Source organism: Muntiacus reevesi, chromosome 3 (genome assembly GCF_963930625.1).
Source record: "Muntiacus reevesi chromosome 3, mMunRee1.1, whole genome shotgun sequence".
In the NCBI taxonomy this organism is placed as follows: Eukaryota; Metazoa; Chordata; class Mammalia; order Artiodactyla; family Cervidae; genus Muntiacus; species Muntiacus reevesi.
Window position 1 is genome coordinate 211,068,303 of NC_089251.1, and position 144,179 is coordinate 211,212,481.

General features: G+C 38.5%; 1 protein-coding gene across 1 annotated transcript; it reads right to left on the bottom strand.

The window, feature by feature from the left end:
* Positions 1-20,169: 20,169 nt before the first annotated feature.
* On the bottom strand, positions 20,170-82,602 carry DARS1 (aspartyl-tRNA synthetase 1). Its single transcript, XM_065931461.1, has 16 exons — positions 82,401-82,602; positions 80,381-80,438; positions 76,378-76,470; positions 63,588-63,690; positions 43,379-43,481; positions 40,815-40,895; positions 39,762-39,821; positions 38,549-38,660; positions 37,596-37,730; positions 35,638-35,785; positions 26,522-26,668; positions 25,426-25,468; positions 24,005-24,085; positions 22,495-22,606; positions 22,235-22,306; positions 20,170-20,844 (listed from the first exon to the last, which is right to left on the bottom strand). Exons 1-16 carry the CDS (start codon positions 82,464-82,466, stop codon positions 20,753-20,755), a joined length of 1,506 nt encoding a protein of 501 aa, XP_065787533.1. The 5' UTR covers positions 82,467-82,602; the 3' UTR covers positions 20,170-20,752.
* Positions 82,603-144,179: the final 61,577 nt, after the last annotated feature.

Consider the following 144,179-nt stretch of genomic DNA (forward strand, 5'->3'; position numbering starts at 1 on the left):
GAAAAATGATGCACTCTCGCTGGCATTATGGTAGTTCCAATGCAATTTTTTCCCTCCTTGCCAATTTAAAAAGAATAACTGAGACATTTGGGTTTTACATATATCTTGTTTCCTAGGGCAGCTTACCAGCTTTCAGTAAATATATCTCAGTGGATTGTACTGAACCTGGATTTCATTGATTTCATTGTGGTTTATACAAGGGTATGCTCTTCTGTTCATTCTGCCTAGAGGGGGAACCTCTGAGACTACATCCTCCCCATTGTCTTGGTCCTCAGATCAGAAATGCACTGACATGGAGATTTCTGTGCAAAAGATTTAAGGGGGAGTGATTCTGGGGTCAGTACCTAGTAGAATTAAAGAAAGCACAACCAGGAGGAGGCAGAAGCTGAACTGTGAAGCAGAGACCTCAGTCAACCCCGCAGATAGCCCTGGAGGTCAGATGTGCCCTCAGAGTTGTCCCAGATCAAGGCAGGGACGACTTTGCCCCAGGATCAAGCAGTCATTGAATACAGGCTGCCCTTGGGGAAGAAGTGTAACTTTAAATGAAGCACCTTCCTTCAGTCAAGGGCAATTCCCAGAAACGGATGTGGCTGTGAGTCTTTAACAGCCACACTCCCTCAGCTGGTGGTGAATGAGGTCCTGAAGAGGATGTCTGGGTGTCACATCACAGCATCCACTATAGCCCATGCTTGCATCTCTTAGATCCACTTGCTTTCATATAGCAAGTAATTCTGCGTCTGGGAACAGCATTTCCAGGATCCTGGTTGGCACTTTTCTTGGAGAAACTTACAAGAGGAAGATTAGTAGAATGAAAGACAGCCCTTGCAGCTGAAGCTGAGTTGGTGGGGTGACACAGAACTTTGTACTTGAGGGCCTAAGTCTTTGGTCATGGTGCCTTTCTCAGGCCATGGCTAAAACTGCTTAGCAGATGTATGAGGAGAAGCCCCTACTGGATCTGACGTCCAGACATTTTCTTCTCACTGTATGATAGCTGCCCTCCTTCCTCCTGCCAGTCAGATCAACAAAACTTGCCAGTGTTGACTCTTCCATGCCTCCTGCTTTCTGGCATGAGGAGCCTGAAATGGCAGAAGAGCAGCAGTAGTTTTAAGCTCTACTGTGTCTTTCAAGCTCTATTGTGTCTCTATGGGGCTCTCTTGTGCCTCCTGGTGGAAGAATTTACTCTCAGGGAACCAGGACCCTTAGATTCACACAGTTTCATTCTGTGGGGAAGGGAACACTAATTTCCCAGGTGGACTGCTGGAAGAGATGGTGAGCTGGTCACTCCTTACACTTCCTGTATCCTTGTATTCTACCTAATGGGCACTGTGTATCTTGTAGTGGTTGTTGACCATGTTAGGCTCCACAGAGGAGCCTTGGTCAAGCATTCAAAAGGCCCCCTATCCTTCTATAAGGGTTGAAACTTCTGGGGGTGCAGTATATAATAGATCAGTGTCAGGAACACAGCTGAGTTGGGAAAGAGCTAAGTTGTCAAATGTCTGAATAGCTGATCAAAAAAATAAGCCAAAAATGAAAGAGCTAAACCATTAAGCACTTACTGCAATGGTGTAAGCAAGAGGCTAAAACCAGAGAAGCAGACTCCTCCATTCTTTTTCTCCCATGCAATGATGAGTGGTGGAGAGTTAGGTGAATCCATGCAGGTGTAGGGGTCATCTCATTGTTGATGGAGCCTTGAAGAAAAGGCTCTGGCAGGACTTCTCTGGTGGTACAGTCGATAAGAATCCACTGCCAATGCAGGGAACATGGGTTCAATCCCTGTTCTCGGAAGATTCCACACACCCTGAAGCAGCTAAGCCCATGTGCCACAGCTACTGCTCTTTAGAGCCTGAGAACCGCAACTGCTGAGACCCCAGCTGACACCAACGGGCCTACTGTCTACAAGTGCCTCTTCTATGGTGGATGTTCTCTGGTAGGCATTAACATGTAAGACAGGATGAGTCAGTAGGCATCACTGACTCAATGGACATAAGTTTGAGCAAACATTGGAAGATGGTAAAGGACAGAGAAGCCTGGAATGCTGTAATTCACAGGGTCCCAAAGAGTCAGACATGACTTAGCGACTCAACAACAGCAACATGTAATACTAAGATCTTTACATTCTGTTCCTACTCCCATACATCTGTCCATATGCTTTTTCTTTTTAAAAATTTATTTGTTCATTTATTTTTGTCTGTGCTGGGTCTTCATTGTGGTGCGCGGGCTCATTGCGGTGGCTTCTCTTGTTGCAGAGTATGGCTCTAGGTGTGTGGGCTTCAGTAGTTGTGATGCATGGATTTAATTGCTCTGTGACATGTGGGATTTTCCCAGACCAGGGATTGAACCCATGAACCCTGCATTGGCAGGCAGATTCCTAACCAGTGGACCACAAGGGAAGTCCCTGCCTTCTCTATAAGCCTCCTTATTCTCGAATTTCCAATCTTTCTCTTTCTTGGCCTCTGACTAATCAGCTTAGCTATTCATGTGTGCCCACAAATGTTATATATGGTTTTACCTTGGGCCACTTCTCTTTCCATACAAAAGCCAAAGTCAGCCAGAGGCACTGTCCGTTGGGAGGATTTCAAGCCTTTCAAGGCCACTTCTGAGTGGTAGTGAAACAGCAGCAGCCACTTGTCAGGTCAGCTCAACCAGGAACCAATCATGGCCTTCTCCTCCTCTGCCAGTTGGCCTTAGGGAAATCTCCTTGTTCCTCCACATGGCCATAAGTTTGAGGGAAGCAAGGAAGTAACTGTGGTGATGAGAAGGGACTCTGGGAGGTCTGCTTATCCAGCCTACTTGGGCTTTTTTCTATTCATGCCCAGGCCCAGATGTACCTACCACTATCTTATGATGGATTGCTTTGACCCTTGTAATTTGGTGGATCTGATAGAACCTTGCACATAATGGAAAGGTCTGGTTGCATGGTCACTTGATGTCCTACGGTCACATGTTCTATCTTCACCAGGGCCCTGTAGCAAACAGAGGTTGTTTACTGAATGGTATATATTTCTCTGCTGCAGATGGCATAGACTTGCTCCAGAAGCTAACAGGTCTGTGTTGTGATTCTCCTGTTGGGGCTTCCTATAAACTCCACATGGTACCTTTTCTTATTCCATAATAACTACAGGTTCTGCTACTTGACCCACAGCCTGGACCTGCTTAAGATCCCTCTCCTATTCTAGACACTACTCAAACCTGATAGCATTCCACGTAGATGCATTAGAGCCAAGTGGGAAGTATTTTGTTCAACAGTTATTCGTTCCATGTCTACTAGACTTGGAAAGTAAAAATAAACTAGGATACTATTATTATTACAGTTTTAAAATGTCTTATAAAAAGTGGGGCAAACATAAAAATGTTATGGAAGAAATATTTCGTTAATCTAGAATCAGAAAAGCAGCACGGTGCATTCTGCAAATAATGCTGTGTAAACTGTTAGGGCAAAGGGAAGGAATTCCAGTGACAGATCTTCTTTGAGGATGCTCTTCTATGATAGGTCTCCTTAAAAATATTCAAGAAATGTTTTACTTTCTTAGTACCTTAAAAAAAAAAACCCAAACAATCTTCAGCATTTCAAGTGATAAAGTCACACAGGCATTTTCAAACTCCATTTTGTGTATATGATGAGCCCTACCATGACTGCTTTGCTTTGTTAAATATTCTAGTGACCGGCAATAAAAAAAAAAAAGAATTTTGGAATTAGCATGTTAATGCTTCTCACAGGTGGAAAATTCAATTAGGTCTGGTTCTGAAGGGAATATTAAGTTGGATCCGTGGAGGCTATGGCTAATAATCAGCCAAAGCAACAATAAAGCTATTCAGCTGTGCTTGTTGACAGTTTTCCTGCAAATTGGAAAACGTCAGCTATCCCAAATTAGATCCAGTGACAGCCCAGGTGCAGGAGCCTGTTAGGGAATAAAGCATGATCTGAGTTTCCTCATTTAAGAAAGCAGACAAGTGATCTCATTTAATTTGTAAAACTTGTCTCTGTTCAGCAATTTCTTAATGTGAATGGCTGCATGATCAACTCTTGTTGGAACAGCTTTAAAGCATACTCAAAGATATGTCTGGCTGAGTAGGTTAAAAAGTAGAGTGGTTAATCTGGAAACTTGTATAAAGATTCGACTAAATCAGAGAAGTGAATAACTAATTTGAAGCTCATATAACCATTAATACTTGTAATCCAATTATTTCTAAAAGCAGACAGGAAAAAAGCAAAGGGCTAAAAACAAGGTTACTGTTTATATCCTTTCAGACCTCTCTCTGAGCACATATATATATTGCTGTTGTTTGTTGTTCAGTCACTCAGTTGTGTCCAACTCTTTGTGATCCCATGGACTGTAGCTGGCTAGGCTTCTCTGTCCATGGGATTTCCAAGGCAAGAATACTGGAGTGGGTAGCCATTGCCTTCACCAGGGGATCTTCCCGACCCAGCGATCAAACCTGGGTCTCCTGCGCTGCAGGCAGACTCTTTGCCATCTGAGCCACCAGGGAAGCCCCAAACAAAGTTGGGGAAGCTTTAAAGGAAACTGTAAAGGGACAGTGGAGCATCCAAGAGCCAGCAGCCATAGGAAGCTGTTACCCTTGTTAGGCCTGAAGGCGCAGAGGGAGGAAGCAGTAACTGGACCTGAGAAGAAGCTGTGGCTGTAAGAGGAAGCTGTGACCTTCAGGAGAGGAGGGCAGCCAAGGCCACAATGTGGCCCAACAGAGAAAGAAAATAAATTTCTTTCTCTTCTCTCTCCATCTGATTTCTTGTTGGTGACTTCTGACGATTAAATCCAATTAGAAGACATTATGAAGGTTACCTGGTTGACGTAGTCCATAGAAGCTGACCTTCCAACAGCAGAAAGGTGAAGGGGCAAATAATATCCAGTTTACATGAAGAGTTTTCAATGTCAAGGCATACTATATATATGTAGTCCTAGCTTTGCGTGGTCTTGATAAATACGATTTTCAGTTTCTACCATCTTGTTAAATTATACCTGTCCTCTAACAACATGGTTCAGATTTCAGTTACCAGAAAATACAAATGTCATTGCTAGCGCTTCAGTCTACAGATCCTTCCACAAATAACAGATAGTCATCATGAGTAGTGACCAGTCACATCGCTTCTTTCAAAGTGTGTCAGTAACTGATGGCTCCACATGTTAGGTCATGCAGATAACATCATCTACTGATGAACTCGTGACATTTTACAAAAATAGATCATTGAAAGTGGGAACTGGACTTTCCTGGTGGTCCAGGAGTTAAGAATTTGCCTGCCAATGCAGGGGACATGGACTCTCTTGGTCTGGGAAGACCAAACATCCCTTGGAGCAACTAAGCTTGTGTGCCACAACTACTGAGCCCACATGCCACAACTCCTGAAGTCTGTGTGCCTAGAGCTCATGCTCCACAACAAGAGAAGCCACCGCAATGAGAAGCCCATGTACTGCATCAAAGAGTAGCCCCTGCTCACTGCAGCTAGAGAAAGCCCCAGCACAGCCAAAAATAAATAAATAAAAATTGAAAAAAAAAGTGGGAATTGGCCAACAAAAATGAAAGGGTGGCAAAGAAGCAAAAAGTAAAAGTTGAATCTAATATAAATGGATTTATAGAGGAAATAAGAATATGGGAGTGTTGACACTGCCACCATTTAAGAAACTCAAGATATGTAGCCAGCAACATCACTCACTATCAGAGAAATGCAAATCAAAACCACAATGAGGTACCATCTCACACCAGTCAGAATGACTGCTATCAAAAAGTCTACAAACAATAAATGCTGGAGAGGATGCGGAGAAAAGGGAATCCTCTTACACTGTTGGTGGGAATGCAAACTAGTACAGCCACTATGAAGAACAGTGTGGAGGTTCCTTAAAAAACTGGAAATAGAACTGCCATATGACCCAGCAATCCCACTGCTGGACATACACACTGAGGAAACCAGAATTTAAAGAGACACATGTACCCCAGTGTTCATCGCAGCACTGTTTACAATAGCTAGGACATGAAAGCAACCTAAATGTCCATCGGCAGACTAATGGATAAGGAAGCTGTGGTACATATATACAATGGAATATTACTCAGCTATTAAAAAGAATGCATTTGAATCAGTTCTAATGAGGTGGATGAAACTGGAGCCTATTATACAGAGTGAAGTAAGTCAGAAAGAAAAACACCAACATGGTATATTAACGCATATATATGGAATTTACAAAGATGGTAATGATGACTCTATATGTGAGACAGCAAAAGAGACCCAGATGTAAAGAACAAACTTTTGGACTCTGTGGGAGAAGGTAAGGGTGGGATGATTTGAGGGAATAGCATTGAAACTTTTATATTACCATATGTGAAATAGATGGCCAGTCCAGGTTGGATGCATGAGACAGGGTGCTCAGGGCTGGTGCACTGGGATGACCCTGAGGGATGGGATGGGAAGGGAGGTGGGAGGGGGGTTCAGGATGGGGGACACATGTACACCCATGGCTGATTCATGTCAATGTATGGCAAAACCCACTACAATATTGTAAAGTAATTAGCCTCCAATTAAAATAAATAAATAAATTTAAAAAAAAGATATGCAGCCAGATGAAATACTTAACATAAACAAGAAAAGTGGCTGTGATGGAAAGGATGAAGATATTTCAGAAAAAGTGACAAGAGCAAAAACCTTCACAGTTAAAAGAACTCCTGGACATACTTCATGACATTGAAAGTACAAAGGGTTAAGTGTTAGAAGTTTATCTGAACTTAAGAAGTAGCATGACAATTCACCAAAGCATAGGACAGATGCTCTTCGTATTAAAAGTTAAAACAAGAAGGGAAACACTCTTAATAAAATGTTAAAACAAAGGATGAAAACTGTTTAATTCTCAATATTTCTAATGTTTTCAATTATAATATATAATTAAATATTAATACTGCTATTTTTTACTTTCCTATATACTTATAATCAACACTAAGAGAATTTTTAGCATTTGACAAATTTTAAAGATCACAGAACAATCATATTTCCCCCTTTGATTCTTGACATTGCTTTGCACAGTTTGGGTTTGAATGGTCATTTTTAGGGTCCTGCAGTACTATGCAAAATAAGGACAGCCTGTATTGTGCTCTTCAAGGACTGATTAACATTCTATAAAGTGTATAAGTTATTTAATGACCTATTAGTGGAAATTTAAGTTGACAATTTTTTGCCCACTGATATAAACAATGCTGCAATAAATATCCTTAAAATATCCATTTTCTTCTTTATTTTTTCCTAATGGCTGCACAGTGAGGCATGTGGGATTGTAATTCCCAGACCAGGGATGGAATTCATGGCCCCTACAATGGAAGCCCGGCGTTATACAACTGGATGGCCAGGGAACATCCCTGTAACATCTTTTTTGAGTACCTGTATTCTTAGGATAAATTCTAAGAGTGAGGGTTTACAGGGTCAAAGGCTGTGCACGTTCACATCCGAACACGTACTGCTAAACTGCCTTCCAGAAATGCAGGCTGAGGGCCAGGTTATGCGCCACCCACAGGGTCTCAAAGTTCCCAGTTCTCCATTCTGTTGCAAACAATAAGCATGTCTTATCATCACTGCCAGTTTGATATCTCACTGGTGTCTCAGTTTGATTGCCAGGGATGTTGAACATCTTTAAGAGATAAGGTTTTAAAAAGTTATCTGGAAAAAGAGTTCCCCAAAGATTACTGATGTTGACAATAGACAGAGCATTTACTTGCTCCAGGGACGTGACGACATCTTAATCTATGAGAAACAGCAGCAGGCACCAGCCCAACTTTCTGCGCAGTACTTACTAGTCTGGCTCATTTTAATTAAGCAAGGTACAAACAAACAATGATTTGAAGACAGAGTATATAAAAAAATGCTAAGATCTTACAAACCAGTAGCTACTATTCTTAGCCAGATGGCATTTTTATCTTTTAAAATTTATTATTTTAAAATTATTTTCTTAGAAAAAGTTTCCTTTGTATTTGCATAAAGAACAATATCCATTCCAGTTCTTAAAAAAAAATATTTATTTGGATGCACTGGGTTTTAGTTACAGCATGTGGGATCTAGTTCCCTGACCAGGGATCAAACTCAGGCCCTTTGCTTTGAGAGCACAGAGTCTTAACCACTGGACCACCAGCAAAGTCCTTCCATTCCAGTTCTTATGAACATTGGCCTGAACCTCAAACGCATCTTGAAATTCAGTAGTCTTTAGCAATAAAAATTTAAAAAATTAAACCATAGTGAATGGGAAGAAAATAAAGGTAATTATTTAGCTGGTCTCTAAATAGAAAAATGCATTCTAGTAATAAAGTAATAGGATATTGTATAATATATAAGTATACATGTGTACATGTTCCTTACATATATATAAGGAAAAATATATACCTGTATATTAGACTACATCAAAATTTAAAACTCATGTCAAAATACAACAAAATTAAAATAAACAAGTACATTTATGATATTAACACTTGGTGTATTTGTTGCAATATTATAGACAACAGATGTGACCAGAAGCTATTCTTATTGTGTAACAAACCCATATAAACCATATTCTTTACCATCTGAGCCACCAGGGAAGCCCATGAAGATAAGCACTAAAATTGAATTAAAAATATGCAGAAGACACACACACACAAACATAAATGTTCGAGAAGAAATAGAAATGTCTGTGGTGTATTTTCCAAGATCTCTTGCCCAATATGATGTGGTGTCTGCTTTGTAAGGATCGAAGTCTCTGCATTTTTTTTTAGAGCACATTTCTCTGTGAATTGTATACCATCGTTGTGTCCTTGTTTTCAGTGATTACTGGAAAGGTAAAAAACCATCCTTAGCATGGGTGAAAGATCTTAATACCATACCATTTATATATCCCCAGTTTCCCTTTCTTTTCTTTTCCCCAGTTTTCTCACTAACAATTATCTTGGAGTATGGTTTTATTTTGCATGCATGCTAAGCTGTTTCAGCCATGTCCAACTCTGTGCAACCCCATGGACTGCACCCTGCCAGGCTCCTCTGTGCATGGGATTCTCCAGGTAAGAATACAGGATTGGGTGGTTATGCCCTCTTCCAAAGGATCTTCCCGACCCAGGGATCGAACCCATGTCTCTTACATCTAACCTGCATTGTCAGGCAGGTTCTTTATCACTAGTGCCACCTGGGAAGCCCAGTTTTATTTTGTAAACTACCTCAAATACATTTGGAATGACATAGGTTTTAAGCAATTTATTGTTTTTTAGTCGCTAAGTCATGTCCGACTCTTTTGTGACCCCATGGACTGTAGCCTGCCAGGCTTTTCTGTCCCTGGGATTCTCCAGGCAAGAATACTGGAGTGGGTAGCCATTCCCTTCTCCAGGGATCTTCTTGACCCAAGGATCAAACCCATGCCTCCTGCATTGGCAGGCGGATTCTTTACCACTGAGTCACCAGGGAAGCCCAAGTAAATCATTACATAAAGTCATATTTTACAACTTCTACACATACTGCATAGCATCTCTCTGAAGTTTACCTCAGTAATCTCTTGATTCTGTACATCTGAGTTGTAAACAGTTGTAGGTATAAAGAGCCAGCCTCACTTCCATCGTCCACGTCACTGCTTCCCTCTACTTCGTCCAGCCAGAGGTTCAGGATAAAAACTCAGCTATTCCTGTTTGGAGTTAAAAAAAAGGAGAAGGGGGCAGCAGAGGATGAGATGGTTAGATAGCATCACTGACTCAATGGACATGAGTTTGAACAAACTCTGGGAAAGAGTAAAGGACAGGGAAACCTGGCATTCTGCAGTCCATGGTGTCACAAGTTGGACACGACTTAGTGACTGAACAACAAAAAAAAAATCCCTGTTTGGTGGCACCACCTGCTGGCCGATTTGGGGACTTTTGGCTATTCTGATCTTTCCTCACAAGTGGCAGCTTCTAGGTGCCAGTATGGGGTGAGTGCAGGTAGTTGCAGTCCTCCCAACAACTTTCTGGGCTGTGTATCATTATTATTTTTTGGCTGCACTGGGTCTTCATTGCAGTCTGCGGGCTTCCCATTGAGGTGGCTTTTCTTGTGGAGCACAGGCCCTCAGCCTGAGGGCTTCAGTAGTTGCAGCTCTTGGACTCTACAGGGTTGCAGGCCCAGTAGTTCAGCGGCACAGGCTTAGTTGCTCCACAACACATGGGATCTTCCTTGAGCAGGGATTGAACCCCAATACCATGCATTGGCCTGGGGATTCTTAACCGCTAGACCACCAGGGAAGTCCCGAGCTTCACATTAGTATCTCCATTTACACATGGGAAACAGAGATAAAGTAACTTGTACATGACCATAAATTGAAGAAGGGACAAAACTAAGATTCGAATACAAGTCAGTCAGTGTACTGGTTTTCTTCTGCTATATAACAATTTATGACAAATTTAGGAACTTCAAGCAATATCCACTTGTTAGCTCACAATTCTGTAAATCAGTGGTCCCCAACATTTTTGGCACCAGGAATTGGTTTCGTGGAAGATAATTTTTCCTTGGAATTAGGGGATGGTTTTGGGATGATTCAAGCTCATTACATTTATTGTACACTTAATTTCTATTATATCAGTGTACCTCAGATCATCAGGCATTAGAGCCAGAAGGTTGGAGATCCCTGCTATAGATAAAAAATCTAGGGGGGCTTGTCTGGTGCTCTGCTTAGAGTCTCATAAGGCTGAAACCAAGATATCAACCAAGCTGGCCTCTTCTCTGAAAACTCTTGGAGAGGCATCTACATTGAAGCTTGTCCAGGTCTTTGGAAGAAATAATTTACTTGGGGTCGTAGGACTAAGGTCCCATTTTCTTCATCTAGGCTCCTTGTCATAGGTGGCTAATTTTTTTTTCTTCAAAATTTTACTTATTTATATTTGACTGTGCTGGGTCTTCATTGCTGTGCAGGCATTTTTCTAGTTGCAGCGAGCAGGAGTCACTCATTGATGTACACTGGCTTCTCATGGCATTGGTTTCTCTGGGGGAGCACAGGCTGTAGGGTGCCCACGTGTCAGTAGGTGAGGCTCACGGGTTCAACAGTTGCAGCTCCCAAGCTCTGAGAACGGGGTCAACAGTTATGGCACACAGGCTTCGTTTCTCCATGGCCTGTGAGATCTTCCCAGACCAGAGACTGAACACGTGTCTCCTGCATTGGCAGCTGGATTCTTTACCACTGAGCCAGCAGGGAAGCCTATGCTGAGCTGTGTTTAGTCGCCCAGTCATGTCAGGCTCTCTGCAACCCCATGGATTGGAGCCACCCAGGCTCCTCTGTCCACGGGGATTCTCCAGGCCAGAACAATGGAGTGGGTTGCCATGCCCTGCTCCAGGGGATCTTCTCAACCCAGGGACTGAACACAGGATTCTGCACTGCAGGTGAATTCTTTACCATCTGAGTCACCAGGGAAACCCATGAATACTGGAGTGGGTAGCCTATCCCTTCCCCACGGGATCTTCCTGACTCAGGAACTGAACTGGGGTCTCTTGCATTGCAAGTGGATTCTTTACCAGTGCTTCCAGGGAAGCCCCAAGGAAGCCTATGGATGACTTATTTTTAAAGAAGGCCTTTGGGGAACATGTTGGTGTTTTAACTAAATATACACATATAATACATTGTTACATGTAAGTGAACACAGAAAACTTTCAGATGTGAATATAAAACTCCTGTGTAAAACTCCATTTTACCTTGGGCTAATTATTAACAGCTTCATCCCTGAACTCCCAAAATAAACCCATCAACTTATAACTAATGTCAAACACAAGACATTTTTGGGGGCAGGGTAGGGCAAGGAATAGTGACTTTATTTGGAAAGCCAGCAGACTGAAGTGGTGGGTTAGTGTCCCGAAGAACTGAAGATGACATAAATGGAAAGTTGGATTGGAAGAACTAGTATTGTTAAAATGACCACACTGCTCAAGGTAATCACAGATTCAATGCAATCCCTAGCAAAACATCAATGGCATTTTTCACAGAACAAATAATTCTAAGATTTGTATGGCAACACAAAAAACCTGAATAGCTAAAACTATCTTTATGAAGCTTGTTTATCATGTAACTCTTCATCTATCCATCCCCCTATCATCTTATTTTTGGATGCATTTAATTTTATTTTTTGACTGACCTGAGCAGCATGTGAAATCCTAGTTTCCTAACCATGGATCGAACCTGTGCCCCTTGCATTGGAAGCATAGAGTCTTAACCACTGGACCACTAGGACTGCCAGGGGAGTCCCCAAAACAATCTTAAGAGGTGGAGATATCATGCTTCCAGACTTCAAACTATACTAAAAAGCTACTATTATCAGAATAGTATGGTCCTGGCACAGAAACAGACACAAGATCCATGCAACAGAACAGGAAGCCCAGAAATAAACCTACACTTACATGGTCAATTAATTTACAACAAAGGAGCCATGAACATACAATGGGGATAGACAACCACTTCAATAAATGGTGGTGGAAAAACTAGACAGTTACATCCAAGATAATCAAACTGAAGTTTCTCACACCATATAAAAAAATAAACACAACCTGGGTTAAAGACTTAAATGTAAGACCCAAAAACCATAACTCCTAGAAGAAAACATAAGCAGTATGTTCAATGACACTGACCTTAGCTATATACATGTGTGTGTGTGTATTTGGATCTGTCTCCTCAGGCAAGGGAAATGAAAATAAACAAATGGGATTATATCAAACGAAAAAGCTCTTTTACAGCAAAGGGAACTATTAGCAAAATGGAAATGCTGCCTACTGAATAGAAGATGTTTAATATATCTGATAAGGCATTAATATCCAAAATATAAAAAGAACTCATACAACTCAACATCAAACAAACAAAACAACCCCCCACAAAAACCCAACCCAATTAAAAAATTGGCAGAGGATCGATCTGACTAGACATTTTTCTAAGGAAGACATACAGATGGCCACCACACATGGAAAGATCCTCAACAATGCTAATCATCAAGGAAATACAAATCAAAATCACAAGATAACATCTCATATCTATCAGATGGCTATTATTAAAAAGGTGATAAATAACAAGTGTTAGTGAAGATGTGGAGGACATGGAACCCTTGTGTACCGTTGGTAGGAATATAAACTAATCAAGTCACTATGGAAAGTATGGAGGTTCTTCAAAAAATTAAAAACAGAACTACCATAGGGTTTCCTAGGTGGTGCTAGTGGTAAAGAACCTGCCTGCCAGTGCAGGAGACATAAGACACACAAGTTCAATCCCTGGGTCGGGAAGATCCCCAGGAGGAGAGCCTGGCAACCCACTCCAGTATTCTTGCCTGGAGAATCTAATGGATAGAGGAGCCTGGTGATCTACAGTCCATAGCGTCACAAAGAGTCAGACACAACTAAAGCTACTTAGCATGCACTACATGATCCAGCAATTCTACTCCTGAGTATTTTTTCAGAAAAAACAAAAACACCAATTTGAAGAGATATATGCACCTCTATTGAAGAAGGCAATGGCAACCCACTCCAGTACTCTTGCCTGGAGAATCACATGGATGGAAGAGGCTGGTGGGCTGTGATCCATGGGGTCGCGAAGAGTTGGACATGATTGAGTGACTTTACTTTCACTTTTCACTTTCATGCACTGGAGAAGGAAATGGCAACCCACTCCAGTATTCGTGCCTGGAGAATCCCAGGGACGGAGGAACCTGGTGGACTGCCGGCTATGGGGTCACAAAGAGTTGGACATGACTTATGTGACTTAGCAGCAGCAGCAGCAGCATGCAGCTCTATGTTCACTGTAGCATTGTTTATAGTAAGGAAGATATGGAAGCAACTTAAGTGTCCATCATACATGAATGAAGATTTGGTATATATAATAATGGAATATTAGCCAGAAAAAGGAATGAAATTTTGCCCTTTGTGAAAACATGAGTACCTAGAAGATATTATGCTGGGTGAAATAGAGAAAAATAAATACCATATAATTTCACTTTTATGTGGAAATAAAAAGCAAAAACTTATAAAAAGCAAAACAAATGAACAAACAACAAAACAGAAACAGACTCATACAGAGAACAAACTGGGGGTTGCCAAAGGGGAGATGAGTGAAATAGGTAGGTGAAGGAGACTAAGAGGTACAAACTTCCAGTTATAAACTGAGTAAGTCATGGGGATAAAATGTACAGCATGAGTAATACAGTCAATAATATTGATAACTTTTTATGGTGGAAATGGTAACTAGACTGATCTTGGTGATCATTTTGTGATGTATAAAAATATCAAGTCAGTATATTGTACATCTGAAACTAGCATTGTAAGTCAATTATTAAAACATTAAAAACTTAACTTTTTCATTAAAAAGACTGGCTTTCCTTAAAAGAGACTATTTTAATCTAAAAACTTCCAGATATGTCAATTATATCTCAATAAAGCTAGTAAAAAATGAAGACAAACAAAAAATCCCAAACCTTCGAGAGGATGCTGCAGCTTCTATATTGAAAAGTATATTCCTATCTGACCCATCTATACAGTAATGTATGGTTAACGGTAACTTAAAGGAAAAATATTTTTTTAAGCCTTAAACATGTTTCAGCTTATCAGTTACATTTCAGAAAGTACTATTACTATAAATAAGCTGAAAAGAAAACAAATCTGAAATGCAGGAAGTTATGCAATACAAGAGATGGTCTCTGACAAAAGCCTCAGCACAAATTTGACTCTAGCAGAAGCCTTTGTGCTCCATGCAATAGCTAGACAGAACTTCCTGTGGAGCCTGCTACACTCAGCCTCTGCAAATGTCAGCTGGTAACAGCTTAGCACAGAATGACTGTGCTAGGAGATAGCATCTACTCATTATTTAAGTATTATTTTCTTCTTTCATATTATAGTCATATTCCTCAAGATGGTCCAATGAATTTACATGTGACAACCCCTTCTATGTGAACACGTCAAGAATAGACAAAAACAAAATTAGACATAGGCAAAAATATTTTGTTGGACAGTGTAATAAAAAATTTATTGAAAGACATAAATGGTAATTGTCATATGTCATTGGCATAACTGTCATGAAATCATGAAAGAATGCATGAACAGAATGAGATAAAAATGAATTAGAAACTTTAGATGTGGAAAAAGATAGTCATCAAAATAAAAAATGCAACAAATCAGGTTAATTCTAGACTAGGCATATTTGAAGAATCATTAAATATATTAGAAAACAGGACTAAGGAATTCATCCATAAACAGAACAGAGACAAAGGTGACAAATATGAGACCCAATACAATGGTTAGTGGCCCAAATTTAGCTATTAAGAGTTTCAAAAAAATACCAAAAAGTGGAGAAAATAGTAAAGAAGCAATATTTGAAGCGGGATTTGCTAAGAATTTTCCATAATTGAAAAGATATGGGTTCTTAGACAAACTGACTGATGAACAAGATGAATAACAAATACCATAAGGAATTAGTAGTATATCAGAGATAAAGAAGCAACTTTACCTACCAAGGAAAGAGGGCAGATTATCTACAAAGGAAAAATAATTATACCATTCTAACAGCAAACTGCTCACAGGCAACGAGAGAATTTAACAGTATAAAAAAAAACAAAACTGAAAGAAAGCTAAAGGAAGCAAATGATGCAAGAGCAGAAATTAACGAACTAAAAACAAAACAGAGAGAGGATTAATAAATCAAATGCTAAAAAATAGTAGCTGAAAGATTTAAAAGGTAACTGTCTAGTAAAACAAGTTTTAAAAAGTTAGAAAATGCACACAAAGATGAGACTAATTTTTTAAAAAACCATGAGAATACTGGGAAGATTATCCCATTAAGTAGAAAACTCGGGAATTCCCTGGCAGTCCACTGGTTAGGACTCTGTATTTTCAGTATAGGGGGTCAGGGTTGATTCCCAGTGGGGGAACTAAGACCCCACAAGCCACATGGCCAAAAAACAAAAGAAAAACAACTCACTCTTAAACTGTTTCAAAAAACAGAAACTGATATACCATAGATATCTAAACTGAAAGAGAACATGAAAAGAAAATAGCGGCTATAAACATAGATACAAAATCTTTATACAAAGTTAGCAACTATGAGTGTAAATGTTAAGAATGTATATTACAATCATTACAGCAATTACTAAAAAAAAATAGAAATAGTTTACTTAAAATGCCAACAGGAAAATGAAAATGAAATTCTAAAAACTATTGAAATAGTCATTAAAAAGACAGGAAAGGAAAGAACAAATTTAAAAAAAAAACAGAAGAGGCAAAGAGGAAACAAAAACAATGAAAGATACAAATCTTATCATATAATTAATGACATTAAATCTTTTGGGACAAATTCTCCAATTAAAATGTAGAGATTAAGAATGGATAAACAAGATCCAACTATACGCTATTTATAAGAAACTCATTAAATAAAAAGACAAAGGTGGGCTGGAGGTAAATTATGGAGAAATATATGCAGACGATAACCACAGGAAGATGGGAATGGCTATATTAATATCAGATAACACAGACTTCAAAAGAGAGCATTACTGGAGTTATAAAGTGGCATTTTATTACATAAAATAGTCAATTAATCAGGAAGACATAACAATTATAAAAGTGTAGATACCTAACACATTCTTTCCAAAAGCACATGGTTAGATTTACAGAAAGATATATAAATTAGTACACAGAACCAGTATACTGAAAACTAAAATAACAACAAGAAAAATTGATGATATAAAAATTTAAATGGAAAAGCATAGGACTTAGAATAGTTAAAATAATCCTGAAAAGAGGAACAAGAATGGAGGACTTAAACTTTCTGATTTCAAGATTTACTTAAAACTGTGAAAATCAAGACACTGTGGTATTGATGCAAGAACAGACATATAGATCGATGGAACAGAACAGAGTTTAGAAACAGACCCATATTTATATGGTTAACTCTTTTCCACAAAGGTGCCAAGTTAATTCAACAGGGAAAGGAAAGTAGTTTCAACAAATGGTCTGGATCAACTACATGGGGCACAGAAACCTTGACCATTACAAATACCATAAATACCATAGACAAAAATTAACTTGAAATGGATCATGGATCTAAATGTAAGAGATCAAATTACTAAAACTGTACAAGAGAACAAAAAATACTTGTGACAGTGGATTAAGCAGCGATTTCTTAAAACAGATCACAGAAGCACAACCATAAAAGAAAAAACTTCTGCTCTTTGAAAGGCAACTAAGGAAAACAAAAGGCAAGCCATAGACTGAGAAAAGCTAGTTGCCAAATGTATCTGACATATGTTCACATTCAGAATACATAAAAAGCCCTTATCAAGTAGAAGACAATCAATCAATTAAAAAAAATGAGGAAGATACAAAGGCACTTCACCAAAGAAGATATACTAATAAAAATGGCCAATAAGCACATGGAAAGATGCTTAGCATCATTAATATTAATCACTAGGGAAATACAAATTAAAGCCACAACCATGAGAATAGCTTAAATTAAAAAGGCTGACATTTCTAAGTGTTGGTGATGATGTGGAGCAGCTTAAGCTTTCACTCATTGTTGGTAGAAATGCAAGGTGATAATAGCTACTCTGGAAAAAACAAATGGTAGTATCTCCTAAAGTTAAATATACGCTTCTCATAGTTCCCAGACATTTCACTACTAGCTATCTACCTAAAAGAAATGAAAACATGCCTGCAGAGACTTGCAAGCAAATGTCCATAGCACCATTATTCACTACAGATTAAAAACTGAATGTTACTTATATGTATATCAACTGGTGAAGAGATAAGCAAATTATTGTATATCCATTCTGTGGAATACTACTTACTGATCAATACTAATAAATATGCTATTAATACATGCAACACCATGATGAATCTCAAAACATCATGCTTAAAGAAAGAAGTCAAACACAAAAGACCATATATTGTTCCATTTATATGAAGCTCTAGAAAAGATCTTCGTTGCTGGAGATGCCAACTATTAATGCACTGTGGAGCTTTCTAGAGCAATGGAAATGTTCTGTAGTTAAGGTGGAGATTACCTAACATATAAAATAACCAAAATACATCAAACTACACACTTAAGATGAATGAATTTTGTTGTATATATTAGCAAGTTGAATTCAGTAGTACATACATAAAGTATCAATAATACATCATATTCCAGCAGTATTTATTCCAGAAAAATAACAGGAATTTCTGTTACTATCATCTGTCATATTCAAAACTAAAGGAAAAAAAATTGCAGCAGATACAGAAAAAGTACTTGACATATTCGACAGTCATTCTTAACAGGAACTCCTAACAAATGGTCTCCTCATTAACCTGTTAAAGGGCAACTATCAAAAACCTACAAAAAATATCACTTAATCTTGAGTCTTTAGGAGTGTTTAAAATTAATTCAGAAACAAAAGCATGCTCCCATCACTGCTTTTATTCAACATTCCACTGAAGAGCTTGACTAATAAGTAAATATGACATGAAAATTAGAGAGGAAGAGATCAAATTCTTTTTATTTGCCTGACACTATTCTATGTGTTGTTCTTAGGGGTTCATACTTTTTAATCCCCACAACAGTCCCATGAAACAGGATTATGAAAATGAGGAAAGTTGAAGCAAGTTACCCAAGGTTACATGGCTGATAAAACAGCAACATGAGAACTCTAATCCAGGCGGAATAGCCACAGAATCCATACTTAAAAGTCTCGTTTCCAGTAGAAAAAAAATGGTAAGGTTTATTAGCATAAATGAAAAATTAAAAAGTAATTTTATTTACTTTATTTAATTAATTTATTTTTGGTTGCACTGTGCAGCTGGTGTTATTTTAGTTCCTAACCAGGGATCAAACCCAGGCCTTCGGCAGTGAGAGTATGGAGTCCTAACCACTGAACTGCCAGGGAATTCCTTAAAAAGTAATTTTGAAAATATTAAAGAACACCAAAATATTTTATGACAATTAAGGAAAAAATACCAAAAAAGGAAGGGATATACTATTTTCACTAACTAGTAGACTGAAGAGATTGAAAATTTCAAGTCTTCTCAAATTGTTTCATAAATTCAAGGTAATTCCATCAAAATCCCAGAATATACATGTCAAATAAGTCTGCAAAATAATACTAGACAATGTTCATAGGAGCAAATATTGAGGTAAAATATAAAGCATGGAAAGGAATTAAAAACCACGGAATTTATATAGTAGTTACCACTAGGGTAGGAAGGAATATGGTCCGGGTGTTAACTGGGAAGCCTTAACTGTATCCACTACTTTTTCCCTAAAAAAGGAAAATAAACATCTGAAGCAAATATGACAGTGTTAAGATTTGCTAAAGCTTGGTGGCAAGTGCAGGGGTGTCCTTTTTTTATTATGCTCTAAACTGGTTGATGTTTGAAATACTTCATAAAAAAACAAAAAATTACATCATTCTTAGACTCTATAAATGATTTATTTTGAAAGAGCTGTAATTCTATGAACTTGAGAAGAATAGCTCTAAGGCTATTATTATACTATTTTTGGGTTTGGGGATTATACAATACAGAAAAAAATAGGTCTTGGTGTGGCTTAAATGTATTTAACACTTCTGGGGTGTCTAACAAAAGTATCTTGAGATACTTTGGTGGGTTATGAAAGACAGATTTAAAATTGAGTCTCTACTCTCAGAGAAATAATAATCTAGGATGGTGAAATAAATCAACTTTAAAAAATAATGGGCAGATGTTTATGAACCAGGGGTAATATCCTACCTTTCTGACCTTCTTACTTTTCTGTATTATTTTTCCTTTTCCTGTAGGAAAATAATTGCATAAAATTGTTTTGTTCATAAGTATTATGTGTAGTTCACCATAAAACTAACATTAGCATGGACATAGTTAATAATCTAGAGGAAAAGTGTATTTAACTGTAATTCTTTTTGGGAGGGAATGGGAGTGCATTTTAGTGACATTCGCTAAATGCCTACCAGTTAAAAATAAAAACTGAAAATTCTGCAATATTTTTTAATCTATATGAAATAAACTATTAAACAACCAAGCCTTCAGCTTTAATAACTGTATCCTTACACTCATCTGAATTGATCTCTTGATTAATATATGTTATGAATACATCAGTCTTCATTTGCTTTTAGGCATTTACATAAACTGGTTGTCTACTCCCCCCCCCAAATTATAAATGCCAAGAATCAGCTATAAAATCATACTGCCATGAAGTTACACAGAAACATCCATAATTAGCTTTAAAATTTTATTGAAATTCGGGTTTAATTAGTTAGCAATTTAATATAATATTATGTTATGTTGTATAATTTCTAACCAGTATTCTCACCTGCTTTACATGATTTCCAGGCACAATTATTTAGGATTGATATTTTCTGCCTAATTTTCCATGATATGCCAATTACACATTCATTAAAACCTCGATACTTCCCTAAAACTGTTCTTACCTCCTGTCAGACTTAAAAAAAATAAGACCAAATATTGAAAATTTAAGACATTAATATTATAGCCACTGTAATATAGAAAAAAATTTACACATTATTAACTGTTTAAAATTGTTGTTTAACATTTATTGTAGTAATGCAAAATGAACTTTTAACATAATAATATGAATTTTTCATTAAAATGGTTAACCATTTCCTACTGAAGCATGTCCAAAGTTATAAAAATCTTCTCTTTTAAAGTAACGTACACTGAATTAGTCCAAAAGTAATTGTGGCACTTTGGATAAGACATTTATTTTATTGCATATTTTAAGTACCTAAGGTACAGCCTGATTAATAGCAGGTTACTGGAAAGAATAAAAAACCATTTTCTTTAAGGAGTAAGTCTTTTGGGATCACGGGGAAACATCGAGGTTTGACGAACATTGTGCAAGCCCAAAAACAGCATGGTCACTCGTTCCAGCCCTGGAGAAAACAAAATAATCATTAATTCATTTTCAGAATTAATCATTCAGGGTCGTACTTACTGAAAACTACCAAAATAACATCCCTGATCAACAAAATGCTTTTCCTTGTTAGAAAGGAAATGACTTCTATATGATTCTGTGAAATGTGAACCACAAATCTATGTAAATGTCCAAAACTTATGATTTAAGCAAACAAAAATATAATGTAAGCCTACTATTATATTTTCAAATGATACCAGGTTCTGTCAATAGGAACCTGGTTACCAAGATTACCATGAATTCTTTCAATGGATTCTATGTAGTGATTAAAAAAAAAAAAAAGCATTAAAAAGTTCTTTAAGTGTTGATAAGAAGTAACTTACAAAATACAGTAAGTGAAAATGCAAGGTACTGAATGGTTTATACAGCACACTACAATTTGTGTAAAAAATATATTTTATATACTTTTGCATATGCAAAGATTATCTTTGTAGAGGTAAAGAGAAAACTATAAACAATAGTTTTCTGTAGGGAGGTGAATGTACACTATTCTATTTGCTTTGAATTTGAAAATTGTATATTACCTGTTTACTAAAAAAACCAAACAACCAAACCTTCAAAAAAAACTATAAATTCAGAATTCTTTTTAAAACAATTCTAGTTAATTAATTTTGACTATGCAAGGTCTTTGTTGCTGCATGGGCCTTTCTCTAGTTGCGGTGAGTGGAGGCTATTCTCATTGCAGTGCATGGGCTTCTCATGTTGCGGAACACAGGCTCTAGGGCGCACGGGCTTTAGTAGCTGCGGCTCGCGTGCTCAGTAATTGCCGCTCTCAGACCTCTGAAGCACAGGCTCAATAGTTGTGGCGCAAGAGCTGAGTTGCTCCAGGGCATGTGGGATCCTCCTGAACCAGGGATCGAACCTGCACCTCCTGCACTGGCAGGTGGGTTCTTTACCGCTGAGACACCAGCGAAGCCCCAGAATTCTTTTTAAGAATCTCTGATACAAACATCCCAAAGTTGAGTTAAATATTTACTCATTTTAAATCACAGAGCAGCATCTTACACATACTCTCATGGTTCTAAAAGCCAAAGAATTGTTTTCAACAAAAACATTTAGCAGCCATCTGAACTTGAGGGACTTGAGCTTTAATTTGGACTAATCAGAATGAACTCATGAATACAGAGAGAAAGAGGAAACTCAAAAATTTCATTTAATCATAACTCACTTAAAAATTCTTTTAATTCAAATTTATATTACATCTAGCACTTATAAACTTATTTGTAAGTAATAACAAAATACAAAATTTACTTTTTGGAGTCTAATACTGAGGACATTTAGAACTGAAGAAACACTCTGCCAAATGAAATTTGGGTTGGAAATATTGTCATCATATAAAGGAATATTACCAATGCCTCCACCAGCATGAGGAGGGGCTCCAAAGCGGAAGGAATCAATGTATGCCTTAATTTTCTCCAAATCTACAAACCAAACATAAAACAAAGAAATGCAATTTATCATCTTATTTAGCATTAAAAAATTGCAAAAGCAGTTACCTCGCAATGAAAATTAAAACAAATGACTGTGTTTCTGAAAAGTCTTTAAAAGGTTTTAAAACATATTGCTTTCAGAATATACATGACCCTCCTCAATATACGAAGTTGTTTACCAATTCCATGATGTAAGGCTCTCTCTGTTAGCAGCTGAGGGTCATGTATTCTTTGAGCTCCTGACAGTATTTCTTCTCCTCTCATGAACATATCATAAGAGTTGGATTGTTTCTGTAGGAAAAACAGACAAAAATACCACTCAACAGGTTATCATCCTATTTCTATCACACATATGTGGAAAAACACTCTGTTACATGAAGAACAATATCATTTTTTTCCCCACAATTAATTATACAACCTGCTCCAATAAACATGATTTGCTTTTCTAAAATGGGATTAAACTAGTGAGGGTTGAATGATAACTTCTTTACCTCTATCAGATTTTATGCTCCCCCTCTCCCACACCTTCCAATAACAAATCAGAACAATACATCTTCTTTTAAGCAGTAGCGTAGTGTTGATTCTTTTTTTAAAAAAATTATCTGGCTGTGCCAGATCTCAGCTGCAGCATGTGGGATCTTGTTCCCTCACCAGGGATTGAACCCAAGCCCCCTGCACTGGGAGCAGAGAGTCTTGGCCACTACACTGCCAGCGAAGTCCCCGTAGTGCCGATTCTTATTTCACTTTCATAGCTCAGTTCAGTCTTTATCAGGTTTTAACTTATTTTCCTTATCTTTCAGGAAACCAATGGTTCTCAAAGTGTGATTCCTGGACTGACAGTTTCACTATTACCTTATGAGAAATATCAATTATCAAGCCCCACCTAAAAAAAAGTTTAAAAAAAATATTGTTATTTATTTATCTTTGGCTGTCCTGGGTTTTTGCTGCTACAGGGCTTTTCTCTAGTTGTGGTGAGCGGGGGCCACTCTCGAGTCGTGGTGTGCAGGCCTCTCATTGAAGTGGCTTTTCTTGTTGTGAAAACATGGGCTTCACAAGCTGCGGCACATGGGCTCTCTAACTGTGGCTCCCAGGCTCTGGAGCACAGGTTCAGCAGTCCTGGGGCACAGGCTTGTGCACACGGGACCTTCCTAGATCAGGGATTGAGCCCACGTCTCCTGCATCAGCAGGTGGATTCTTCACCACCGAGCCACCAGGGAAGCCCCAGTCTGTGCTTTAAAGGCCCTCCGAGCGATTCCGATACTCACTAAAGTTGGGGAACCAATGCAAAGGGAAACCAGTGAAAGCCCACAAAACATTATTTAGACTAACTGCCAGGATAGAATGTGAGTTCTTAGTTCAAGGTCAATGATAAAATGCTCTGATAAAGTCCTCAAGTCTATTAATACTATTTGTTATTTATATAGTGTTTCTTCTTCATATATCTTTAAAAATGATACATGAAAGTTATTTTTAATACAGGTTTTGGGGACTAATTTGCTAGAATATTCAAAGTTTACAATATCACTTTGACCTGAATTGACAGGAACTAGTAGTAATACATATAAAAATGTGTTTTTTAGAACTGCAAGTTATTAATGAAAACCATTACTTCCACTGTATAATGTGACACAGTGACAATAAAGTTTTCCCTCTTCCCCCAAACAGGTTATTTAAAATCAAATCACTTACAGGATTTCGTGGGTCAGGCATGGTATAGAAAGGTCTTACAGCCAATGGATATTTATCAAGAATATAAAAATCGGTATCATACTATAAAAAGAATAAATATGATTAAAACAGATTTTTAAGACATTTAATGAAAGTAAAAAGAAGGCTACCATTTTGGTAACTGTCTTTTTTCTGTACATAAGTTTTGTTCTTCAAAATTATTGTAATTATACTCTATATACAATAATTGTTCTGCTTCTTACAGCTGTATCCTACAATTTTTTGCCATGATGTTATAAATTCTTCCAATATACTTAATTTTTAGGAGCTATTGACTAGTCAATCATAGTTCACATATGCATTTTTCTTTTTTGGACATGTAATCTCTTCTCAATTTCTCCTCTGCTGAAAACTATGCTGTGATAAACTGATTTTCACCTTTTTCCATTGCAATTCTAGCTCATTTAATTTTCTAGATGTATTTTAAAACTGTTTTTGTTAAATTATCCCAAATCTCATTGGGTTTTACAAAAACTACATTAAATCTATAAATTATTTGGGAAAAAACTTGCCGTCTTTTATCTTCCAAAAACCTTGATTATTTCCCCAATGATTTACATTTTCACCAAGATGTTTAAAATAAACTTAGTTTTTCTCAGATGAAAACAACTGAAATGAATAACATTCACATGAAATTATGATATCTTTGTTAAAAAGACTATTTACTATGTGACGTACATTTAATTAAAAAGAAACAGTCATGTTTTATCTGTTTTGATGTTAAACATTTTCCCTAAAATTGGCGTGTAGCGGGAATGTCAACAGAGCTGACCCTGGCTCCACTGAAATAGCGTTTAAAGGTGTGAACTCAGTACTGTGCAGTTTCAGCGTTCCCCGTCAGTTGAACCATTTTGAGTGCAACCAGCAGGAGGAGCTCAAGGACTGTTTTTATTCAATTACACAATTCTCTTAATTTCTTTAAGATTACAGTAAGTTTAGCTTTTCTCTTTTTTGGAGTTTTATAGAAAAATAAGATAGGAAAGTAGCCTTCATGCAAAAGGCAGAAAAAAATTGATTCACCCTCTAGTCCCACGAGTCAGCAAGGGTAGTCAGGGAAGACCATTTCTAAATAATTTCAGTCACCTTGAGGTCCTTTCTAACTAATATGACAATCAGAGCCAGATATCACTTTTAGAGATACCTCAGTACAAGTTAATACAAAAATCAAACACTGAGCTAATTATACCATTTGGGTTTGCAAAGTCTCAATACTTTTTATTTTTCTAAAAATTAAAGAAAATATTATCCCCCTTGGGTTTTACTTATTCTGGAATATTACCATTCTAGGGAGATTAGTCCCTCATGTAACTTATTACATGTTCTTTAGAATTTAGATGCATTTCAGATTTAGAAAAAGAAATCCAGCATCATAAGAGTCCTACCTTCTCCTTTACCAAACGACCCAACAGTTTTTCATTGGGTGTACTGCAAAAGAAACATGAAATCAGGTGTCTGAGGATCAAACAGCAACTTAAAAGAGTTTTAAGTTTATAAGGAACCCCTTCTATTTGAAGTTCTCAGAGGATAAAAATTTAGCCAAAATACACAGCTGTCTATTCTGCTCCTTTTAAAAAAGGCACCTACTACTGGAAACCATTCATGGGTATACCTGGAACAGTTAGTCGGTGCTACTCAATAATACTTACATAAAAGTATAAATAGAATTTAGCAATTCACTGATTCAGAAATAACATGGATGAAGTAGTTTCCTACAATTACATATAATGAAAATCTACTACACCAACACAGACTACTCTTGTCATTAAAATGTTTCTACTGCAAAATGGTTTCTCTTTTTTGCTACTCTTTATTAAAGGTTTTAAACCAATTTAAGTTCTATCCTATTTAAGAAAAATTTCCAAAATACATACAAAAATATCATCCAAATTATAGAATTTATGCTTTTCCTTAAATTGTCATCTAGCAATGTAGAAGATGATTAAAACTATATATATATATGTGTATATACATATATGCACATATATATATATTTGTTAAACAAATAAATGAGGGTTTTGAGTGAAATGTTTAAAAAAAAAAACCCTAAATAATAATAATAATCCTCTCTTCCTTCCGATATCAATTATAAATCATTGTGTTGGCTTAAAGTATTTTAACTTAAGAATCCCTGAATAAAATATAAGTAGAAATCTCCAATCTTTATTAAACTATCATTTCAAAATTATTTGATCTGAATTTAGATAATAAAATATAGTATATCAAATAGAGAACAGACTTGCATAACTTTTAGAGATTGTTAAAAGTTTCACACCTTAACATACAAAAATATTAACAGGCAAACCACATTAAACATAACAGTTTATTTCAGATCACACATTGAACAAAACAGCATCATACTATATAACCAAAGTTAATAAAACTTAAGTTTACCAAGTAGGTGAAAAACATTCATCAATATATTCATTCTTTTATATCTTAAATCTAATTACTAAAGTTTTAAAAATCACAAATACAAACCTTAGATCTTCTTCATCTCCCATTTCAATTCCTGCTTCCCTAAGCATAGCCAATGCTTCACAATATTCTAGTCTTAAAGTTGGCTCCAAAAATTTGAATGGCTCACATGGGAATTGTTTATTCACCGTCTGAATTTCAGTTTGAAACCTATTTGTACAAGAGTTAATAAAAATGTGAAATAAATGTTTTTAACACAAGAGGTCACTATGGTAATACATAAAGAAAAGTTTTTAACCAATACTGTTGAAGTAAGGAACATATAGCTTTTCTCTTCCATACATTTGATACACATTTTTTTTTTAAACAAAGGAACATTTTTAACATTTGAGAGGAATTACTATGTGTGCAGTGATGAGAAAAGGGCAACCTGAGCGGGTTCCAGGGTGGAAACATGCCTTTTCCTGCTCACCCCACTCATCGCCAGACCTCCTAGGGAGGTTGAGGGAGCCTGTACTCAAGAGGCCAGTTGACATGGACCCAGGAGCCTACTGTACTACTCTTCCATGTTTCTACTGGTAACTATTTTAATTCAGAGATAACAGAAGGAAATGCTTTTAGAGCAAAGCTCTTTCCTGTAAGCTCAACTTCAGTGTAGAAATTGCCTCGGGGACTTTCAAGCTCATCTGTAACAGAAACAGCAGCTAAGAAAAAAATATCTAGTAGGTATTGAGTCCCTGTTTATGTCACATAAAATCATTCTTTGAATTACTGTATGTATCAGAAAAAAATTGTTAACAAGAAATTAAGTTAAATAATTAAATGCAAATACTTAAAAATATTTAACATCATTTCTCAATCCTGTATTATTTGTCACTGCAGTGGCATTACAGGATGAAAAACTTCCTTTATAATTCATATCAACTAGCACTGTTAGAAACATAAAATACCTATTTTATGAGGCACTAAAAAAAATCTGATTTTTAATACTTTAACAACATTTGTCATCATTGAGGAAGACCAAACTAATGAATATTGTTTTGTTTTCCCCCATTACCATTATACCATAAGTTTGTTTAGGAGAGTGCCTATTTCCCATTTTAATAATCCCTACAGTATGTTCATCATCTACCTTCTAAATACAACAAATGTTCATTGCACTAAACTGCTGCTGTAGAGGATGGCAAGATTAAAAATGTAGTTTTACTAAAGTATTTATGGATGAAATGGTAGCTGAGATTTGCTTCAGAATAACAGAGCATGGAGGGAGATGGGTAAAACAAGACTGGTCATGGATTGACAATGGTTGAAATTGGGTGATAAGTATATGGGGGTTCATTAGGCTAGTCTACCTTTTTTTGGTATGCTATTTAAATTTTTTCATAATCAACAGAATTGAAAAAAGTATGTTTATATTCTATGAAAACAGAAGAAATCATTGATTTATTCAAATCTTGACATAAGATGGGTTAAAATGACCCCAAGAATTAATTTTTAAATTGCTTTGCTTTGAACATTAACACCCATTCATGTTAATCAATGGTAATAAAAAATATGAATATCAATATTTTAAAATACATTTGTTTATTCTTCTGTTAGAGATAAGTACTAATGATAAACACGAGAGGGATAAGACAACCACCAAATAACCTAATTTACAACTGACACGGAAACTTAAAATTCCTAAATGATGTATAGAAGACAGGAAGAAGGCTTTTATTTCCAAGTTGCCATCTTAAGCCTACCCATTAAGCCCAGTGATAATGGTGTCTGAGTATCTAATTTGTAAGCAGAGATTTGATTAATTCCAAGTGCTCAAATCAAGCTTGCTCTTTTGTTACAGAAACAAAAGTGGAAATTCCACTTCCAATACTAAGTAGAGAAGACATCAATACCTAAAATAAATGAGCTTCATAAGCTTTCTTCAATTATAAATGTAAATGAAATAAAAATGTAAAAAAATGAGGGAGTTCCTTGGTGGTCCAGTGGCTTAAGACCATGTGCTTCCAATGCAGGGGGCCCTAGTTCAAACCCTGGTCAGGGAACTAGATCCCCCTAGCACCACAACTAAAGATCTCACATGCCAAAAGGAAGACCTCATGTGCCACAACTAAGACCTGGTGCAGCCAAATAAATAAATTTTAAAAATACATAGTAAATAAGTAATGAGAAAAGCTCTATTCCTTAACTGTAGTTTCAAAAGATATTTTGTTTTACAGGGAGACATAGTTGTTCTATAGACTATCTGAATGGAAGTTGCTTAAAATAAACTGTATAGAAATGTTTCAGAGAAAAAAGGGTAAAAGAAAAAAAAGTTGGGAGGAGTGGCCAAGATCATAGAATAGGAAGACCTTGAATTTACCTCCTCCCATGGGCACACCAAAAATTACAACCGTTCACAGAGCAACTATCGATGAGAATGACCTGAAGGCAAGCAGAAAATATATTCTACAACCAAAGATATAAAGAAGTAACAACAAGACAGATAGGAGCAGCAGAGATGTGGCAGAGTCAATATTCACATCCGCAGGCAGGCAACCCACAAAGGAGAGGATAATCACAACTGCAGAGATTCCCTCCAAGGAATGATAGGTCTGAGGCCCACATTGGGCTCCCCTGGCTAGGGGTCCTGCACCGGGAAGACAAGCATCCTCTAGAAGGTCTGACTTTGAAGGCCGGTGGGGCAGGCACTTGGGAGAATTGAAGGCCTGTAGGAAACAGTGAATCCACTTAAAGGGAACATGTAAAATCTCGAGACCTAGGGCAGAAGCAGTCATTTGAAAGGAACCTGGGTCAGAGTCACTTGCTGATCTTGCAGAGCCTCCTGAAGAGGCAGGAGGCAACTGAGATTTACCTCTGGGGACAGACATTAGCAGCATCCATTTTGGGGAGCTCATTCTATCATGAAGACACTGCTGCTGGCAAGCCCTATCTTGGAACTCTCCTTCTAGCCTACTGGAGCAAGTATCAGGTCTAGCCTACCAGCCAGTTAGCACTAGTACTGGGAAGCCCCAGGCCAAGCAGTCAGCCACACAGGGATACAGTGCCACCCACCATCAGGCCAGGAGCAGCCGTAGACCCCCTGCTCAAAACACCCCAGCTACCCCAGGATTTGGCCATGTCCAACAGAGGGCCCAGGATTGGGTCCCACCATACAGTGGGCCAGCATCAGTTCTGGAAGACCTGTCTTGTCCACCAGTAACCAGAAGCCTCAGCACTAGGCAGCACTTAGCCACCAAATGGGCTGGGGGCCATCCAAGCCCACCAGCATGCCCACAGAAGTCAGCCCTGTCAGGGGGGCCTACATAGCTCGCGTATAGCAGGCATCCCTAGAACATATTGCTCTGCCGAACAGAGGCGACGGTGTCACTGGGCCCCACAGGATGTCTCCTACATAAGGCCATTTCCCCAAGATCAGGAAATATAATTAACCTATCTAATACATAGAAAAAGAAAAATTAAAAATGAGGACAGTTTACAAAACAAAAACAGACTCAGAAACTGAGAACAAGCTTATGGTTGCCAGGGGGAAGGTTGGGGGAAGGGATAATTAGGAAGTTTGGGAAGGACACACACACACTGCTATATTTAAGATGGATAACCAATAAGGACCTACTGTATAGCACATGGAACTCTGCTCAATGTTATGTGGCAGCCTAGATGGGAAGGGAGTTTGAAGGAGAATACATACGTGTATACTTATGGCTGAGTCCCTTTTGCTGTTCATCTGAAACTATCATAACATTGTTAATTGGCTATACCCCAATACAAAATAAAAAGTTAAAAAAAAAGTGAAGTCAGAAAAACAAATATTGTGTATTAATGCATTTATGTAGAATCTAGAAAAATGGTTTAGATATTATTTGCCCAACTGAAATGGAGACAAAGACGTTGAGCACAAAGGTATGGACACCAAGGGGGGAGAAGGGGTCTAGGAGGAATTGGGAGATAGGGATTGACATATATACAGTACTGATACTATGTATCAGAGTCAGTGGCACCCCACTCCAGTACTCTTGCCTGGAAAACCCCATGGATGGAGGAGTGTGGTAGGCTGCGGTCCATGGGGTCGCTAAGAGTCGCACACGACTTCACTTTCACGCACTGGAGAAGGAAAGGGCAACCCAGTCCAGTGTTCTTGCCTGGAGAATCCCAGGGACAGAGGAGCCTGGTGGGCTGCCGTCTATGGGGTTGCACAGAGTCGGACACGACTGAAGGGACTTAGCAGCAGCAGCAGACACTATGTGTGAAACAGACAACTAATGAGAACATGCTGCAGAGGCTCAGGGAACCCTACTCAGTGCTCTACAGTGATCTAGATGGGAAGGTACCCCAAAAAAGGGGGGATGCGTGTATACATATAGCTGCACAGGAGAAACTAGCACAACATTGTAAATCAACTATACACTGCAATAAAAACTGAAACAAACAAGAAAAATGAGGACAGCTTAAGTGACCTCTGGGACAACATCAAGCACACAGACATTCACATTATACAAATCCAAGAAGGAAAAGAAAGGGGCAGAGAATGCATTTAAAGACATAATGGCAGAAAACTTCCCTAACCTTGGAAAGGAAAAAGATATCCAGGCCCAGAAAGTACAAAGAGTCCCAAATAAGATCAACCCAAAGAGGTCCACAAGTTCACTGTGTGTGCTTAGTCACTCAGTCATGTCTGACTCTTGGCAACTCCATGGACTATAGCCTGCCAGGCTCTTCTGTTCATGGGGATTCTCCAGGCAAGAATGCTGGAATGGGTTGCCATGCCCTCCTCCAGGGCATCTTCCCAATCCAGGTCTCCTGCATTGGAGGCAGATTCTTTACTGTCCGAGCTACCAGGGAAGCCCAAGAATACTGGAGTGGGTAGCCTATCCCTTCTCCAGGGGATCTTTCCGACTCAGGAATCAAACTGGGGTCTCCTGCATTGCAGGTGGATTCTTTACCAGCTGAGCTACTGGGGAAGCCCTGTAGGTTCTTTATCACACTGTAGTTAGGCAAAAATTAAAGATAGAGAATATTAAAAGCAGCAAGGGAAAAGTAACTGGTTACATACAAGGGAACTCCCATAAGTAGATTAGATGATACTCCCCTAAGGAGATTAGATGATACAGAGGAACAAATTAGTGTACTGGAAGACCAAGTGGTGGAAATCACTCAAGCTGAATCTACATATATAGGTTGCTATATATAAACCTCATGGTAACCATATGCCAAAAATCTATAATAGATACACACATATAAGAGAAAGGAATTTATATTAACACTAAAGATAATCATCAAGTCATAAGAAGAAAAAAGGAGAAACAAAAAAGAAATAAAAAAAACCTGAAAATTTACAAAATAGCAATAAGAACATACTACATGTAAATGGACTAAATGCTCCAACTGACACAGAGTGGCTGAATGGATAAAACAAACAAGGTCCATACATATGTTGTCTGCAAGAGACTCACCTCAGATCTAAAGACACACTAAGACCAAAAGTAAGAGGATGGAAAAAAACGTTCCATGCAAATGGAAATGAGAAGGACATTACATAATGATAAAGGGATCAATCCAACAAGAAGATCTAACAACTCTAAATATACCCAGCATAGGAGCACCTAAATGATAAAGCAAATGTTAACGTAAGGGAAAAATAACACAATAACACAAAACAGTAGAAGACCTTTAACTCCCCACTTACATCATAGTCAGATCACCCAGACAGAAAATCAGTAAGGAAACAATGGCCTCAAAAACACACTAGATGAAATGAACTTAAAAGACATATACACACACACACAGGCCATTCCATCCAAAAGCAGCAGGATGCACATCATTTTCAAGTACACCGGGAACATTCTCCAGGACAGATCACACAGCAGGCCACAAGACAAGTCTCAGTAAACTTAAAATCCTATCCTGGATCTTTTCTGACCACACTCAAAGAGACTAGAAATCAACTACAAGGTGAAAAACAAACAAACAAAAAACCCAGCAAAACTCACTAACACATAGAGGCTAAACAATATGGTTCTAAACAACCAATGGGTTACAGAAAATATCAAAGAGGAAATAAAAAAATACCTAGAGAAAAATGAAAACAAACACATCAATCCAAAGTCTGCAGGATGCAGCAAAAACAGTTCTAAGAGGGAAGTTTACAGTGATAAAAGCCTACCTTAGGAAATAAGAAAAGTCTCAAACAATCTAACCTGACTTAAAGGAATAAGAAAGAAACAAGCAAAGCCCAAGGTTACTAAAAGGAAAAAAGTAATAATGATCAGAGTAAAAAGAAATAAAACAGACTAGAAAAAGAGAATCCAAATCCATCAGAAATGAAAAAGAACTTACAATTGACACCACAGAAATATAATAAAGGGTCATAAGAGATTATTATGAATACATATATGCCAAAAAACAACAACCTAGAAGAAATGGATAAACCCCTAGAAATGTGAAATATCCAAAGACCAAATCAGGAAGAAATAGAAAATGTGAATAGAACAATTAACATTAATGATGTTGAATCAGTAATAAAAAAACATACTCTCAACAAAAGTCCAAGACCAGATGGCTTTAGAGGTGAATTCTACCAATACTTGAAGAATTAACAAGTATACTTCTCTTCCTATTTAAAAAAGTTCCAGAGGAAGAAATGCTTCTGAACTTATTCTATAAAACCAGCACCACATTGATACCAAAACCAGACAAAAAGGAAAATTATATGCAAAAATCCTTAAAAATTAGCAAACTGAAATCAATAATATATTAAAAGGATCATACACCATGATCAACTGGGATCTATCCCAGGAATGCAAAGATGGTTCAACACCCACAAATTAATCAATGTGATCCACCACATTAACAAACTCAGGAATAAAAATCATACTATCATCTCAACAAAGAACTTTATGACAAAATTCAATGTCCATTTATGATAAAAACTCTCAGCAAAGGTATAGAGGGTACATACCTTGTGTACTGTTGGTATTAATTAACCACCATGGAAAACAGTATAGACATCCTCAAAAAATTAGAAATAGATACAATTTAGCAGTTCCACTTCTGGATATTTTTTGAAGAAATTAAAAAAAAACTAATTTATATATATATATCCCTAAGTTCATTTCAGCATTATGATTTCAACAGTCAAGATATGGAAGCAACCTAAATGTCCACTGATAGATGAATAAAGAAGATGTAGTGTGTACACACACACACACACACATATATAGACACACTGGAGAAGGAGATGGCAACCCATTCCAGTATTCTTGCCTGGAAAATCCTATGGACAGAGGAGCCTGGAGAGCTATAGTCCACAGGGTCTCAAAGAGTTGGACACAACTGAGCAACCAAACAACAACACAGACAGCCTGGAATATTACTGAGCCATAAAAGAATGAAATCTTGTCATCTGTGACAATATAGATGAATGTAAAGGGTATTATGTGAAGAGAAATAAAGTCTGACAGAGAAAGACAAATACCATATGGTTTTACTTATAAGTGGAATCTAACAAAACAAATTAAAAAACATAACAAAACAGAAACAGACGCAGAGTTACAGAGAACAAACTAGTAGTTACCAGAGTAGAAGGGGTTTGGGGGATGAGTGAAATAGGTAAGGGGGATTAAGAAAAATAAATTCCCAGTTAAAAAAAGGCATGGGGATGAAAGGTACAGCATGAGAAATACAGTCAATTATACTGCAGAAATATGGAATCACTATGTTATGCACTGGAACCAACATATTGGAATAGGTCAATTATACCTCAATTTAAAAAAGGCATCACAATATTAATGATGGTTATTCTCTGGGGGGTAGGATTATGGGAGATTGTTAATTTTTATTTTATGCTTTTATTTCTAGCTGTCTGCAATAAACGTATATTGCTTGTAAAATCAAAAAGAAAACAATACATGTCATTAGAAAAAAAAATCAATGGTCTTCAAATAGGAATTTTAAATACAATCCTTCATCAGTTATCAAAGCACTAGATAAATCTGTCATATTCAACTTAATATTTGGAGTACTCTCAAAAGTATGGAGAAAAGAAAAGAGAAAAAAAGACACTCATGATCCTAGTTAACGTGCCTTCCATCCTCTTATTTTCTCTATTTTAAACATTATCATAGGAAACAATTTCTAATGCACTTTTAAGGCAGAAACTATTTGCCAGTTTAAAGGCTGTACAGAAAGTGAACATTTAACATAATTCAATTTTATGAACACCCAGACATGCCTAATAATTTCTATAAATGTGTCAATTCACCAGGCCCACATAAGCTGAAAGTCCTTTCAGTATACCAGTTTCTAATTTCTACTGAGCACTCACTGTAAATATAAATTGATCGAAAAATTAAACAGTCTCAATATAGGCTTAACTTACACAGATTCAGTAAAGATTAGAAACTGAAAGACTAAGGGGACTCTTTAACTCTAGGTAAGTAATAATATTATCTTCACTTGTAACAGCAGAGGAAACTGAGGCACAGAGTTACGTAACTTCCAAAATGCCCACACAAGATATATAGCCAACTTGGGATTTGATCTTAGGCTACCTGGACCTAGCGAGCTGAAGCTCTGAAATACTATTCCCTCTCTGTGCTCTCTTGCTCAGTCATGTCCGACTCTTTGCAAACCCCAAGGACTGTAGTCTGGCAGGTTCCTCTGTCCATGGGATTCTCCAGGCAAGAATACTGGAGTGGGCTGCCATTTCCTCCTCCAGGGGATCTTCTACACCCAGGAATTGAACCTCTGTCTCCAGAGTCTTCTGCACTTGGCAGGCAGATTCTTTATCACTGAGCCTCCTGGGAAGTCCTACTATCTCATACTACCTCTCAAATAATAAACTGCTATAAAGGTAACATAGGCTCTATTTCTGAGAAATTGAGGATGTAAAATATTGAGGAAAAAACAAATATAGTTAGGCTGTTTACAATCTGGTAGATTAGCTAGCTAGCTTAACTGGCTGCAGCCCTAATTGACTTGGATTCAGACGTACTCTTTTGAGTGTGGATTTTCCCACTAATTAACTGATAATCTAACTGGCAAATCTTCATATACATACATATATATTTTTTTCCAATAAAAACTTAGTTTACATGTTTTAAGAACTGCTTCATTTTGGAGAACTTAAACTGTTTTAAAAATTATATTCATTTAAGGTTATAAAAAATATATATTTTTACCTTTTCTGAAGTCCTTTGAATATCTGCACTAAAGTGTCGGCAATTTCTTCCACAACTTCATGGTAATGGTAATTAAAAGCCATTTCAATATCCAAGCCAACAAATTCAGTCAGATGTCTGTGTGTATTAGAGTCTTCAGCTCTGAATACTGTAACATTAATAAAAGAAAATGGTAAATGGTGTTTACATAGTATGTAAATACATACTGAGCATACATTACACAGCACAGTAAATGGTGTTTTAAATTTTGGATAAATTGGGATTTAAATACAAAAATTCTATTTACTAGTACTCCAGTGGCACTATTTCATTATCATTATAGGGTTGGAAAAAAATCTTTGATAAGTCATCTGTCTCAGCATTCTCATGGATGGCAAGTTCATTACAAATTCCTATAGTCGTAAAAGCTGTAACAAATGTAAATTAATAAATGAGACTCATGAGAATCCCAAGGGAATGCAAGATTCTGAAGTGCCTTCTCAATAATTAAAATAGATTCAATACAGTGAGTTCTCAATTTTATTAAAACTTGACTCAAGCGAGATGAAATCTGTGCAGACGGAGTAATATTACAAACTCCAGCCATTACCTCAGTCCAGTTGCTATTATCCTCACTGCACTTTCCTCCTCTCCAGTCTTCCTGACTCTACTCTGCTCCATTTTTTGTATCACTGCAAGATTGATATAATCTATAACTCATCCTTGCTCAGTAACTTACAATGGTTCCCAAATGACTACCGTAATAAGACAAAATGTTTAAAACCTTCATGCTTTCATAATTTAGTCCTATCCTGTATTTCCTATTTCTTAATACTAATCAGTCTTATTTTTATTTCCTCCCATGCTCTTTACTCATCTCGCCACCTCTGACTAGAACGCCAATCCCCATTGTCTGTATCTCCCACTCTGTCCTTAGAGCCCACTTAGAGAGTATGAACTCTCTCTCATTGTGACTCTGGCAAATTCCATCTTCTCCCCTTTTTACACTCTCTAAACTATATAATTAACACCAATCTGCTGATTGCACAGCACAATCTGATTAACTGCTGTGAAAATCAGTTGATTACTCCCTGCGACTGCTCTATGTATACATGTCTTATTCTGTCTTGAAAGCAGGGAGAATGATTTTCCTTTCACAAAGCATGGTCTGTCTGCAAATCAGCAGCATCAGCAGTACCTGGGAACATGTGAGAACTGCAGAATCTTAAGCCTCATCCCCGACCTACTGGTCAGAATCTGCATTTTAACAAGGCCCCCAGGTGACTCATGTGCACATTAACATTTGAGAAGTGCTGGTTGATTCTTCTTTTATGTACATGGAACCCAGAACAAGGCTGTATACATGCAGTAGGTGTTCAATGTATAATTGTTTAATAGATTCAGAAAACTAAAAAGCTTAAAGATCTTGCCAGTTTTTCTATTAGCAGGTATTTAATTTTTATTAGGCCATCAAAAAACTTATATATATACAATAATTTGGTGAGTTTTAAAGAATGAAGTAAAGCTAGTTTTTGCTTACAATTAGTCTCGTAAAAGAATCTGTCACATGATTGTGTGTGCTTACTTGGACTTGTAGCAACTATATCTTAAAAACTATGTTAATATAACCTACTAAATATCATACATTTGTACTAATTTCTAATGGGCTTTGGCATATTAACAATACTAAGAACAGCACAAATAGTAACAGTAAAACAGAACAGCTTTGGAATAAAATTGGTAGCACATTTGTAAACTTACAAGAGTAGTAAAGGGGCTATCAAGGACAACAAAATTTATTATTTGGAAGGTCTGCCTAAGTACATTGTCATTTTTTACCTCAAAGTCTAGTGTCTCTGTAGTCAGCATATAAAAAGATTTAAACTTTCAAAATGTCTGCATGTAAAATGTGTTTCTAAAACCATTACTATGGTACAAATAATGAATTTTGAGAAAACCGTAACTGCCAAAAACCTTACCTGGCCCAATACAGAAAACCTTCTCAAAATCAGCACAAATACACATTTGCTTGTACAGCTGTGGAGACTGAGCCAGGTATGCATTATTTTTAAAATATGACACAGTAAATACATTGGCTCCTCCTTCACTGGCAGCTGAAATGTAAACATTTAAGTTATTACAAGTAATTGTAAACTTATCAATGCAAACTTCTAGTAAAAACAGTTTATACTTTTGGTTCAAGTATTTCACTAAAAGAAACAACTAGAAAATCAAGAATTGCAGAGAAACTATAATCATAATATGTCATATATCTGATTCTAAACAGTTTACATTTAGGACAGACTTACTTCTTTGACTACACCTCCATTTTACTTCTTTTGCTATGTATGCTCTCTTTCTACATCAATTTTAAATCTATTAAAGCTACTCTGGAGTTATAAAAAATTTTTTTAAATGGGAAAAAAGATATAATTAAAGTCCATTAATAACATTTTATTGTTATTTAAGTAACTAAAAAAGTTAAATGATTAAAAATGTTAAGTTTCTCATTAAGAATAAGAATTAATGAGGTTTTCCCATCTGTAGTATCTAGTAACTTGATATTGCAGTTTATAAAAAACACAATTGTAATACCAATTAGAAAGAAATCTACATCATGAAAGCAGTTTCTGATGTACCTTATATTAACAAAAAAATCTTGCTTTATGTGTTACTGCCATATTTTATAATCATTATCATGTAATGACTCCTGAAATAGGGAATTTAGTATTACTAGTGTTAGTGATATCTGATTGCTGCTATATAGCATAGTCTTCAAAACAGTCTCATAGCAATAAACCTTAAGGAACACTTGGGACTCTTAAATTAAAAAACAAAACAAATGAAAAAAAATCCCCCATAAAAAATCTAATATGAAGCCAACTTTGGGGAAACCAATTTATTTTTAAAAAATAAGGGAAATAAAGCATACCTGAGATAATTTTAGGAGTTTGTATCTCCACAAAACCCTTGTTAGTTAAAGTTTCTCGGAAAAGATGGCAGATGCCAGACTGGAGACGGAAGATTGCCTGACTAGTTGATGTCTATAAGACAACAATAAAATCTAATTAAATCAATTTGACACATTAACTGAGACAGAGTACTTTCTAATCAGGCCACATGCCTGGGAAGTTCATACAGAAAATAGTTCATTATATGAGAGAAAAGTAGGAGCTGACAATCAGTATAGGGATCTATTTTGGAATTTTTCATATTCTAGAAGGAGAATTACAATTTTGCTCTTTTATTTCCAACCAAAGAAAAATACTTTTCAGGCCAAATGCTAGAGGCACAACCAATAACCTGTGTGAACAAATAGCTAATACAGTAGGATGTCTAACTATTGTGGCCAAAATTATGAAAAACCTGAGGTTTCTAAGCAGTATTAAGAGAACTTTTGATTACTGCTAACCTTTTCTATATACTGTAAATGAAAATGGAAAAGGTAAAAAGCAGGCAAAAAGCAAACAATCAGGGGAAAAATGAGTATATAATAAGGGCAGACAATTTAGAAAGAACTCAAGGTGACAAAGCATTTAAACTTTAGGTAGATTATTTAAGTAAAGGAGGAAGATGTGGTCAAAACATTAAGAAAGAGAGATGACATTGGTTTTACGATGATGAAACCACTGAACTCTTTCACTTGCAACCAAACCAGAAAGGGAAACAGAAGACCTATGTATGGGATTACTATATACACCACCAGAGCCAACTACTTCTTTATTATGAACTCTGTGCTCAGATCAAATTCAAAGGATTGAGGCATTAACTGCTAATCTCTACCTGATCATTCTAGTGTGCACAGAACTTCTTTCACAATTATGTAGTGACAACTAATTATGCTTTTTCTTGCTGACTATCATGTCTGAAACAGGTACTACCTGGGAGTAAGCCCATTTATTAGCTTCACGCTCCTCTGTCATTTTAAAATGAAGCAAGTCAGTATCTTGTGAACTATTACTTGACTGTCCTTGTTGCCTGCAATTCTTTTTAGGGGAAGGGTGAGTCAGGTAAATTACTTCTTGCATTATCACATTACATACAGGCAGATGCCGATTAGCTCTGTAAACCTGGGTCAGGTATGGTGCTCTTGCCCACCTTGATTCCAGCACAACCATGTCACTAAACAAACAAACGAGGCATACCCTAAGGTCAATGACTCTGTTGTCTAATCTCGTATCCTGGTTAACAGTAGCTCTTCCTTCCTGAAAAAAGGATAAAAAAACCAGATTTTATTAACTTTTTTTAAGGACACAAACATTTGTAGAAGTCATGTTAATTTTTAAATGAGAATAGGTATATTCATATGTGTTCACAATATATCCCCAAATCAAAGATCCTAGAAATAAGTGGGGCCAGAGAGAAATTATTAAGAGAAAGAGAGCTTGAAAGAAGAGAAATGAGAATGAATTAAGCTAAATGCTTTTTATCCACCTCCCACACCCGAACCTTTCACTCATTACTGGGATATCAGAATAATTAACAACTGTCACAATCACTGATCCCTGGAGTTTACCTGCTAGTTGAAAATGGAAGGAACAAATAAAAGCTGGCAAAGAATAGTGGTTCTCAAAGCATGTTTTGGGGACCAGTGAGACACTTTCAGAGAGTCTGTGAAGTCAAACCTACATTTCACAATAATATCTTTAAACACCCATTTTTTTCCTGACTATATTTAGAAGTTTTCCAAAGGCTTTATGATGTGTGCAGACAACAGAATGAATGCTGAGGCAGATATGAAAATCTAATTGTTGTGTATCGAGCCAGATATTACCAAGAATATAGACATGTAACAAAATGTTACTTTTGACATTAAAAAATACATTTCATATGTTATTGCTGTTTTTATTATTTATATAGGAATACACAGACACATAATCTAACTATATTATTATTTTTAATAAAGTCATAAATATTAAAAATTTTGTCTTAACTTTTAATACTGTATCTAATACTGTAAATGGTGGTAGACATACCTATAAAAATAAAAGCTTGTGGGGTCAATTATTTTTAAAAATGTAAAGGAATCCTGAGAGCAAAAAGTTTGAGAACTTTTAATGTAAGAGTAGCTGTCAATGAAAATGAAGCTCAAATCAACTTATAGGTACCTTTCTTACAAAAGTAGGACATCAAGTTATCAATGTTGTGCAAACTAAATATACAAAGGAAGCACATTATTTCAAAAATATAGTTTTCACCTCTTCTCCTTCTACTTCAGGCCGAACAGCATCGTCCAGCTGCAGGGGCAGGCGGGGTTCAGCTGAACTGATCACATAAATCTGAAAGTGAGAGATTACCAAAAATATCAAGAAGCATACAAAACCTGTTATCTTTTGCTTAAAAAAAATCTACAGTTGACTTAACATGAGAAACATTGTTTGCATACATCTTTAACTGAAACTACTTGCTAAAATCAAACAAGATGGTACATGTTTCTACACCTATAAGATGGGGTTAATAGTTATTTCCTGTCTACATCCCTGTGTTGCTGGAATAGTCAGATGAAATAACATATGTATGAAGACTTTGTAAACTCTAAGGTGCCCACCAGTATCATAGTTGAGGGGTCTGGCTTAAGGTTTCTTTTTGTCAAAGGAAACTTGTCACAGGCAAATCACCTTACCTAGAGCTTCAATATTCTTCTGTAAAATGAGGCTGGTGTTAAGAATCAAATGGAATAAAGAATAAGAAAACACTTTGATTGTTTGAAGGTGCCATTAACAAATAAGTTATCGTGACTGTTAACAGTATCTGGCCATTTCTACCACTAGGATCAAAGTCAGCTCAACTTTGCTGCACTGCTCCTTTCTTTCCTCATTCATTTTCTAAATATCCCTTCACTGCCTTCTTTCATCAAGTGTATCAAGTATATCTTGCTTCCTGCTGCTCTCCTGGTTGGGAGCTCCTGGAGAAGGTGTTTCTTTATGGTGTTAAAATCCCTCAATATTTATTCAAACTAAATGCACATTTTAGTGCTAAAAAGCAGTTAGGTCATAAAGAAGGAGATGGGTTTTTTAGTCACTTAAATGCATGTTATCCTATTAGTTTCCCCTAACTATTCCTGGAAAATCTGCTAAAGCACAAGGGGAAAACAGACTTTACTTAGTTAATTACAGAAAGGAAATTATATTCTTCCAGTTGGTAAAAAACATTTAGCATTCAGCTCAGACACTTCAAGAAAAAGTATCAGAAGGATACTCCAGTCCTACTCATAGTAAAATAGAACTCCTTGTCGCCATCCTCTATATCCAAGTTTTTGTGCTTCCCTTTGATTAGTTAACAGAAACTTGATCTCCAATGCAAAGCTGGAGATCTGGACAGCTCCCTCTTTCATTTTTCTAACTAGTAGAAAAATCTGCTTCATTAGGTTGTGACCACTTTCATCCCCCAAACTTCACATAGTGATTGGTACTACTCAGTAACTGCGGGCTGGATAAATAAATGATAAGAGAGTCATTGCTTATTATAAAATTCTATTTAGTATACAGTGTTTTATGCTTTGTGAGATACTTTATAATTATTTTTCTTAAGGCAAAATTTGTCTGCAAGCACTTTAGGCTTTATATTTAACGTTTATTAAGGTTTAATTGGATCCTAGGTAATTAAAATATTTTAGAAATACATTTACTTGCTCTAGTCACTAATATTTTATTTATTCAAGTATTGAAAAAGATGTTGCTTGGAAGATAGGGTTTTTTTTTTCCCTTTGGTCAGCATACCTTTAGATCAGTTTGCCTTTATTAGGTTATAGACTTCCTGGTGTGGTTAGTTTGAAATAAGACACACAAAAAGAGAACAAAGTAATTTGGCAAGTTAGGTCAGTAAAAAATACAAGATTTTCTAAGTCTTAAAGAGTTTCATGACAATTAATTTCAATTAAATACAACCTCTACTACCAAATTAGCGTGTATGGATCAATCTGTCCTGCATCCATCTGGTTTTGCCCACCTATCTGACATGTACACACACACACACACACACACACGGGTTAGAGTGGGAAAGGACTATTCCATAAGAGAAATCAATGAAGAATATTGTAGATACAAACTAGGTCTGGATCTGAGACTGTAGGTTGTAGGTTCAAGATTGCAGGGTTATTTCAAAAATACTAAATATATGTGAATTCACTTATAACATTGTTAGTTTGTATGTCTAAGAAAATAAATGTGGGATAAATCTTATGTGAAAAAGTTATTGCTGGAATCTAAGCCCGATACAGTATTATCTCTTTTGACTTTTCTATACTGTAAAATACCAGAAATACAATGATTACAAGGCAATACAATGATTAATAAGAGTTAGTATAATGAATCAACCTTCATTCAAAGAAGCTGACAACAAAATAGATTCATGATAGTGAATAAAGTTTTTCAGATGTGTTTCATATTTTCCCTGTGTGGTATGGGAGATGTACCATGTCAACAAGCCCGGGCTAGCTTGCAGGATGAGGAGAGTCACAGGGACAGATGTCCCAGGAATGTCAGTGAGCCCAGTTGATACATCACATTGTACAGATCACGCATCCCAGATGCTGACCCCAATTCCCTTACTGCACAGAATTATGAACAAATAATAAATGTTTGCTGTTTTAAGTCGCTAAGTATTGAGGTGGTTTGTTATATGACAAAAACTAGTTGAGTCAATAATCAATTTATAAATCTCAATATTTTATATCAACTCTAATTACAGAGTTGATGTGAACAGTTGTAAAAACTATTAAAATCTATTTCTGGACACAATTTTATATTTTGAAAAAAATTACCTTTTGAACATGTAACTCTACATCTTGTTGTGTACAGCTTCCAATTTTCTGATTCACTTTTCTCACAACGCCTTCCACATCGACGATGCTCTCTTTGTTGATGCTGTCAAAAGAAAAACATTCCCAACTTTAATCATTTTGTCAGAGGTGTCAGAACTTGTTTGGTGTTTTACAAGTAAAGTTGAATACATTAAATTCTTCTTTAACATAGTAAGCCACTTGAGATAAAGCCAGTCGCTTTAACCCACTTATAATAAGCTACCATGTAGCATACCTTGTGAAATTTCTTGAAGAGATGATTTCCAGGCCCCATAATTTAGTTACCATTTATAAAATACTCTAGACGTAACAGACAACAGGACCAGCACTGAACTGTGAAAAAGTCTTTCAGTTGTTTATTAAAGAATATCTCCCTACCCACAGTTGAAATTTACTAGGATCAGCATTTCCCATAAAGAGAAACACTGGCTTCAATAGATGCAATTACTGGTATGTAACAGAAGTACATTAATGTAGAAACACAAGAAATAATAGAAGAAGGTCAACTGGAAAGACAAGGCAACAGGAGGACACTAGAGTACAATGGAGTCTTCACTGCCTTAAGTTTCTGAGCACACTCTGTCACTGGGTTTGGGGCAGATACCCTACTGGGCTGTGTACTTTCATTTAAGAATGCCGACCTGAAGCTAGCTAAATATAAACTGTGAGTAAAAAAACTGTATCTCCTGAGCAACTTAATTCTATAACAAACTTGAATTTTGAATACCAGACACTTAAAATCAGAGATAACTGATTATTTTTTGGTCTCTTGTATATAACCAAGGGAAAAAAAGTGGACTCTAAAATGGTGGTTCCCATACAAAATGTATCAGCTCTCCTCCCGTGTATATTCTTATACTAACAGAACATGTCACTGTACATTTGTGGAAAAGGATAAAATTTTAACTTCCAGATCTCGGCGAGTGATGTCAGCATGATGGCAGTTCAACTGGCCAAATGCAAATTTCCATGTAAAACTATTAGTTAAAACTCTCAGGTGGTAACTGAAGCTACATAAGTGAGTTGAAAAGAGAAGGAAAGAAGAAAAATGCCAAAGTGACAACTGACAGATAATAGATTTCCTAGGGCAGCTGGCATAATAGAAAGGGCAAAAATGGATTAGGAAAATCTGTCCTGGACTCCCCATTTATCTGCTATCATGAGCTCCAGTTAACTTTTGCATTACGGTCTCATGGCTCAAGTATCCCTACACAAAATCCTGCAAGATGGATGACCAGAATCTAAACAAAGCAAAACAACAATAAAAAGATTTAACCATCATAAGAAAAAGTCTATTCATTTGGATAAGGAACTGGGTCCTTATTAGTTATGGAGCTATCTGATAAGATCCTAGAAATCTAACAACTTATATTACAAACCATTTCAACAAACATTTGGGTTGGAAAAGGATCATATAATAGGTTAAGTGTCGTGAAGTAAGACAGTTTTTTTGCCCTTCCAATTGCGATATTTGCCTTTATTTCTAGTAGTTATGTGCTAGAAGAGCAGACTTAGATCATGATAAAATAATTCCGTTCTAATATCTCTATGGCTTTATCTATACTTACCTGTCCCTATTTACTCATGCACATGAATGAATTAAGAAGAATAAACATTAAAACAAAACTAAAAGAAAAGTCAAATTTGTGAAAAAGGGTAGGCTAAAACTTGCTAGTTAAAACTAGTAAAAGCTTATATGAGGGCTTAGAATGGGAAAGACTAGAGATCTCTTCAAGAAAATTAGAGATTCCAAGGGAACATTTCATGCAAAGATGGGTTCAATAAAGGATAGAAATGGTATGGACCTAACAGAAGCAGAAGATATTAAGAAGAGGTAGTATGAATACACAGAAGAACTGTACAAAAAAGATCTTCACGATGCAGATAATCACGATGGTGTGATCACTCACCTAGAGCCAGACATCCTGGAATGTGAAGTCAAGTGGGCCTTAGGAAGCATCACTACGAACAGAGCTAGTGGAGGTGATGGAATTCCAGTTGAGCTATTTCAAATCCTAAAATATGATCCTGTGAAAGTGCTGCATTCAATATGCCAGCAAGTTTGGAAAACTTAGCAGTGGCCACAGGACTGGAAAAGGTGTTTTCATTCCAATCCCTAAGAAAGGTAATGCCAAAGAATGCTCAAACTCACGCACATTGCACTCATCTCACATGCTAGCAAAGTAATGCCCAAAATTCTCTAAGCCAGGCTTCAGCAATACGTGAACTGTGAACTTCCAGATGTTCAAGCTGGTTTTAGAAAAGGCTGAGAAACCAGACATCAAATTGCCAATATCCGCTGGATCATTGAAAAAGCAAGAGTTCCAGGAAAACATCTATTTCTGCTTTATTGACTATGCCAAAGCCTTTGACTGTGTGGATCACAATAAACTGGAAAATTCTGAAAGAGATGGGAATACCAGATCACCTGACCTGCCTCTTGAGAAATCTGCGTGCAGGTCAGGAAGCAACAGTTAGAACTGGACATGGAACAACAGACTGGTCCCAAATGGGAAAAGGAGTACGTCAAGGCTGTATATTGTCACCCTGTTTATCTAACTTATATGCAGAGTACATGGTGGCTGGATGAAGCACAAGCTGGAATCAAGATTGCTGGGAGAAATATCAGTAACCTCAGATATGCAGATGACACCACCCTTATGGCAGAAAGCAAAGAACTAAAGAGCCTCTTGATGAAAGTGAAAGAGGAGAGTGAAAAAGTTGGCTTAAAGCTCAACATTCAGAAAACTAAGATCATGGCATCTGGTCCCATCACTTCATGGCAAATAGATGGAGAAACAGTGGAAATAGTGACTGAGTTTATTTTTGGGGGCTCTAAAATCACTGCAGATGGTGACTGTAGCCATGAAATAAAAAGATGCTTACTCCTTGGAAGAAAAGTTATGACCAACATTGACAGCACATTAAAAAGCAGAGACATTACTTTGCCAACAAAGGTCCGTCTAGTCAAGGCTATGGTTTTTCCAGTAGTCATGTATGGATGTGAGAGTTGGATGATAAAGAAAGCTGAGTGCTGAAGAATTGATGTTTTTGAACTGTGGTGTTGGAGAAGACTCTTGAGAGTCCCTTGGACTCCAAGGAGATCCAACCAGTCCATCCTAAAGGAAATCAGTTCTGAATGTTCATTGTAAGGACTGATGTTGAAGCTGAAACTCCAATACTTTGGCCACCTGATGTGAAGAGCTGACTCATCTGAAAAGACCCTGATGCTGGGAGGGATTGGGGGCAGGAGGAGAAGGGGACGACAGAGGATGAGATGGTTGGATGGCAACGCCGACTCAATGAGATATGAGTTTGAGTAAACTCTGGGAGTTGGTGATGGACAGGGAGGCCTGGTGTGCTGCAGTCCATGGCGTCACAAAGAGTTGGACACAACTAAGCGACTGAAATGAACTGAACTGACATGTATTTGTATGCATACAGTCAATACAAGAGGGACTGGAATACTTGAACAAATTAATTGCAATATTCCACTTGGTAGAAAAAGTCTATGTGACATGATTTCATCTGACACTGTGTGTTAAGATGGCTTAATACTATATTGTAAATAAACTATAGCTTGACTGCTGCCATAAAGAGATCCTATTAAAGTTTGCTTTACATTTTGAAACTAATATGTCACTGTGTTTTGTACTCTGAAAGAGCGCCGTATCTAACAGGCAACTAAAAGCTTTTGGTTTTTATAAACGATATGGCAGGAGTGGAAGCAGAGAAGCTCCTGGAAACTACTTTATTATAGAAGAAATAGATGAAGTAAATTAAATATATCTTTTTAAGAGCTAAGTCAGCTATTTTTTATTATTACCAACACCTCCCAAAACACACTATCACAGCATATTTTTATACTTCTTTCATTTCCAACTACCCTTCTGCCCTGGAATATAGGGACTCACTCTACAAATAAAATCAGTAGAGCCTTGATATTAGAAATACCTTAACAGGCAGAACAGACTTTATGTCATGCATTAGGAACTGTCAATCATTCAGTTTAATTAGTTTACTTCTAATTCCTTTTATCCAGGACCTGAACTTCTAAACAGTCTTTAGAAAAAAAAAAAAAATTGCAAAAATCACCATTCTTCATATAAAGTGTTTTTAAAAAATATTTTAGGTGGACTATGGGTGGTTAAGATGGTAAAGAATCCACCTGCAATGCAGGAGACCTGGGTTGCATCCCTTGTTTGGGAAGTTTCCCTGGAGAAGGGAATAGCAATTCACTCCAGCATTCTTGCCTAAAGAATTCCACGGGGAGAGCCTGGTCGGCTACAGTCCATGGGGTCACAAAGATTGGACACGACTGAGTGACTAAAACAATTACATCAAGTTTTGTGGGTTTTTTCAAGTTTTTTAAACAAATGACATAAAGTATGGGTAACTCAAACAATTATAGAACACAGCTTGTGGGGAAAAAAAAAACAGTACGCAGTTATCTGAAGGAATAAAATCCCATCTTTCCAACATGACTGTCATACAGTTTGCTATTTAGTGCCCTCCCCATCAGCCATAGGAATACCCTCATTATCCACAGTTCTATTAATTGTGATTATAAGTTGTCAGGTCTACATTATATGATACTGGGGCTTCACTCTGTTGGTAAAGAATCTGCCTGCAGTGCAGGAGACCTGGGTTTGATTCCTGGGTTGGGACGATCCCCTGGAGAAGGGAATGGCAGCTACCCACTCCATCATTCTTGCCTGGGAAATCCCATGGACAGAGGAGCCTGGTGGGTTACAGTCCATGGGGTTGCAAGAGTCGGACTTGACTTAGTGACTAAAACCACATTACATAAGAAGCAACAAACTAAAAGTCTGCTGGAACGATCAGAAGTAGGCACGACTGTTGTGTTAAGTAACAACTGAGTACTGAAGAAAATATATTAAAAAACAAAGACATGAAAGCACCAAACAACATATCATAACCTTGCATAGTAACTGAAGTTCACAACAATGGCCCTGTGTCGTTAAGAAGAAGTTAAAACTAAGGCCTTATTCTTTAATGTTGTGTATCATTACATACACTTTGCAAACCTACAGTGGGTATTATGCACTGTGAAGAGATTTTTAAAAAAGCAGATACACAAAATTTGACTATGAAGCATTAGGATTGTGTACAGCAGAATTTATCCATTCAAGTGAATACTGGCCTCTTCAAATTGACTGCTCAGGGGAAGGAGGGAGGGATTATAAACATATTTCAAAATCAGCACAGCCTAAAACGATCTTAAAACAACTTATTTGGAATTATTTCTTGGTTCTGTCACATCAATCAGTTTTTTTTTTTTTTTTTTGGGCAAGTCTCACTTATCCCTTTTGTTTACTATCCTTCAGAAATGCTAAAGATCATAATAGAACTCTGGAGGGTAGAGAAGAGACTTAAAAAAAAAAAACAAAACTGAATGGCATTAGAGGTTCAAGGACGTAACACGTTTCAAAAAGGAGAGAATATTTAAATATATAAACTATAGGGTTAACAGCTAGACATTAACCTCATTATAAGCTTAATACAGATAGCTATATGTAGTTAATATAACTACTATAGGGTTGAGTAGCTCTCTCCAAACACTTCTGATAATTTGATTTACTCTATCAGTAAAAAAGTGGTAAGTATGTCCCCTAATATGTAGATATTTTACTTATTTTAAAAACTATATACATGTAATACTAAATGTAAGTTAATACCTTTAGGCAAATAAAAATTTAGGGTGAGATGCATAATTAGCAATAGCAAATAATTAGTAATAGCAAATCCATATTTCACATAGTTTCCTGATAATTTCTACCTAGTTAGGAGAGTATGGAAATCTTGTCAGATATGATTGGATTATCATTTAAAAAAAAAAAAAAAAAAAAAGCAACAACCCCCCCCCCAAAAAAAAAACGCTTCATCATGTGGCTGATACAAATATTTCACACCATCAGTAGAAGTGTCAGCATTAACACTTTGTGCTTTTAAGTTTTATCTTCAATCTACAGAGTCCAGTAGTCATGTATGGATGTGAGAGTTGGATGATAAAGAAAGCTGAGTGCTGAAGAATTGATTCTTTTGAACTGTGGTGTTAGAGAAGATTCTTGAGAGTCCCTTGGACTGCAAGGAGATCAAACCAGTCAATTCTAAAGGAAATCAGCCCTGAATATTCACTGGAAGGACTGATGCTGAAGCTGAAACTCCAATACTTTGGACAACTGATGCAAAGAAATGACTCATTGGAAAAGATCCTGACGCTGGGAAAGATTGAAGGCAGGAGGTGCAGGGGATGAGATGGTTGGGTGGCATCACCGACTCAATGAACATGAGTTTGAGTAAGCTCTGGGAGTTGGTGACGGACAGGGAAGACTGGCATGTTGCAGTCCATAGGGTCGCAAAGAGTCAGACACAAATGAGCGACTGAACTGAACTGAACAGAGTCTCTTGAAAGAAATCATTTTAAGCCACTTGTCTACTGTGTGATGGTCAGTTTATTATCTTAATAAATATAAATAAATATAATCCCCAAACCATTTAACCAGACATAGTAAACTAATATGCTGAAAGTGAACCAGAGAGTTGGGGTACCATTCTTTGCTCCTCTGTGTTCCTGGAATCCTGCGGTTTTCTTTTAGAGACCTCACATGCTAGAGGTGACATGTGTGTGACCTTATGAGATGCAATCCAAGTGATAGGTCTAGTGTTTATCTATAAATTAACTATTAGAAAAACTTAAATTTTTCCTATCACTCTTAGATAAAAAAGAAAGGAAGGAAAGGATTATTTTCTTTCCTTTAGTGGGTAATTTTGAGCAAATCACACTTTGGAAGTCACTGGGATAGGACACAAGAATCACAACTGAGAAAAGGCTGTTGGAGCTGGTAGATGATTTGCAGGTGAAAACATATTTAATTGCATGTAACTGAATCAGAGAGATCCTGACCTTGCATATAAATAGTGGAGAAATAGAGCTGGTAAAGAAGTACTTCACCCATTTTTTGTTGCTGGGTCCCAGTGTGAGGTGCTGATTCTGGCAAGTCCTTTAGGAGAACAAAAAAGAATCACCCCCAATTCATAATGCCTCTCACCAGCAAGGGATGGGGAAATGGCAAGGTTTGCTCTTACAGTTTTAAGTTATTTTTTAAACATTACTTCAAAATCTTATTATTATTTATTATAAAAGAATATACTTAAATATACTTGTTAAAAACTGCAATGTTCAATAATGTGTAAATTTAAAATTTTAGGTTCTCTATCATATACTCAACTCCCTCTTCCTCTAATCACTGCTCTCTACACTTCTCTACATTTTTTCCCATTTACAAAAAATATGTAATGCATCTTCAGTAGTTTTGTTCATTTTCTCCATATTTGTTAAGTTTGAAGAAGCAGTTTTATTTCTACAGCTTAAATGAAATTGATCTTAATATATATAAATACCTAACATAGTATTATATCCATGTCACTTTAGCAATTTCCATTTATGGTCTAGTTTCCATGGGAAGTACTTTACACATATATCATCTTGCTTAAACCTCACAAAGGCCCACAAGGTAGGTATACTACATTTTATAGTTGAAAAAACCGAGACTGAAAAGGTCAAGTAATTAGCCCAAGGTCATGCAGTTAGTAAGATCATGTACAGATTACTTACTGCACTGGACAGTTCTGTTACAGACTCACAAATGAGCCTCCAAATTTACATACTCCAGAATGCACATCAGCTCACTCTGAAATAATGCAATCTCATTCTTAGAAGCTCATGAGTTGCCAGATTCCTTTATAGCTTGTGTGAAAGAAGTGGAAATAACAGGCCCTTCACAAATAGTTTTCAAAATGCCCAAGAGTCATGCTGCCTTTTCTGGTAACACTGATGTATCCTGAGGTCCTGCTGTTGCCAGCCTCAACATATATTCATCAGAATCTTTGTATAAAACGACATTAAGTTATTACTTAAATAAACTTAGAAGAATCAATCCCATAAACTGGGAACTAGTGACACCAGATTTTTGACCTACTTTTAAAGCACTTATTTATCAAGGTTTTCAACACAAATTTTGAACTGGACAGGACCAGATATAGAAGTTCTGTTTCTGATCCAATAGATAAGTACCTCATTCCAACAAAGAGGTGTAAACTAAGTACAGTTGTTCAAAGGGATGCAATCCAGAACAGTGTAACAACCCAGCCTATGTTCATCAGCTAGTCCACATGATGCTCAAGAGGTACCCAAATGCCCACTAGTGTCTGGGCCTCAACTTGGATGATGTATAGAAATACTTCCCATCACAGGACCTGTAACATGTCTCTTCATGAAGTTGTTTATTTTTTGTCCTCTCCTCAAATTAAGTTCCTTATGTGATAAACAGTGTCACTAAATAACTAAGCCCAGCAGAGTGCCTGGACCAGAGCAGAGGTTAAGTTTTCTAAATCAATGAACCTTCTTCTGAGTACTATTTTGCTATTTATAGTTCTAAAAATTAATGTGCAAGCTGAAGATTTAGCTTATTAACTAAGTAAAACAATTATTTTCAGGTGAAAGATCTAGAAAGGAAAGAAAATAATCAAACCTGTAAGTAGCTAGGTGACTCACTAGAGAATGAGAAACAGACTTGTGACTCACCAGCTACCAATAAATAACCTAACCACAATGACTAATACGAAGAAAAAGAAAATAAAACATACACATTTTTACAAATATTACAGTCTGAAAAAGACTTTTTTTTTTTCAGAATCCAAACATCTCTAGGCTGTTGGTAGGTTACAGAAACACAAATAGCAAAATATAATTTTTAACTTTAACATCTGTTCTTTAAATGAACTGTAGGCTTCTGCACTGAGTCACTATGATTTTAATTTTAAACTTCAAAACCTGTGTTTACATTTACTCCAGTTGTTAAAAACAGTCAATACAAAAAGGCCTACAGGGCTGCCTTTAAAAAAACTTGTCTCTATAAGACTCAATCATAACTAAAACGGATTACTCTTTCATTATTTTTAAATGACACTAAATAAACAGTAGTTTTAAAAAGAAAAAAAGGGATGACTTCTTGCCTCAGTTCTAACACCAGCTACTAAATATTAGGACATTAATGTCAACATAAGATGAGGATCCAGAAACACTGGCCTAGATGGGCATCCCATCTTCCTGCTTCCAGATAAATTTCATTTAAAGATCTCAAACCATTTCGGATACACAATTAAGAACCCGTTCTTAAAGACCTCTAGGGAATGAGATGTGCCAACCTTCCTATGTAACTCATTTAGTTGTTTCATTTCTATATGCATTCAACCATGAGAAAATTGATCCTTCCAACAAAGTGATTAAAATAATGTGTTGAAGAGTCCTGTGACACTTAAATCCAATTAATGAATCAACTTTTCGGATTAGTATATTGATGAATTGGATATTCCCAGGAAAGATAATATGGAGAAAACAACTGACCCCATATTGTTAATGTTGCTTTTAGGAAAATACTAAAAAGCTAGAAACTGCTAGTGGCACAATCTAGTCAGTAAGACTAAAATAAGCACCTAAGATTTAATATCTTAAGTAAATGCTAAGATAGTTATCTACTTAAAATATTAAAAGTGACCTCATAGTTTGCCTTTTAAATGATTAGGAAACCCCAGCTGGAACAATCTGATTTGATATTTTTAATAGTGCAGTCCTTGCTTTTTTCCACCTGGTATATGGCCAGAGGGAATAGAGTTAAATGTAGGGCCTCATGGAATTAACATATAAATATCATTTTTCTCCCACTTTTTTGTGTAGGAGTTCACATTGTCCAGGATCTTTGCAGTATTCAAGATGGAAACACCTTGAGACTAAATAAACAGTCCTTAGGCACCCCCCTCATACTAAAGATACTCACAAGCATTTAATATAAAAGTCTAAGATAGAATGAAAATTAAATAAGGAGTAGAAATGGCCTTTTTCTCATGAACATATTTTCTGCTATGCTATTTTCCAAACCAAAGATTCTAGCAGAATGGTTAGTTGGCTTACTAACTAAACTGCTAGTCTGCCACAGTGAATGTTACTAAATATTCATTTGAATTACCTTATGCTTCACTTATCCTCAAATTTCTAAAGCAAAAAAATCTATAAGGATTTTTTCTTTATTTAAATAAGTAACAGAATCCATTAAAATTTATATGTTGCTGCTAATGTGTTTTCAATCATAACAGAAGGCTAATAATATAATGGGGCTTCCCTGGTAGCTCAAAAGGTAAAGAATCTGCCTGCAATGTGGGAGACCCAAGTTCAATCCTTGGGTTGGGAAGATCCTCTGGAGAAGGCCACGGCAACCTACTCCAGTATTCTTGTCTGGAGAATCCCATGGACAGAGGAGGATTTTTTCTTTATTTAAATAAGTAACAGAATCCATTAAAATTTATATGTTGCTGCTAATGTGTTTTCAATCATAACAGAAGGCTAATAATACAATGGGGCTTCCCTGGTAGCTCAAAAGGTAAAGAATCTGCCTGCAATGGGGGAGACCCAAGTTCAATCCCTGGGTTGGGAAGATCCTCTGGAGAAGGCCATGGCAACCAACTCCAGTATTCTTGCCTGGAGAATCCCATGGACAGAGGAGGCTGGCAGGCCACAGTCCATGGAATCAGAAAGAGTCAGATAAGTGCCTAACATACACAATAATATATTCAGCAATGGAACCCACAGAATTTTCCAAATTTTTATTTTCTTATTATAGTTATACTCGGAAACAAGGGATAAAGAGGAATGAAATCCTGAAGAGTTCAGTGAAACAATGAAAATAGAAGCAACCTATAAACCTCTACTTTCATTATAAAGTAGAATATAGTCTCCTAGGCCCAGCTCGAGAATAAAGATCAATTGCTCGGCCATAAATACACAATACACTCTTTAAGCCTGGTGTGAGATTATGGCAACAGTAGTATATGGGACACAGAGTCAGTAAGGAATTTGCAGGGCAAAAGAAATAAAGAGAACAGTGGATAAGGATGCAGTGAAAGTAGTTCTAGGAATGGAACTGGGGTTGTGTGAGGTCAAAAGGGGAAAGAAAAAACTGGAAGAAAGTGGGGAGATTTTCCTCCTCCAGAGTATCTTCCTGACCCAGGGACTGAACCCGCGTCTCCTGTGTCTGGCAGGTAAATTCTTTACCACTGAGTCACCTGGGAAGCCCGCACAGAGAACAACTACTGGAGTTTAAAATGAAATTCTAACAGGCAAAATCAAGCCTGTGGCCACAGCAGTGAGTTAATAAAGTGAAGCAATGGCGAAGATGGTGGAGGAAAAGTAAGGAATTTCAAGGCCAACTTTTCCCATATAAAACATTTATAATGAGACAATGACTTGGAATCGGAGGAATAGAATTCTATCAGCCGGAAAAAGAAAATGGTTTCAGTAAAACAATCTAGTTTTCATGAACTCAAAAGGCTGGAACTTCTCTCCAATTTACTCAACATCATCTAAGCAAGTTTAGGAGACACTGTCCAAATCCCCCTCCCCTTGTTCACAGCTAACTGAGCCCCACCCAGCTCGGTTTCCACCTTTACCTGGCCAGGTGTTCTAAGGGAAAGTGAGTCCATCCCAGCTCTGGAGAATGAATTGTGTTTTACTCCCAGCCCACCCTGGGAATTGATTCCAGACTGATGGTGCTTTTTCCATATAGTTTCTCAAACTAGAAACTTTGAGGCCATTTTCCACTTCTTTCTTTTCCTCACCTCCACACATCAGCAGCCAGCAAACAGATAAGATCTACATTTGGACCCACTCACTGTGCAAGCATCATTATCTCTTTTAAGAGTATAGTTCTGCTTTAACACTTGTTTTGAAAACGTGAATTAATTCTAACCAATTGATGTATTGGGATTTCCCTAGTGGTTCTGTGGTAAAGAATCCTCCTGCAATGCAAGAGACACAGGAGTTGAGGGTTCCATTCCTCGGTTGGGAAGATCCCAGAGGAGGAGGAAATGGCAGCCCACTCTGTATTCTTGCCTAGAGAATACCATGGACAGAGGAGCCTGGCAGGCTATAGTCCCTAGGATCGCAGAGAGTCAGATGCGTCTGAGCACACACACAATGCACAACTGATGTATTATTAAATATCAATCTGAGAATATAGAGAATTTGCGTTTCACTATGCCAGATTTCATCAGTGAGAAACACTGGGTCAATGCAGAAACTGTACTCAGGTGAACTTAGCCAAACAGGAATACATAAAACATACACACCTCAATCATCTACCTATGTTATAAGCCGCACTCATTCACATCAGCTAGTCTAACTTTCCTTCTGATTTCAGACAGCCTTTCTTGTACCATTACACAACAATTTACAAGCTGCAACTCTTTTGATACCCACTTCCACACAGAAACAATGAGTCTTTTTAAAGATAAAGTGAGATATTTATGTAATTCTCAACATTCAATATGTATAAAACTATTCTATGGTTTTAAAAAAATTAGGTTCTTTTTATAAAACTGTATCACTGATGTTTCTGACTGTTGTGCTGTGTACCTATTTTCTGCACAAATCTTGAGGTTTTTATTGTGTAATTTTGCATAGGACGGTGATTTTTAGGAAAGTATTTATTACAACAACAGAACTGACTGAATATTAGCACCACAATACAAAAACTTAACCCAAAAGGATACCCACACCTCCACATCCACAATCTCTTCCCTTGCTGCCAACAGAACAATTCTCAGTCCAAGCGTGTCACAAAGGGCCTGGTATGTTACAGGACAGCATTAGTTACCCAGCTAAACTCTTTCCTTTCCTTCCCGACTCCAGAATCCTGGTAAAGGATAAATTCTCATTTTAGATTCTGAGTGTGGTTTGATTTCCCATCAGTTCCATGGGAACTGCTGCTTTGTCCAGTGACTGCGTTTTATTTCCTACAAGAGTGAAAAGAACATGTGAAATGCATGGTGTGGCAGTGCTTCGGTGCCAAGTGAAGTGAAGTCAGAGTTGCTCAGTCGTGTCTGACTCTGTGCGACCCCATGGACTGGAGCCTGCCAGGCTCCTCTGTCTATGGTATTCTCCAGGCAAGAATACTGGAGTGGGTAGTTCTTTCCTTCTCCAGGGGAATCTTCCCAACTCAGGGATCAAACCCAGGTCTCCCGCATTGCAGGCAGATTCTTTACCATCTGAGCCACCAGGGAAGCCTGATGATGATAAGGAAAAGTCAAAAGATTAAGCAAAAACAGATGTAAATTTGCCTAGTGAGCTTTAGGCTTCATATTTATATTTACAGCTATCAAATATTTTTATATTGAAATTATTCAAAAAAATAACTGTCTTTGCAAACATGAAACTCTCGACCCCCTCTCCCCTACTGTTTTTATTGCATGCTTTTAAACTACTGGGCAATTTCTGCTTTATGAACGGCAACTACTGCTTTATGCTAGAGGAGATAAGCTCATTAGTATTACTGATGGCTAGAAAAACATTTAATTCCTCCTTTGGAACTGTCTTTAGCATCAATTTATGACAACACAAAAGTCTTTTTTATTACTTTAGTATCAGCTATACTTTTTAAAACCAAAATTATTATTTTTCATCAGTTTTGGTTTTCAATAACTTGGGGACAATAAATAAAAGTCATTATCACCCTCAAGAAATAAAACAGCTATCTAGTTCTTGAGGATGTATACCAGAATAAACTGCACACTCCAGAAAACATATTTTTGAGGCAAAAAAGCAGTAGGGCTTCCTTTACCTGGTCACCAACATTTCAATGATGTTAAAGTTGTATTCTAAGTGACCTATATATATTGTGGAGGGCTTTGAACTAGTATCTTTATACAATCTTAGAGAGGCAGGGTGACATAGGAGAAGCATGAGCCTAGAGTCAGAGACCTTAGTATTTTAAGTATCGAGGCTCTTATCTGTAAAATGAATAGACAAGAGGAAAAAAAAAGACAAAAGGGTATCTATACCTCACAGTGCTGTTATGAGGCTCAAGGGGAAAAATGCAAGTACTGTACTTTGCAGCTCCATACTGAATATACAGTAAGAGTCAGCTGTTATTGCTGCTACTGTTACAAGCAAATCTGTTATTTCCCCTGTACATGAGATAGGGAAGCTACTGGTGATCACTACACTGAACCTTTACTGGAGTGTACCCCATAAACATAAAAATTCATGGTGGACACTGGAAAGCTTGGCAAGAGAGAGCAAGAGCAATCATCATACTAAATTTTAATTATAGATTAAGTTTCTTAAATGTTAAAAATATTATTTCACATGCAATAAAAAGTCCAGGTATGCGTGTGTGTGGGAGGGAACTTTTTTCCAAGGCCTTTCATTTAAAAAAAATCTATGGCATGCCCATTTAGGGATGCCCCCCTCCCCCCCTAAAAAATCTATGGCACCTGTTATAGAGGTCATCAAACAGTATCCCATCATTATTCATATAATCTGCTTAATATATACAAGATAATGATGAAAGATAAGCAAAATAAGCTTTGTATGAATAGTGATTTTATTTTACATTGTTGTAAATACCACAGACTTAAGCCCTTCAAAAGCCCTTAAGCTTTATTATACTAGATTGTCACAATAAACATCTAAAAATGTGTAAGAAATCCTACACTATATTGATATATGCTGACTGTTACTTGTTAATAGTAGGGATAAAGTTGAGAGCTGAAAGCTAGGTGATGACCTAAATTATAATTTTAGGCAGTCACTATTTCATATTTTTCAAAACAATTCCCACATTATTCCTAACTACCCCCTTTACCCCTCCCCCTCAAAATCAATAATGGTGAAAATGATACTATTCTAAGTTTTTCTTTCTGCATCTTTATATATTCTAATAGCAACAAAAAAACTATTAAAATTTAGACACAGAAACTTGAGTATTAAAGATTTTCAGCAAAACTGCCAATAAACTTGTTAGCTTTCTGGTTGTCAGAAATCTTTGTTGAATCTTACTGTACTTAATGAGAAATGTGGTCCATAGACTTACACAGCTACTCACATTCAAATGAATAATTTTTAAATCCTGGGCAAGGTGCAATAAAAGATTAGTTGAAAAGAGGACAAAAAACTATAAAGTTGCTGCATGCTAGTTTTTCTGGTAATGTACTAACATAAAATACTTCAGTGATATAAATTCAATAAACAATTCATTGAAGCAAACAACTCAAAATGCCCAAACATGAGAAACCATATATTTGCCAGTTACATCAAAATAGCATCCCCAAAACATCAATTGTGCATATATTTTTAAAAATAATAAACCACCTTAATAAAAATCTGCACTTCAATTCTAAGGCAGGCATAAGCTTGGTTTATGTGTCAAGCAACTTCCTTCAATTACAGTGAGTTAGCAATACATCCAATCTCAGACTTTAGTATTTCTCAGGCAAGCTGAAATAAAGATGTTTAAAGAAGGGTCTTAGTTGTGAAGAACGAAGTAAGACTAACACACGAAGAAACAATTTACAAAGTCATGTGCCTAATTAGCAAGGAGCCAAGTCTCCAGGCTCTCTATTATACTTCACTGTTCACTGGCACTTCAGTTTGTTTTCTAGATCATCTTAGTAGTTCTATGATAACTTATTTTGTGAACTCAATTTTCTTCACCAAAACCCCAGGAATTTTAAGTTCAAAATAAGCTTGGTAAGAATTAAGCACTACTCAATGTGGCATAGATCAGTTGTCTCTCTTTATCATATCAGGGACCCTCAGTGAACACTTAATTTTATCATGTTACTTAAATATCTACAAATATAAAATTAGTAGAAGTAAATGCCTTATTGTCATAGCCCTTAGCTTTAGATTGAAGTGAATTTTTAGTCTGGTTTTTTTTTTTTGGCTGTGCTGCACGGCCTGCGGGATTATCTTAGCTTGCAGACCAGAGATTGGCAGTGAAAGTGAGCAGTTCTACCTTGGGACTGCTAGGGAACTCCCCCTCAAGGTGAATTTTTAAAGAAAATAAAAGCAAATATTAAAAACCATAAAATTCAAATTAATAGTCTCACTTTAAAGTTTGTTAAAAGTAAATTTCTGACATTTGGTTTACTGTATAAAGCTGTAGACTCATGTACAGTTCTGGATTTAATTTTTCTGTATTTTTAATACTAGTAATATAAGGAATGCTTGTTCACAATTACATAAAACATTAACTCTGAGGTTGGTTCAGGATAATTAGGCCTCACAATTAACCAAAGTACTGCAAAGAGCAATCCAAGAATGACAATTTATCAGTAGATGACTTTAGAAAACCGTAGTGTTCTGGTCAAAGTTACTAATGTAGTATGTTAACTGATATCTGAATCAAACAGGTGTCTAATCTGAAAAATACAAGAACTGTAAACAGAAACATTTTCCCTAGTATAGAAACTATTGTACTACTAGTTATTTGCTGCCTCTATACAGGTGAAAATAGGATTCAAAAAGTCTGCTTGAGCAGCACAGACTTAAGAAGTAAGTATTTCTTAACTGCCAAGTACCACCAAGTAACTCGCTTAGCAGGTCACTTTTCAAACTACAGTGAAATCTTCATTTGTACAGAACATGGATATTGTTGGCTTCAGCTGGCATCAACACAATTTACACAGCAGTTTTCTGTAAGTCAGCCTATAAAATGATATGACAAGGTATTTTTTATGTATCTTTAAGATAATCATTTTTAAATTTTTATTTTAAAATAAAAAAAGAAAAGAGGTCACTGTAGATAAAATTAAAAGCTTATCATCTTTCACCATAGAGAGTCATGAGAATTTTCCTTTTTCACAAGGTAGCAAAAGCTATTAACACATTTATACTTACTCAGGCAAGATACCTTAACATGTAAGTAGCGTCAAAAGTTAAATAACCGCAACTTAAGTACCACATGTTAAACCTATTATATAAAATTGGCTCTATTCACTTGTATATAACCAGCTAAAAGCTTTATAATTTGCAACAGCTCTATTATGAAACCATCTTTTCCCACACATTACTAATTATATAAAATGCAATTTTTTTAATGGATTAAAAATGTTCTTTTTAATGTTCTTTTCTGGTTTAAAAAAGAATTCAAGTCTTGCCTAGTGGTCCAGTGGCGAACTCCATGCTCCCAATGCAGGGGGCTTGGGTCCGATTCCTGGTTGAGGAACTAAATCCCACATGCTGCAACTAAAGATCCTGCACACTGCAACTAAGACCTGGTACAGCCAAATAAATAAATTAATTAATTTAAAAAAAGGAAAAGAAATCAAAGTCACATCATGATAGTCAAAGTCGCTCAGTCATGTCCGACTCTTTGTGACCCCATGGACTATAGCCCACCAGGCTCCTCTGTCTTGAAATTCTCCAAGCAAGAGTACTAGAGTGGGTAGCCATTCCCTTGTCCAGGGGATCTTCTCGACTGAGGGACTGAACCCAGGTCTCCTGCAATGCAGGCAGATTCTTTACTGACTGAGCCGCCAGGAAGTCCTGGTTAACAGTCAAACCTGAATTAAGATTAAAATCAGCTTTTGAGAATTCCTTGGTGATTCAGTGCTTTCACTGCTGTAGGCCTGATGCGCCCCAGTTCAATCCCTGGTCAGAGAACCAGTACCCCTGGGTTGCAAGCAGCCAAAACAAAAATGAAAGAAAAAGGTTAAAACCGGGTCTATCGATAGATCGTGACTGAGTTTAATCCACTTCAGGATTATGAAATCCAGGTTAAATTATCTGAATTCTTCCCTTATTCTAAAAAGAAAAAAAAGGGTCACCCATACACTATACCATTTAGACGAAAGCCCTTCTTTATTATAAAGGCATTGCTTCCCAGGTGGCTCAGTGGTAAAGAATCTGTCTGCCAATGCAGTAAGATTCAATCCCTGGGTCGGGAAGATCCCTTGGAAAAGGAAATGGCAACCCCTTCCAGTATTCTTGCCTGGGAAAACCCACGAAGAGAGGAGCCTGGTGGGCTACAGTTCATGGGGTCACAAGAGTTGGACATGACTTAGCAACTAAATGACAAATAAGGGCATCAGTGAACTAAGTTCTGTGTGCAAGTATGTTTTCCAGCTGGTAAGCTTTGGTTGACATCTGATATGGTCAACTGCTGTCAGCCCATCAAGTTCCAGGAGTTTCTGAGAAGATCCAAAATAAGAAGTAACTATTTGTAGACTACTTTAATGTGTCTGCCTCTAAAGACATCAAATGAAGTTACTGTTCTCTTGATATTAGAATGACTCTTAAGTGATTAATAGCAAATGGGATTTCCAAAAGACTTTCAGACTGCTAATCTTTTAAGAACGTAAAACTGAGGTTATAATGCAGTTTAAATAAAATATATATTTGATATAAAACCGTCAGCTCTATGTATAGCTGAGCCCCTCTGCTGTTCACCTGAAACACTGTTAATTGGTTATACCCCAGGACAAAACAAAAAGTTAAAAAAAAAAAACACAAAAAACCCAAACTGTCAGCTTCATATATTAGTTTTCAGAACGAGTTTAATATGTAAAAGACAGAAGCTGTTAGGGGAAACACTGACTGAAACCACCTACCCTGACCAGGCACCACTGTAACCATTTGCGTGAGTTATTTTATGTCAGGAGGTCCTGGCAAGGAACAAGCCACCACCAATCAGAAGAATTCGGGAAAAGTCAAAAGGAGACACAACAAATCCTACCAACCCCCCAGAATCCTCTTTGCTGGAATCCCTCTTGGCTAAGCAATGCACCCTGAGTCAGAATGATTCTCCAGAGACAACCGGAAACTAATCCCATCACCATGAAACCTGAGCCTGAAAGCACTGGCAGAGCACCCTCCGGGGCTCCCTTCCCCTCCTGCTCTCCACCCGGGTACCCCTTCCCAGTAAAGCCTCTTGCTTTGTCAGCATGTGTGTCTCCTTGGACAATTCAAGTGTTACACAAGAGCCCACTCTCAGGCCCTAAAATGGGTCCCCTTCCTGTAACAAAGTCCTGAAAGTTGTTTGTTGACTTGAAGCTGACTTTTCCCCAGTATTTTCCAGTATATTTAAGCATACACATCTGTGATTTTCAGGGGCTCTTACAGAAGCCTCACTGTAGATAGTTTATCTCTAGGAACCAAGTTTACTTATGTCCTACTTCATAGGATACAGACTGACCCGAAAAGGCTAGGTGACAAAGGCACCCCCGCAAGCATACACCCTTAAAGACTAGGGATGAAAACAGCGAAATGAATCACCAAAAGATACAGGTTGAAAAGATGAAAGTGACAGTCTCTCAGTAGCAGGACTGTGAGATAGGGATGGGTGGGGCTAGCGGTACTACTAGTACTGATAACTCTGAGCTCATCAGAGGTAAACGATGTAATTAATGGGCTGGAGTCTTTAAACCAGAGGGCAGGTATTGTTATGATACAATCAAACTAAATTTGATAAATAAATCTGTAAACCAAAACCAGTTGCTAAGCAGTCACTACGTGTAGACCACTGTGCTGAGGGAGTCAGGGAGGGTCAAACATAAATTAAAATATTAAATTAGATCAGCTTTTAGTTTCTTTCTAGTTCTAAAATTGACAATTCTGTGTTAACTCATCTTTAAAGTGTATACATACAAAGAGCAGAGATATCCTAATCCTATATCCTGGCCCTTACAAATTGAACAAACAATAAGCTTCTGCAGGAGCCCTGGGCCAGGAAGTAATACTTGGGTGGGGGGGTTGGGTGGGGGGGGGTGGGAAGCAAGCCTTATTTAAAAAACAAAAACCCTTTTGGTGTCCAAGTTAAAAGCTGTGACATGTTAAAGCAATTGTTTTACTTCCTTCAGGATGGAATCATTTGCAAAACTCCATTCTCTTATTTTATTTATTTATTTTCCATTCTCTTAAACACTTCTGTTATTCAGTTAGAAAACTTGTTGCTTAATATGCAAATCTTACACTAGGAAAGGGAGGGAGGAAATGAAGCTCAACAAACACAACAAAATAAAGTTGCTTTGCAGTGTTGAGGCTGCCAGGCTTTTTGTTACTCTACTTGAAAGTAAATGTGACTTGTCTGTAGAGAGTGCTGCTTCAGCAGTTCCAAATGAATTTCAAGCTTGTGCTCCATATTTTCTCTTTTGTAAGTTTAATGTATTCAGCAACACTGAACCGACAATTTAAATAACTACATTTTTAAACAAACGAAGCATTGATGTTAATGTATGAAAATGGTCCAAAGCCCTGGGAGTTTTGGTTCCCACCATTGTTTATTCTGACAACAGGATATAATTGCTTACTTACTTGGCAGCAAATTTAACCATCTGCTTGCTTGCATGGTCTCCTACCGCCACAAGAGCCTGGACATTAAACTGCTGCTGTCGCAGGACTAAGAAACACTGCTTTCCTGAAAAAGACAAAAAGTATACAAGTGTATTAAGGACATGCTAGTTTTACAACATGCTAGTTCAAGTTTTACAAAGAAGAAAAATGTTTTTCTATTTAAAAATTGGGTCCAAATTTACTATACTCAATAGGGCCATACATGTGAGTATTTGGCTTTGACAGCCAAAATACTCATACTCAATTGACAGGCTTTAAAGAAACCCAAGTTCCTCCTATGCTTTACAAATGTTATGGAGGACATAGGCAAATCATCAATTTCAAAAAACATTATTTATCAAGAGAATTATTTTGTCATTGTATGTATTTACTAAACAAATTTCAAGTAACTTCAGATCACTTTCACCATTCAAAAGTTAGTATATATATTTTTTCATTTATTTTTACTAGTTGGAGGCTAATTACAATATTGTAATGGTTTTTGCCATACATTGACATGAATCAGCCATGGATTTACATGTATTCCCCATCCCGATCCCCCCTCCCGCCTCCCTCCTCATCCCATCCCTCTGGGTCTTCCCAGAGCACCATCCCTGAGCACTTGTCTCATGCATCCAACCTGGGCTGGTGATCTGTTTCACCCTTGATAGTATACTTGTTTCAATGCTATTCTCTCAGAACATCCCACCCTCGCCTTCTCCCACAGAGTTCAAAAGTCTGTTCTATACATCTGTGTCTCTTTTTCTGTTTTGCATATTGGGTTATCGTTACCATCTTTTTAAATTCCACATATATGTGTTAGTATACTGTATTGGTCTTTAGCTTTCTGGCTGACTTCACTCTGTACAATGGGCTCCAGTTTCATCCATCTCATTAGAACTGATTCAAATGAATTCTTTTTAATGGCTGAGTAACATTCCATTGTGTATATGTACCACAGCTTCCTTATCCATTCGTCTGCTGATGGGCATCTAGGTTGCTTCCATGTCCTGGCAATTATAAACAGTGCTGTGATGAACATTGGGGTGCACGTGTCTCTTTCAGATCTAGTTTCCTTGGTGTGTATGCCCAGGAGTGGTATTGCTCTGTCACAATGCAGTTCTATTCCCAGTTTTTTAAGGAATCTCCACACTGTTCTCCATAGTGGCTGTACTAGTTTGCATTCCCACTAACAGTGTAAGAGGGTTCCCAAAAGCTAGTATATTCTATAGGCAAAGGTACTAGGCTAAGCATCACAGGAGCCTCAAATGATGCAGCCATGAAAGTACTAATACAGTGCTTAGTTACAGGAACATAAATGTTTTTTGCAGGTGGTTCCTTTTATTTCCTTTCAAAGTACATTTTAAAGAGCATTTAGAATAACAGACTAGCTTATCTCATGTTCTATTTTACTCATTTTTTCTTTATGATCTTCCTAATCTTTCGTCCTATATAATTGTTCCACTTTTTTTAACCCCCAATAGTTCACTTTGTCTATAAAAGATCATTTTCTTTATGCCCTAAAACCAGTATTATTTCTGCATAATTCTGAACCTCGTGATTCTCTCTTCTTTTGTAAGGAATTGTCATTCCTTATTATTAACCTTTTGAAGGATATTCATAATAGATCCAGTCACTATCCTTGTGGCAACTCTTTTTTTCTAAAATAGATTCTTTTTATAAGTCTCTGATCACATTTTGGGACACTACTTCCTCATAAAACAAGTTAAATCGTTTCCAGACCACTTTTCTTATCAGATTGTCTTTCAAAACATCAAAAGATTTTTGGGTTTTTTTTTAAAGGAGAATTATCTTTCACACTGAGAATTAGCTTTATCCCTCACTCCCTCGCCCAAAAAAAAGCAAAAGATGCAAGCAGACTAGTAGTTAATACTTTCAACATATAGTTCTGAAATGCAAATATGACAGCAATCATGATGTTTAAAAAAAGGCTGCAGAGTGCCAACACAGACACAATCTATGGACTTCCAAATCATGTATGATTGACATATTTTTACACTACATAGATACCATTGCCCCTTTCCTTTGGAGTATGATCCAGTTGCTAAGTACAATCTCTCTCTTTTTAAATTATTTAATTGTTTTTGGCTGCACTGGGTCTTTGTTGCTGCAGGTTTTCTTTCTCAAGTTGTGGCGAGAGGAAGCTACTCTTTGTTGCAGTGTGCAGGCTTCTCACTGTGGTGGCTTCTCTTGCGGCAGAGCATGGATTCTAGGTGTGTGGGCTCCGGAGTGCAGCTTCAGCAGCTGTGGCACACAGACTTAGTTGCCTGGCTGCATGTGGGATCTTCCTGGGCTAGGAATTGAACCTGTGTTTCCTGCATTGGCAGGTGGATTCTTAGCCACTGGACTTCAAGGAAAGCTCTAAGCAAAATCTTAAAGAAAATTACGTGAGCTGTACAAATTCAAAGGGATTTTTAAGATGCTGAATTGATAAAGATTGTTAGAGAAATCTGCAGATGAATCAAATGACATCCCAAGAACTACTGAAATTATAGCCAGATATTAGCCCACTCAGAACAGAATGTTAACAGGAAACAGAAGGTAATGTACACGACTTAGTAAACATTTTAGCTGCTCTAATAGTGCAGACAGAGGCAACACTGACCTGGCTGCACTACAAAGCAATCTTGTGATGAACTGCGATGCCAGACAAAAACCCTGGGAGAGAGCAGAGAGTTCCACAGTACTTAACAAAGGGTAACCACGTCTTTAGGTTAGCACTAAGGGTGACATGCAGTGCAAGGGTCTGGTAAAGAGTAAAAGCTTTTAAATCAAAAGATATGGGGTCATATCCTGTTACTTCCTATAAGGGGCCTACCAGAATGTTAATTATGTGTCAGTTATTCATCTGCAAAATGAAGAAAGTAATAGTATATTACTCATGGGGTTTTCTTGAATTTTCATCTATACTCTTGAGGATTATATAATAAGTTTATAATTGTGACAAACACCCAATTAATGTTAACTGTAAACTAGTATTACTACCTTTTAACTGTTATTATTGCTAACAGCACTACTGCCACTGCCTACTTATTTGAGGACTATGAAAACTGGCTTCCCAGGTGGCCCCAGTGGTAAAGAACCTGTCTGCCAATGCAGGAGATGCAAAAGACAAAGGTTTGATCCCTGGGTCGGAAAGATCCCATGAAGCAGGAAATGGCAACCACTCCAGTATTCTTGCCTGGAAACTTCCATGGACAGAGGAGCCTGGCAGGCTATAGTCCATGGATCGCAGAGTCAGACACGACAGCATGCATGCACTGCACGACCATTTCTATTTCACAGCTGGATCACTATGTCCAAAAACTATGGTGGGTGCTGGGAACACAAAGTATGTATTTGTTAGACATTCATGGCAGACTGTTACGTGAACAAAGTGATAAAGCCAATCATAATTTTAAGAGATACTAAAATTGGCCGCATAAAAAACCCCACCAAAATATGAAACTGTATAGTGCAAAAAAACACCAAAAACTGTGACTACTAGTGGATGGTGAAACCGTGAAGCATTTTTCTGTTCTTCGTATTTTCTGAACTTTCTACAATAAGCATGCACTGTCTTTTTAAATCAGAAAAAATAATTTTTAAGAGACCAATAAAGTCAAAGATGAAGGTACAGAAAAAAGGTAAGGGTTAGAAGAAAACTGTGGCCATGTTCCAGATTCAACACAGGAGGTAAGCAGAACCGTGTACTTAGGAGGACATAGAAGCAAACGTACTCCTGAGAGCTAACATGCCTGCTAGGGAACAGAAATCACGAAATCAACAACTATGAGTGAGGCAAAGAATGTGCACTCTTCTCTTTCAATGTCTGATGTATTTACTCTATGTAGTTTTAAAATTTACATCTTTTTTTTTTAAAAAGCCAACAGATGAAAGGAAACGGGAGGTGAGACTAATGTATGGTGAGTCGCTTCAGTCGTGTCCAACTCTTTGCGACTCCATGAACCCGCCAGGCTCCTTTGTCCATGGGATTCTCCAGGTGAGAATACTGGAGTGGGTTGCCATGCCCTTCTCCAGGGGATCTTCCCAACCCAGGGATTGAACTCTTGTCTCTTAGGTCTCCTGCATTGGCAGGCGGGTTCTTAACAACTAGCGCCACCTGGGAAGTCCGAGACCAATACCATCAGCATATTATAAAGACACAGTAAGTAAAAATGTACAGAAATAGCCAGATCAATGCAGCATAAAAAAGGACTGAGAAGATGCCCTATTAGAGCAAAGAGATTTTAATTCTAGTGGAATTCAGGAGATAAACTAAAAAAACTGAGTAATAAAAAAATGGAACTGAATACTAAACTATACAATAGAATAGAAAAGGGCAGGACTCTCTAAGTTTGAAAATTATAGAATGCCTATATATAAAAATAAAAAAACCACTCTGGGAAAAATATCTACTGAATGACACATAACCTGTATGAGTTAATATCTTTAATACATAAAGATCTTAAAAGATGTATATGTAAAGAACACTGAGATCCCAATGCATAATGGACTAGAACAAATAACCTAGAAGAAAAACACCCTGGTAAGTAAACATAAGGAGAAAAATGTTACTGGAAATGAAACTAGTGTAAGTCGAAACAAATACTGATTATGACACATACCTCTCATACTAGAATAAATTTAAAAATATACACTATTATTCGATGCTCAGAAGAATTTAGTGAAAACCGTTCCTTCGTAACTTGTCGATCGCAAGATAGCCTTGTACAATGCTTTCAGAGATCAATTTGGCAATGGGCTTAAAATGTTCTGATTCAAAACATATGTTTCTTAGAATGTATGTTAAATAGGGAACATCTTACTGACAAAGCTGTTCATAATAGCACTATTTAAATAAAAGAGGTGAGGTTCAACACCACCCCATATTTATGTAATTTTCACCAGTAGAACAGATCTACATGTGACTCTAATGCTATGGTCCCAAGTTTTCTGTGTTCAAAGCACTTCCAAATACTAGAACCTAGATGGTACATTCAAAAAGATTTTTAAAAGACTTAAAAAATCAGTACTGGTTTCCTGGTAAACAGAGCTGTCCACTCAGACCCCCTCTATCAAGTGCTTTTGACACCAGGTTCTTGAAGGGTGTTAGTAAACTAAATTGTTCTTTCTTTGTTCTCTGGTCAGTGATACACTGCACAGCGTGATCTGTTCAGTTCAATGTCTTAAAAGGCATTTTCCTACAGACACTGGTGAGTGATAATAAGAGGCAGTATATGTGACTCTTTTATACAAATTTAAAAACAAAGGCTATGCTCATACTTGTAAATGCACTTTTCTTCCTGAGGGAATACACAAGAAACAAGTGGTTATTTTGGGGGGCGGGGAGAGGAATAGACTAGAGCTAGATTTGTGGTATTTATATTTTTCTTCTTTTTTAAAAACTGAAGAACAGTTGATCTACAGCACTGTGTTAATTTCAGGAGTACGGCAAAGTACAGACAGGCAGATAGATAAAACAGGTAGGCAGATACATGGCACATCTTCTTTATCCGTTCACCTGGTGATGGCTGCTTAGGCTGCTTCCATGTCTTACTTAGTGTAAACAGCGCTGCTTATCAACAGTGGGGTGTGTGCATGTATCTTTATGAACTAGTTTTTGTCTTTTCTGGATACATGCCCAGGAGTGGGATTGCTGGATGATAGTGTAGCTCTATTTTCATCTTACATCTTTTTGAACTATAGGATGTTAATTTATACTATAGCAATATATTATTTTTTATTCTAAGAAGCAATGACATAATTTCTCAGTTTAACAAAGAGTTCTCATTACTTAAGTTAGTACAAGAACTTTATTTAACAGATTAATCAATTGCTATATATGACCCTAATGCTGGGAAAGATTGAAGGCAAGAGGAGAAGGAAGTGACGGAGGATGAGATGGTTGGATGGCATCATGACTCAATGTACGAGTTTGAGCAAACCGGGAGATAGCGAAGGGAGAGGGAAGCCTGGCATGCTGTAGTCCATGGGGTCACAAACAGTCAAGAGATGACTGAGTGACTGAACAACAATTTATCTTCCTTCATGGAATGCCCCAGTCAGAAGTGAGTTTAAGAAAGGAAAGTCAATGTTCGAAACAGCAAAATGAATTCACTATTTTTAAATATTTTAAGTCCTCAGCAGTTAAAAATTTGTGTTGCACTTTTATTTTTAAGTTTTTAGAAGAAGCAGTTTCTTAAATTTACACAAGAGGACTGTTTTAGAAAAATGTAAAGTTGGAAGCCTTCCTTTATAGCAGCAAGTGCAATCCTTATTTCTAAGCTGAAGAACAAACACAGTACATAGTCAAGACAAAAGGTTTGCTCTTATCTCCACTTCAGTGATGGCTCAATAAAGAAGTAAGCCTTGGTGGAAGAACCAGTTATCAAAGATGTGAGGCAATCTTACATTTTCATCTATTCCTACTGTCTTTTAGCTTGCCAAGCTCTTGAATTTATTAGATGATGTATCTTCACTTCCTAACACCCAAAATTAACATCTTCCTTCACTGCTTATGTTAATCAATTATGGAATAAACTACAAAGACCTATATGTTTTAAAATACTTTCCACTTATTATTTTCCCTGAAATATTCTTATATGGATATAAGTTGACATTTTGACTCTTGGTATTAAAAATTCTAAGGGTTTCTCTGGTGACTCAGTGGTAAACCTGTCCATGCAGGAGATGTGGGTTTGATCCCTTGGTCAGGAAGATCCCCTGGAGAAGGAAATGGCAACCCACTCCAGTATTCTTGCCCGGAAATTCCCATGGACAGAGGAGCCTGGCGGGCTATGCTCCACAGAGGGTGGCAAAGGGTCGGACACAACTTATCGACTAAATACAACAACAAATAAAAATTTTATCTGACCACCTAAATAAATCAGCTATTTTGGAAGTATAAGTTAAGGTTTTAGGAAGAATAATCTTGGGCCAATGACTTCATGCAATATGTATAAAATTTGAAAGGAATCATACATATTTCAATTACTTTTTTATTTCAAGATTTATTTTAATTAATTAATTAATTTTAATTGGAGGCTAATTACTTTACAATATTGTGGTGGTTTTTGCCATACATTCACATGAATCAGCCATTTCAATTACTTTCAATAAGCACTTAAGCTTTCACAATTGAAGAAACTAATGCTAGTGAAACTGATCACCAACCCAGGTTGGATGCATGAGACAAGTGCTCGGGCCTGGTGCACTGGGAAGACCCAGAGGGATGGGATGAGGAGGGAGGTGGGAGGGGGGATCGGGATGGGGAACACATGTAAATCCATGGCTGATTCATGTCAATGTATGGAAAAACCACTACAATACTGTAAAGTAATTAGCCTCCAACTAATAAAAATAAATGAAAAACAAACAAAAAAAGAAACTAATGCTAAATGTTTCATTAAGAGTTAAAAATGTCTCACTTCTATATAAAACTCTTGATTTTAGGGATTTGATACATAAACCTATTGTGAGAAATCTGATTTGTAATCTTTAAAAATATGTAAAATACTGCCCTTAATTTGAGGAGAAAAATATACAAATATTTGTTATATAAACAGACTAGAGGCTACCCCCATTAACAGAATTCTAGCTGTCATACTTTTGACAGTTTAATTTCCTTATTCATGGTTTTTCAGCACTTTACTCGAAACTGACAGCATTTGTAGTTTTTCTAAGTCCAATTTTAATGTGCTACTACTTTTGGAATTAAAACACATGAATGATTCCAAATAAGTCATATTTATTGTCATTATAATTTTTCCATGTAAGGAAGAAGGGAGTAGCAGCAACCAGGATTCTGAAATTCAAAGATTTTATTTATCCTTTTCAAATAATCTTGTCATAAATAAAAAGCACTGACAATCATTACTGGCAAGTGTGAAGCAAGTGGTACTGTCACACACTTGGGGGAGTATAACTGAGTATAGCATTTTGGGAGTGTAATCTGGTACTGGAAAATTTTAGTATGCGTATGACAACCCTTCAACCCAGCAATTTAACTTCTTGAAATCTACTTTGGAGAAATACTGCCTTATGTAGATCTGTAACTGATATCATGGAAGTATTTCCAAGAAACATTGTTAATTGAAAATAAAAAAAAAGAGGTAAAGAAACCATGTACAAATATGGTATCATCTACATAAAATAAGACAAATTAAAACACATACAAAACAAAATCATGTATGCATGTATGTGTGTGCACATGTGCATTAAAAAGAAAGATTTGGGGGGAAAGACACTGAACAAACTATTAAGAATTAATAGAAAAGGCTGGGGCAAAGGATAGGGAGTAGAGAAGAAAAAGGAAGATATTATTTGTACTCTTTGAAAAATCCATGTGAAAACATTAGTGTATTACCTGGGTAACTTACAACTTACATACACACATGTATACAAACTTAAATACAAAGTAGGATCTTCTAAGTAAAAATTATAAAAACCTATTAACGAAAATTCAAAAACAAAATTACTGAAATTTAGCTTAGTACTATACTAAAAGAATATTATCCACTCCTTTACCAAATTCAGTTTATTACAAGAATCCAAAAATGGTTCAACATTAAGAAATCCATTATTGTAAACCAATACAATTACATATAGTTGGTTCTTGCTATTCGTGGCCTTATATGTTTTCCATTTGGGTTGCAAAGAGTCAGATATGACTGAATAACTGAGCATACACACACGTTTTATAAAACCACTAGGAACAATGAATTAGCAAATACTGAACCACTGCTCGTAGGGGAAATATAGAGTGAGGCTTCTGTGCACTTCTGGTCACGGTATTTTTATTAGTCCAACAATATATAAATCTGTTGTGTGTATTTATGTTTAAAGACACCTTATTTAGTATATATTGTTGATTCATTAACATAGAACTCATGTCCAACAACACTATAACTCAAGCTGGGACAAAACTTAGCTATTAATAATTCATATTTTCTCCATAATGTATATTATGGGCTCTCTTTTATATAGGAACACCAGAGAACACTTCAGCACTGTGCTTCAGGGGCAATTTTAAACAGTTAAACTACCAAAATAAAGCAGAAAACTGAAGAATGTAGCATTAAATAGACTGCAAAGAGGACACTTGTTGCGAGAGCTGATACAAGGCAGAGCTTCACTGTGTTTAACCTCAGCTGAAAATGCTATATTAGGAGATTCAAATTTCTCACCACTGCTCATGTGAATATCTGGTATGTCTGTGAATGACAGTGAAAGCACTCCAAGTGTTGATTTTGGGGTTACAAATACATGTTATAGTAGGTGAATTTGCAAATACACAATCTGTGAATAATGAAGATCAACTGATTATTTCCAACAAACAAAAAAATAAACAGGAGAGCATACTGAATCTCTATATAAATATGTTCAACACAATGCTATTTTGAGGGAAAAATTTTTCTGGAAAAGGAATGATAAAATTTAACACCTATTCCTGATACAGAAAACTTGGACTAGATGAAAGCTTCTTCTAACCTACTTCTTAAACTTTGGTACTGTTTCCTAGTAACACTGTATGCAGAACACCTAAAGACATGAAATAACTCTTTATACCTCTACTGTTTGAAAAATTCTTCATTGTGAGTATCCTTGCAAAACTGTGGAATCTACTAATTATTGCAGAGAGAGACAAGAAATGAGATAAACATTTGAAAGAAAAGGACAAAATGATTATTTGTAAATGATATCAATGCCTACCTAAAATCCTCATGTAACTCAATAATAATCAATTCATGGCCATTTGTTTCAGCCTTATCCCTCAATTTCTGTACTATTTTGAAGCAAACTCCTGCAAACTCTCTATTATTTCATCCATATATAATTCGGTATGGATCCATAAGAGATATCTTTTTAAAAATAATATTATGACAGTATTATCTCAACTTGAAAAAAAATGAACAATTTTTTTAACACCAATTATCTAGTCAATGTTCAAATATTCAACAGTCTCCGTGCCTTTTCAACTATATATTTAAATTAGGATCTAAATAAGTGATTAGTTGAGAGATATATCTGTTTTAATCCATAGACTCCTCCTGGTTCAATTTATTTCTTGAAGAGATCAGGCCTTTTTTGCCTGGTAGTTTACTACAGTCTAGATTTTGCTGCCTGTATCCACATTGTCGTTTAACATGTTCCTTTGTCCTACAACTTTCCTGTAAGTTGGTAGTTAGATCTAAAGGCTTAATGAGATGTGGGTATAACTTTTTGGGTAAGACTACTTCATTGGGTGGTGTTGTATTCTTTCATAAACAGACATAAAATATTTCTGGTTGTCTCTATTATATGTTGTTAGCAATCACTGATGATCAATACCTAGATATTCACTGGGGAGCAAAATAACAATGTTCTAATATTCTTCATTTTATTAGCTAGATAGTTCTCTAAAGGGACACCTCCCCATTATCTACTATTTGGTTGGTCAGTGATATATAATTCATACAGAAATGACACTTCCAGTATTTACCAGATTTGAAAATAATGAGCTTGTTCTATTTATGACCAACTAGGTTTTCTGTTTGTTTGCCTTAGCTTTATTATAAACTTATGGATTTAAACATATCTGATGTGTTTCAATTCACTGTAGTTGTCCTTTCTCATATTCAAACTGTTCTACTTTTTGGATGAGTGTGAAGGGAAGTACTGTTGGTTCAGGATTACAGGTAGCATGCACTGTATCTTTTAATTTGCTAAATAACTGTGTTTAGGAAACAAGGTACCAATTTGGACAGAACAAAGGTTCCTCGTCTAATGGGAGAAAGACAAATAAGTGAAGGATTACAATACAATGTGATTACCTGCTGGTAGAATAAATGGCCCAATTTTTCATGAAGGCAAATCAACATTTCTTTAAAAAATTAAAATTCTACCAGCATTTTTCTCAAAGTCAAGTAGTAGTCATCTATGTGGGGGAGGATACTGAAAGAATAGACAAATTCTTAATAGAAGTGATTCTGAGATTGGTAAGATATATATGTATAAAATGTTGGAATTTTTAAAATAATAGGCCTATATTAATTCAATAATAAATATTTTAAAATAAAAAGAAGTGTTGTAACACAGAATGTATTAAATAGTATAGAAGAAATTAACTGCTAGGGCAACAGAAGGTGTCCTAAAAAGTTTCTGAATTCTGTTCATATTCCACCAGTTACCATGAGAATTAGGGCAAGTAGCTTTATCATTTTGAGCCTTACTCTCCTCACTTACAAGGAATAGCAATGTCTATTCTGCCTATTTCACAAGTTTGTGGGGATGACCAAGGGTGAAAAAGTGTCCAAAAGTATAAAGTTATAAACTAAGGAGAGTCACTAATGCTTTCAGGCAATTTGGAACACTAGTTTCCATAAGAAATTGAAGTTTGTCTAATCTCCCCTAGTATTTCTTTTCCGTTGTTAACGCTAAATTCTTAGCACTGTCTAACAGAAGCTTCTACAATGATAAAAATATTTTATATTTGTCCTGTCTGTTCAATATGGAAGCCACTAGCCACTCTGGCTATTAAGCACTCAAAATACAGCTGATGTCTGAGCTATAGAATTTTAATTTTAATAGCTAAATGTAGCCAGTGGCTACTTGACAACTCAGTCTAGTTGTTTCTCTCTTCTACCTCTCTCCTTATCTAAATATTACAAATGCTAGAATATTTTCATATTAACAAAGAAAAACTTCTCAAGAACTCTTCACTTCAAAAAAATCAAACTTTCGAGAGGTTCTAGAAAAGTACCTTAAAGTTTTAGATGTCATCTGAGTTTTAAGGCCAAATTATTATTATTACTATTTTTTAATTGAAGGATAATTGCTTTATAGAATTTTGTTTTCTGTCAAACATCAACATGAATCAGCGGTAGGTGTACATATGTCCCCTCCCTCTTGACCCTCCCTTCCCGTCTCCCTCCCCCCATCCCACCCCTCTAGGTTGACAGAGACCCTGCTTGAATTCCCTGAGACATACAGCAAATTCCCGTTGGCTATCTATTTTGCATATGGTAATATAAGTTTGCATTTTATTCTCTCCTTACATCTCACCCTCTCCTCCCCTCTCCCCATGTCCATAAGTCTATTCTGTCTGTCTCCACTGCTGCCTTGTAAATAAATTCATCAGTACCATCTTTCCAGATTCCATATATATGCATTTGTATATGATATTTATTTTTCTCTTTCTGACTTCACCCTGTGTAAGTCTCTAGATTCATCCACCTCATTAGAACTGACTCAAATGTGTTCCTTTTTATGGCTGAGTAATATTCCAGTTTGTAGATGTACCACAACTTCTTTATTCATTTGTTCATGGACATCTAGGTTGCTTCCATGTTCTAGCTATTATAAATAGTGCTGCAATGAACAATGGGGTGCATGTGTCTTTTTCAATTTTGGTTTCCTTAGGGTATATACTCAGGAGTGGGACTGCTGGGTCATATGGTGGCTTTAATCCTAGTTTTTTAAGGAAATTTCCATACCATCTTCCATAGTGGCTGTATCAATTTATATTCCCACCAACAGTGCAAAAGGGTTCCCTTTTCTCCACACCCTCTCCAGCATTTATTATTTGTAGACTTTTTGATGATGGAAAGGCCAAATTAAGAAAATATCATAAGAACTTAAAATTAACCATGTACTGATATTTTACATTGATTTAAGAAGGAAAACAGGTGTTTCTGTTTTGTTTTTAAAGATCTGCTTTGCCTTATGAGAAATCTGCAAAAGAAAAACTCAGTGGTTACCAAAAGACCTGTAACCATCTAATCGATCTTACCTTTAGCTCTGCTTGTATGAATCCTTGCACGCACCCAAACAATTTCATCAGCTTTTTGTACTGTCAAATCACTAATTCGAACCAAAACTCGATCTGCAGCAAAAAAGTGAAACAATTTTGTAATTCAGAATTTACAAAGAGATCAAGATCAAAATTACTTTGATAGCTAACGTAAATACTTGATATTATCTTAAATGATTCTCATCTCTAGGAACACTCCTTTTTATTGGTTTATAACATCATATGCTTCATATGTATAACATTATATTTCAGTTTCTATTCTTAACAGCATGCTCAATACCAAAAGTTTAGTTTTCAAACATCACCACAGATTTGACCCTGTTACCCACTTCACCATCCCCTCATGCTCCTTCCCCTCTAGTAACCACTACTCTGCTCTATGTTTTGTTGTTTGGTTTGCTCATTTATTAATTTTTGTATTCCATCCATGTTGTTGCAAAAAGCAAGATTTCATCTTTTTTAATGGCACACATATATACCACGTCTTTTTAATCTATTTATCGACAGGCACTTAGGGTGTTTTCACATTTTGGCTACTGGAAAAAATCCTGCAGTAACATAAGGGTGGACATATATTTTGTACATATATTTTGATTAGTACATATATTAGTACATATGTTTTGCACATATATTTTGATTAGTACTTTCATATTCTTCAGATAAATACTCAGAAGTGGAACAGCTGTATTATATGGTAGTTCTATTCTTAATTTTTTGAGGAGTCCCTGTACTGTTCTCCATAGTGGCTATAACCAATTTACATTCCTACTCACGCTGTATGAGGGTTAACACCTTCTCTATCACCTTCTGTATGCAATTTGCCTCAAGCTGTAGGAATTGAATATCCTAAATACCTAAATACCTCTAAAACCGATCCAATTCTCTTTCATCTTCACTGCCACCATTCTAAACCAACGTACTATATTATATCTTGCCTAAATGAGAGCAAAAGCATTCTAACTGGCAATCCCTTGATAATTCAATCAACAGTAGAGTCAATATAATTTCAAAGTGCAAATCTCCTGAACATTTCAATGACGTATAAAGCCAAACACAGCCTATCTTCACCTGCCTCTGCCTGAGTGGACATGGTATTTTTGCTTGCCTGTCATAGTATGTAAGTCAGCTAGCTACATGAGGGGACTCTCTGCCAGGCCTGGACAGTCACAGCACCCCATTTCCCAGGATATAGTGACTGTATTCAACTAGGCCAATCAAAGTCCTTTTCTGGTATGTAATATACAGATAATGGGAATGAAGCTGTCTTCCTCCAGGTCACTGAGCTGAGATAGTATTGACCCAGGGCTGTAGCCACCATCTTTCCTACTAACTGAATTTGCAGGATGGGAGAATGAGGTCAATAGCCTAGTGGAAGCAGAGCCAGAAGTAGAGACTGAAAGCCCTATCAATAATGTTCAAACTTCTAAATCCTATCATGGCATATGCCATCTTGTACTTTGTTTCCTACTGTTACATGAATCAGTAAATTCCCCTTTTGACTATAAGTGAGCCCCAACAATTATGCCCCCCAATACTAACAGCAAAGTACTAGAGTCCCCCAAACAGGAGAACTGTGAAAAAACTATGGTGTGAAGATAGTGATACAAGACAATCATGATCCAGAAATTATTTTAATATTGTTCTAAATATGCAATAATTTCAGTATTAAAGAAAAAGATGTAAGCATTAATTAAAAATATTCTAATAGAATATTAGAACATCATGAATAATAAAAAATCTCAAGTCTCAATGGTTATGTGACTTGACTGTAACCAAATCTGTCAACATCACATGTTGGCATAACCTAGTTACCCTAATACTAAAAATACTTTTGTGGGGGATATTATAATAAAATCAAATTATAAATATATTTCACCTACTTTGCCTACATGTATTTATAATTTATCTCTTGAAGTAAAGATGCAGCTTAGAGAGAATTTGGTGTACAGGAGAATCCATGGTTCTCATTGCCAAAAGCAAAGAGAATGAATGTGAAATTTTCAAGCACTATTCATCACAAGAGGCTTTCTGTAAAACTCTGTACATGGACCTTAGCAGTTAAGCTGACTTCCAAGTCTGCTGTGTAAACTCAGACAAAAGAAAGTGTGAAAGAGAAAAGACAGACACAGTAACATAATATTTTAAAAGACAGATCTGAAAATGCCAAGACTGAAAGAACAAATAACTTACTAGACAATCAAAATTCAAAACAAAACAATGTCTAAAAGAATAGACTTATGAGCAAGCATCATGATTATAGTAATTTTAATAGTACTTTGGAAAAGAAAGAATAATGGCCCTTCTTTCATGTGTCATTCCAATGAATTAGCATAGGAGTTCTCAACCTTTAATGTATCCACACACGGCTGAGGTGCATGTCACACTCCCACCAATATGAGTGGCTAAGGCAAAGATTAGTGGCAGTAGGGTTTCAATTTGAAAACCTACTACCTCCTCCACAGTTAAGTCACTCATATTAGAATAAAAGAATTTTGGACAAATGGAAGCAAACGGATAACTTTATGTTGAACAAAATTTTCTGATTTTAACAGAGGTAAAACCAAGGGTAGAATTTTGCTGTTATTTAGTGTAATCAGATTACATAGGTAGTTTAACCTTTCTTTTGGTAGGGAAAGCTAGTAACTGTCATAGTTACTATTATAACAGTAGTCTGGATTTGATAGCTAAATGGGAACAATAATTGTGGAAAAAGGTGACTGAGGCTTATGTAAGAGTCAAACTCCAGTGAGATTTTTGATGTTAGAACTCAAGGAAGTGCAGTTCAGAAAGACAGATAAGCTGAGAAAAAGTCTCACATGACTTCTTCTGCTTGTCCTGGCAGGGGTAGTAGTCCTTTCCTATAGCATATTGCTTCTGTGCCATTGTGTACTCAATTATTTTACTTCACCAGCTTTATCTTTTGGAAATGGTTTATTCTCAGCAACCTATTTTGGTCTTTCATTACACATTTTCCCAACAAAGCTGGGGAGGAAAAGTGATGTTGTGACCATGCAGTAAGTTAAATCTAAAATAACAATTAAAACTGACCTGGGGTATATTATTTTCAAAGCATAAAATTCACAGGCAGGCATATATATTAGAAGTACTTGGTGCTTCCAATGGGCCAGAGCCTAAAGGTCTGCAGGTGTACCAAAGCTTGAAAGACATAATTTGGGGTGTCTACCAGAAGAAAAATGATTGTTAAATAGTTGAATAGGATAATCTTGTTGAAATTGCATATATAAACTAGAAAAAAAAAAGAGAAACAGACAAAAATAGACACAAAAAAGAAACAAATAAAAGGAAGACAAATGTTTACAAATAGAAAACTTACAGGTCTGAGAAAAACAATTAAATCATTTTCAAAGACATATTTATGTAAGTCAAGGAGGGTACTAAAAGAGGTAGCTTCATGAGGCATGCAAAAAAGGCTACATATGAAGAAAGAAGCTACTTTTATCTTTTATCTCCTAGGCCAGGTCAAGTCTTTTTACATGGCCACTTAGGAATATCTTTCTAATATAATTTACAGCTTAAAATATACTAATTTAATGTATTTTCTTCCTTTTCTAGATTAGAGACCCTAAATTGATAATGTTTGCACAGGGTTATGGTATATGCTTGGACTTTCAAGGTGGCTCAGTAGTAAAGAATCTGCCTGCCAAACAGGAGATGTGTGTTCCATCCCTGGGTTGGGAAGATCCCCTGGAGAAGGAAATGGTAACCCACTCCATTCTTGCCTGGGAAATCCCATGGACAGAGGAGCCTGGCTGGCTACAGTCCCTGGGGTCACAAAGAGTCAGATGCGACTTAGCAACTAAACAATAACAACAATGGCATAAGTTTACCATTTAAGTTTTTCAGAATTATGCCTTCAGTGTTATATTTTCAGTTATGTCAGCCTTACTTAAAACTTTATGAAGAGCTTTCCTGGAATTAGAAAGTAAAAAAAGCCTTTTTAAATTATCACATAACTACTAACCTGGTTTTTCTTGTGATTGTATCATTGAAGATACTCCATATCTTTCTTTTGCATAATCCTACAAAAAAAGTTTTTACATTATGACTTTTTATTTAAACACTGATAGCATAGTATTAATAAACACAGAAACACAACAGAAAAAGATGAATTCATTTTAACTTTCAGGACTATTTTATTAATTCAAACTAGTAGTTTTAAACTGTGGAAATATGTCATATCATTTATATATGCACTCCATAGAAAAAGGATAAGTATCCAGCTTCTGGATAATTTATTTTGAAGATCACCACTCCTGGATTGATATACCATACAGAACAGCATTCTCAAATAAAATTTACACACATGTACAACACATCTTAACTACTTTCTTCAAAAAGGAGATTAAACTACTTCAAAGCAGGGTTATAAATTTCCTCTTTTTGAAGGGAGAAGGATGAGATACCACAGTTTTATTAACTTCCCATTACAGGAAGAGATGTTCAAAGAGAACCAACAGTTAGGGATAAGTTTTCTGAGCACCAGATGTTCAGATTTTAGAAATCAGAGATGTTGGATAAAAGCTAACTACAACTTTCCTTTTGTAAAATACCATCAAAAAATTTGCCAGCTTCCTGTTCTAAAACCTCTTCATGATATCAGGTTGCAAGTGCTTCAACACTGACAATATGACACCAAAATTCCTATTACAGATTTTAAGCCAGGAACAGGAAAAAAAGAGGCCTAGAGTCTAGACTATTATTAACAAACTGTATTTATTAAATTGGTAAGCGGCCTTTTATTTTAATCTCACTTTACTGAGAAAATGATCTCTTAAGATCCTTCCAGCTATAGTGACAAAACTGCCCCAATGTCTACCTTATATAATCTATAGACCTATACTATTTGCAAAGGCACACTGCTAGTTTACATACTTAATCAGATCAAGAATACATAAAAATGGTTTCCTTCAAGGTAATTTAGGATGTGAATAAACAGTTCATTTCTGTCACTCTGTTGGAATCCTCTCCCTTAGATTTGGAAGATATTCGATTTTGCATTTACACCAAAACAAACCAGACAACATGTTAAGGTGCTTACTAAACAATTTTTTTTCCGAATTAAAAAAAAAAATACACCTTAAAGAAAATGTAGTAGGAGGACAGCATAAAAAGGTTACAGCATGTGAAAAGAAAAAAGGGGATCACTTATTAGTACTGTTCATATTTCAGCAACCCTATTCCATCTAATGTTTTTAAAATGACCTATTCCTTATGCAGATGATCACAAATTCATATCTCCTCAATAGAAAAATTAGCAGCCAGGTAGAAATCTCAATTTCATTAAGAGCACACATCACTGGTAGAACGGTTTCAAACACTCATTTCTGAAAAGCACAGATGGACTACGGGGTATTATGAATTACATAGATAATCTGTGGTCACTTCATCTCAAACGCATTCTCTACAATCTTCCCCACCTACCTCACTTGGGTTACTTAAGAAAGGAAATAAAAATGACAGCTTTTCTTTAAAGCTGTCACATGGAAAACGGTCATTATAGTGGCAGATCGCTTTACGAAGTACTGTCATTACTTGAAAAACATAAGGTACACGAGTGCTGAGCAAAAATCGATTACCAGTGGACATTAAAAATTTCCGGGGAAGAGAAGGAATACGTGAAGTACGTGCCTAACCCAACGAGGTTTAAGATTGACCCGGCCGCTCCTACTTCCGGGGCAACGGGTACTACACGCCCTCCGCGCCCCCCTCCCCCGCCCTCCAGCTCAGAGAAACGCTTCTAGTAAGCCATGCCTCCAGGCGCCCCAGTGAGAAATGCGATCCGGAGTGAGCCTGGCTAAGGTGCTCGGGCAAGGGCCCTGGAGGTCCGGTTGAAGGCTCCGGGCGCCCGGGCCCCAGGCCCGTGGCCTGCAGGCAAAGTGCCGCCAGGGATCCAGAGGCCAGGGCCCCCGCTCCCCCCGCCCCCCAGCGCGATCCGGCCCAAGGGTCTGTTCTTCCAAGGCCCGGAGAAGGAGGAAACCCACTTCCGCCGCGTCCATGATCTCCCGCGGCTTCTCCTGACTCCTGCGGCTGGCGTTGGCGCTGGGCATCTGGACAACTGGACGGGGCAGCGATCACCACCCTCCCTCGCAGGCTTCCGTAGGGCAGGCCAAAGGGGCTTCTCCCTCCCGCACAGTCTCCGCCCTCCCTGCACTCCGGTCACAGCACACGCGCTCCGACTCCGCGTGGAGTGTTGGCTCCGGAAAGATCGCGATAAGCGCAGTTCTCTCGAGATCTGCGGAGGCTGAAGGCCGCGCGCCGGCGTCTCCTTTTCTTGCCCCGCCTTGCGGGACTTTGCCTGGAGTTAGAGGAAATCCCCGGGAATTCCCCGGGAATTAGTTACAGTGTCGCGAGATCGACTCTGAGGGGAAAGGTCCCGGGCATGCCAGTTGGCACGCTCTCCCACTCATTCATTTTTCAGCCATATCCCACCTGCGAAGTCTACTGTGTTCTCTTTTCAGCCCTATTTACTCCTCCTCGCTCTGAGAGCACACTGTTTGCTGAAGCGTCCACACACGCTCAGAACTTTTCCTTCCTTGAACTTCTCCGTCAGTACTCCCCAGCGGTAGTGTAGCTGCCTGGACTAATGGCAGATTTCGGAAAAAGCTGCCATGTAGTGGGACACAGGAGTGCTGGGTTATAGGTAGATGGCTTGTTGAGGTAGGATTGAATACTGGTGTCCAAGTCATGTGTGAAGTGTAAGTGAGGTTGCTCAGTCGTGTCCGACTCTCTGCCACCCCATGGACTGTAGTCTGCCACGCTCTTCCGTCCATGGGATTTTCCGGGCAAGAGTACTGGAATGGGTTGCCATTTCCTTCGCCAGAGGATCTTCCCGACCCAGGGATAGAACCCGGGTCTCCCGCATTGTAGGCAGCCGCTTTACCATCTGAGCTACCAGGGAAGCCCAATGGCAAAACCTTCCACAGAATTGCACCGATTGCCACACAATTGGTCTGATTGCATTGTTAAAGACAATGTGTAGAGTTGGTTGTCTAATGAATGAATCTCTCCGATTTAAGCTTTTTTTTTTTTTTGGTCATCCACGAACCTCTTTTTGCGATTGAAACTGATTTAGGGGCTTGGTAAAATACTATTTCCTCTGCTAGACTTCTTTGCACCCTGCCATGTTTTAATTATTCTAGCAATCTTAACCTGGCACAAAGTGGCACAGTTTATACCTTTGTTCAAGAGTGCGATTAGACGCTAGCGTGACTGAACGGGTTGTGGAGGTTACTGCATTCATGTCCTGGGATAGGATAGTGAGAGGACACGTGGTCCCAACCCTCGTGTAACTTACCGTCTCACTGCAGGTGTGAAGTATGTGTAACTTACCGTCTCACTGCAGGTGTGAAGTAGGGGTACCAGGTGCTAAAATTTTCTTTGAAGGCATTCACCTCAGGCTTCTCTGAGAAACTGATACTTCAGCTGAAATCTAAGGCAGGGGTAGGAGTTAGCCAGGTGAAGAGACCAAAGAATATTCAAAGCAGGGGGTTAGGGAGAGAAAGATCATGGATCAGTTTTGGACGTAGTGTGTATAAAATGCCTTTGAGACATTTAAAGGGAGAATGTCCAGGAAACCTCTAGCTTTGTGGCGTCTAGAAAAAGATGGGCAGATAAAGATGAAGAAGACACTGCCAGGTATGTGGTAATTGATGCCCCTGGACTAGTGAAGAGGATGTTCCAAGAAGAAGGTGTTAACATTGTCAGCTGCTGCCTGAACTTCAAGTAAGATGGTAACTGAAAAGTAGTTGTTGGATTTAGCAACGCAGAGGTCATTAGTGTTCTTAGTAAACACGTGAAGTGATGGGGTCAGGATGGGTGAGTGAAAGTAAAGAAATAAAAATAAAAGTGATTACAGCCAACCTTACTCTGTGATAAGCACTAGTGTCAGTGTTATAATCTTTTTGTCTATGGGGAAATTCAGGCAGAGAAGTGGAGTAATCTGCCCATGGTCTCAGAGACATTAAATGATGTATTTCAAAGCAGGTAGTGTGGTGCCAGGATCCATGTTCTTAACCACTGTACCTCACCAACTTTCCTGTCTTTTGGAGATAATGAGAAGATAAGATGGGAGCGGAAGGAAAAATACAGGTGGTAGTTAACAAGGAATAAGTGAAGCTTTTTTTGAAAAGAAGATCTCAGTGCATTTAAAAACTAATGGGAAGGATTCGTGAAAAAGTAGATTTTGATATACAAGACTGAAAAGGATTGAGTGATGGCATAAGTTTTTTTTTTTTTTTTTTTTTTTTTTTAATAAGGGAGAGATAGGAGGTGGGACAAGGGGAAAAGGAACAATTCCTCTATCTCAGCTGGAGGTGAGGATGCTAGGATAGTGGTAGATGTTTGATTTTAGGGCAATGAGAGATCTCCCATGTGATGACTTCTGTTTTCTCTAGAAGAGGAGGCTAAGTTATGAATGATGAGTTTGGAGTTTCCAGGGGAGGTAGAAAAGGGAGATTGGTGATTTGAGGAGAATAGAAAAGGTTAAAATATTTATATTTCTTCAGGTTATTTGGTATTTGGTATTATTTCTGGACATTGTAAGGACCCGTTTAATAAGGACCCATGATTTGGTCCTGGAACTGAGACTTCTCCAGTAGCACATGGCTGATGTGGTGCCGTTACAAAGAGGCAGTTACTTCAGCACTGTGGAGGTTTTGGTGCTGACGCTGTACAGTAGAAGGGAGCCCAGAAGAGATTTGCTCTAAGTATTCAGTAAATGCCATATACATCCCAGGAAAATGAGAAAGAAAATTTTACCTGTTAGTTTTTTTGAAAGACCAACGTTGGGCATGTCATTTATTCTTCGATGAGGATGGAGGAAAGGAAAGGACAGAGATGCAAACAGCTGAATGTGGCTCTGTAGATGGATAGGTGGCCCTGAAATTTGAAAAAAAAGAGTAAATTTTATTCCCCTTTTAATTGATCAATGATTATTTATAGGCATCTATTTTGTGCCAACAATTATGCCAGGTTCTGGCAGTAAAGAGATAAATTAGGATCCTGGTTCTCAATAATACATAATCCGCTTAGTAAAATCGCATATAGCTAATGATAAAGAAATGTAAAACTTGTTGTAGTAGTGGTAAGTACGTGCATTTCCAGCGAGAACCCTAAGATTCACTTTGACTGGGCCAGTTAAGGACACAAGTCCACTACTGACCCAATCCATACAGTCAGGGAAATGGAATATTCTGATTGGTTTAGCCTAGTTTGCATTTCCCCTGGAGTTTGGAACAGAGTTAGCTTACAGGAACCATGTGGAAACCACTGTCGGAAGCTAAGGGACAGGGAGATGGACCCTGGAAAGGCAACTACAAATAACCATTGTAGAGGTCAAGAAGATCTGGGCTTTGGACAGATAAGCAGACTCCAGGGGAGTGCCTCCTCCTATCTAGTCAGGGTTGTTTGGATATGCTGTGTTAGTAACAAACTGATGCCCACATCTCAGCAACTTCAACCACCACCACCACCTATCTCTTGTTCATATTAGGTCTGTAGTAGGTTAGCAAAGGGGCTGTGCTCATCTAGTTACTCAGGCACCTAGGATGACAGATGCTCCATCTTGGCACATGCTTCTGATCTCAACAGTGAGCAGTCCTGAAGAAAGATCTTCATTTCCAGCTCAGGAATTGAATCTGGGTAGCTTGGATTAAGGGCTTCCCAGGTGGTGCCAGTGATAACCCGCCTGCCAATGCAGGAAATGAGTAAGAGACATGGGTTTGATTCCTAGGTCAGGAAGATCCCCTGGAGGAGGGCATGGCAACCCCCTCCAGTATTCTCACCTGGAGGATCGCATGGACGGAGGAGTCTGGCGGGCTGTAGTCCATAGAGTCACAAAGAGTCGGACAGGACTGAAACACAACTTAGCACACATGCATGAACAACCTGAATGAAAACCAGGAATCCTAGCTGCTAGACCACCAGGGGCTAGAAGCTAAAAGCAAAGTTTCCCTGGCTCTTACCTTCATTGAAAACAAGAATATTTCAGGGAGGCAAAACTTGTGAAAACAGGTACAAAGTTTATTATTAAAGACACACACATTAAGTGGGACAGCACACAGAGAAACCGTTTTATTTAAGACTGAAGCAAGGAAGAAATACACACTCAGAGACAAAGGGTATGGGCATCCCCCATAACGAGGAGGAGTATAGTATGATTTAAATCATACAGGACAGTCCTTCTGGGACTTGGTTTACATTTGGCCAATTACCTTGTTTCTTTTTTACACCTGACCTGTTCTAGGACACTTCCCAACCTGTGTGCACATCTTTTTGCTAAGATGGAGTCCATAGCAGAGGCCTTGCAAGTGGGTCCATGGCCATACTTACTATGGGGTGGTACCCCCTCACTTTTTGACCCCCAAGGAGCCTTTCTTTGCAGGTGCAAACAGGGAAGTTTTCCTTGACTTCAGGAGTGGTCACCTTATCTCTTTACTTCAGCAGAGCTCAGTTTCTGCCACTAGTTTTGACTTTGGAGTGTCTGGGTAAGCTTCGATTTTATTCCACTTGACAAACCCCAGCTGTGCAACCCAGGGGCTATCTATCTCCTACTAAAGAGCCTGGCCATGCGCAGCCCTCTTGGAGCACCTGCCGTTAACCTGAAACTCGCTTACTAAGCAGTGGTTACCACAGGACCGTTAGCAAGCAACTGCCAATGAGTGACCGTTGGTGGTCCTGCTCAGCCATTGGTTGGTGCTGCAGTGGGCCCTTCCCCCAAGCAACTGTCAATGAGTGACTGTTAGTGGTCCTGCTCAGTCATTGGTCAATCTGTAGTGTGCCCCTCCCACAAACAGCTAACTGGCAACGAGCAACCATTACCGGGACCATTCAGTCAATGGTCCTCAGAGTGGTGGTCCTCAGGCAGAGAGTGAGGTAAGAGGCAAATCCTGGCCTTCTCTGTGGGCCCTCTGACTTACCTGGCCTCAGGCTGGTGGGTGAGCTGGGGTGGGGGGGGGGGGTGGCAAGGCACAGGAAACAGGCTTCATGGTTGTGTCGTTCTTGGCTCCAGATTACTCGCCAAGGCCCCCCAGCCCTTGAGTTAGTGAATCTGTCTCCCATTCCCATCTCTGCGACTTAATGGCAGGGGTAGTCTGCCTGGGTCGCAGTCTTTTGGGCCTGGCCTCTGCCATTTGGGTGACTGAGGAGCCTGAGGGTCAGTTGGGTCCCGGGCACCTGGCTCTCAGCAACAACAGCTGGGCAAAGTCTGGGAACATGGCCTTAGGGAGCTATCAGCTGAGATCTGCCTCCTCTCAGCCAGGACGTGGACCTTGGAGGGTGAAAGTTATGCCTTGGGACCTTGCCTCTTCTTGTCAGAACAGGGAATAATATTTATTTGGTGGAGGTTTGCAGGAACATTATTACCTGACCATGACCTGACCTTAAGAACAGAGGTTCTGACACCAAGAAGTGCCAGAACAACAACTACTCACACCCCTCCCTCACCTTTCCTAGAAAAGGGCTTTGCTGAAAGCTTTTGGGGAATTTGGGGCTTTAAAGGCATGAACCACCCATCTCATTGCTGCTGCTGCCGCCAAATCACGTCAGTCGTGTCCGACTCTGTGCAACCCCGTAGATGGTAGCCCACCAGGCTCCCATCCCTGGGACTCTCCAGGCAAGAATACTGGAGTGGGTTACCATTTCCTTCTCCAGTACATGAAAGTGAAAAGTGAAAGTGAAGTTGCTCAGTCGTACCCGACTGTTCGCGACCCCATGGACTGTAGCCTACCAGGCTCCTCCGTCCATGGAATTTCCCAGGCAAGAGTACTGGAGTGGGTTGCCATTGCCTTCTCCGCATCTCATTGCACGGCATTGCAATAAATGTTTCTCTGCTGCTTCTCCAACATTTTGGCTGGCCTCACTGTGTGTCAGACATACAGACTTGTGTGTCGGTAACACTACCTCACTTCCATGATCACAGAGGCAGGGAAAAGAGAACCTAGCTCTTAAAATGGCTGCCTGAAGGTGACACGTTTCATGTTGTACTCTTATTTCATTGACCACACAAGTCACATGGCTATTCATGAGTTCAACAGGGCAGGATAATTTACTCTTTTGTGAGGGAACATCACTGGATTTTTGTGATCAATGAAACATTCTATCATACTTATGAGATTCCAACATAGAAGTGAGTCTATGAAACTGTTCCATCTTGGGATTTTTTTTTTTTTTTTAAAGCTTTTATTCCCTCAATTAGGTATAGTCCTAAAATAGGAACTGCTCTTCAGAAATCTGAACAAAAATCCCATATATGTCCCTTACCTAGGGTATGGATCTTAACTTTCCATTGCCTGTGAAGCCTCTACCTGTACTTACTTCCTTACTTTACATGTTCCTTACTCTACATGTTCTTCTTTACTTTGATCCCTTAACTTGATAGATTATTCTTATTTAGGACGTAGCCCTGGGGGAATACTTTTGCTTCTGGCTCTCTGTCCTGAAGGTGATGGAGGAGAAGAATTTACCAGATCAGTGGCCACTGATACCATGTGCCTGAGGTCTTGTTAATCTACTCTAATGAAGATACAGCTGCAACTAAAGCTTTGACTTGGTTGAATTTGCAGTAGTCAACTGCCAAACCCCTAGATTGTTCTGGTTTTTTCGGGAGCAAAAAACGGGAATATGATGGGGACTGTCAGCTATCAGGTCTTCAAGAGATGCACTCATCTCTGCCATTCCCCCTGAGCATGTGATACTGTTTATGATTCATCATCCTAGTTGGAGGCTAGGGAAACAAATTTAAAAGTTTTCCTGTTAGCTTTCTGCAATATGATAGCTTTAACCCATAGGCCAAAGAACTGTGAGGGAACAGTTTTGCCTTGTCACTTGACCTCCTTGTAGGCATCCAAATAAGCCATGTAGGCAAGGGTTGGGTTGAAGTGCAGCTAATCTGAGTCTTGGAAATACACCTTGTGATACTCCTGTAACAGATGGGATGAAAACCGTCTCCCACTGGCTTCCCTGTCTCCTCTGGGAGGCTGTCTGATGAAGTACGGCATTTTCTGCCATCCTCCTTACCCCTACTCCCCACTAGTGAAGCTAAACAATGTAAAACTACATAGCCAGTGTCTAGCCTCCTTGGTGTCCCATAAGTCACACTGCAGTCATCTGGTCCCTTTTGTTTCAGTTTTGTCCTTTTTTGGTATGAAGGGCAAGGATCAAGTTGGGCTGGCACCTTTGGCTGTTCTTTTTACTGTGTAAGTGAGTACCAAACTGTTTAAATCTAAAAGTGGTTATTATGTCTTGACTGATCAAATCTGTCAGGGTTTGACCTTGGCCTTGCTTGTTTTGTGTGTTCCTGTCTTGCCAGGAACCAATGTGGGGTTTGCCAACTACCAAACGTGTTCATTCCAAACTATGCATTTAGAGACCAAGAAAATGACTATGAGACCCATGAATCCACTATAGGTGTGTATTGCTGTTAAGAGGTTTGAAGCATCACTGAGATTCCTAATCCTTTGTATGTGATTTTTTTTTACCATGGAAAAAAAAGAAGTTTGCAGGATAGCTGATAAGTAAGTTACCACTAGTCTTTTTCTTTGTTCCTAACCTTCTGAAATTTCACAATGTGTACCAACCTATGGGTCTAAATTCAACATTGTGCTGGACACTCAGCAGGCATTTCAGCCTGGAAACTCACTTAATTCTGGGGCATTTTCTTAAAAAAAAATTTCTTCAATGATTCTCTCCCTTTAATTCCTCTCTGCTTTCTTACTTCAATTATTATTCAAATATTGGCCTTTTCAAACTGGTCATCTTATTTCCTTATCATTTCTCTTCATTTTCTATCTCCTTGCCTCTTTAAACTGCCTTTGAGGAGATTTCTTCAGCTTTATTTTCTAATCTTTCAATTGAGATCTTCTCATTTCTGCTGTCATGTGTATCATTTCCCATACACCATTTTGTTCTCTGAATTGTGTTTTAAAAGAATAGAATCCTGATCTTTTTTATCAATGCAATATCTTTCTGAGGATATTAATAAGGTGATTTTGGGGGGTAGGTTTTAAAGTATTCTCTTTGAATAGCCCATGTCTTACAAGTTGCTTTTTGTTTGCTTTTGGTCTCTATCTTTCTTGTTAGAGACCCACATCAGCTGTCTGGTTAATTTTTATTTATTTACACTGTGCTAAGTTGACATAAATAAATTTATATTTTTATAAATTTTATAATTTATAAATTTTATATTTATATTTCCTGTTTATTGTGATGTTTCAACATTCATTCATTCACTCATTTGTTTATGGGTGATTCTTTGATTGTCAGCTCAAGTTAAAAGTGGGCACTAAAAAGCTAATTAGAAACTCTGAGCATTTGACTGGAATTTGCCAATTTCAAGTTTTACTGGGTCATGATCTGGTTGGGCCATTTGATGGGCAAGTTTAGGTGTCTATATCTTTAGTTCTTTCCCTTTGGCTAGTCAGACTGTTCAGCATAAAATGCTTCTAATCTCCTGCCTGAAGAGAAAGGTCTTCTAATGTTCTAGGAATGTTCAGCATTCTACATGCGTGTGGTCACTGAATTCTAGTTTTGGTATAGTACCTAGGTTCTAAAGTTCAAGGACCCTCTCTTTTACCCTCTCCAGAGACTACATCATGTCAGGGTAGAAGAGGACTCTTGACAAAATAGTGAAGTAGGGAGGGATGTAGGGATCAGACTTTTCATGTAGTTTCCCACAGTTTTCCCTGTAAATTCTCCTCCCCACTTCTATTTGCAGAGGTAGTTGTTGCTGCTTATCCTGAGTATTCTGAGGTTTCTATGGTATAAATTAGGTTGTTTCTCAGCTTTCCTGACTACTGCCTTAGGATTCAGCTTTTCATATCTGCAAAATTGCTTAGCACTGGCCTGTCTGCTCTCCAGCTCCTCGAATTTTGGGGGTATTCTCCCCCCTTCTGTTCTCTCATCTTTTTGATTTTAGTTTCTATAGGACTAGGGGCAGAAGCAAGATTGGATCTGCCATCCTAACACAAAAGTCATTTTTCATATTTTATTTTATAATGTTAGTGCAGGTAAGGGGCTTCCCAGATGTCACTAGTGGTAAAGAACCTGCCTGCCAATGCAGGAGATGTAAGAGATTCAGGTTGGATCCCTGGTTTGGGAAGATCCTCTGGAGATGGGTATGGCAATCTGCTACAGTATTCTTGCCTGAAAAATCCCATCGACAGAGGAGCCTGGCAGTCTATGGTCTACAGGGTCACAGAGTCGGACACGACTGAAACAACTTAGCACACACACACTTGTGGTGCATGTAAGACACTTAGCTGATGACTAATGCTCATCCATTTGTTCAACAAATATTTACGGAGTGCCAACTATGTGAAAGGCATTAGTCTGGGCACTTGAGATACATCAGGGAACAAAGTAAGATAAAGATACCAGCTCTTGTAGATCTTACCTTTTAGAGGTGTGGAGGTAGACAATAAAAAAAATTGTAATGAGTAAATTCTAAAGCATGTTAGACAGTGATAATAAGAAAGAAAAAAAAAGTAGAGCAAGATAAGGGAAATGGGGAGTGCTGAGTGGCAGGAGCATGGGGTGAGCTGCAATATTAAATATGATGATCAGAGTAGGCTTCATTGAGAAGGTGACATTTCACAATTTAAAGATAGTGAGAGACGAGGCCAGGAACATATCTGGGGAAGAAGCAGTCCAGGCAAGGGAACAGCCAATGGGATTTAAGGTGAGAGGAACAATGCAAATATCATATACAACAAAGTAATGTCTTCAGGGCCTCTGAATTGTGGGCCTAAATGACTCCAATTTGCTAAGCAATTTTTTTCACACAATTTTTTTTTTCAAATTGTGATTAAGAAATCACATAATATAAAATTTACGCTCTTAACTTTTTAAAAGGTACTGTTCAACTGTGCTAAGTGTATTCACATTGTTGTATAATAGATCTGTAGAACTTTTTCATCTTGTAAAACTGAAACTATATACTCATCAAAGAACAACTCACCATTTCCCCCCTCCCCAGTTCCCTGGAAACCATCATGTTAGTTTCTGTTTTCATGGTTTAACTGCTTTAGGTATTTCATATAAATGGAATAATAAAATATTTGCCCTTTTGTGAATTGTCAAGATTTTTGAGTTCTTCAGTTCAGTTGCTCAGTTGTGTCTGACTCTTTGTGACCCCGTGGACTGCAGCATGCCAGGCTTTCCTGTCCATCAACTCCCGGAGCTTGCTCAAACTCATGTCCATTGAGTCAGTGATGCCATTCAACCATCTCGTCCTCTGTTGTCCCCTTCTCCTGCCTTCAGTCTTTCCCAGCATCAGGTTCTTTTCCAATGAGTCAGTTCTTTGCATCAGGTGGCCAAAGTATTAGAGCTTCAGAATCAGTTCTTTCAGTGAATATTCAGGACCGATTTCCTTTAAGATTGACTGATTGGATCTCCTTGCAGGCTAAGGGACTCTCAAGAGTCTTCTCCAACACCACAGTTTAAAAGCATCGATTCTTTGGTGCTCAGTTTTCTTTATGGTCCAACTCTCGCATCCGTACATGACTACTGGAAAAATCATAGCTTTGACTATATGGATCTTTGTCGGCATAATAATGTCTCTGCTTTTAAATATGCTGTCTAGGTTGGTCATAACTTTTCTTCCAAGGAGCAAGCGTCTTTTAATTTCATGGCTGCATTCACCATCTGTTTCTTTCAAATCTGTTTCTTTCCCATCACTTTGTCTCTCACTGCATTCTTTCAGTGAGGAGGCATTAAGAATCTAAGCTTCTTTAAGCCCTGAGACCAGCTATGAGATCTCAATTTAAAAGACCATGGGTTCAAGTCCCAGTCTGGCTTTAGGCAGGGTTTGAGTCCCCTCACAAGGGTTCAAGTTGCAAATCTGAGTTGCATGGTTTCAGCGCTTTGTTATGGCAGCTTTAGCTAACTAATATACTCGGAAACTTGTTAGAAATGTAAAGGCTCTGGCTTCATCTCAGAGCTACTAATGTCAGAAATTCTGAGGGTGGAACTCAGCACTCTGTGTTTTAAAAGCCTTTTGGATGATTCTGATGAGCACTCAAGTTTTGGAGGGGCCAGTTAATTTATTTAGGATGTAGGAACCTGACTAATCTAGGTTCAGATCCAAAATCTACCACTTACTAGTTGTGTGATTTTGGGTACTTTAAAAAACTTCTCTGTGTTTCAATCGCCTCATCTATAAAATGAAGATAATCCTAGTCCTTATCTTTAAGGTTACAATAGTGATAAATGAGTCCATCCAGATAGAATTTAGAACAATGCCTGGTGCATAGTTAGTGCTCAACAAGTGTGAACTATTATTATAGTGGAAACTATGTAGATGTTGAATTTGAAACTTGTTTTAAATGGTTGAGTTGGAAAAAGTATCAAGGCTTATTGGAATTATTGCAGAGTGAGGGCCTGGGGACTTGAGTAAAGTTGAAAACTCCCACTCTTAGTTTGGCTGCTTCAAATGCTTTCTTCCCCCACTTCCTGGTTTATGTTTGTGATGTGAAAAATGTAGACGGTGCCAAGTTCTTTGGAGTTTATGCAAATAACACATAGCACACATTGTTATGTTGCTCTTCATCCTCTATGAAGGCCCATTGTCATCAACTTTATATCCTGTTCCCATGAGAACTTTACCTTTTTCTCTTCTTTGCATTCTGTCCTTGATGGATTGTCTTGTTTCTCACTTACACAACTTATCCTCTTTCCCTGACGGCCCATTTAAAACTACCTTCTATTAAAAAAAAAAAAAAAAAAGTTTTCCACTGAGGCATCTAGGTACTCATTTCCCTTGTTTTTCATTTGCCTTCTAGCTGAGACGATTCCAATTGTTTTACAGTGTGCAGCTGCCGCTAGATACTAATGATATTTTCTCTGGGTGAGTTGCATTTCCCAGGCTTGTTTCTGTATATTTGATTGTTTTCTGTATTTTATGTGAGTTGTAAACACACTGGGTAGAAACAACTCAATAAATGACAAACAGTAAAATGAATAATAAAAAGTTATAGTCTCATAAAAAGGAGAATGAGTGGGGATCCTTTCCCAAATAGAAGTAAGCCGAGGATATCAGTATGTTATGAAAATGCTGGCAAGCTGCTACTTTGTCTTAAAATATTCTTTCAGTCTCAAACTTGTTTTTGTAATCTTCCCTTGCAATACACAATTCACTTTCCCCCCTATTTACCTTCTTAATCACTCTAGCAAACATAGCCATTCATATAACATCCAGGCCCCAAATCTTGGTGTCATTTCTTATTGCTTTCTCTTCTCCCCAACATTGAAAAATCTACCCAAATCTATCTGCTCTTGACTTTTTTACATTATCCATCTATAACTTATCTCAAAGACCAGGCTTTGTACAATCATGGGGACCTAGAGAGTTCAGGGTAAATAGTAATTCATTTGGTTGGATTATGTCCAATCTTATTTTGTGATTTCATGTTTGACTGTAGCCATATCCAGAAATGCTACAAAAGGACTCAAACTCCCTCCTTGCAATAAATTGAAATATAAAATAAGAAGCAAATGCAAAGTATATCACACTTCTAAAAGAACTGTACGTGAGGCTGGAAGTGGGGAAACAATCAAATTCTCCGTAATAACAGCTACAGGACTCTCATGTGCCTCTCGCTGTTTGACTGTTCTTATTCATTATTCAGGTGCCTTTTGTTGTTTTCTGCTTTGTTCACTTTAACATAATACAGTTTTCCCCTGTAAGTTCACTGTTGCCACCATTCAGGGAGCATGTGAAGTTTTATCATCTATCTCTTCTTTAAGGAAAAGTGTTTTACTTTTAGAAATGTTCTTCACTGATAATTATGTTCTCTAGTCTAATGTCCTTTTTTTAATTTTTATTTTTTTATTTTATTTTATTTTTTAAAATTTATTTTTATTAGTTGGAGGCTAATTACTTCACAACATTGCAGTGGGTTTTGTCATACATTGACATGAATCAGCCATGGAGTTACATGTATTCCCCATCCCGATCCCCCCTCCCACCTCCCTCTCCACCCGATTCCGCTGGGTCTTCCCAGTGCACCAGGCCCGAGCACTTGTCTCATGCATCCCACCTGGGCTGGTGATCTGTTTCACTATAGATGATATACATGCTGTTCTCTCGAAACATCCCACCCTCGCCTTCTCCCACAGAGTCCAAAAGTCTGTTCTGTACATCTGTGTCTCTTTTTCTGTTTTGCATATAGGGTTATTGTTACCATCTTTCTAAATTTCATATATATGTGTTAGTATGCTGTAATGTTCTTTATCTTTCTGGCTTACTTCACTCTGTATAATGGGCTCCAGTTTCATCCATCTCATTAGAACTGATTCAAATGAATTCTTTTTAACGGCTGAGTAATATTCCATGGTGTATATGTACCCCAGCTTTCTTATCCATTCATCTGCTGATGGGTATCTAGGTTGCTTCCCTGTCTTGGCTATTATAAACAGTGCTGTGATGAACATTGGGGTGCACATGCCTCTTTCAGATCTGGTTTCCTCAGTGTGTATGCCCAGAAGTGGTATTGCTGGGTCATATGGCAGTTCTATTTCCAGTTTTTTAAGAAATCTCCACACTGTTTTCCATAGTGGCTGTACTAGTTTGCATTCCCACCAACAGTGTAAGAGGGTTCCCTTTTCTCCACACCTTCTCCAGCATTTGTTGCTTGTAGACTTTTGGATAGCAGCCATCCTGACTGGCGTGTAATGGTACCTCATTGTGGTTTTAATATTCATTTCTCTAGTAATGAGTGATGCTGAGCATCTTTTCATGTGTTTGTTAGCCATTTGTATGTCTTCTTTGGAGAAATGTCTGTTTAGTTCTTTGGCCCATTTTTTGATTGGGTCATTTATTTTTCTGGAATTGAGCTTCAGGAGTTGCTTGTATATTTTTGAGATTAACCCTTTGTCTGTTGCTTCGTTTGCTGTTATTTTCTCCCAATCTGAGGGCTGTCTTTTGACCTTACTTATAGTTTCTTTTGTTGTGCAAAAGCTTTTAAGTTTCATTAGGTCCCATTTGTTTATTTTTGCTTTTATTTCCAATATTCTGGGAGGTGGGTCATAGAGGATTCTGCTGTGATTCATGTCGTAGAGTGTTTTGCCTATGTTCTCCTCTAGGAGTTTTATAGTTTCTGGTCTTACATTTAGATCTTTAATCCATTTTGAGTTTATTTTTGTATATGGTGTTAGAAAGTGTCCTAGTTTCATTCTTTTACAAGTGGTTGACCAGTTTTCCCAGCACCACTTGTTAAAGAGGTTGTCTTTTTTCCATTGTATATCCTTGCCTCCTTTGTCAAAGATAAGGTGTCCATAGGTTTGTGGATTTATCTCTGGGCTTTCTATTCTGTTCCATTGATCTATATTTCTGTCTTTGTGCCAGTACCATACTGTCTTGATGACTGTGTCTTTGTAGTGGAGTCTGAAGTCAGGCAGGTTGATTCCTCCAGTTCCATTCTTCTTTCTCAAGATTACTTTGGCTATTCGAGGTTTTTTGTATTTCCATACAAATTGTGAAATTATTTGTTCTAGTTCTGTGAAAAATACTGTTGGTAGCTTGATAGGGATTACATTGAATCTATAGATTGCTTTGGGTAGAATAGCCATTTTGGCAATATTGATTCTTCCAATCCATGAACATGGTATGTTTCTTCATCTGTTTGTGTCCTCTTTGATTTCTTTCATCAGTGTTTTATAGCTTTCTATGTATAGGTCTTTTGTTTCTTTAGGTACATATACTCCTAAGTATTTTATTCTTTTTGTTGCAATGGTGAATGGTAATTAAAAAAAAATTATTTTTAATTGAAGGATAATTACTTTATAATGTTGTGTTGGTTTCTGCAGCTCAACAATGTGGATCAGTCATAAGTATACATATATCCTGGAACCAGGCATGGCAACCCACTCCAATATTCATATATCTTCTCCCTCTTGACCCTTCCTCCCACTATCCCACCGCATCCCACTCCTCTAGGTCATCAGAGAGCACCAGGCTGAGCTCCCTGTACCACACAGTAACTTCCCATTAGCTATCTATTAATTATTTTACATATGGTAATGTATGTGTTTCAGTGCTGCTCTCTCAATTATCCCACCCTGTCCTTCCTCTGTGTCCAAGTCTGTTCTCTACACCAGCCTAATGTCCTTTATCTATTCTTATTAATGATTCTAAATATGACTTTAGATCCAAAGGAACTATTTTCTGTATTCTGAAGAATAACTTTAAGTCACTTATAAACAAGTCATGCTAAATTAAAACACTTAATTCCATTTATTTCTCTTTTCAATGATCCAAACTCAGACTGGTCTTCCTAATTGAGGACTCAATCCAAAAGTTGTTAAGAAAATCTGGTTCCTATTCCATGAGCCAGGAATGTTTTTGAGGATGGTAAGAAAAAGATCTCCCATCCCATATGTTCTTTTGCAGTGTGACTGTGCTGTACATAAGTAGAGGTTATTTTCATTATTTGTGAATCTAGGCTGGCCAATGATTTATTCTGACCAAAAGGATACAGCAAAAAAAATGATGTCTTGCAACTTTCAAGGCTGAGTCTTAAGAAATCTGCAGCTTCTATTTCATGTCTTGGAGTGATCTTTCTTGGATCCAGCTGCCATGCTGTGAGCTGTGAGGAAGCCCAAGAAGCCATGTGAAGAGTCCTCATGGAGGAAAATGAAATACATTGATCAGCAAACCTTGCTGAGCTCCCAGTTAGGATGTGAATGAAATCATTTTGGACATTCCAACCATCTCAGGACCCTAACCAACACTATGAACTAGAATTGCCTGATCAACTCATAGAAAAATGATAAATAATAAGTTGCTGCTGTTAAAACCACTATGTTTTCAGATGGCTTGTAATGCAGTAAGGGGCTTCCCAGGTGGTGCTGGTGATAAAGAACCCACCTGCCAATGCAAGAAACATAAGAGATATGGGTTCCATCCCTGGGTCGGGAAGATCCCCTGGAGAAAGGCATGGCAACCCACTCTAGTATTCTTGCTTGGAGAATCCCATGGACAGAGGAGCCTGGTGGGCTACAGTCCAATACCTAACTGAACTGCTGGGGCTCTCCTCACCTTGTTGTGAGGCCTTGCATCAAGTTCACCTGCTTACCTCACCACCCCCAGACTTCTGGACAAGTGTAACTTACTTTCTGGGACTTCATGATATCCTTTTGGCTCTATGGACAAAACAGTTCACCCTTCTTTGTTTATGAAAATGGCCAAATGATAACCAAAGTAGTCATAACAATTTTTGAATACTTATCATGTGTCAGGCACTGTTTTAAATGTAATATATTTATTAATATATTTAACCTCCAGAACAACTTTGAGCTAGATGCTACTATTATCTCCATTTTACAGATGGGAAACCCAAGGCACAGAGAAATGAAGTAACTTGTGTGAAGTCCAATAGCAAGTGAAGGAATGACCAGCAGAACCCAAGCATCAGATTCCATAGCCATGAAATGCGTCCCACAAAAAATGCCTCATGCTCATCAGGTTATCCCTAAAGTGACTCAGGCGAGTGAAATTTCCTTCATTTATGTTACTTGATCCTCACGCTTTAAGAAAGTTCTTTCAGGCTTTGACTGCTTCACTCATTTTTATTAATACTAGGCTCTGGACTGTGTCTCATGCTGCCACTTACATTTAGAAAAACATAATGTTAGAGGAGTCTAAATGCTTGGCTATTTCTACATTCACAGCAGGTAGTATGGAGTGTTTGCTCAGTTTTCACAGGCTTCTCATCCCCATGTGGCCACCAGAGAGGGCAGCAGAGTGACAAGCAGGCAGCCACCTGGAGGAGTGGGTGGAGGAGCAGAGCTGGCCGGAGGACGAAGGCAGTGCCACTATGGGCTGGGTAGGGAGACCAGGCGAGAGGGCAGCAGAGTCCCTCATCATGCATCAGCGTGGAGGGGGCAGCTGCTGCTTCTCAAAACAGAAGCCAGCGGCAGCCAGTGAGGCCAGCCATACTTAAAAGTGGGGAGTAGCCTCTGTGCTCCTTATGCAATTGCAGCCTTAACATGCTCCCAGTGCCACTTTTCAAACTGGACGACTGCCTTCAGGTCCCTCTTAGGCAGACATTCTAGAGATATTACTGTGAAGACAGGGTGTGATTTTGCTTCAAGTAGCTTTAAAGTCCTTCTCCTCCCTATCTGCCTGATAACTGCCTCAAGAATCCTGGGGGATATAAAAAAGCTAATTATAAAATTGGATATATCTGTATTCTCATGCATATTTAGAGCAAGGTCTTTGGAGATAAACAGTTCTGGGGTCAGACTCTTGTCCCTGCTGCTTAATTGCTTAATTGTGTGGCTTTGGAAAAATTGCTTTCTTCTCTGAGCATCAATGTCCTTAGGTGTAGAAAGGGTTAGTGGTATTTACCTTGTGTGGTTGTTGTGAGGACTAAATAAATCCTATAGGCAAACTTCTTAGTTTCATGTAAACTAAGCTACAATCAGGGTACCTATTATTTCTATACACAGTATATATGGGCATATAGATAACCATGAATTACCATGCTGCCTTAGAGTGTAAAATGCAAAGGTTGGAGCTGGTGTTTCATGCTCAACCATACAATGTTTGTTCAGGAAAATACACTACTGTCACAACTACTTTAGAAAAGTACGATCTTTTTCGATGCTTTCATTTTAATTTCATCCCGTAAAGGCTTTGGAGATATGTGTTATGAAACTGACTTCTATAAGTTTAAAAAGTATCTCAGTTCTTCAATCACATGTTCTTAATCTGAGGGTTCCTGGTCTCCAAGAGTCCCTGACCCCTTTGAAATGTTATGCGACACTTTGTGTGTCTACATGTACGTGCACTTTTGGTGGGAGGAAATGGTTCATAATTAGCAATAGACACTCAGAAGGGTCCATGCTTAGACAAAAGACTAAAAAACTCGAATACAGAAAAAGTTGCTTAAATCTTCTACTGAAAGTAACTTGGAGGCCTTCCCTGACTTAAGACAAAGCAAGCACTGCTCTGGAAAGCAGTGGAAGTGAATCCTGTCTTTCAGCGTCTTTTTTCCCCAGTGTGTCCCTAACAGAGTGGGAGGCTGGCTGTTCCTGCTGCCACAGGTAATGCTGTAAAGACAGGACCTTGTGGATGAAGAGGTGTTGCCTTCCCTAATTACAGTTGACAAGACCAAAGCCTAACCTCAGCTGCACCTTCTGTCTCTGGGAAGTCATTGATGGAGCAGATCGATAATGAGGATTTGCTACCTGAAACATAATTCTCAGGATGACAAATATCTAAATTACATCTCTAGACACATACCTGAGGCAAAGCCCTAAGGGCTGGTGGCCACAAGGAGTGTGTGTGGTGTTCTTCATTCAGGGGGGATTATTAAATGAGGCTGATATCACTTAGAATGTTGGAAGGGGCAGGTGTCCAAGGGGCCCTTCTGGCTTCTGCAGTGGGGACTGACAGCCTGAGCACTGGGGTCTGTAATTTATGCCTCCGGCACAGAATACACACAAAGCAGGGATGTCACATCAGCATTTAGGGATTTAAGGCTAGTTTCTTTTATCCACAGACCCAAATTATGTCTCCCAAATTATAAAGGTAATTCAGCGAATTAATAACTTTTTTTTAAAATATGGAAAGTTTCAACATTTCACTACTAAGTATAATTTTTCTAGTTTCTTGTAATATGTACTCATTTAAAAAAAATTTATTGTCATATAATTGATTTACAAGGTTAGTTTTGGGTGTACGGAAAGTGATTCAGTTATATATATATATATATGTATATACATATTAAAACTAAATATATACATACTTAGATTCTTTTCCATTATAGGTTATTATAAAATACTGAGTACAGTTCCCTGTTTGTACCTTATTTGTAAATAGCATGTTTGTTGGTGTATAAAGTAAATGAAAATACAGTCCTCAGGGGAGAGGATTTATAGTGATTTATTAAAAAGATTTCAATGGATGATGACTAATTTTGCAATTGTTATTATTACATCCCTTTAATTAACAGATAATCCATGAATTATGGAATATGCAATAGACTGTGTTAGGGAAACATTTTTTGATCTGTGTAAATAGATTGAGACGAATGGTGGGTGCACCTGTTCCTAGTGTGTCCAGGGAATATGTGAAACTCTGGCACAGGATGAACGTCTGTTGGTGTCAGTGTGACAATAATAAAACAAAGCTGGCACTGAGGTCAGGAAGTCTTTGGTGGGCGGGAAGCTACCGTCTGCAAACAGAGCCCAGCACGGCTGTGTGTTCTGATGCCCATCAACCAGGAAAGGGAATCTAAGGTTTCCAAATGATTTTCCCTCTTCACAAAGCTGCTATAAAATAAAATACAAATCCTTCCTGAATGTTCCTAGCTTTCCTTCCTTTAGGAAGTTTTCGGTCAATGGGAAACAAAGTCGTATTCAAAGGATTAAAGCCATAGTCATTCTATTGTTAACAGCTTCAATAACGTGGCTTTCCTTCCATGCACAAAATTTTCAATTCACAAATCATCTAAAAAACAGGAAATTTGGGGGAAACACGTGCTTAGGATAACAAACAAGGGATCTATCATGCGGTATAGCAGTTTACGCAAAGAGGCATCCGATTTTTAGATTTTTTTTTTTTTAACTCTGCTGTACTTCTGGATGCATTCTAGGAAGATTATTCCTTAAAAGAAAAAGCCATACGGTTTATAACATAAAACGACTCAGTTCCCACCCCTGCCTCTAGGGCCGGGAGTGGTGGGGAGGAGCGGAAGCAGATTCTGTCTGTTACTTCCAAGGCTATAAAGCAGGCAGCACCATAGGGGCAACAGGCATCTTCCACACCCCTTCTCCCTGCTGTCCTTAGTCGTCTGCTTCCCCTCTCAATCTGGCCAAGTCCTGGGTCCTTTCCAGGGGGATGGAGGGAGAACGGCTGGCAACATCGGTTAGCAGGGATGAAGAGAAAGCGCGAGAGAGGCCGTGGTAGGCAGCTCTGAGCTCTGGCTGTGGGCAGTAATCCCAGAGAGCCACAGAGGTAGTGGAAACGGTTTCGTGTTTGCAAGCAGGGGAAAGCAGGGCTGGTGGGGCCTGAGGACAGAGCAGCAGAACTTAGCTGTGAGCAGAAAAACTTGCTCTGTAAGATCTGTTAAAGTTGCTTCTCAATAAACTACAAAAGGAATTCTTATTTTATCTAGATTAATTTGCTGACAATATTTTAACTTTTAAATCTACATGCTAAAAGGAATATAATAGATTCTTCTGAATAATATTTAACATCTGGAATTCCCCAACATCATGATTTATCCTAAGTCCCCCATGTTCTACCATTCCCTTTAACTTTCATTTGTATTTTCAAGAAAAATATCACTTCTCTTTCAATGAAGGATGACAACATTCTCTCTTTACTTCCTAATATTTTCTATATTCAAAGTGTGGTCTGGATATCAGTTACAGTAGCAGCAGCAGCTCGGTTGGTAGAAATGCCTCAGACCCTATTCTATGATGATTGAATCAGACTCTGGGGAGGGCTAGACTATATCATATACAGTGTGTGTGTGTTTTAGTCACTCAGTTGTGTCCAGTTCTTTGCGACTCCATGAACTGTAGCTCTCCAGCCTCCTCTGTCCATGGAATTCTCCAGGCAAGAATACTGGAAAGAGTTGCCATTCTCTTCTCCAGGGGATCTTTCCAACCCATGGTTCGAGCCCAGGTCTTCCACATTGCAGGCAGATTCTTTACTGTCCAAGCCACCAGGGCTCACCCGATCATGATCCATACCACTAAGGCAGGTGTCATTGCCATTTTATAGATTAGGAAACTGGGCCCTAAGAAATGATTCAGTTTGCCTCTGGTCATACAGTTTTATCAGAATCATCTGGGAAACTTGTTAAAATTGCAGATACCTTGGCTCTACCCCAGATCTACTGAATGAGAATCACTGTGGCTGAGGCTTTGAAACACGGATTTAAAAAAGAAAAAACACTTCCTGGGAGAATCTGAAGCTCCAAAAAGTTTGATAACAGATTATGCTGGAACATAGAAGAATGGGAAATAGAATATATAGCCTGTCATGTTTAATGTGCTGCTGCTATAGGGTCTTGAGAAGAGTAAGTACGAATGGTTACCCTTTAGTGAAAATAGTTAAGCTAATGTCTCAATAATTCTGTCACTTTTATTAGACCCTAACTCTGTTTGCTGCCCTTCAAAGCTAGGGAGAATCAAGTCCAATGAAAATGGGCTATTTTTGGTATATGATTTAGTTGTGATTATTATGGAATTAGCTAAATGAACCATCAATTTAAGTTTGATGTGTTTTGTTAGTTTTGTGATACAGGAATTAAAAAAATTTTTTCCTGCTATGGGAGTTGTAAGATAGTGTACACCTGCCATCTTTTGCCAACCGCTATGCTTCCTTCCCTTTGCATACATCTTCTAACTAAGAAGAAAACTTGAGAAAAAGGAAAAAAGCCCAAAGCTACAGCTGTTTAAGCAATCTTTTAAACCTCAGACATCATTTATTTACCTGGCTAGTAAGAAAAGATTAACTTTTAAGAAGACTTCTCCAAGTTATCAGGTAACTCCCAAATCTCTCTCTCCTGCCCAACCCTCTCCATAAGCTCTAGAATCCTAAATTCAACTGTGTGTGAAACAATTCTGTTCTGAATGTCCTACAGACTTCTCAGACTTGGAGTGTCCCAATCCAAACTCATTACCACTCTGCCCATTGTTCTTCCTGGACACACTCTATAAGCTGATGGCTATACCATCCTTTGCAATATCCCAGCCAGAAATATAGGCATTGCCTCTGGATTCTTTTCTCCCATTGCATAGCCAGTCTTCCCTCTCTCGGATCCCTCTCCTCTTCTCCACTGTAGCTCCACCTCTGGCCTCTGCTGTCTCTTCCTTAGGCCACCACGATGGCTTTTGAGGTGGCCACCCACCTAGGCTTCTCCCTGACTTCATTGCCCGCTGTCCTTGCTTCAGTGTAGCCCAGCTCCTTTCGCTCTTCATTCTGTCTTGCCTGTCTGTGCCTCTGCACATGCGACTTCTGCTCTCTGGATTTTCCCTTCGCAGCCCCTGTGTATGGCAAACTCCTACCCGATTTTTATGATACTGCTCTATATTCCCTTCTCTGTGAAGCCTTCCTTGAGGACTCCTCTTGGGTGTGAAATGTTCCCTCCTTTGTAATCCCATCAGAGCCTTCATTATAGTACCCCTTTCACTGGGTTACAGTTGTGTTTATATTTTCTTCTCCTTCATCAAAGTTTGAGCTCCTTGAAGGAAGGGAATGTGCCTTCGTAATGTTTGAATAAGGCATTCAGTGATCCAATAACAATTCAATGACAGAACCTGGTCAATCAGACAAACACATGTTCAGTGAATACCTGGCTAGATTTCTGGATTCCAAGATGGCTTAGGGTAAGAGGAACTGAAATGTATTGAGCAACTATTATGTGTAAAGAGCTTAACACCCATTATTTATCCTGTTTTTAAAGATAATCCTTTGAAGTCAATGTCATTCTAATTATGTAATGTTGAAACTCAAGACTCTAAGCAATTAATTGCTTGCTTGAGGTCTCTGTAAATAATAGTTGGAATTGAATTCAGGCTTTTCTAACTCCAAACTCTTACCATCTCATGCAGTCCTTGGTATTACCTGAGCAGAGCCATAGATTTTAGAATTACTTCTCTTTGTTTTCAGAATATTAAAATATTTATTTCTAAAGAGTAGTGGTGAAATCATGTATGTTAGGTAGTCTCTAAAGATGGTCCTGAATGAACTCTACCTCCTGGTATTCATACCTTTCCCACCCCCTTCTTTCTTTGACTCCTACCACGTGGCATGTGGGATCTTGATTCCCCCACTAAGGATCAAACCTGTGCCCCTGCAGTGGAAGTGTGGCCTTTTAATCACAGGACCGCCAGGAAAGTCTCTCGTGCCTTTTATAATCCACATTCCATGTATCTAGATTCCTGTATTACCAATAAAATGTAGCAGAAGTTGGGTCATAAGAAGCCTCACAATGTCCACCTGAAATACTTGTGCTGGAGGAAGCCAGCTGCCATGTGAGAGATCTGACTCCCTGGAACCACCAGGTTGTGAGAAGCCCAACTTATCCTCATGGAGAGAGAGAGATGTCTGACCAGCCCCCAGCTTTCCCTGCTATCCCAGTTCAGGTACCAGACATGGTACTCAAGAAGCCTTCTTAGGTGTGGGGGCTCAGCCACCAGCTGATGGCAACAGCCCCAAACACTCCAACTGAGAACTGCCTAGCAGAGCCAAGCGTTGTTCTCTCTCATGGAACCATGACAGATATGTTGTTCTTTGAAGTCGCTCAGGTTTGCAGTGGTTTGTTAGGCAGCAATAGGAAACTAGAACACCATGGCCCTTTTTAATTTTTTTTATAAGAAAATAACTTAATATTTGTAAGTGCGTCTTTTTAAGCTTTTTATTGTTACTTTACAGAGCACACACTGTAATATAAGTAGATTTCTAGCTCAGTTCTTAATGAGGTTTATGACCTTGAGCGAGTCTCTTTATAATAATGTCACTGAGCTTCATGTACCTCAGTGTCAAAATGAAGGATTGAAACTAGTTAATCACTAAAATCCATTCTAGTTCCAAAACTGTATCATTCTCTTCAAACTGTCAGGGAGCAATTGAATTTTCGTCTGCCAAGTTTTTAACTTGCAGTAAAATTTTATAGGCACAAGAATTTTCAGAGAAGCAACGAAGGCCAGGGAAGTGCTGACTCAGCACAATGCTGATTGTTAGCAGGAAAAAAATGTCAGGAGCTACTACTAATCTGATTCTTTCAGTCCTTCTCCCCAAATCAAAATTCAAAAAGATGATTGTCTGTAACAAAGACTTGAAAGAGAATTCCTAACACCCTTCCACCATCCCCCTCCTCCCCAGCTTGAAAATCTGTTACTCAAGTCTGTGAGTGACTTCAGGACTTTTGGCAAAATATTCAGTGTTGCAGAGTTGAATCAGTCTCCGGAAGATCCCTGCACACAAATGCTAAGTTTAGGGCCAGCGAACGAGGTGATTCCTAGAGGAAATAAACTCTCGCCTGAGAACAACAGCTGAAGTAAAATCCCATAAGCCAGGAAAACAGCCACACAATCACAGTAACAGGTGGTAGGTTTCAAAACAAATTTCAAGGTCTGACTCTTAGAGCACCTGCTCTAGGACCACAGACGGCAGCATAACTCTGTCTGGGTCTGAGTTAGGTCATCTCTGCCATGCTAGGAGGAAGATTATCTACCTTTTTTAGTTGAGCTAAGTCATGGTAGGTTAGATGACTGCCTCTCTGTGGTAGTAACCCTTCTGTTCTCTGTCAGAAAGGCAAAAGGAACGAGAGAATTAGAGAACCAGAAGGGAACTTAGAGATTCACTAGTTCAATCCCCTGGATAACTGAACAAAGTAAAGCCAAGACAGTTAAGTAGAAACTTGCTCAAGGTCACGTGACCTATGGAAGCAGACCATCCTCCCTGCCCCCAGTTTTGATGTGAAAAGTTTCAAACACATAGTAAAGTTGGAATGATTTTTACGGGGAATACCCATACACCCATTACCTAGATTCTACTGTTACCATTTTATTAATCTTTTTCATCATGTATCTTTTCATCTATCCATCTCCCTATCATCCTACCTTATTATTTGGATGGATTTTATTTTTTCAGCTGAGTCCTGCAGCATGTGAGATCTTAGTTCCCCCATCAGGGATTGAACCTGTATTCTTTGCATTGGGAGTAAGGAGTTTTAACCACTGGACCACCAGGGAAGTTTCTTGGATATATTTTACTTAAAAAAAAATTATTTTATTGTTTATTTTTGGTTGTGTTCAGTCTTCATTGCCGTGAGTGGGTGTTACTATGCATTGTGCTTCTCATTGTGGCGGCTTTTCTTATGACGGAGCACAGGCCCGAGACACATGGGCTTCAGTAGTTGTGGCGCACTGGCTTAGCTGGCCCACAGCATGTGGGATCTTCCGGGACCAGGGATCAGACCTATGTCCCCTACATTGGTGGGCGGATTCTTATCCACTGCACTACCGGGGAAGTCCTTTGGATGCATTTTAAAGTGAACTGCAGACATTTACACTCTGCCCTTAAATCAGCATTATGCTTTGTCATTGTTTATCTAATTATTATTTATCATTATTTGTCTAATTATTTGATACCCCAAATGTATACATTATGGAACCAGAAATAATTACCGAAACATATCATTGGATACAATAAATGTAGATTAGCATCAGTCCTTCCCCTTCCTGTTGAAATCTTCCCCATTCCCCCAAGAATGATCTGAGATATCTATAAGTAACACAAACTACTATTAGATATGTATTCCTGTTTTAGGAAAAAAGTTATTAAAATCTGAAATGCCATCTCCTTACCAATGCCTTTCCTGAACCCTGAGTTTTAATCTAATTTGAATGTTCACAGGTCTTCCTTTTCACTTTTTTCCTACCTCATTCTACCTTGTTACAGTTTAACGCATATTTGTTTATCTATCACTGCTGTTGCCACTGCTACCACTATCACCACTATTACTTTTTGTGGTTAACTCTTCTTTGTAAGGGGACTGTATTTTAAGACTTATCTCTGTATCTCCTGCATTTCCTTGCACAGAGTCATCAATGAATGTCAAGTGACTTCAAATTTCAAATCAACAAAATTAATATTCAGGCAGCTTTGTGAAAGTCAGATCTTGAGCCACCTGAGGGACTTGTTTAATGTGAAGAATTCTGAACCTCCCACCTTCAGAAATGCCTATTCAGTAGGTTCTGGGATTCAGGAAGCTACAACTTTAGCAAGTGCCCCCCGAATGATTTCAATGTGGGCAGCACAGGGATTGCACTTGGAGAAATCTGCTCACAGGTCCAAATCACCAACCTTACTTGATGTTAGGCCTTTAATCACTTTTTGTAAACCAGTAATCCAAGTCTGCCTTGTCTCTCTGATGGGCCCCAGACAAAGGTGTGGCAGAGGAGGTGTCTGTCATGGTAGGGTGTGACAGTCAAGGCATCAGACCCCACCACATCATGTGCTGCCAGTCACAACTTCTGCTGTTGCCGCTCACTGTCAAATTTCCCTTTGTCACTTCCCCTGGGCACCACCAACCGCCACCACCCCTCAGGCCCCTCCTCCTCTGAGGCTGAGTCAGATCCATTGTGGAGCACTTGAGGAAGCATACAGGGAAGCATGTTGTGGAAGGCAGGCTGAGGTTGTTCTCATCCTGCATTCACAATCCCACGTCTGGGAGCAAAGGAACACCTGCTTCTGACCCTGGCTTCTTAAGGAGCTCTGTAACCTGGTAGGAAAGTTGTGCCCGTGAAAGTTGAATTTCCTGCTGTCTTGATTTTACAACTGAGTAGAACCTAAAGTTGAGTAACAGATCTCTTGCCCAAGCACTGAGGGCCGCCACACAGCATGGAACACTGGGACGGGAGCCGATTGAGATGTGATTGCTTCCCTCCTCCTGGTCAAGTGTTCCTGTGTATGGGATGTCAACTGCAGTCATTGCCACTGTCAAGCCTTACAGAATGTTTTTCATATATGCCAAAATTTACTTTCTTTTAGGTGCAGAAGGCTAATACTAAGAAAAACTATCGACCAGAGTTGTTTCATAAAGCATAATCTGAAGCTTTGAGTTGAATAGTCTTAAAATCAATTTCCCTAAGACATCCACAACATTGTCATTTTTAGTTCAATATATTTTTCTATTGTGGTGGTTCCCAAACAGGAGTCAGAGGGAGGGCTGAACCTCACTCACAGAGTTTTTGATTCTCGAGGTTTGGGGAGGAACTGGGACTTTGCATTTCTAACAAGTTGTGGGATGATGCTGAAGCTGCTTATCCGGATACCAGGCTTTAAGAAGCTTTGTATTATGAGAGAAAGCAAAATGGTCGTATTTATTAGACTACTTGCTGATCTGCCTGCCTGTCTTCTTGTATCACAATGACTTAGAGCAGTGATTCTCAGCTCTGCTGTCCATTAGAATTACCTGCAAAACCTGTAAAACATAGGGTCTGGGTAGGATGCTCAGACCCAACCTCTAACTAGATACATCCACAGCTCTGGTGTGGGGCCTGGGTCTTTTTGCAAAAGATCCCGAGGTGACCCTGATGGAAATCCAGGGTTGAGAACCACATGCATACAGCAAACTCTGGTCCTGTTCTGTGGTCACATACAATTTTCACTTGACATATATTTATTGACCACCCAATATATGTCATAGAAAATGATTAAGTGTCTGTGAAATGGTCCCTGACCTCAAGCAGAGATGGATCACATACCCAAACGTTTAAACAAAAAGCTGGTGTGTAGTGAGTGCCAATTAGAAGAATAAACCATTACTGAAAACAGAAGGCTGGATGATCCAAGGTAAATCAATGCTTCACTGAAGCCTCACATTGTTTGTGATAAGTTATGTATGCCTTTGCCACACAGGAAACATATCCCTCTGGTGGGGGAAATTGCTCATTTATTGGTTCATTGAGGATGCTCCATCTGATTCACCATGGTAGGCGTGATTGAACCATGGAAATTATGGAACATTAAATCAATAACTAGTCAGCTGGCAACTATTCCTTTGCTAAGTATGCTATTAAGGTTCCCTTCCAGAAACCCTGTGTTTAACAGAGGTGAATCTTTTTTTGTGAAAAAATAGAACATACATTGTTTAGAATCTAATATTCCTTAAACATATACCAAAAATCTAAATTTATTTGTGAATCAAAAGATAAGTCCCTTAAAAATATGTTCATATTTACATCCACTGGAATACAAAATAATTTAATGATTCAATGACAGCTGACCCATGAAGGGGAAGGTTTCTAGAAAGGAGAAAATATCCTCCTCAGGTGTTACATATTAAAGTCATTGTTTAATTCACTGTGGCTATTTAATTTGGTTATATTTTTCCTGAGATTTTGGTGTGTGTGTATATAGGAGTTTCTCCAAGAATAAGAGACTCCAATGACAACAAAAGAAATTGTCTTCAAGAAAAGGAAATAAATACTTTTTAAGCTGTTATATTTCTTCCCATTCAAAAATACTGGAGGCGGATTTTAGGCGCTGTGGGAGAAGCTGAATATGACAAAGTAACTTGCTCTCAAGGAAGCTTATAATCCAGTAGAAGGGAAAGATAAGTACCTATTTGAAGCAAAATATGATACATGCCTTTAGAGAAGAATAAATTTTAATGAAGCTTCAAAGAGCTGGAAGAAAAGGAGGTCAAGGTTCAAAGAGCCTAAGATCAGGAGTACAACTGGGGTTCTGGTGCAGTGCATTATTGCATGGCCAATTTTCAAAGGCCAGCTGTTCCCAGTCAGATGAAGCCCAAGGATGAGGGTAGATGCAATCAATGGGAAAATCAGTGTGCCCTCCCTTATTTTCCTGGAGATGTAGTTTCGAGATCAATAGTTTTACAATTTTATTTTAGGAAGCAAAATGAAAATGAATCTGATTTATTTTTTTAGTTCATTTCTTACTAATAAAATCCAAATTAAAGGGTTTTGTATATTGGCTCTATGGCCACTAATATTTGATAAAAATATTTAGCCTCGTTAATATTTAAAGATGAAAAAGTATGAAAATTAAACTGTAATACCATAAGTGTTTTGGCTTATTAAATCGATAAAGATTTTAAACAGCTCCGAAGTGCTGGGGAGGCTGGGAGGAGCAGGCCTCCTCCTTCTGCCTGTGAAGTACTTCCTGGTTCATCAGCGCTGGAGGACAGTCCATGCCCTTCAGCTCATCAGTATTCTAGGAATCTTTTCTAAGGAAACAGTAAGGGTGCTCAGTCTCTCAGTCTGTCCAACTCTTTTGACACTATGGACTGTAGCCCATCAGGTTCTTCTGTCCATGGGATTTTCCAGGCAAGAATACTGGAGTGGGCAGCCATTCCCTTCTCCAGGGGATCTTCCTGACCCAGGGATTGAAACTGTGTCTCCTGTATTGGCAGGCAGATTCTTTACCACTGAACCACCTGGGAACCCTAAGGAAACAATGCAGATGTGTGCAAATACTCATGTACCGAAATATTCCTCAGTGCTTTATTATTGGGAAGAACCAGTAAAGGAATAAATGTTTCCCAATAGGGTTATATATATATATATATATATAGTATTATACGAGGAAGGAAATAGTGGTGGTCCACTCACCTGGAAACCTAGAAACCATGGTCTGGAAAAAAATCTTCCTGAGTATAAGTCAGTCTCCCTAAGGTCAACCCCTTTCCCTCATTTCCTCCTCTCAGATATTCTGTACACCGGCCAAAGGGACCGCTTGTTCTTTGTGTCCTTAACTGACCCTGCACACTTTTTTGTCTCCCTGCTCTTGTTCATGCCTCTCACAGTGTCTGAGGTCTTACCTTAATCTCTGAGGTCCATGTCTTGAAGACTCAGTTTTGTAAGCCTCCGTACATGATGTTACAATGATGTTCTCCTAAATTACTCAGACAGAGTGTTTATTCCCTTCTCTGTCCTCTCATAGGAATTTGGTTATCTTCCTGTAGGTGGCCCTTCTTACTTCTGTCCTATATTAAAATGATCTGAATATAAATTTTATTTTCCCTATTAAGATTTCAAACAGCTTGAGGACAGGGGCCAGTCATGTTCAGAATTATATCCCCCATAGTTATAAAGCATGATGGGTATGGTAGTTCGATGAATGAATGAAAGAAGAAGTGCACTTGGAGTTGAATTCTAAGGATCTCCAGGGGCATAGGATGAGCTTGACAAGTGCAAAAGATGCTCTTTGGTGCCTCCCTCTTGTGTGGCAGGGGGCTCATGTATTCCATCTGAGCCCTGATGAGGAGAATAGTAAGACCAGGACTGAGAGGAGTTGTTGAGAGAGGAAACCAGGATGCTGAAGCAAACTGCAATCTCCCCCATCCTCATGCATCCCCCCTCCATTTGGTGGAAGAGGGGGAATTGATGAAGACCTTTGCAGAGGAAAGTAAGCACCTCTGATCAGCTATCAGTTCATTTACCATCCCAATAACATCTGCTTTAATCAGCAGGGCTTAAAGACAGCATATTTGTACCAAAATGAAGGAATGAGGATTATTCAGATAACTGAGAGGCAAAATAAAAATAAAATATTTTCTGTGGGAGAAAAAGAAATTTGAAAGAGTTTTAGTGAATACACATTGATTTATGCATTTCTAGATTCAATAGACAGCATAAATGCCATTCATGTTGATGGTGAGAACACTATCAGTAAGGAAGTTAATAATCTGAGCAGCTGAGATACTGTTCAAAATAGTCAAGCTTAAGTCTTGCTAAGGCATTTTCTGACCCACCTGGTACAACCCCTGCCTACATGTTGTATTGCATTTACCAATACACCTGCTGCCTTTTGTGGGCCTTCAGGAAATGCCTTTAACTTTCTGAAGAATGCAACAAACTACAGCACAAAATACCACTGAAGCCAGCAGACACCAAACTGTGGTTCCCCTTGTGACAGGGTTAGATACTTGGGTGATTAGTATTTGCAGGTTATGCTATGGCCAAGTTTGCAAAAGAAATTCTTACATAAAAAATTCTTATGAATATGGAGAATCCACACTGTGGATTCTACTGTATATGTATGCACGAATCTCTGCATGTGTATACGTATGTATTTATAATTTGTGTAGGGGGGAACCATTCCTTTTTTTTTTAACTTCCCAGTGTGGCAAAATTAAGCCTCACTGAATTATTTTTATCAGTAAACAACAACAAAAACTACTTTTCACCAAACAAAGGTTCACTCCCTCTGCCAAGTAGCAGTGATTTAAGACCTAACATGTGAGCCAATGGGAAATACTATATTTCCCGCTTTGGGTAATGAATAAACTCTGAGGGCTTGAACTTTTCTCCGTTCCCACAGACTGCATCCACAGAGCGATGCTCTTGCCCTGAAAGGAAGGATTTGCCCGGGTTTGGAAGGAAGTGGAATAAATAGAACTGGAAGTGGCAAGGTCACCTTTAATATCATATGAACTGCCTCTTAACAAGCTTCACAATTGCTTTGTTTCTTCCTCCTGCGGTGCTATAAACAGGCAAAGTCAAAGAAACTCTCAGAGTATGCACAGTGTGCGGAGGAAGCTCCCAGAGCCTGAGGAAGGGGAGGGTGCAGGCTGCGTGGGGCCCATCCCACACGCCAGGCTTGCAATTGTATTCCAGTGTGGTGGCCAAAAGGGAAAACTGCTTGTTTTCAAAGGAAGGGGTTATATTGTCCTAAATTCCTTTGTATGAAGTAGAGAGCAAACAAGTTACAGTGGGAATATTTAATTGGAGTATGGGGAATGTAGGGTAAATTTGCCTTTCACTTGGCATTTCCCTATGAACTTAAAGTATCACATGGTAGGTACATAAATACAAACATGTTATTCTAAAAATCCCTCTCCTGAGGACCCTGTTCAGTTGGTATTCCAAACACAGTGTAAACTCTACTGGTATTCTACTTCACAGAGAGAGTTTTCTTCTTTTCCAAGTTCCTTCAGGCACATGCATACCTCTCTCTCTGCTGTTGCCCAGAACTTCTCTTTGAATGTCTCCCTCTTGAGGGAGGGGAGAAAATCTAGGAGGTGTGGAAAAGGCACTAGCAAGCTCAGAATGCCAGAGGGTTTCCAATGCTGGTTGGGTTCCAGACAGGACGGAATTTCAGTGAACTGGCTTTCAGTGAGTGCATGCATGCTCAATCATATTCGACTTTGCAACCCCATGGACTGTGGCCCACGAGGCTTCTCTGTCCATGGGACTCTCCAGGTAAGAAGATTGGATTGGGTTACCATTTCCTTCTCCAGGGGATCTTCCTGACCCAGAGATCCAACCCACGTCTCTTGCACTGGCAGGTGAATTCTTTACCACGGTACCACCTGGGAAGCCCTGCTTTCTGTAATTCTCAGATAGTCCAATATGTAAGTTGCCTTGGAAGACCAGTTGTGTAGGCAGCACTGCTGTTATCAAAAAGAACAGAATGATTCAGTCTGGGCTTTGAGTCTAAGAGAGAGAACCTCACATGGCTTAAATACAGGCTTAAATCGAGCTGGTACTTTGTAAATTAGCTTACCCCTCTGTGTGGACTCTCCACACTTGGCAAAGTTGCCCAGGAAAACCTCCTTCTTCATATTTTGAAAGTGCCATAGAGCCATGAACTGTTACAACTTCAAAAAAGTATGATTAAAAGGATATAAGAAGGATACGGTAAAAGTCTCTAAGGGATAGAAAGAGAAGCCCAATGGGCAGTCTCTGCTTAATCTGAATTGTGGCTACTTCTTCACAATTCCAAAATAATTTGAGATCTTGGCACTGCAGATAATGGAACAGAGCTGGGATGTTGTGGAAACTGCTAGATGGAGCTAGAGCTGTTACATGAACAAATATTTTGATCTGTAGATTGCACTTAATATCCAGAGATTCTGATCTCTGGTAGGTGTCTAAAATTAAGTGTCTGGGGAGCAGACAGTGAGACACCAGTTTAGAAATTCTAACAGATGTGCTCTGCTAAAATGCTATGCTAGAATGGACCTGACCAGGCTAATCATCCTCTCTGGTGCCTCCTGCACTGTAAGGCTAGGAGACATTTTCTTGCCAGGAGGAGTGGGGGTGGGGGTGAGCTCTTTGTCCCTGACCACCTGGAATAGCATGGCTGGTTTTCTTTGTCCAGCAAATAAGAATTCTTACAACATATTCAACTGTGAGGCTGGTGCACACATGTGCACACACACACACCCCCCTGCTCGCATTCACTTCATACCTTCACCTTTTCCACCTTTTTAAAAATATGAAAGTGGTGAATCCAGATTGAAACTTGCCACACTTTTCAAAGGTACGTTCCCTTTTCTCCCAGGATAGCAGAACCTCATCCAAATGTGTCAGCTGTGCAGTTGTGCTGTTCTTTCTTTCCAGATGACAAAATAGCAACACATTTTATGATGGTGAAACCCAGTTTTCTTTTTTTCTTGTAGTTCTGTTTGTAGCAGGAGTCTGACACCATTTACTCTTTGGGCAGTAAGTCCCCCAGGTCTGAACTAGGAGATTGTGTGAGCCCTGCTCCCTGTTCATTAAGACTGCCCCCCTCTGAAACGGAATTGATGAGTTTTCAGTGGCCATTTGTAGCATTTGAGATCCATAGGCATCAGGGCTTGATGCATGGCCCTCATCTCTGTGGGCTTGTGTGCAATGATTCTCATCTGTCTTGGTTAGAAAGTGAATTAATCTTGACCTTGGCCCCTGGGGTGTGGTTCTCTGTCCTGTCACACATTTTCAACTCACTTCTTTATTAGAAGTACTTGTTTCAGGTCCATGCTCCTCCAATTTCAATCACATATAGCCTTTTATCTTTAAATTGTATTGCTCTGATTTTAAACAAAATCTATATTTCTAGTATTATATATCTAGAAAGTTCTCATTCTGAGTTATAATTTAATTATATGGATCATTAAAGCCTTGAAGGATGCTAAAGGGCAGAAGAGACTAACAAATGAAAGTTGTTATTAGGAATTACAAATCACTTTGCATTTCAACACCACTCGTCGGATGTGGGCACTTTGTTGAAAGAGACCTTGTTTTGCACAGTGACAGTGCAGAAGACGTATGATAGAAACAAGCTTCCAGCCTGATTTCTATTATTACAGCATACATAGGAAATTATCAATTATATTTTATACTAACAAGGTAATAGATTTAGAAATATTATTAGCTGAAAATGATGTATTAGAGCCATACCACTTCAGTCCAATCCCTCAACTGTATTTACTTTGTACAGACTTTCTTTGGATGTTAATGAAATTGGTATTTCACAATGAAAGTAGAATTGCTGAATATTCTTGTTTTTGCTTTTGGTGAGCTGAAGTCACAGCACTTTTGGCTAGGAAGGTAATGAAAACTCCAGGCAGTTCAGGATTACTCTTATTAACAAGCATTAGTTAAATCTAGATTTAGGAAGAACTTATTCTAAGAAAGTTAAAATTAGGAAGTTAAATTTAATACTTATCCAAGTATTAAAAAACCATGCAATGCTGCTAAATGTTAATAGTGAAACCTTGTGTGACTACACTATTTCTACCAATTTTACTGAGTTTACATATTCAACTTTTGTGCCTTGAAAATAATGCTTGCTTGAAATCAGGAAGAGAAAAAATATTTCAGGTACACAGAAAGTAGACAAGGCTGGAAAATCACAGAAAAGTGGTTAGTTATTCACGTCAAGTCTAAAGCTCTCAGGGTCTCCTGGTAGGCCATGCAGAGCAAATGAAACAGAATGGTTTCTAATAAGAAGATTTACCACTGCGGCACTGCAGCTCCCCGACCCCCAAGCCACTGCCGCTGTGTTTTCTCACTGAATAGGCCCCCTCCATCTAGGCCACTGCAGGGAGGGGCTCTGAGCAGCGAGGAGAGCATATGCTCACCGCTATCTGGCCTTCACACTGGCCATCAGTTCTATTTCATCTGGCTGTGAATTGATACGGCTGTATTTTACAAACAATGGGAATCGTGGAGATTGTTAATGCTGAGTTGCAAGCCACTGGCTGTGTCTTCCAAGGAGGACCAAGTTCTAGATAACATATCCACAGAGAGGAAAGAATACAGACAGATGTGAGTGCAGCGCTCAGGGCTCTGTCGCTCAGTTATGTCCGACTCTTTGCGGCCGAATGGACTATAGACCGCCAGCAACTCTGTCCGTGGAATTTTACAGGCAAGAATACTGGAGTGGGTTGCCAATCGCTCCTCCAGGGCATCTTGCTGACCCAGGGATCCAACCCGCATCTCACGCGTCTCCCGTGTTGGCAGGTGGGTTCTTTCACCACTAGTGCCACCTGGGAAGTGGCAGGTAGATGGAAGGACACAGAGAAAAACAGTCAGCTTGTACCGCTGATTTTGCACTACCCAGGCAAGTAAGAAGGGGAGAAAGAAGATAAATTGTGGTGATGGGAAAACCCACAGACAGGGAGAAGTCGAGAAGGAAAAGAATTTAGGAGCGGCCAGTAAAAAAGAGGAGTAGAGGGAATCCCAACCAAACACCACAGAGTAAGTGGAATCACTGTAAGAAGAGATTTGTCTATGAATAAAAAAGAAAGGCATCTTCTAAGTATAAAAGAAATAAAAGAAACAAATAAAAACATATTGAGAGATGCAGTTATCCAAAAACAGAGGTAGAAGGTAGAGGCAGATTGTGCAAAGTAACTTTTAATGTAGTAGAAGGTTTATTTTATTTCTTATGTTTTATCCCTTAGAAAAAAAGGTACCTACTTCATCAGTTCAGTAGCCAAGGATCTAATTATACATAGCTACACCAGAGAAGACTTGAATTAAAGGGCATCTTCCTTTTTAGAACTTAACTGGTCTAATCATGTAATTTAAAGATTGCTCCAGAGTGCATGAATTCACCTAAATTCCAAATTCTGTTAAACTACTTCGAGGAACTGAGAGTTTTATTTTTATGTAAACTGCACACTAGAGTAATTTGTGGAGCCCTGGAAGGGAAATGTGAGTTCTGATGGTATCTCAGCTTGAAACACACAAAGCGGAACCTGAGGTCACACTCAGAACCTGTCAGGAATTAGAGGAAGTGATTCCACTTGAAAGACCCTAATGTCAAGACTGGAGGAGGTAGGTCCCTTTCTAGAGTGGGGAGAAAGGGAGAATAAAAGTAGAAAGATGACCAAGAGGGAAAACAGTTACAAGCACTGTGTCTGGGGAAGTGATTATCTTGTTGTGTCCTAAGCTCTGAATCTGGATGTCACTGATACCTTGTTCAGTCTTCCTCTGAATCCATTAAACTGTTGAAGCCGCTGCTCAATTCCTGCACCAAGCTCACAGTATAGGTTAATATGTGTTTTTATTGAACTGGGATCTCTGTGACTACCAAGGCTGAGAAGAGCAAGCTGAGGGAAGATGAGATTGACTTCAGGCTGACTCCAACCCCTGAGGAACACTGGGCTGCATCCATTGCACAGATCTGCCTAGAAAATTCTTCATCAGCAGCAAGTGCTTGCTTTTGGTTATTTGTTTGAAGAGCACAGGCTGATTTCAGAACTAGTTGTCCCTCTCTGCTTCCTTAGATTCTGTGCATATCTCTCTGATCATTTCTCACGGCTTATTAGAAGGCGGCTATCAACATGCCTAATTAAGAGTATGGCTTCTGGAGATAGATCACCTGTGTTCACATACAGGTCCATCCTATACTAGACGTGTGACCTTGTGAAAGTAACTTAACTTCTCTGAGCCTCAGTTTTCACATTTGCAGAATGGAGATAATCATATCTAACTCCTAAAATTATTGGAAATCAATAAATTAGTAGTATAACATTCTTAGAATACTGACTAAAATGTTAGCTATTAATGTGGGTAATAAGTCTATTTTTTCTACTAGACTATAAGGTCTTCAAAGGCAGGGCAAATGTGTATGTCTTATCCCTAGCATAATAGAATATTCAACATTTATTGAATGTTATAAAGTAGCTTAAGTAGGTTTGGTTTTAGAGATATGATCCACATTTACTATTCATTTACTTAGTCACTCAACAAATGTTCCTTGAACTTCCACTAGATGCCAGGGATCTTGCTAAGTGTTGGGTGAACCAGAGGGAGAAGGTCTCTGCCCTTGGAGAGTTTAGTGCTGGAAATTGTTATAAAAAAAATAAACACAAAAATAAAATTTTGATTAAAATTAGTCATAAATGCTTTGAAGGAAAAGACTAGAGAGCTATGAAAGAGAAGAACGTTTTGTTATCTTCAGGCCCTTGATCGGCACTACAATGGGGAAATAACAGAGGATGGAAGAATATGTGTATATTGTGCTAATAAATATGGGTGATCAAGGTAGAGACATCTGTGTAACTGATCTTTTGCTGGTTCTTCTTATGCTTTGGCTTAATCAACACATAATGCTCTCTGATGTCCATGGCTGGTTAGCTCATTTGGTTAGCTAATGAGGTCAAGGTCAGAGGCCAGCATGGGTCAGTGAGCTTTTCTCCTTTCTGTGGCCAGATTGCACTGTTAACCTTAGTCATCTTTCAAAAGTGTGTATTTGGTCACAGGAAGGCTGTGTCAAGAGAATGTAGATAGAGGAGCCCTAAAACCACCCCAAACGCAAGCCTCACTGATAGTAGGTCTCTTGGCATTTTTTTTATACTGCTGATAGCATTCTGTATTTTATCGTTCTCTGTCTCTAGGGAGGGTCTAGTCCCATTTTTGACAGATGTAACCAATAATTTTTACAAGTTTTTCCCCGAAAAATAAAACTTCATTTCAAAATAAGCAAACAATTTTAAACATTACTTCTACTGGATGGGTTGCTGTAGACTAGAGTAGTCTTCTCCAGTGGTCATAAAAATCACCTGGGCTATTGTTAACATGCAGATTGTGGTGCAGCGGATCTGGGTGAGGCTTGAAATTCTACATTTTTACCAAACACTTAGGTGAAGCTGTTGGTGCTGATCCATGGACCACACTGTGTGGAGCATGGGGCTAAACAGTCATGAATCAAAGCTAAGTCTAGATTTGAAAATTACAGCAAGTACTAAACACAATGAGTTTGACCACTGGAACAATTTGCTGTAAGTGTTTGCTGTTGAAGGCACTTCATTGTTTATAGATAAGTTCTCCCCAAACAATGTTTCCTTTCAGCTTTTTCCCCCCCAATGTGTTCTAATTTCCTGGGAGAGTAAATATAAGAAAGAATTAAAAATTCTTTCATTTTAGAGAATATATTTATATAAATATGCAAAGCTCAAAGGACTGGAGCTGGGGCTAATTCCATGTTACACAACATAAAATGCCTTTGAAACACACAAAAAGCCTTTAATTTCATATAGGAGGCTTTAGTTCCATCTTCAACTTACTCCACCGTATGTGACAAGTGTAGTAAAAATCTTTTGTGTCTTCTGTATTTGTTTTTGGTAATAAAAGGAGACAGCTCCTTTTTCCCACTGCCCAGAAGAGGCCTATCCCCCTGCTGACATGTCTGCGGAACTCCCATTGATACTAAGCAGATCATGAACACAGGGCTGCAAGAGAAACTGCTTCTCTGAGGAAGCACTTTCCATGGGTGTGAAATCATGGAAATCAAAACTGATGGGAAAGCCCTTCCACACTTAGAGAATTGCCAGGATTCTTATGAGAAAAGAGCCTAGAAATACCATCCTTTACTATTTTGTAAGATGCATTTCTGTTATTTTTGGAGAAAATGATCAAGATCTGCTCAGTGCCAAATGCTTTACTTTTTTTCATATGCTTTGGATGGAAATACACTTGTAAAATTTGAATGTTCATCCCTTCGATTATTTAATTCAGCTTCAATGTTTAACAGGCAAGGAGACCAAGTACAGAGGAACTAAATAACCTGTCTAAGGTGTTACATCCAAGTTAGAGACAGAGCCCAAGTCTCCTGGTCCTCTCCATTGCCCCTCCACACCCTGGTGCCTTCGGATGATCCCAAGGGCAGAAACTCAGAAGCACGCTGATTTGAAGAAAAGTTTAGGATTTGCACATACCCTGGTTTCTCAATTTATTTCAGGAGTCAGTCAATCAATAAATATTCAGTTAGCTTCTACTAGGTGCCCAGGACTACTTTACATGATGTAAAGTAATTTAATATTTATTTATTAGCTCAGATTTTCTGTCAGTAAACTACTCTAAGGCAAGTTTGACATGCGGAGTTGTTGAGTTAACTCTTGGATACCACTTGAGAGCTGTTTATTATAACAAACTTCTGCAAATTTGAAACCTCCATCACTTTTTACTCCTTGGTCTCATATCCCCCACATAAATCAGTGGCTAAGGTTCTTTCCTAAGTGCCTCTTACATCACTTCTTTTCTTTCTTCCTCCATTTGTCTTAAAGGCCCTGTTACACAACTGCCACCTCTAGCCTGTGGTTGAACCTTGGGGCCCCTTCTTGCAGAGAGTCTCTGTACCCCTGACATCTCTCTTCTCTTTTTCTTCAAAACATGATTATCTTTTTTCTGCTCTCCTGAATTTGCTAGGTAACTGAAGATAGTTTACTCCAACACCCTGGTTTCCTTTTTATAGTCTTTGACCTAGATTCTCCCAAACTTCTCCTATCCAGTGCCCTTCATTGCAGGATTTTCTTCCTCTTATTCATCCTGCACAGAGCTACTAAATCCAGGTTTCTAAAGTGTGGTCATCTGTATTCATGGCCATCTTTCCTGGAACTGTACCTGAAACCCTGCAGGCAATCAATAAGGACCTCACTTTTCTTTTTCTAGAGGAGGAAGTCTCTCATATTTCTTTATATTTCCATATATGTAAAATGGGGAGAATAATAGTACCAATAACTTCATAGGATTGCTTTAAAAATATAGCTATTGTTATTACCAAGAAAAATTCCAAGCTGTGAATATTAATTTTATTGTCTTCTATCACTTGCTATCATTTGGTTTAGTTGCTAAGTCATGTCTGACTCTTGTGACCCCATGGACTGTAGCCTGCCAGGCTCCTCTGCCCATGGGATTCTCCAGGTGAGAATACTGGAGTGGGTTGCCATATCCTTCTCCATCTCATCATTTAGTGTATGCTAATTTCATTTTTAAAAAAACTGAATAATAAATACCTCGAAGAAAAGACAATGTTTTACCTTTTGGAACTCTACTCACCCCTCACTCAGTTGCTTGGCATGGATTTGTGATCCTTGTGGTGAACAGTAGTGTTCAGTGGGTTCATACCCATGCAAGTTACTGGCCAGGGTCCATGCTCACTACTAGGGCATCTGTTCTGATAGGTCAGTGCTTGTGACACATTAGTTAACAAATAGTTGCATATCATCCCTGTTTGATTAATTTATGGTAGCTGGAGTTTGACATTAGCCAACTGAAAGCTAAAATATACTAAAGCCATTGCTCCCTCTCTCTCACTCCTATAATATGAATTCTGCATTAAAAGTAAGTTTTAACTGTATAGGTTTAATTCCTCTCATGACCCATCTTGTTTCATTGTGCCTGGATCGTAGCAGCATCTTATCACAATAAACTGTGGAAAATTCTGAAAGAGATGGGAATACCAGACCACCTGACCTGCCTCTTGAGAAATCTGTATGTTGGTCAGGAAGCAACAGTTAGAATTGGACCTGGAACAACAGACTGGTTCCAAATAGAAAAAGAAGTACGTCAAGGCTGTATATTGTCACCCTGCTTATTTAACTTATATGCAGAGTACATCATGAGAGACGCTGGGCTGGAAGAAGCACAAGCTGGAATCAAGATTGCTGGGAGAAATATCAGTAACCTCAGATATGCAGATGACACTACCCTTATGGCAGAAAGTGAAGAACTACTAAAGGGCCTCGATGAAAGTGAAAGAGGAGAGTGAAAAGTTGGCTTAAAGCTCAACATTCAGAAAAATAAGATCATGGCATCTGGTCCCATCACTTCATGGCAAATAGATGGGGAAACAGTGGAAACAGTGGCTGACTTTATTTTTTGGGCTCCCAAATCACTGCAGATGATGATTGCAGCTATGAAATTGAAAGACGCTTACTCCTTGGAAGGAAAGTTATGACCAACCTAGACAGCTTATTAAAAAGCAGAGACATTATTTTACCAACAAAGGTCCATCTGGTCAAGGCTATGGTTTTTCCAGTGGTCATGTATGGATGTGAGAGTTGGACTGTGAAGAAAACTGAGCACTGAAAAATTGATGATTTTGAACTATGGCGTTGGAGAAGACTCTTGAGAGTCCCTTGGACAGCAAGGAGATCCAACCAGTCCATCCTAAAGATCAGTCCTGGGTTTTCATTGGAAGGACTGATGCTGAGCTGAAACTCCAGTACTTTGGCCACCTCATGTGAAGAGTTGACTCATTGGAAAAGACCCTGATGCTGGGAGGGATTGGAGGCAGGAGGAGAAGGGGACAACAGAGGATGAGATGGCTGGATGGCATCACCGACTCGATGGACATGAGTTTGTGTAAACTCTGGGAGTTGGTGATGGACAGGGAGGCCTGGCGTGCTGCGGTTCATGGGGTCGCAAAGAGTCAGACACGACTGAGCGACTGAGCTGCACTGAACTGTTGGGGAAGGGAGCAGTACTAATGAGAGACACACAAAGATGGCAGGAGGCTGCAGGTACACCTGCATTCCCAGTAGCCAGTAGCCAGTTTGCTGAGACCTTGAAGAAGGAATTCATAGGGCCTGGGCTCCACCTTAGGCCTGTTCATGCTGATCATGCTCGGCCACCTCTCCAATGGACTCTGAACTCTGTGTTTAGTGCCTATGGAAACGACAACAGAAGGCTAAGACCCTCTCCGGACAGGGGAACCTTGAAGATCGCATCCAGGTTACTCATCGCCTAAGTGAGCACGTACACTAATCACCCCTTCCTCCAGGCAGGCCATAAATTTTCTGTACCTATCGAGTGTAACCTTGGGCTTATTGATTATTGGCTAATTGTTTAACTGTCTGAGCACATGGCACATGAATGATGGGGTTATTGGGATTGTATTTACCCTTTGTTTCTGTAAGTCTCAAGGAATTTGGGGCGGTGGGTTCGGACACATACACATGGGATATAAAAGATTTTCACAAATGCTGGTCGGGGTCCTTTGCTAAGAGGAGACTCTGCCTTGGGTCTGCTAGTGTAATAAACTGCATTCCACTATCTGCATTGTCCTGAGTGAGTTTGTTTCCCAGAAGGCTACAACAACCTGAGGCAAGTGCCTGCCTCCACCCCCGCCCTGTGAAGGCATTGTGGGTGGAGTCCACACTTGGGAGCCTCCCCTGAACAACAAGCATTTCACATAACAGTATAAAAAAACCAGAAAAGTTAGTGTTACCTTCATGCACTTCTCCCTCAGCAAGTAAGAAATGGTATCAAATATCTAATGGGATGCATTTGTACACGTTTAAGAAAAATAGACTCGTCTCAGAATGTTTTTCCTTTGGAGGCGACTCCTTTCAGCTTTTACATGCAGTTGCTCCTAAGCGTGACTTAACATTTCTCTTCTCAGGTCACCAGCAAATTCCCCCAAATCTGAACACAGTGCTGAACAATGGATTGGGCACAGAGGTGGTGAATAAAAGGTAACTGTTTTCAGACTGGAGTGCAGAGGAGCGTTGGCAAATCCCAAGGGCTCAGCGATGACTTCAGCCTCTGAAGTTTGAGGAGTTTGGTAGAGGCCAGAGAAAAGCTCCCTTCATCTCTTAAGTTGTTTGAGTGCCCTGGCAACCGCAGCCTCAAAAACTTGAGAGTGAGGTATGGGGGATAGGGGGATGGTTGAGAAAGAGATAAGAAAAGATGACCACATAGGCCTGGGATTTTTATATGCGACGCTTAAGTTTGAGAAAGAAGGAAGCAAGTGGGGAGGAATGCCCAAGACCGCCACTGGAGTGATCTCATACCAGTCAAAAGGCAAAGGAGAAGCCTGGCTGCCAGCTGAAAGGAACAAAGGAGGTTGGTGGGCGGATATGGCGAAGGGAAAGAGGGAGGGAGACAACTCGCCCACACTCAGGGAAGCGCTTTAGCTTGTGAGTGACAGGCTTGGGGTTCTGGCATTGGGAGGGGACGCATCCCAGCGCACAAAGGCTGGGGCTCAAAGAATGGCCTGGCGCGTAAATTTAATGCAGGGCCCGGGACTATGCAGGAGTTGTAGTCTTTTGTGTGAGCAGCAACAATGGAGAGGGAGCAATCAGGTCACAGTCTCGCGGTGCAGACGGGCTGATGCGGATGTGTCTCGGCCCTGGCGGCAACGTGCGCTGCCTTTCTGGCCGTTGCCCAGCAACCAGACGCCGCCCGCCTGTGCCTGCGGAGCCCATTGAAAGGCGCCGGGTGAAAGGCAGAGCAGTGCTGTTCTCAGGCCGGGCTGGTGGGAGGGGAAACAAAGGACAGGGATTACGTGGGACCAGGGAAGGCCTCACACTGAACGAGCGTGGACGTTGGGAGCCTGCTTTAGGAAGGGCCCGAGTTGGTACCCTGCCTTGGCCCAGCACATGGAATGCCTGAACAAATATAGCTCTTCCTCCATCTTCAAGTTCACAGCGTTCCTAGCCCAGGTGTTGCATTAAATTGTCTGCCTATTGTGTAAAACGTGTAAACAATCCCAAACAAACAACAAAAACAAACTCTGTTCAAGTGGCCAGCTGAAATCCATTTGTTAGGCCGGAATGTTTTCCAAAGTTTGATCAAGCACCTGGTGGGTGAATACATTCACCATACAAAAGTATAGCAAATACGGCTACACGGCAATGCAATGTGTTATCCTGGACTGGATCGTGAAGCATTAGTGGAAAAACTAGTCATCAAAAGTCCGTGGTTTATTTAGTAGTATTGCACCATTGTAAATTTCTTAGATTTGACCAGGAGTCAGCAAACTTTTCTGTAAAAGATCAGAAAGTAAAACTTTGGGCTTTGAGGGTTCTGTGGTCTCTTGTTGCAACCACTCAACTCAGCCATAATAGTGATAAAGGGCTATAGACAGTTTGTACAAAAATGGGCGTGGCTGTCTTCCAGTAAGATTTTATTTATGGGTACTGAATTTTGAGTTTCATCTACAATTCATGTGTCATGAAATATTATTCTTCTTTTGATTTTTTCAACCCCATAAAAATATAAAAACTCTTCTTTGCGTGCAGACCCTACAAAAACAAGCAACAGGCTGGATCTGACCAGTAGACTGCTATAGTTTGTCATCTTCTGGTTTAGAAAAATGGACCACAGTCATAAAACATCTTAACATTAGAAAAAAATTGATCAAGGGTATGTGAGAACTCTCTGGGCTTTCTTTGTAATTTTTTCTGTAAACCTAAAATTCCAAAATAGAAAGTTTATTTAAATATATTTAAATAGCAAGCTTTTTAGACAGAATGTTTGGAAAGGGATTTGTTATGGGGAGAGGGCAAATGAGTTGGGTGTGTGTGTGTAGAAGCCATAAAGAAATATTTTTTTAAAGTTTCATTGACGTATGGTACACGCTCAGTCATTCAGTCATAGCTGATTCTTTGTGACCCTTGAACTATAGCCTGCCAGGCTCCTCTGTCCATGGGATTTTTCAGGCAAGAATACTGGAGTGGATTGCCATTTCCTCCTCCAAGGGATCTTCTGGCCCAGGGATCAAACACACATCTCCTGAGTCTCCTGAATGGCAGGCAGATTCTTCACTGCAGATTTCCTAAAATGAAACTCCTGTTATACCACCATAATGGCAATCAGGCCATTAACGGCACACAGCCTGAAAACAAAATAGCATTCCAATAACAGAGACCTCTTTGACCCCGAGAGTTGGGTGAAGAATATTTTCAGCTCCCACTGAATCAGGATGGGAAGACACTAGGACAAAGAATCAACTCCATTTTTCTCTAATGGAAAATTTGAAAATTCCTGGGAAGCTCATTTTTAACTGCACACCCACATATGTACACACACACACACACACACACACACACACACACACACACACTTCTTTTCAAGTATGGCTAACATCCAATTTCTCTATTCTTGTCCTGATTTTACTTGTTGTTCAAATACAAAGTATCATTTATCTTCATGTAAAAGTGGTGTAATTTTATGAAACCCTTTCCATATCTTTGTTCAAATTGAGATTTAAAACTTTCTATCTCTGGTTGGACATTACTGATTAAGAATGGATTACCAGAAAGTACAGGAGGGCATTTAGCATAAAGCACACCTTCTTCCTGATGCAATGCTAGAAGGATATGGGATACAGGATAAAGATGATATAAAAGTCCACAGGTAGCTGATTGGTGTAATACCAGGCATGGTGGGCTCAGTAATGGGAGTTGATTCTGAAAGTGAAAAAGAGACTTGCAGTAATGTTTCTTGGCAAAATATGAAGCAGTTAGAGATTTGACTTCAGGGATTTTCCATCACTCTTATCATCTAATTTCTCTTCCTGGCCTCATACTCACAACTACTCTACATAAATAATTTATTTAATGTTTGTTTTTTTCAACCAGAGATATTTCAGGACTCATTTATTCAACAGCTTTTTGAAACATGGACTTTCCCTGTGCCATGGATTGATCCTGGACTGGAGCTGGGAATATGAAGAATAATTAAAGATGACTTTTAGTCTCAGTTTTCAAAGAGCTCTGGGTGGAGACAAGACTGAGTTCTCCAGTGTTGTTGGATAACCAGCATCAGGATCACTGGGCCTACCCCACACCTACTGATTCAGAAATCTCTGCACAGGGCAAGGGAATCTGTATTTGTAGCATATTCCTCAAGTGAGTATTTTGAATACTAAACATCTGATATCCACTGAAAATGTGAGTAGATGGGAAAATGTCATAAAGAATGATGCTGATATTAATTGGTTATTATAGAAGCACAGAAAAAGGAGAGGGAGGGTCATAGGGAGTTTCCCTAAAACTGACACCTGAGTCTAATCTTAAAGAAAGGGAAGACAAAAGTGGGGATAATGGTGAGGAAGAGCATGATAAAGGGAAAGAGGCCAGGAAACACAGTCCTGAAGTGTGAAAAATCACATTTCCTTACATAACTGGAGTTTAATTAGCAAGGAGGATGGATGACTGATGGTGGGCTTTGTGATAGGCACTGGAAAACCTATTTTGAGAAAGGGATCCACCTTTATGTCACTCTGCCTAAATATAAGTTCAAATCTATTTCCCTCATAAGGATATATGATTTTTGATAAAGTCTTGGCTTTTCCCTCCTTGCATTATATTCTCTGCAATACTGGAACATAGATTGAAAATGTGTTCTATGTCAAAGGCTGATAGCAGGTAAGAACTTATTGGTTATTTACACCACTCTGCTTGTAGACTCAAACTTTCCTGGAAATAGTTATCTTCCTTTTGATTAGAATAGGGCTATGAGGTCTGTAAGCAAGAGAGGACATGGGTTATCCTTTAATGCTTTTAACATTAGGCAGGCAAATACCTCTATTTGGGAGCATGAAATAGTTATGAAGTAGTTATGGGAAAAGAATGTGCTCTCCCTTGGCCCCACAACCTCTGGTTCTAGTTTGGCCTATCATTGCATCTGCATCAGCATTTCTTTCTTCTTCCACTGTTTCTTTTTCTGAACTTTAGCAGGTGGCCTTGGCATGGTAAGACTTGGATTCTTCTGAAAATGAGGTGATTGGGTGGTCAGCCTTATCTTCTATTCCACAGTTTCATCTTTTCTTCCAGGTTGATCTGGTTTCTTTGACTACCCTATTTTAGGAATGAGGCATTTTGCTTGGTCAAGTGCATGAATTAATGTAGCCAGGGCAGCTAACCTTGACCAAAAAAAGTACACAACACACAAACCTCCCAGCAGCTGCAGAGACCATTATCTATGTTGTTTTTCTCCACCAGCTAGAGAAGAACCTCAATTCATCAAAACAGTTGAAGGCACTTGAAAAGTTAGGATGCACCATTTGGCTGCTGGAAGAGAGAAACATTTGTTTTGTGCTAAAAGTGACCCTTAGCGTCCTTCATTTAGAAGCCGTGGATTTTGATGAAAGCAGAGTTGGAAGCAGTTACACAAAGGTAGAGAGGAGGATTTTGAAGGGTGCAGAAATAAGGGAGCAAATACATTCCTCTATCATCCTTACACACCCACACCCATGCACATCTCCACAGAACAATTGTGAGAAAAAGAACACTCTAGATCAGAGTATCTCAACCTAGGTACTATTGACATTTTGGGCACAATAATTCTTTGCTGTTGAAGGGCTGTTTTGTGCCTTGTTTAGCATCATCTTAGGTCTCTTCTCACTCAATGACAATAGAAACACCCACCCCCACCCCGCATGTTGTGACCATCAAAAATGTTTCTAGACATTGCCAAAAGTCCCCTAGGAGGCAAAACCAGCCCCTGTTGAGAACCACTGCTGTAGTAGAATCACTTAATCACTTTAATACAACTAGCACTCTCCCAAGTATTTGTGGTAGTGATGGGAGGGCAGGATGATCTAATGCCTGCATATTTGTGGTTGGCAGTTTTCATAGGCAGATCATGCTTAAGTGGACATGGAGCATAACTTCACCTCAAGAATGTGACAGTCACAGCTGTGAGTTGCAGGACAGTTGAAAGAAGCAAATCCTTTTGGATAGGATATCCTGTGAGCATAATATGTGACATTCATCGGTTTTCAGAAGTAGCTTAAAATTTTTTTTCTTCTTAGGCTTTGTGCTGTTGCTGTCCTCAAGCATATAATTTCAATTCTTCACAGTTCATAGGAGTTGCAGGAAAAACATTTTTTCTCCCTTCATGTAGTCTGTGAGTCTCCTTGACAATATACTGGTATCCATAAAAAAGAGAAATTCACCTGAACTTCTCACTTGTGATATTTTATTTCACCCAGAGGTGGAGAATGTTCCATACCCACCCAGATCCATTAATCTTAGGGTGAAAATTAAGCTATAGACTGGCACATCCTTCAGGAAATTCCCATGGTTCCAGGCCTCTAGGGTGGGTCCCTGTTCTGGAGGAAATCCATGCTGCCTTCTCCAAACTGTGTTAAGCCTTTCCTTTGCTCTTATCAGGCTTGCCCTGCCTTTTAATACAATAAGGTCCAAACAATGAAAAAGTAATGGTGAGATTTAGACCAACAAATCACAAAGGAAGGAAATTTTGAATTACTGCTTTTACTCAGGCTCTCATTCAACGGTCTGTGTTATCTAAAGATCAGGGAATCATATTATGCATCCCATAGCATATAATTATCTGCAAACATACTATTATAGGCTTAGAATCTTAAAATATCTCAAGCCCTGTATGGTTAGGTAAAAATTTCCAGAGTACTAGCCAGGATGTCGAGATCCTGGAAATGAATTATGAGTTTAATTGTAATTAAACCTAGCAGAATGTGGTTAAGATTGGTAGTTGCAGTAGCTTTGATCTTTGATCAAATTTGGTCTAGACTTTAACACCATGCTCAGATATCCTGACCTTCTTCCATTTTTATGTTGAGATCATAGTCAGATAGATATGCATTGACATACTGACATGAATACGCAGGGATCAAGTTGCTTTCTTCTTTCTAGTACTGACATTAGTTATGTCTCCTTTAAAGCAGCGATTTAAGTCTGTGGAGATTTTTTGTTTTAAGTCAGTTGTCAGTCAGTGATTATAGTTTCACTCTCTTCTCTTGGGTGTAAGTTAACACTATTGGCTTTACCTTGGCATGTGAGATAGTCATAATAACATTAAGTTTAACAGTCTCTAGGACAAAATCTAGAGTTTTAGTTTCCCTAACTCTTTGCAGAGCTGTAGCTCAGCTGGAAAATGACATTTCAATTGAACGTTCTGTAGTGCTCTGAGGTACTGCAGTAAATGAGCGTGAAAATGCTGAGCACATCCCATCTTGGCCCTTCTTATTAAGCATATAACATCCTTGAGTGAAAGGAATATTGCAGAGTAATTTGGTTATTAAGGCAATAATAGCACATCTTGTCTCAGAGATAAAGTTACCTTTTGTTAGCTGTTTCTCTCCCCCATCTTAATAGCTTCATTAAGAAAGATGTATGATGAATTCTCTCTGAAAATACTGCCTATTCCACATTGTTTTCTTCTGTTTGATTCTACCACTGTGTCTAAGGCTGGATGACAAAGTTCCATCCTTAAGACTAGTAAATTCAAAGATTTCTCATAGATAACTGATAAACTAACGACTTCTTAAAGTAAACCTAGCAGGATATTTTCCAAGTACTTATTCCTAGGTGATAGCGTTATAGGTGATTTGTTAGATGTTTAAAAATTACTACAATTAATACATATTATTGTGTATTTTAAAAACTTGGTTATAAGTGGGTTTAATATACCTAGCTTCTGAGCTATTTCAAATTATTCAATCATAGAAAATGAGTAAAAAAATTTTTTGTATACTAGCACATATATATGGAATTTAGAAAGACGGAAATGATAACCCTATATGCAAAACAGAAAGAGAGACACAGATGTACAGAACAGACTTTTGGACTGTGGGAGAAGGCGAGGGTGGGATGTTTCGAGAGAACAGCATCAAAACATGTATATTATCTATGGTGAAACATCACCAGCCCAGGTTGGATGCATGAGACAAGTGCTCGGGCCTAGTGCACTGGGAAGACCCAGAGGGATCAGGTAGAGAGGGAGGTGGGAAGGGGGATTGGGATGAGGAATACATGTAAATCCATGGCTGATTCATGTCAATGTATGACAAAAACCACTACAATATTTAAAGTAATTAGCCTCCAACTAATAAAAATAAATGAAAAAAAATTTTTTTTTTCCATGAAGATATTTTTATTGCTTAAAAATGCATAAGGTGATACGTTCAGTCCTAAAGCTTGTTTAACAAAGAAAGGAGCAAGTCATTCTTAACTTTTGGTTTAGGATATTCGTAGGGAGATGTGAGCGTATTATGTATTCATTTAAGCATCTCAGGTAGAACAAATTGAAACAAATTAAAGATTCCATCCTGAATTCAAAATTGATTTGCCTTTTTAGGGTAAATGATGCTTGGAATGTATTCAGATACATTTCTGATAAGTGTTTTTAATGTAACTAAATATAACTTAAGAAAGTCATACTACACACACAAAAACAGCCTTGTGTTGTAAAGACATGATAAAGTGAGTACAATTAGCTGCCACTCAGTTTACTACACATTTTCATGTTCTTTCTGTGTATCTACTGTTACTATTTTAAAAAAGAAAAAGACAAAAAAACAGAAGTAGGAAGCAAAAATGCATTTTAGTCAACAATGTATGCTGAGTACTTAATACATGCAAGTCATTGACCTGAGTGCTGTGAAGAGTTCAAAGCCAAGTAAATTTTCTACCATTACAGAACCTGACACATGATAGATTCTTAATAAACATTTGTCTTGAGTGAATGCATGAATTTATAAAAGACAGATTGTGATAATGAATAAATGAGTGTAGAAATTCAGAGCAACGAACCCTGACTGTGGTTTGTGATGTTTCCACCGAGAAGGTGGAACTTTAGCTTGGTCTTGAAATATGTGTATTTCTTAGGTAGAGAAGGCAGGGAACAGATGCCTCAACTTTAAGGCCTTGGATTCACAGAGATGAGATCTTTCTTGAGTAGAAGGGGAGGTTGCTTTTAGAAAGAGAAAGAAAAGTGATCAAAAAGGAAAAGAACTGTTCTGTTGTAGAGGTAAAGTCAGACATGCTTGTTCCACTTCTGTATTAGGTGAACCCGTTGTATCTTGAGGAGGTTCTTGGGTTGGCCTTTGGGAGCATAGTTGCTATCTCTGGCCTTCTATTTCTTTTCTAGTTCTTGTCTTAACTTCTCACGGATGTAACTTGCTTCTGCCCAGCTGGGCTGATGGTTTAGGACACATGACACCTACCTACAGGGTCCTTCCCTCAGGCCTGAGTTCAGACACACTGCCGCTCAAAACGTGATGGAAACTGAGTGGAGAAAACAAGACAGAGGAAATGTCCTCTGAAGAATTCCTCTAACTGGTACTGTCATGAAAAAATATATAGTGACTGTAAGACTTTTATATATGTCATGATGTCATATGTGTATATAATAGTCATGCTTTATATATACATATATATGGATATACTATAAATATTTTTTATTGTGTTAAATTATATGTATTTCATATAATAATATGTATATATTCACAAAATTTACCCTTAAGAATACTTATGCTTGTTCCATACCCTTACGACTTGGGGCACTCTGATATATTCTAGTCCATTCTGTTTTGTATTTCATTATTTATTTATTTTAATATTTATTTATTTATTTGACTGTGCCAGGTCTTAGTTATGGCAAGCAGGATCTTTAGTTGCAGCATGCAAACTCTTAGTTGTGGCATGTGGGATCTAGTTCCTTGACCAGGGATCCAACCTGGGTCCCCTGCATTGCGAGCTCAGAGTCTTAACCACTGGACCACCAGGGAAGTCTCTGTTCTCATTTTTTAAAATGCCTATCATGACTCACTGAATTCACATCCTGTAACAAGTTCATAGATTTGAAAAACTATAGATTGAAAAACTTGACTTTAGTCAGGTTTCCAAACATCAGTGTGTACCAGAATTACTTGGGAATCTTTTTTAAAAAGTTAAATTCCTGAGGCCCCTTCCCCGGAGATTCTGATTCATTACAACTTGTGGGAGGTCCAGGAGTCTATGTTTTTATCAAGTACTTCAGTTTATATTGATGGTATATAGGTCATATTTTGGGAAACATGACATCTGGAGATTAAAAAAGAAATCCATCCCCAAAGTCAGTCAGACTAGCCAAAAAGAGATCCTGTTGCTTTGGAGCCTCTCATTATTATTTTCACTAATTTGGACTTTTTTCCTCCTCATGTTATACCAAGTGCCCACATTACTAGATGTTTTTACTCTAAGAAGATTGCTGAGGGCAAATCCCTAGTTGTTTAATGGTTAGAACTCCTGTCTACCCCTGGAGGTGGGGAGGACAACTCCCCACCTGGTGAGGGAGCTAAGATCCTGAAAGCTGTGTGGTGCAGTCACAGACAAAAAATTTTTTGGGGGGACAGTTATTTTTCGCCAAAGAGCACAGTATCTTCTGTCTGCACACCTCGGAGAGACATTTCTCTTTGTTTTTGGTATCAGAAACTATTGGGCTTATACTGAGAAACTGGTTTTTTTTCTATCTTAACTTTTTACATTTATTTGCACAATGATTCAAGTATCAAATTGTGTTCTCCTCCCAGCATGCATTTTCTAGAACAACCTTGATTTTGTTATTCAGTTATCTGCTGAGGCTGCTAAGTCACTTCAGTCGTGTTCGACTCTTTGTGACCCCATGACTGCATCACGCCAGGCCTCCCTGTCCCTCACCATTTCCTGAAGCTTGTCCAAGTTAATGTGCATTGCATCAGTGATGCCAACCAGCCTTCTCATCCTCTGATGCCTTCTTCTCCTTCTGCCCTCAATCTTTCCCAGCATCAGGGACTTTTCCTGTGAGTCAGGTGTTCACATCAGATGACCAAAAATACCAGAGCTTCAGCTTTAGCATCAGTCCTTCCAATGAGTATTCAGGGTTGATTTCCCTTACTTTCTAACCAGAATCATTCCTTTGTTATAATTTTGTGACCAACTTATTTTAAATTTCATGTTATCCTGCCTGAAGTTTGTAAACTTTCTGAAATTCTATTGTGGAAGAGGACAGATATATAAGTAAAGAATAAAAATAATAGAGAAAAATACATAGGACTTAAATAATAGAAGTTGTGTTTCCATTATCAAGCCTTCAGCCCATAGTCATCTTCCTTTCTCCCTGAACTACTCTCACTCCTTTCTGTCTTGATCCCACAGCTGGACAACTTCAATCCTTACCTACTCGACTAATTAGGGTTTTTTTTGCCTCTAGTTTGTCCTGAATTTATCCATCCTATATAATTCTATCAGATCAGACTTCCTAAAAACTGACTTTCATTTTTTCCCTCCTCCTGCTTTAAAACCTTTAAAGGTTTCCCAGGTGGCCCAGTGGAAAAGAATCCATCTGCCAGTGCAGGAGACACAGGTTCGAACCCCAGGTTGGAAAGATCCCCTGGAGGAGGGCATGGCAACCCACTCCAGTATTCTTGCTTGGAGAATCCCATGGACAGAGGAGCCTGGCAGACTACAATCCATGGAATCACAGAGAGTCAGACAGGACTGAGCAACTAAGCATGCATCCTGTACAAACTCCTTTGCCTTGCACTGGGGAACCCTTTGTGATCTGATCTCATTCCACACCTGTGACAACTTGACATATCCTGATATTTCTAACAGGTCTAGCACAACTCTAGGGATCAAGGGTAGTGCTCCATACATGTTGTTGTAAGATGATGTAATATGCTCAAATTCTACTCCCCTTTATATGTAACTTCTGAAGAAGATTTTTAAAAAGTAACAATACCAAGAGTTAGATAGATTCAACATCAAGACTCAAAGCGATAATACAGTTAATTCACAATTTCTTGTTGGGGAGAAGGATTAATACAAAAAACTAATGATGCTAAGTACATTTTGCTAAAGTCCATGTGAGCAGTTCTAACCATATGTTAAATCTAAGTTCAGAGTGAAGAGTGCTTAGTCTCCTAGGCAGAGTCTACAAGCCTCTAATTGTATCTCTCAGTTCAGTTCAGTTCAGTTCAGTCTCTCAGTCGTGTCTGATTCTTTGCGACCCCATGAACTGCAACACACCAGGCCTCCCTGTCCATCACCAACTACCGGAGTTTACTCATGCCCATAGAGTCGGTGATACCATCCAGCCATCTCATCCTCTGTCGTCCCCTTCTCCTCCTGCCCCCAATCCCTCCCAGCATCACGGTCTTTTCCAATGAGTCAACTCTTTGCATGAGGTGACCAAAGTATTGGAGTTTCAGCTTCAGCATCAGTCCTTCCAATGAACACCTAGGACTGATCTCCTTTAGGATGGACTGGTTGGATCTCTTTGCAGTCCAAGGGACTCTCAAGAGTCTTCTCCAACACCACAGGTCAAAAGCATCAATTCTTTGGTGCTCAGCTTTCTTTATTGTCCAACTCTCACATCCATACATGACCACTGGAAAAACCATAGCCTTGACCAGACGGACCTTTGTTGACAAAGTAGTGTCTCTGCGTTTTAATATGCTATCTAGGTTAGTCGTAGCAACCAACTCCTTTCCTTCCAAGGAGTAAGTGTCCTTTAATTTCATGGCTGCAGTCACCATCCACAGTGATTTTGTAGCCCAAAAAATTAAAGTCTGACACTGTTTCCACTGTCTCCCCATCTATTTCCCATGAGGTGATGGGACCAGATGCCATGATCTTCGTTTTCTGAATGTTAAGCTTTAAGCCAACCCTTTCACTCTCCTCTTTCACTTTCATCAAGAAGCTTTTTAGTTCCTCTTCACTTTCTGCCATAAGGGTGGTGTCATCTGCATATCTGAGGTTATTGATATTTCTCCCGGCAATCTTGATTCCAGCTTGTGCTTCTTCCAGCCCAGCGTCTCTCATGATGTACTCTGCATATAAGTTAAATAAGCAGGGTGACAATATACAGCCTTGACGTACTCCTTTTCCTATTTGGAACCAGTCTGTTGTTCCATGTCCAGTTCTAACTGTTGCTTCCTGACCTGCATACAGGTTTCTCAAGAGACAGGTCAGGTGGTCTGGTATTCCCCTCTCTTTCAGAATTTTCCACAGTTTATTGTGATCCACACAGTTGAAGGCTTTGGCATAGTCAATAAAGCAGACATAGATGTTTTTCTGGAACTCTCTTGCTTTTTCGATGATCCAGCGGATATTGGCAATTTGATCTCTGGTTCCTATGCCTTTTCTAAAGCCAGCTTGAACATCTGGAAGTTCTTGGTTCACGTATTGCTGAAGCCTGGCTTGGAGAATTTTGAGTATTACTTTACTAGCGTGTGAGATGAGTGCGATTGTGCAGTGGTTTGAGCATTCTTTGGGATTGCCTTTCTTAGGGATTGGAATGAAAACTGACCTTTTCCAGTCCCGTGGTCACTGCTGAGTTTTCCAAATATGCTGGCATATTAAGTGCAGCGCTTTCACAGCATCATCTTTCAGGATTTGAAATAGCTCAACTGGAATTTCATCACCTCCACTAGCTTTGTTCGTAGTGATGCTTTCTAGGGCCCACTTGACTTCACATTTCAGGATGTCTGGCTCTAGGTGAGTGATGACACCATTGTGATTATCTGGGTCATGAAGATCTTTTTTGTACAGTTCTTCTGTGTATTCTTGCCACCTCTTCCTAATACATTCTGCTTCTGTTAGGTCCATACCATTTCTGTCCTTTATTGAACCCATCTTTGCCTGAAATGTTCCCTTGATATCTCAATTTTCTTGAAGAGATCTCTAGTCTTTCCCATTCTGTTGTTTTCCTCTGTTTCTTTGCATTGATCACTGAGAAAGGCTTTCTTGTCTCTCTTGGCTATTCTTTGGAACTCTGCATTCAAATGGGAATATCTTTCCTTTTCTCCTTTGCTTTTCACTTCTCTTCTTTTCACAACTATTTGTAAGGCCTCCTCAGACAACCATTTTGCCTTTTTGCATTTCTTTTCCATGGGGATGGTCTTGATCCCTGTCTCCTGTACAATGTCACGAACCTCCGTCCATAGTTCATCAGGCTGTCTCTCTGTCAGATTTAGTCCCTTAAATCTATTTCTCACTTCCACTGTATATTCATAAGGGATTTGATTTAGGTCATACCTGAATGGTCTAGTGGTTTTCCCTACTTTCTTCAGTTTAAGTCTGAATTTGGCAATAAGGAGTTCATGATCTGAGCCACAGTCAGCTCCCAGTCTTGTTTTTGCTGACTGCATAGAGCTTCTCCATCTTTGACTGCAAAGAGTATAATCAGTCTGATTTCGGTGTTGACCATCTGGTGATGTCCATGTGTAGAGTCTTCTCTGTGTTGTTGGAAGAGGGTGTTTGCTATGACCAGTGCGTTCTCTTGGCAAAACTTTATTAGCCTTTGCCCTGCTTCATTCTGTACTCCAAGGCCAAATTTGCCTGTTACTCTGGGTATTTCTTGACATCCTTCTTTTGCATTCCAGTCCCCTATAATGAAAAGGACATCTTTTTTGGGTGTTAGTTCTAAAAGGTCTTGTAGGTCTTCATAGAACCGTTCAACTTCAGCTTCTTCAGCATTACTGTTTGGGGCATAGGCTTGGATTGCCGTGGTATTGAATAGTTTGCCTTGGAAATGAACAAAGATCATTCTGTCATTTTTGAGATTGCATCCAAGTACTGCATTTCGGACTCTTTTGTTGACCATGATGGCTACTCCATTTCTTCTAAGGGATTCCTGCCCACAGTAGTAGATATAATGGTCATTTGAGTTAAATTAACACATTCTAATTTCAGAGGTGCCAAGAAAGAAAAGACAACTCATGGAAGAGAGAAATGAAGAGGCTGGTTCTTTGGAGAAGTGTTATTCATATTATCTGTAAAAACAGAAACTTTTACAAGCATAGCTTTATTTAATTAATTTACTTATTTAATTTCACCTTATTTACTAAGTGTTTATAAAAGCATATTAATCTTCCTCTCTTCCTTCTCAAACATGATTAAGTTAATGTTATGTAGAGGTGACAGGCTGAAGCAAGTTAAATGCTTGGTAAATAGCCCTTTGGTTGAGAATCCCATAGTGAAAGAAGTCTTCAGCAGATTTCTAGGGAAAGACTGCAAAGGAACTTTAGTCTGCTATGAAAACAAGTAAAGGTCCATATGCCCAGAATCTAAAATATAGTTACACAAAGTAACCTCATGATATTCAGATAGTGTCTTAGAGAATGGGTAATATTTGCTCATTTACTTTTTTTAGATCCCTAGAAGACCACACTTGTTTTAAGCAGCTGCAAAATAATGAAACAGTTTAGCAAAATTAAGATTTGATAGGACTATCCTTGTTCTCATCAAAGAGTATGTTTAAGCCACAGATGCTCCATGAAACACAAAATATATAATGTTATTTCTGTATTTAGGAGCTGACATTTGCAAGAAGATGCTCAGGAAAGTATAGATATAAAATACCTTCTTGTAGAAACATAGGGTGCTGTGTTTTGTATAGGGCTTCCAGGGTGGTGCTAGTGGTAAAGAATCTGCCTGTCAATGCAAGAGACATAAGAGATGCGGTTGGATCCATGGGTCGGGAAGATCCCTTGGAGGAAGAAATGGCAACCCATTCCAGTATTATTGCCTGGAGAATCCCATGGAAGGAGGAACCTGGTGGGCTACAGTCCATAGCGTTGCAAAGAGTCAGACATGACTGAAGCGACTTAGCACCAATGTATGTCTTTTGTATAAGAAGATAATGTTCCTAACCTACCAAAATTTATTTTGAAGTTCTTTTCTTTCCATTTACCTCATGGCCTTGCTACCCTCACAGCCAAGCACATAATTGCTGGCTGAAAGAATAATTCATGGAACAAAACAAAATGAGATGGACTGCAATGAAGTTGATTTATCATTTATGATTTTAGATTTCGGTAGTTTGTGATAGCCAGGTGAACTAACCGGTTACATTAGAGACCACTTAAATTAGAAAATACTTTAATCTGGTTCAGGGCAAAAGAAATAATTGCATTATGTAAATTCATTTTTTCCTGGACATTTGCATTACATACATTTCAAAAACAGCTTTCTTGAGGTATAATTGACATATAAATATTTAAATATATAGTTTAAATATGTACATATTTAAATATACAGTTTGATAAATTTTGACCTATGTTTAACCCATGTAAACACTGCCACAATCAAGGTAACAAATATATTCCATATTCCTCCCAAACATTTCTACATGCCTCCTTCCACCCAGCATCACCTGATAACTACTGATTTGCCTTCTGTTACTATGGATTAGTTTGCACTTTTATAGTATTTTACATAAAGTTACCATACAGTATGCACTCTTGTTTTGTCTAGCTTCTTATACTCAGGAATTATTTTGAGATTTACCCAGACTGTACCCTTCATGGCTCTTTCCCCTGGCTTGGACTTGGGTAGCTTCCTCACATGCATATGCTTATCAGTGCTTAGTTGCATTCTCAAGGGGAACCCTCTGCACATCTCTGGAGTTCTCTAGCTTCTTATACTCAGGAATTATTTTGAGATTTACCCAGGCTGTTCATTACTCTTTATTGCCATAGAGCATTCTATTGTATGACTACCCCACAATCATTTATGCATATAGCTGTTGAAGGATATTTGAACTGTTGCCAGTTTTTGGTAATTACAAATAAAGCTGCTATGAATGTTCATGTATATGTCTTTATATGAATATATGCTTTCATTTTTCTTGGATAAATATTTAGGAATGGAATGGGCAGATCATGTGGCGGGTCTATGTCTTAACTTTTTAAGGAACCCAATCTATTTTCCAGGATGCTTGTACTATTTTACAGTCCCACTGGCAGTGTATAAGAGTTCCAGTTGTACACAACACAAACACTTCCTATGATTAGTCTTTTTAGAATTGCCTTGTTTAAACTCCAAGTATTTTAGGATTTTTCCAGCTATCTTTCTGTTACTGATTTCTAGCTTAATTTCACTGTGGCCTAAGAACACTCTTTATATGATTTCTATTTTTAAAATTTGTTTTTAAAAAAATTTGTTTTAGGTGCTTATTTCAGATAGGCCCAAAATATGGCCTATCGGTGAGTATTCCACGTGAACTTGGGAAGAATGTATATTTGCTAACCGTTAGATGAAATATTCTATAAATGTTAATTAGACCCAGTTGATTAATGATACTATTTAGTTCAAGTATGTTCTCACTATTTTTTCCTTTTTCTGCTGGATGTGTCATTTACTGAGAGATGGGTGTTGAAGTCTCCAACTATTATATTTGTCTATTTCTTATTGCAGTTCTACCTGTTTCTGCCTCTTGTGTCATGATGCTTTGTGGTTAGGAGTCCATGTTAAGGACTGCTATATCTTCTTGGAGAATTGAGCTCTTTATCATTAGGTCATGCTCCTCTTTAGTCCTAAAGACTTTCCTTGTTCTGAAGTCTGCACAGTCTGAAATTAATATAGTGACTACAACTTTCTTTTGATTAGCATGGTATATCTTTTCCTGTACCATTCATCTTTCTCTTGTTCTGCCTTCTCTGATTTTAACTGAACATTCTGTGTGATTCTGTTTCTTCTCCTCTCTATGCATATTAATTATACTTCCTTAAATAACTTTCTAGGTGGTTGCCCTAGGGTTTGCACCATTTCTTTAAGATTAGTTTAAGTCTTCTTTCAGATACTACAGTGCCACTTCATGGATAATTGGTAATTAATTCTTTTAGCTTTTTTAGGTTTAATTTTGTAAAAAGTTTGTCTTTGTTTAGAAAGATATTTTCCCTGGGTATACAATGGTAAGTCAACAATTTTTTTTTTTCAGTTCATCAAAGATATTGTTCCAATGTCTTCTCATTTGCATTACTTCTGATGAAAATTTGCAGCCATCCTTACCTTTATTCCTCTGTGTGTAATGTGTTTTTTTTCTGATTTTTAAAATGATTTGTTTCTTCCTCATTGGTTTTGAGTAATGTGGTTATTATGTGTTTTGCTGTAGTTTTGTTTGTTTCTTGTGCTTGGAGTTTGTTGAGAGATCTGTGGTTTTATAGCTTTTCATAAAATTTGGAAAAATTTTGTCTGTAAATTCTTCTTTTCTATATCTAAACTACCCGAGGAACTTCAATTACATGTATATTATGTCCCTTGTATATTATGAATCCTACAGTTCACTGATTCCCTTTCCTTTCTCTCTTCTTTTTTTTCTCTTTGCATTTCATTTTCTATAGTTTCTATCACTATATCTTCAAGTTGACTGATCTTTTCTTCTGCCATATTTCCTCAGCTGTTAATCACATCCAGTATATTTTCATTTTAAACATTGCATTTTCATTTCTAGAAGTTATTATTTTAATTTAATTAATTACTGGCTGTGCTGGGTCTTCATTGCTGCTTGTGACTTTCTCTAGTTGTGGCAGGCAGGGACTACTCTGTAGTTGTGGTGCATTGCTTGTCATTGTGGTGGCTTTTCTTGTTGTGGAGCATAGGCTCTAGAGCATGTAGGCTTCAGTAGTTGCAGCTCAGGGGCTCAGTAGTTATGGCACATTGGCTTAGCTGCTCCATAGCAAGTGAAATCTTTTCAGATGAGGGATCAAACCTGTGTCTCCTGCATTGGCAGGCTGATTTTTAATCACTGGACCACCAGGTAAATCATAAAAGTTTTATTTATTTTTTTATATGTATCTTCCATGATGCTACCTAACTTTCTGCAATATGGAATATAGTTATAATGTTTGTTTTGATATTAGTCTGCTAATTTTAGCATCTATGTTTCAACTGATTTTTTTTTCACCTCATCGTGGGTTGTTGTTTCCTGCTTCTTTATTTTTTTAAATTGTTTGTTTGTTTTGCTGTGCTGGGTCATCATTGTGGCAAGCAGGCTCTTCATTGTGGTTTCTTTAGTTGCAGCGTATGGGGGCTTCTCTAGTTGCAGCACATGGGTTTCTTGTTGTGACACGCGAGCTTCTCTTGTTGTGGAGCATGGACTCTAAAGTGCGTGGGCTTAGTTGCCCTTAGTTGCCCAACCAGGGATCAAACCTGCATCTTCTGTATTGGGAAGTGGATTCTTAACCACTGGATCACCAGGAAGTCCCCTCCTGCTTCTTTAAATGTGTGGTAATTTTTCACTGGATGCTAGACATTGTGAATTTTACCTTGTTGGGTAGGAATAGTGTGAATCACAAGTCTTCCATTCTGGCTGGTGGTAACAGGAACTATCCTCTACCCTGTGTGAACATTGTTCCCTTTAATCCTTTCAGGTGGCTCTTTCCCCTGGTTTGGACTTGGGTAGCTTCCTCACATGCATATGCTTATCAGTGCTTAGTTGCATTCTCAAGGGGAACCCTCTGTACATCTCTGGAGTTCTCTGTGTGCAGTTCTTCCCTCTTCTGTATTAGGAACACCGGCTAACTTGATTCCTCTAGAGTTTCAGCTTCATTTTCTCAACTTCATGGGTTGGAGGAATCACTGGGCTCTGTCAGGATCATTCTCTGTGTGCTACAGCATGAAAAACTCTCCCAAAGTGGTAAGTTGAGAGGGCTTACCTCAGCTCTATAGACATTCACAGTCAAGAATTCTCCTGTGGAGGGGACTGGAGTGCACTGGAGGATGTTTACCACCATTCCTGGCCTCTACTCCCTAATAGTAGTGTCTGAGTTGTGACCACCAAAAATGTCTCCAGATGTTGCCAGTACTTCCTGGGAGCCAGAATTGCTTTCAGTTGATAACTGCTGATTTAGGGATTTGAACACAGACCCCTCAACCTGGTATTGAATCCTCCAAAATATGTTCCCATTTAACCTCTCCCAGCCTCATCATCTAATCTTTTACTCATTCCATTCTCTTGCCAAACACCTACTTGCTGTTCTCCTATCATTCCCTGAACACCAACGCCCTTGTGTCTCCTTTGTGCTGCTCCCTCTGCATAAAATGCCCTACCCATTTCTCTGTTTTTCAAAATTCTCCCTCCTTTATTTTATTTAATTTTAAAGAATATTTATTTACTATTTATTTGGCTGCATCGAGTCTCAGTTATGGCACATAGGCTTCTCTCTAGTTACAAGCATGTAGGCTCGGTAGTTGAGGTGCACAGACTTAAGCTGCCCCTCGGCATGTGGGATCTTAGTTCCCTGACCAGGGATCAAACCCATGTCCCCTGTAAGGGAAGGCAGATTCCTAACCACTGGACCACCAGAGAAGTTCCAAAATTCACCCCCTTTAAAAGATCCATTAGAAATACCAACTTTTCCATGAAATACTTTCTGATTTTCTAACCTTATAAGGTTTTTATTTACTAGTGGATTTGTCTTACTGTCCCCACTTAGTAATTGTAAACTTCTCCTTTAGTTATAATCCAGTAGAGTAAAAGCATAAACTATTTCAACTCTTGCCCCAGGTTATTAATGGGGATATTTTTTCAAATACAAAGATAAATATGCTCTCTTATACACATTCATTTTAAAAAACCTTTTATTTTGTATTGGAATATAGCTGATTGACACTGTTAGTTAATAATAATAATAGTTTCAGGTGTATAGTAAAGAGACTCAGCTATATATGTACAAATGTCCATTCTCTGTCAAGCTCCCCTCCCACCCAGGCTGTCACATAGCACAGAGTTCCCTGTGCTATAACCATAGGATCTCATTGGTTATCCATTTTAAATATAGCAATACACATGCATTTTTTAACATGCATTAATTTTTTTTGTGATAAATATATTCTTTATTCTGTTTTTCCCAAACTTATTTGTTTTTAATTGAAGGCAAATTGCTTCACAATATTGTATTGGTTTCTGCCATACATCAACATGAATCAGCCATAGGTATACATATAAGTCTTCTCTCTCTTGAACCACATTCATTTTTAAGA

Excerpts from the sequence above, each read along its gene's own strand:
- DARS1 (XM_065931461.1), bottom strand. The coding sequence starts at position 82,466 with ATGCCCAGCGCCAACGCCAGCCGCAGGAGTCAGGAGAAGCCGCGGGAG. Across the intron at positions 40,896-43,378 it reads TAGAGTTACATGTTCAAAAG|ATTTATGTGATCAGTTCAGC; the intron begins GTAATTTTTTTC and ends TCTCACTTTCAG. Across the intron at positions 38,661-39,761 it reads ACAGAGTCATTGACCTTAGG|ACATCAACTAGTCAGGCAAT; the intron begins GTATGCCTCGTT and ends GTTGTCTTATAG.